The 144179-nt window shown below is 41.3% G+C and overlaps 1 protein-coding gene and 1 pseudogene across 1 annotated transcript; one reads left to right on the plus strand and one right to left on the minus strand.

Annotated features, from left to right (window-relative positions):
• Positions 1–8595: 8595 nt before the first annotated feature.
• Positions 8596–53045, plus strand: Ndfip2 (Nedd4 family interacting protein 2). Its single transcript, XM_075949120.1, has 8 exons — positions 8596–8970; positions 33739–33904; positions 36556–36689; positions 39501–39594; positions 44336–44460; positions 46220–46286; positions 49634–49739; positions 51640–53045. Exons 1-7 carry the CDS (start codon positions 8641–8643, stop codon positions 49735–49737), a joined length of 1020 nt encoding a protein of 339 aa, XP_075805235.1. The 5' UTR covers positions 8596–8640; the 3' UTR covers positions 49738–49739; positions 51640–53045.
• A 72213-nt stretch (positions 53046–125258) lies between these two features.
• LOC142835958 (ubiquitin-conjugating enzyme E2 variant 1 pseudogene) lies at positions 125259–126958 on the minus strand (annotated as a pseudogene).
• Positions 126959–144179: the final 17221 nt, after the last annotated feature.

The following is a 144179-nucleotide window of genomic DNA, read 5'->3' on the forward strand; positions in this document are numbered from 1 at the left end:
TTGCTACACCTCCACTTCCTGCCTGGTCACCATCGCCCTGCCTCTACTTCCTGATTGGCTACTGGCCAATCAGCATTTTATTAAAAATAATACAAGTCATAGGACAAAAGACCATTGTCCCACAGCACCAATGGCCCTGGCTAACTGGCCACTTAGCTTCTGAAATGTACCTCTGTCTCCCCACTGCTGCGGTTATAAACATACAGCACTCCTCCTGCCTTTTAAACCTGGGTTCTGGGGAGCAAACTTTACAGACTGAACCATCTCTCCAGTGCCTAGAACCTCCGTTTCCTTTTCTTTCAAATGAAGGTGCTTACTTGGGTGATCTTGCAGTTTTGGGTGGTAAGTACACAAATGCTAGAGTTTTAGGACTTGTTTTCCAGACACTTGGTTTCTTGTCAAATGCCATTGTCAATCATATCATCTGCTTCATTCGAACTAACAAAAAGTTGGATTTTTTATGCTGAATGAGTATGTGCACACATGTGTTTGTATCATTTAATGTGTTTGTTTTTAAAAGTACCTGGAGAAAGAAGGTTAAAACTTGATGTCTTTGATTCAGAGGAACTCCCAAAATTTGTTTGTTTGTTTATTTATCTAGAGATAGGGTCCCCCTGTGTAGCTCTGCCTAGCCTGGAATTTGCTGTGTTGAAGGGGCTGGCCTTGAACTTTCAGAGATTTGCTTCTTCTTCTCTGGGCTGGGATTCCAGGTTTGCACCACCACGCCTGGCTCGGCAGATCTTAAGCTTTACATATTAGTGACAATCAAAGTGAGATGTCAAAGGAACTTCTTTTGGTTTTACTATGTTTACTTTCTTGAGCTCTATGAGACCATCAGTATTTTCCCTACTTGAAAGATAAGGGCATAAAATAGGTTTGAGTTGCTTCTTGCTTTTGAAAAAGCAGCATTTGGGAAGCCATTTTGCCTGATTATCATCTTTGTTCATCCATTTAATGCTAGATGTCCTTTATGCTCTGTACTGAACATAAGGCAGCCTCATACAGGGACCTTATTGTTGACGTGTGACAAAGTGCCTCCCATCAGACTGCGCTGAACAAGAGGGACAGATTCACTGTGGAGGAAAGAGCCGTGCTCACTAACATGCCGACAAAGGCTGATATATGCAGTAGACATCCCTTTCCTCCTACTATTTTCCACGTAATTCTTTTCTTACACAGCGATCACATATTAATCAGTGAAAGAAACCTGTCACAACAGGCAATAATGCTTCTTTACAATGACAAGGATTGACTTGCAGAAGAAGTATGCTTTAGTATGGTCAAAGAACTAAAGGTATCCAGGGAACAGAAGACATTATTTAATAACCTCCAGTTTGAACTCCCTAATGTAATGGCTATTGATTTGTTCACATTTGTTTTCCATAACCACACAATGGAAACAACTGAAAATGCTAATTCTATTGTCAGTACTGAAACACAGTTAATCATACTCCTGATTTTTTTGAATTGTTGCCTAGTGAGGCCTCCATATATAACTACACCTAAATACTTTATATGAGATAAACCTGACAGGAAACAAATACAAGAAGATTATTTTAATCTATAAGCTACCTTTTGGGTAGTTTCCCCTTTCTATTCATGCTCTATCTTTATTCTACAGAGGCCATTTTAGCTTCTGTGGATAAAAACCTGTGAAACCAGTTCAACACATCAATATGGCCAGGGGTGGTTTGACTAATCAGTCAAAAGGAGCTTTGCTGCGGTGGCATTTTAAAGCACAGCTCAAGTTCATAATCAGCTGACTTAAGTGACGGTTATCCTCTATAATCTGCGTGGAGCTGATGTGATCACTTAAGTGTATTTAGAAAGCAGAGCTGGGTTTCCTTAAGAAGATATTTTTCTGTCTAAGATGGAACCTTTAGCTCCTGCCAGAGATGGAGATCTTTGGAGCCTGTTACCTGCTTAATCTAGAAAACAAAACCTGCACATAACTTCCCTCAAAACAAACAAAGCTAAGAAACAAACAAAGAAAAACAACAAATCCAAAATCCACCCTTTTTGGTGAGCTCTCCAGCCCTCTCCTCAATACATTCCTAGCATGTATTTCCTGCTCTTTCTGCAGGTGAATTCTGATGGATGGAAGACTAGCTTCACCTAGAGTTTCCTTTCTACTGGAATAGAATGAGGAGAGAGGAAAACAGCATGTGCCACATCGTCAAATAGCTAACTTTACATTTTCTCTCTAAAATTATGGAACTGAACAGATGACAGGAATCTCATAACCAGCTAAATAAAGAACACGATATGATGCTAAATTGAGTTTAAGCCTACAACTGCTTTAAGGGCAAGTATATACAGTAATGTTGAAAAGTTTGGACTGATAAATGTGCTGGTTCTCATTTACTAAAGTGAAATGCAGATTTCTGAATGCTCTGAAATATATTTTAGGATATTAAAGTTCAGAAGATGACAAAAGATTTTGGGTAGATATAGACTGAATTCTCCAGGAGAAGGTAATTTACTTCTTTCCAGTCATTCTATAGATAAATATGCAAAGTCACATATATTCCTTAAACAGTCAGGATTTGTCAGGATTCAGTTGTCTCACTAACTACCAAAACCTAGAAGCTACTTTGAGGATAACATATATTTACATGGTATACAGTGTGGAAGGAGTAACACAAAACTAGAAATCTCTAGAAGCTGGATCCCTTACCAAGTTGTGATTTAGTCCTGTGGCTCTCTGTGGGCAACAGCATCTCTACTGCTCTTGAACTTCTGGGAATCATAAATGCAGAATTCGCTATCTGTATAAGCAGCTTAGCAGACCTGCTGAGGAGAGATGATGGCAAAGGAAAGCAGTTCCTCCTAGAGGGAATGGCTCCGCCTCCGGGAAGGTGGGAGTAGTTCAGGGAAAAGCATGTCCCAAACAGTTGGCTATGACCTCATGTGATTGTTCTATAAAATAACAACAAAGTTGTTCTTAAGGAGAAGGTTGAAGACACGTATCTAAATGAGAAAATGCTAACGAAGAGTACTGAAAATCATAGTGGACATGAAAAACTAGCCACACAAAATGATAGTTATAGTTATTTTAACACAAATTTGATAGTATCAGTTACAGTCTATCATTTTACATCTTGGTACTTGCCTAGGTTGGGCTTTCCAGAAAGCAGATGCTGACACAAAATTAAGAGTGGGTGACATTAAATAATAAGTCTGAGAGAAAAGAGGTTAGGCAGGAGAGGAGCCATCACATGATGCATATTTGATGAAGTCCTGCTCAACAGTTTGGTGATATTAGCTTAAAGAGATCTGGTGTTACAAAAGAACAACGTAGGCATTGTCCAGCTGCCTCATCAGTGAATGGCTGGATGCTGTCCAGAAAAGAGCATCACTTCAGGATTAAAACTTCAAAGATGCTGGCAGCCCACATTCCTTACAGCTGAGCAGACTGAACTTTCTTGTAAGAGAATCTGGGGCAGATGTTCTACCCAGGATGGCATGCAGCACTTGTAAACGTATGGGTGGTTGTATTTGTATTTGGAGATGGAATTTGATTAGGTTAGCAGGAATTGTTAGCCAACTACAGCAAAGTCCTACAGCTCTGCTTGAGGTAGCTCAGAGTAGTGAATTGACATCAGTTGTTTCTTTTTTTAGGTAACTGGAGTCAATGTTAAAAGATCAAGTGTTTTGATTTGCATTTCCCTGATCCTAAGGAGGTTGAGCATGACCTTAAATGTCTTTTGGCCATTTGAACTTCTTCTGTTGAGAATTCTCTGTTCAGATCAGTGCCCCATTTTTTTAATTGGGTTAATTAGCATTTTAAAGTCTAGTTTCTTGAGTTCTTTATATATTTTGGAGATCAGACCTTTGTCTGTTGCGGGGTTGGTGAAGATCTTCTCCCAGTCAGTAGGTTGCCTTTTTGTCTTAGTGACAGTGTCCTTTGTTTTACAGAAGCTTCTCAGTTTCAGTAGGTCCCATTTATTCAATGTTGCCCTTAATGTCTGTGCTGCTGGGGTTATACCTAGGAAGCGATCGCCTGTGCCCATATGTTGTAGGGTACTTCCCACTTTCTCTTCTATCAGGTTCAGTGTGTTCAGATTGATATTGAGGTCTTTGATCCATTTGGACTTGAGTTTTGTGCATGGTGATAGATATGGGTCTATTTTCATTCTTCTACAGGTTGACATCCAGTTGTGCCAGCACCATTTGTTGAAGATGCTTTCTTTCTTCCATTGTATACTTTTAGCTCCTTTATCGAAAATGAGGTGTTCATAGGTTTGTGGGTTAAAATCCGGGTCTTCTATACGATTCCATTGGTTGACTTCTCTGTTTTTAGGCCAATACCACACTGTTTTCATTACTGTAGCTCTGTAATAGAGTTTGAAGTCAGGGATGGTAATGCCTCCAGAAGTTCCTTTATTGTATAAGATTTTTTGGCTATCCTGGGTTTTTTGTTTTTCCATATAAAGTTAATTATTGTCCTCTCAAGATCTGTGAAGAATTTTGATGGGATTTTGATGGGGATTGCATTGAATCTATAAATTACCTTGGGTAGAATTGCCATTTTTACTATGTTGATCCTCCCAATCCAAGAGCAAGGGAGATCCTCAAACAACTTTGAGATATCATCTTACACCTGTCAGAATGGCTAAAATAAAAAACACCAATGATAGCCTTTGCTGGAGAGGTTGTGGAAGAAGGGGTACCCTCATCCATTGCTGGTGGGAATGCAAACTTGTGCAACCACTTTGGAAAGCAGTGTGGCGGTTTCTCAGGAAATTCGGGATCAACCTACCCCTGGACCCAGCAGTGCCACTCTTGGGAATATACCCAAGAGATGCCCGATCATATGACAAGGGCATTGGTTCAACTATGTTCATAGCAGCATTATTTGTAATAGCCAGAACCTGGAAACAACCTAGATGTCCTTCAATGGAAGAATGGATGAAGAAAGTGTGGAATATATACACATTAGAGTACTACTCAGTGGTAAAAAACAACGACTTCTCGAATTTTGCATGCAAATGGATGGAAATAGAAAACACTATCCTGAGTGAGGTAACCCAGACCCAAAAAGATGAACATGGGATGTACTCACTCATAATTGGTTTCTAGCCATAAATAAAGAACCTTCATTTGGCAATGGATGGAGATAGAGACAGAGACCCACACTGGAGCACCGGACTGAGCTCCCAATGTCCCAATGAGGAGCAGAAGGAGGGAGAACATGAGCAAAGAAGTCAGGACCACAAGGGGTGCACCCACCCACGGAGACAGTGGGGCTGATCTATTGGAAGCTCACCAAGCCCAGCTGGACTGTGACTGAAAAAGCATGGGATAAAACCGGACTCTGATTATGGCGGACAATGAGGGCTGCTGAGAAGCCAAGGACAATGGCACTGGGTTTTGATCCTACTTCATGTTCTGGTTTTGTGGGAGCCTAGCCAGTTTGGATGTTCACTTCCTAGACCAGGATGGAGCGGGGAGGACTTTGGACTTTCCACAGGGCAGGGAACCCTGACTGCTCTTCAGACTGGAGAGGGAGGGGGAGAGGAGTGGGGGGAGGGGGAGAGGAGTGGGAAGAGGGGGAGGGAAATGGGAGGCTGGGAGGAGGCGGAAATTTTTTTTCAATAAAAAATAAATAAATAAAAAAGAAAAAAAAAGATCAAGTGTTGGAAATATTACCAGATATTGTTTAAGACCTCTGGAGAATATTGCCATTTGTTTCAGATCTCTTAAGAGGATTTCCATTTCATCCCCCAAGGAGTGGCTCCCAGAGGGACTTGTGGGCATCTTGTTGTGTTGTGGTCATAGGTTAGTGGACATGGGAAATGTGATCAGGATGCCTCTTCTGTAGATGACGAGAAAGCATCACAATTTCGTGTGGACAATAAAGGTACGACTGAGGGAATTCAGATCAGCTATTTGTGCTGTTCTATTATTTCCTCTTTTCTGCACAAGTGCCACGGTGGACATTGCCAGGAAGGGGAGGAGACGGGGACTAGTTCCTTTACCTATAGTGTAATATTTAGCATAGTTCCCAACATTGTGGAGGGTCTGGTGCCTGTCACCACTTGCTGGTGACTTTAGCATTAGTAAACTTGCTCAGTCTCTCTGTCCCTTAGTTTTTCTTTCTGTTAAGTGGCGACCACTGTCATGCCTACCTACACCAAAGAGTGGGGTGGAGCCAAAAAGAAAAATAACACATACATAGGGACTAGACTCAGGAGATTTCAGTGCTGTGTGCTGCTGATTTGTTTTCGCTGTTCTCCTATCCTTCCTCACTGAAAATGTATTGTGTTATTGAATTATGTCATCTGTGAAACTGGAAACACATTTCGCGAACCTGGGCAGGAGTAAAATGAAATACTTGATACATAAACAGGATTCAGGGTGTCTACTTTGAGTCAGGTCTCTCACTGTCAATGACTTTTTTTTTTAGAAGTAATAAATTTAAAAACAAGTGAACCTAAGTGGCTAATGGAAATTAAAAGACACAAAAATCATTTCTAAATTATCTTTAGAGATAAGAAGTTATACAGGAATCTAATTTTTCTTTGCTATCATTAGGTGTCATGAGAGGTAATTCTATTCAGGGTGATATTGTAAGGGGGAGTTAGCATTTACACTAATAATATCAATGAAATGGCATGCTTATTATCTTAGAATCTAAAACATATTACATTGGAGCATATAAAAGCAAGTTTAAAGCAAGTAGGGGCAATACCAGTGCTTTGTATTATTGCTAGACTGGCAATGTTGATATTAGAAATTTTAAGATTGCCCAAACAGAGATCTGATAAATGACTTGAAAAATAAAAGTATCAGGAAGGCTTAACTTTTTAAGTTAAGGACTATCCAAAGATTATTGAACTTCGTTGTGTCTTGCTCGCTGAACCAGTTATCCAGGCTCCTCTGCTGGCTTCCTTGATTTCAGAATTGTCCTCTGTACATACACGGAAGTAAAGTGAGAGATTTACAGGTTTCTCCCCTGTCCCCTTCAAGGGATCTTGAGGAAGATGATTTATGGACAAAGGGCTTGGTTGTCTTACAGAGGATACCTGGGCCAGATCAGGTGCTGCTATAGTTCTTAGGGTACAATAAGCAGATGTTTTGATTAAAAAGTACCTTTTGATGGTCCGCTGTACTCTTTTATGTTATCTTTTATCTTGTGAGAGAAACATGTTCTGTTGTGGTGGAATAATATTTTAACCAGGCAAAGATGTGTTACATTTGTTTATGTTGCATTTGTTTAATTATGTAAGGATGTGTATTTAATTTTGTAAAAATGTATTTCATTTGTTTCACCTTGCCTGCCTAAGGCACCTGATTGGTCTCATAAAAGCCAAGCAGCCAATAGCTAGGTAGAGGGAGGATAGGCAGGACTGGCAGACAGAGAGAATAAACAGGAGGAGAAATTGAGGCTGGAGAGACAAAAGAGAACTGAGAGAAAAGAAAAGAGACTGAGGGAGAAAGACAGGGACCAGGCAGTCACCATCTAGCCAGACACTGGAGGAAGCAGTGAAAGCAAGATCGACAGAAGGAAAGTAAGAAGCCCTAAGGCAAAAGGTAGATAAAGAGGCTAATACAAAGAGCCAGCCAGAAATGAGCCTAAGCTAGGCTGAGCATTCATAACTAATAAATCTTGGTGTCATGATTTGGGAGCCGGTTGGTGCTCTAAAAGAAAAAGGCTGGTACACTCTGTTCCGTCTTATTCACGAACATAGTAGGTCACGTGTGGCTAGCCGCTGGGTATTATGATGGTCCACAAAACGTGCTTCCTCGCCATTATCAAATGTTAGTAACACCTGAGAGTTACCGCAAAAACCCTACCTCACTTCATGATTTTCTTCTGTTCTTCTCATTTCCTATTTTTGAAGGCCTTTTTCTCTGTAAGGTATAGGATATGTCTAAAGAGGCTTCTGGAGGCAAAAGAAAGAGGCAGGTAAAGTCCGATACAGGATTTTCAGGGCAGTGAAACTACGTGGTGTGAACCATAACGGTGCATCGTTATGGCCTATTTGTCAGACCCCCAGAACGTACACTACTGAAAATGAACCCCGATGTGCTCTAGGTGATAAGGTATGTTATCGTGGGCTCAACATTTGGTACAAATGAGGTGAGGAAGGCTATGCGTAAGCAGAGTGAGAATAAGGGTCTTTTCCTTTCCTCGAAATTTTACTGTGGCTTTAAAGCTGATATATATATATATATATATATATATATATATATATATATATATATATATATATATAATCTCACATATATTATAAATACACACAATACGTATGTGCATATATATAAAACATACATATATTTGGTAACCCATTACCTCATTAGTGATTTGAACAAGCGTTTTAGGACTGCCCTGAAGATGGATCTCAGATGTTCTAGGCTTGGGACTATCAAAAGGGCGATCTGTCCTCATGTGCTCTAGGAATGCACCTCCTGAACGTTCGTTCCTCTCCGCAGTGACGGTGCATGGGCTCGTCCCGCAGTGAAACCTGCCCTCACCGAAAACGCCAACCAAGTAGGACGATTCTCTCTCTTTTTTTTTTCTTCCTTTTGCCACCGCCCACTCCCGATGGGTTGGCGTCCTAGAGGGCTCCCCGGGACTTGCCTGACTTTTTCCATCTCCTCCCACCTAGTGATACCTTCGCAGCCGGGACGCGGATGGAACAGCGGCGGCGGAGCCAGAGAGCATGCGCGTCCAACCCGAGCATGCTCAGTAGCTCGCGCGGCTCCCCGGAGCTGCGGCGCCGATCGGCGAGCGAAGCGGAGGTCTCGGCGGTAGCCGAGGGAGCGACAGGAAGTGAAGCGGCCCCGCCGGGCGACCGCGGCGGCAGAACCCGAGGCGGCGGAAGGGACTCTGCGGCGACGACGTCGTCGACCGGGGGAGAGGCCGAAGGAGCTGTGCGCCGAGGGGACACGCCCGCTCGGAAGCCGGACCCCGAGGCGGGCAGGATGGATCACCACCAGCTGGGGACTGGCCGCTACCAGGTGGTGAGTACGCGGGCCCCGGGCCACCCGGAGGGACCACGCAGCCACCCAGGGGAGCACAGTCCGGGCCACCCGGCGGGACCACGTAGCCACCTCCGGGCCACCCGGGGGATCACGGGCCGGGCCACTCTGCGGGACCACGCAGCCACCTCCGGGGAGCACGGGCTGCCCCCCAACTCCGGCGGGACCACGTAGCCACCTCCGGGCCACCCCGGGGATCACGGGCCGGGCCACTCTGCGGGGCCACGCAGCCACCTCCGGGTCACCTCGGGGAGCACGGGCTGCTCCCTACCCTCGCCCCCGCGAGACCCTTCCCGCCTGGCCCATCTCTTTTCCAGCCCCTGGCCGCACCCGACGGCCTGCTCCTCACCAAATCCCCTTCCCCGAACTCCCCAACTTGCCCGGGTCTCTGTTTCTCCTCCTGTCGTGTCGTTTCCTTCTTTCCTGACTGAGACACTCAGGAGACATTGTCGTGGGGTTTCCACCGGCGGCGGGGCTGCGTGCACCGACCTGTCAGGGAGGCGATAGGAGTCATCGAGTGGCGTGGGGGTCCACACTGTAGAGTGAGATGCAGCTGGGCTGAAAACCCCGCTTTTAGGGGCCGTGGACCCATAGAGAAGAGCCGTGGTGGGGAACGAGCGTGCCTCTGTTCTACTTAACCTTGTCATTTTACCCTTTTCCATTATGTTAGTATTAAAGTGATCGTTTGTTGGAAAAAAAACCTCCCCTACTTTGTGTGTGTGTGTGTGTGTGTGCGCGCGCGCGCGCGCGCACGTATTTTGGTGGAAGTTGAGCGTTTTGTTAGAAATAAGTTATTTGAAAATAAATTAGTTTTCATTTAATACGATCTTATCTCTCAAGTGTATAAACTTCTAACTATATTTAAATGAGTGAAACATGCCCTGTATTTTCTTTGTCAGGATTTCTGTACTTTTTCCCCCTTCGTGTATTCTAATGGTGTCGTTGGAGATGACTCTTGCAAATATCATTGTCGGCAATATTTGCTATGTTGTGTTTGAGTTTTCATTTATGAATTTCAGAAAATTTAGTGAAACCTATTTACGGAGGGACAAAAGAAAAGCATTTGTGCATATTGTTGATGGTGCGTGCCATAGTTTATGGAATTGTACAGCTAGTCCAGTATGTCACCTTTCCTGTCTGTTTGCTTGTGTGTTGTCACCCAAGCCTTTCTATCAAGTGCCTTTTGACAATTGCCAAGGATTGTGGGAGAGTGGATCGTACCATAACTGATTTTTCATTTTTCTTTGGTAAGAGTCTCACATCATTTGAGTTTATTGCTCTAACATGGCCAGGTGATACAGATTATGAATTTTCTAAAAATTTTCAAGAATGATTTAGTACAAAGATTGCCATTTAATAGAAGGTGATTGTCAAGTTGTCGCACTGTACTTACCTTTAAAGATGCCTTTCTAAGTGTTTTGCAGAAATGCGATGCTACTGATAACATCTTGGATAATTTTATCATCGATACTTGCTTTAGTTTTCAATTCTTTCCCATTTCTATGTGTGTCTTTTAGTAATATAAATTGATTTGAAATTATTCTTTGGTATAATTTTCCTTACTGTGCTCAACTATCACCACTACTTAAAATACTTAAATACTTTTAACAGTAAACAATTTATCATGTTGTCTCTTTTGCTTTCAATAGATGTAGCTAGTTGGAACTATTTTTTTTTTCTCAAAATCTCTCCAGATAAAATGTTGGTGTTTACTTTTGCCATTAATGTATCTCCTTTTTGTCTAAACTTTCAAAGTAGGTTGAAAATACCACATTTTTTTTTTATTTCCCCTTCAAAACTGAAGCTATGCTCTATACAGACTTTGAATGGGTGGAGGCTCTCCATAAGGGCAGAGGGCAAAAATCAGTCATTCTAAATTAATTATTGATTTTAGGTAAAATATTTTTTCTTTTATAAGCAGGTGCATTAGAGAATTTTATCGTGATCTACATTTGCATTTTAATTCTTTCACTTGTCCAGTTCCATAGCAAGTTTGTCTCTGGGACAACTCTTGGTTTGCTGAGAATGACTTCCTGTTATATAACCGTCTGGGAACATGGCATAGGTACAACTGAATTTCTTATTCTGAGTAGACTTTGTAGCTAGTTATCAATCTGGAAACCCAGTTTATATGACGAACACGACTATTTTATGGCTGCCTTTTTAGCTCAGGCCTTGTTTTGAAACTCTAGAATGTTTTAGCAACTTTGGTTGTTGTGTGTTAAGAGATGGTTAGGTCGGGATAGGGAACTATGTGGAGTGATGAGCAATGCTGGGCTGTGTTCCTTTTCAAGAGCCAAAACCCCCTCTCCATGGTGGTGATGCTTGGGACCATCAGAGTGACCTACTGTCTTTATCTGTGTATCAATTAGTAAATTTTATAAGTTCTTTTTGACGTCACATCCTACATAAATGTATGTATACATGTATGTATAAATTTAAATCTAGAGTCCCCTTATAAGAGAAACTATGTATTTTTCTCTCTGAATCTGGCTTATTTCACTTAACACATTAGCCCCCAGTTCCACCTGTTTCCCTGTTTCTTGTGAATGCTGTAGTTTGTTTCTTTACAGCTGAATACAACACTCTCAGGTCTGTCCTCTGCTTCCTACTATGATAACAAGCACACACCATCATTCCTAGCTATAGAAGTTGTTTTCCCCCCTCTTCTTTCCTCTTTATTGTTAAAAAGATCCATAACAGTAGATAAAATTACAGCTACAAAGTCTTGGTACTCCTTTAATTTCAGAGAAAAAAACTCAGGCATGACTTTCACTGTGTTATGGGAAATTGAGTTGTGCTTGATAGGAAAAGAGCCATGTGCAAATGGTTAAGTAGTTAACTTGTCTTGCAGCTTCCAAACTACATTCTGGCTTTGATGGTCTCTATTTTGAAGGCTCATGTACCTACAGCAAGCTGACTACTAAGATTTAAAAGATTTAAAAGACTACGTACAATTTAAATTGGCAGTGTTAATTGCAGCAGAAGTTTCTCAAACTATATACAAGTATGCCAACAATAGGTGTTCTTGGTTCTTGGATTATGTCTAAATACTAACACTGAGACACTCTTCAGTAAAGACAGTAGCTTAGATTTTTTTTTAATCCTAGTTATTTTTGTTCTTTAGCCACAAAATATTTTTTTAAATAATTTACTACAGTGTAAGTTTTTTCTGAAATATAATTTGAGGTATTTGTACTATAGAGGTCTGCGTACTTTTATATCTGGAAAATTAAAGTTGCTCCTGATGGAGGAAGGTCATTGGTTAAAAAAATAAAGAAACTGCCTTGGCCCATTTTATTGGTTAGAACATAGGTGGGTGGAGTAAACAGAACAGAATGCTGGGAGGAAGAGGAAGTGAGCTCAGAGACGCCATGCTCCCCTCTCCTGGGCAGACGTGATAGCTCTGCTCTCTGAGGCAGATGCGATCAAGCTCCGGCCCAGGATGGACGTAGGCTAGAATCTTCCCGGTAAGCGTACCTTGGTGCTACACACTTTATTAGAAATGGGCTAGTCCAGGTGTGAGAGTTAGCCGAGAAGAGGCTAGATATAATGGGCCAAGCAGTGTTTAGAAGAATACAATTTGTGTGTTGTTATTTCAGGTAAAGCTAGCCGGTGGCGGGAGCTGGGTGGCGGATGCAACCCGCAGCTCCTACTACATGCTCCTGATAAATCAACTAAGGAAAGAGGCTTGAAATCTAAAATGGAGTTAGAGACCTGGGATGTAGCTCAGTGGTAGAGCACTTGGCCTAGAATGTTTGTCCAGAAGGCTCTGGTTCCATCTCTAGCACTACAAAACAACAAAAAATGGGCTTAATGTCATCTGGGTTTATATTTAGGTTGTTCTGTTTGCAATGTAAAAAAAAAATGCCTCTTTTCTTTTTGTATATACGTATGCTGTATGTGTGCTGTTCCTCAAGGGTACCAGAAGCTTTGGTTTCAGATGGTTGTTAGCCACTTGGTGAGAGTGCTGGGAACTGAACTCTGGTCCTTGGAAGAGCATCAAAAACTCTTAACCACTGATCCATCTTTTTTTCTATTTTTAAAACTTTTAATTGTTTTATTAGTTAATCAATTAATCCTTTTTCCCTCCCAATCAGTGTCCCCTCCGTCCTTTGTTTCCATTTGTCCTGAACAGCTCAGGCCTCCCATATCAGATATTTATTTAGTTATTTATTTTTGCATGCCTCTGCTTTCTAAGTGCAGGAATTAAAGGTATGTGCCACCACTGCCTGTCTACAGTATGATTTATAACAGTAGCAAAATTACAGTTATGAAGTAGCAACGAAATAATTTTATAGTTGGGAGTCACCACAACATGAGAAATTGTATTAAAATGTTTCACATTAGGAAGATTGAGAACCACTGATATAGAGTCTGGCATATAGAAGTAACTACTGTTTTCATAAACTAGTGAATTAATTAGTCTGTTAATGTTTCATGGTTGTTGGCAGAAAACAGAAGACTCCTAAGTCAGAACAAATGACATTTACTCATAGTTGCGCCAAGCAACAGGAACACAGCATATTTGAGTACTTTTCCTTGTTCAGAGTCCTATGAGGTTAATGAATATCAGAGAGACACAGCACTGAGTCAACCAGAGTCCTGGCTTAGCACTTATTATATCTCTTTATTTTGTAGGAAGCTGATAACATTGTAGCAAACAGCAATGCTTGTTTATTTGCCTTCGCAAGGCAGCTTCTCTGTTGTCTGTAGACTTAACAAGGAAAGTTCCCTCATCAGGAGCTGAAAGCTGTGCTTAGGATGGCACACTAAGCAAGCAAGAATGCCCAAGGCCACTGCCTCACCCAGTAGACCATTCTAGGTGACGTAGTAGATGGTGAATTCTAGGTGTAGTGGTTTGCTTTCATTTTCCATTGTAAAGAAACACTGTAGAAATTCTTCTAGTATGACATATTTTAACGACCTTCCCGATTTTCATGACCCTTGTTTCTTTTAAATTTATCAGTATACATTATCTGTCTTATATTACTGCGTTTTTACATACTCAGACTTGCCCAGTTGCATAATGTGATACTTTCAAGCTCTTGTCTACTTTAGTCTCCATCATATTGACTCTGAACAGTGCCCTAAAAGTCCGTCCATATTTCTGATATTTAGAAGCTTTCTTTTGACATCTTTGTCTTTATTCTTGATGTGAATTCTTCTGGTTCCTTAAATGCTGGTGCCTTTCATATGAAATAATTGCTTAGCTGCCCTTTGGTTTGCTGTTTGCCTGGCATGAGTCATGTTCTTTTAATATAAATTTGTTTTTTATTTCTCAAAAACCTTCTGTGATTTCCTTCTAAACCCCCACCCCACCATTCAATAGCACTTACTATTACAGCTTTCAGATATGCAGAAATATATAGAAGACTGGGAGAAATAAGTCTGTTACATTTATGCTTTTGTATGTCTCCAGTCTTATTTAAAAGATAGAATATCTTTATCCTGAGAGAATTTCGTACATGCATACAATATATTTTGATCATATTCATCCATACTCCTCCTGTCCCTTTTCCAGATCCACCCCCACTGAATTCCCTTCATACTTAGCATCCTCTTTTTAATTTTTTGTTCAAGACAGGGCTTCGCTGTATTACAGCTGAACTCGCAGAGATATCCACCTGCCTCCACCTGGAATTCTGGGATTAAATGCATATACCACCATCACCTGGCCCTCTCTTTTTAAGTTTTAATTTTTAAAATTTGAGACAAGGTCTCATTCTGCAGCTCTGAGAAGCACAAATACCCACTCTACCATTGTTGTTACAAATAAAACTCACTGCCATGATCCAGAGAACATTCCAGAAAGTTTTTGTACAACCTTTGCCAGTCAGTTCCTATCCCCCAGGTGATTGTTTTTCCACATTAAATAGATGGACTTTCTTATTTTAGAATGGTTACCTTATAGAATATAAAGCTTCTTTCACTCAGTGTGAAGGTTTTGAGATGGATCCATGTTAAAATGCCGAAGGATCATTTCTTTTTGTTATTGACTAGATTTACTTGATATAAGTTGTATGAATATACAACCTCTCTCATCTGTTGCTCTGTTGGGAGACATTTGTATTGTTTTTAGCTTTTGGCTATTGTAAATGAAACTTAAGAATATTCTTGTATTAGTCTTTTTGTGGATGTTCTTATTTCTTCTGGATAGAATCATTAGGTAATAGTGTAGATGTATATTTAATTGTATAAGAAATTACCTGACCCAGACTTCTTTTCTTGAAATAGTTGTCTAGTTTTTTTTTTTAATTTCCCTCATAGGTAGATTTGACTTCATTTTTAATGTTTGGGCCCTTTCAGTCTTTAAACTTGTTTCTACTCTGATGACTTTTGAATGTGCAGTGTGTGATTCTTAACATACAGGTTCCTTGACTCGGCCTTGCATACCTGTACAGAGCCATCTCTCAGCAATCTTCTCTCCTTTGTTTTTAGGTACTGATTGTGATGTCTAGCAGGGCTTCTTTCTTGTTAATTCTTCAGCCACAGTATATTCTTTCCCATTTATAGTTCTTTTTACTTTATGTGAAGACCTAATTTGGTTTATTTGCCTCATGCAATCTTATTCTTTCATTTATTTGTTTATTTTTGTTCTTTTTTTTTTTGATACAAGGTTTCTCTGTAGCTTTGGTGCCTGTCCTGGAACTAGCTCCTGTAGCTCCTGGAACAGGCTGGCCTCGAACTTACAGAGATCCTCCTGCCTCTGCCTCCCGAGTGCTGGGATTAAAGGTGTGTGCCACCACCACCTGGTGCAATCTTATTCTTAAATGTAGGAATCCCTGTAAATCTATAATTAGAAGAGTTTTGGATCTGCCATTTGCACCAAGGCAAAGTAAAAGTTGAGAATCACAATATTAGAAAAAGTGTTGTCCGGATTTACATGCTTTTCTACTGTGGAGTCTAGTGCTTTCCTCAGAGGTTCTGTGAAAGACTGCTTTTTAGTTAATCTTTCAAATAGACTTGTAAAGTTTAGAAAATTTGTACATGAGAAAATTTACAATCAAATTTTTGCGTATCAAGTAGTTTACCAAGGTGCACATCAGCACTCTGACATGTTCCAGGATCAACATTATGTTCCTTTGACTGCAAATTGTTTTCCAGTGTATCTTAAAGTTCCCCTTGCTATTTCTGTGACTATTATAACAATTGAAACTGTGCATTGGTGCTGGAGAATTGTCTGTAATCTGTCAATCATGTTTTAAATAAACGCTGATTGGCCAGGCAGGAAGTATATATAGGTGAGAAAACCAGACAGGAAGTAGAAATGATGCAATGAGAACAGGAGGATTCTGGGAAGGAGGAAGTTGATTCTTCTCACTCCTGCCCAGACTCCAAAGAAGCAACATGTGATCTGTGCTGCTGTGAAAGGTACTGAGCCACATGGCTAACATAGATCAAAATAATGGGTTAATATAAGTGATAAGAGCTAATGAGAAACCTGAGCTAATGGGCCAATCAGTTTATAACTTATAGAGATCTCTGTGTGATTTTCTTTGGGGCTTGCCGGCTATGGGGTACAGGGTGGGACAGAAACCCCAACAAGCAGGCCCAGCTCATGTTACAGTGCATTGACTTGAATGTACCTCGTTAAAATATCTCTATATATCAATTAATTACTTTAGCATTCATGAGCAATGCTGAATCAAATTCAGACCCTTACTAGGTATATTTGAGCTAGCTGTACATATTCTAGTACTAGTTTAATATGTACCCAGTAGCATTTAAATAATTTAGATCATAAGAATACTATGATACAGATAATCTATAAGTTTATCCTGGAGGCTAAAAAGGTGGCTTGGGTTAAGGGTATGTATTATCGCAGAGCACCTGAGTTCAGTTTCCAGCACCCGTGTTGGGTGGTTTTTACCTTCAAGCACACCTGCACATGTGTACACATACACACAGATCCATAATTAAAAATAATAAAAATCTTTTAAGAGAAAATATAAAATATATTGGCAGGAACACCTCCAATTCTCTGTGTGTTTTCTTATGTCTTCATGTGCCTTCTCAATATGGCCTTGGCTTCTCACAGTATAGGAGAAGGAAGAAGCTGCCATTTTTCTTGAGGTCTAGACTTAAAAGTTTAGAATTTAATTTCTCCTTCATTTCTTTTAGTCAGAGCAATTGTAAGACCAGCCCAGATTTAGAAGGAGAGGGAGCACATCTCCATGTCTTGCTCTGACACTTGTTTTGAGACAGCTGCACAGTAGCTCAGGCTAGGCCCTGAACTTCTAACAATTCTCCTGTCTCAGCCTCTGAAGTGCTAGGATGTAGTAATAAGGGCGGCGGGGCTGCGTCCCCAGCACCCTGGCTGCCTGGCTAGCTTATGCCCGAAATAACAACACACAAACTGTATTCATTTAATCACTGCTTGGCCCATTTCTATCTAGCTTCTTCTAGGCTAATTCTCACATATTAATTTAGCCCATTTCTAATCATCTGTGTAGCGCCCCTAGGTGCGCTCACCAGGAAGATTCTAGCCTATGTCCATCCTGGGTTGGAGCTTCATCGCACGCGTCTGCCTGGGAGCTGGGAGCATGGTGTCTCTCTGAGGCGTCTGCTCCCGAGAGGAGAGCTGTGGAGTCTGAGCTCACTTCCTCTTCCTCCCAGCGTTCTGTTCTGTTTACTCCTCCCACCTATCTTCTAACCAGTGACGGCCAAGCAGTTTCTTTTTATTTAACCAATGACCTTCCTCCATCACTAGGATTATAGGCATGAGCCACCATACTGACTCAGCTTCCATCTTTTAATGGGGCAGAGGATGCACCTATTTTGAGGGAATATATTGAGGTTGATGTTGTTCATCTTTGAATTGGACATTTTAACCCCTCAGTAAATAAGCACACTATGAAGGTGCAGTAAGGTGCACTATGAAGGCTGAAGCCTGACTGAGAAAAGATCTAGTTCTTGTGGGTGAGCATTGCAGGTATGGTAATGGCCCACATGGGTTTGTTGGTTTAAGACAGAAAGAAAGCCAAAAGGCTTCTGTGAAGTGGGGATTGGGAGTGGGCCAAAACTCAGAATAATTTGTATCTGAATTTGATAGGAAAACAGAACTCCATTGATAACTCTAGTTTCCAATTTTTATTTCACGAAAGCAGTCATCAGGTTCAGCTAAGTAGCAAGACACAGAGTCAATGAAACTGAGACTCTGGCCTGAAGTGAGAAGGTTAGTTCACCAATTTGTAGTTTGTTGCTTGAGTTCATTGCAGACAGACTTCAAAGTCTTCAGGTGTTGCCACCACCACAGTAGGTCATACCCATATCTGAATCAGCAACAGGAAGAGACTCTTCCGATTTGCTGGCTTAAAGTTCAAGATGCCTTCCTACAGTTATGGCTATGACCTTGTAGCTCTAAATGAAGCTAGGAGACTATGGGAGAGCTGAGTCAGAGGGTGAAGCTGATTAAAGCCTTGCAGGGGAGTTAAACTATGAACTGAGATTGCAAGTCCCTAGCACACGCTCAGTGGCAGTCTTGACTGCACAACACATACACAATTCAGATTCAATTAGGCTAACTGTGGGAGCCCACACCTTTGATCCCAGAACTCAGGAGGCAGAGGCAGGAGGATCTCTGTAAATTCAAGGCCAGCTTGGTCTACAAAGCCACTTCCAGGACAACCAGAGTTACACAGAGAAACCCTGTCTTGAAAAACCAAAAAGAGAAAAGAAAAAAAAATAAAAAGAATTTTAAGACAGTGACTACAGATTATATTAAACACTGTTTTAATTATGTGTATGTGTGTGTCTGTGAGTTAATAATGTGATATTGGTGGAGGCTAGAGTTACAGGCAGTTGTGAGCTGTAGGATATGAGTGCTCATAACTGGACATGTATCTTCTGCAAGAGAAGTAAATGCTCTTACACACTAAGCTGTCTCTCTAGCTTGTTCTTACTGTTTTATATTGATTGTTTAGTAGTTACGTTCTTTTTATTCTTAATATCCAAACTCACATTCTAAAATATTGTCTGGTTGCATGTATATTTGATAACATTATTTTGGAATTCTGTTGGTATTCTATATAGATAGTCTTGACATGCATTTAAATAACTATGAAATACTTAGTGCTGTCATTTATTAATGTGAATTTACTTTCATGATTCTAATTAAGACTAGCCCTACCTACCATGTGATTTTAAGTCATCATTATGTCTATGTTTTCTGGCTATGTTGTTATGGTTTCTTTAAGAAGTTTGATCACTTAGCTGGAATTAAGGTGTGGGTAAAATTTCTTGTTAAAGACATGCCAAGTGCAAGTTGGGAAATGTTGCAGTAGTTTAAGATTTACTGTCAGATTATTTTATGTTTTGACTTACTTACTTTTAAGATTTGTTTGAACATGAACAGCATAATAATTTTAAGTTCAGGAATGTGCAGTGTTTTCATTCATCTGTGATGTCTCTGCAGAGTTATCCCTAACATTATGTAGAGAAATCATGCTACTTGGACAGCAGATTTGAGAATAGGAACTAACTCATTTATTATGTAAATATCTTTTAGTGTGATGATGTTAATCTTTTCAGTAATTTTGGGGGTATCAAGACATTTTTTAGTCTGTTGGATATTGGAGTACCAATGAATATTCCAATGGGAGGTTTTGAAGGTCATTTGTCGTTGTCTGAGTTTTCTGGCCTGTTTTATTTCTTCCCACCAGGTTCCACAGCCATTTAGCCCCAAAGAAAATCACACAGAGAGTCTATATTAGTTACAAACTGATTGGCCCATTAGCTCAGGCTTCTTATTAACTCTTAGAACTTAGATTAGCCCATTATTGTAGTACATGTTAGCCACATGGCTCGATACCTTTTTCAGCAGGACAGGTCACATCTTCCTTTTTTTGGTGTCTGGACAGGACTGGGGGGGAATGGACTTTTTCTTTCCTAGAATTCTCCTGTTTTCATTGATCTGCCTCTACTTCCTGTCTGGTTGTCCTGCCTATACTTCCTGCCTGGCTACTGGCCAATCAGCGTTTATTTAAAACATAATTGACAGAATATAGACAATTGTCGCGCACCAATTTGTTGTTTTTACCCCAGGAGGGCTTTTAATGAAATCAAATGACATTTTGTGTAATTTTTTCAAGAGACAGGGTCTTGAGATAAAACTTGAGACTTAAATGAATTTTTCTGTAATCTTAGCAAAATGATTAGTTTATTTCTGTGTAATTTGTTATTGCATCGGTATAGCCTTGTATTATACTCTTAATTCTTTTGTTCTCTCTCTTTTGTAATCATCATGTTAATCTCTGACTTCTTGTGTTTAAACACAATATTCTCCCCTTCTCTGTCTTCCTTCCCTCTCAGGACTAATTCCTAATCTTTATTTATGTCTGCATTTACATGGTATTTTCTCTGGAAGAGTGTCCTCTCTCTTTCTGCCACCTCGTTGCCCTTTACACTTTTTATTTCCAAGTTATATATGTCTTTTTAACACTGCACTTTTGCTTATTGTAGCTCTTAATTTGCAGTATATATTTGCTCACTAGACTATAGGAAGTAGGAACTAGATCTGTCTTGCTTATAAAAGTATATTAAATTGTTGCAGGTCTCTTTATTATAGGGATAAAATAAATGACTTCTGGAAGAGGTAAATGAGTTAGATGTGATGATGTGCACCTGTAATCTCATTACTTGGGAAACTAAGGCAGGAAAATTTGTGTTGAAGCTTGTCTGGGTTACATAGCTTGACACTATCTCAGGAAACCAGAGAAGGCAAGTATACAGGAGAGAAAATGAAAATAAATAGCTGGATGTCCTTTTTGAGTGTTAGAAGTGTCAGTGTGGATAAAAGAGTGTAGTACAAAGTGATACATTATGTTACAGAGTTCCGTACTGGAAAAGTATGCTGTCCAACTATAAAATACTAACATCTTTCCTGTGTGTCATTAGGATAGGTACTGTGGATAACACTGCTCTTTAATTCTTATAGTTTTACATAATGCCTCTTCTGTTTAGCAACTTTCATTTAGTAACCATGTGTGGTGGTTTGAAAGAAAATGGCCCCCAAAGGGAGTGGCACTATTAGAAGGTATGCCCCTGTTGGAGGAAGTGTGTCACTGTGGGGCAGGCTTTGAGGTCTTCTTTGCTCAAGCTTCACTTAGTCAGTCGACTTTCTGTTGCCTGCTCAGCAAGATATAGCACTCTCAGCTCCAGCCCATCTTCTTGCCCGGGGCCATGCACCCCGTCATGATGATAATGGACTGGACCTCTGAAATTGTAAACGAGCCACCCCAATTAAATGCGTTCTTTATAAGAGTTGCCATGGTCATGGTGTCTTCTCCCAGCAGTAAAAGCCCTAACTAAGACAGAAGCTGGTGCCAGGGACTGGGGTATTGTGACAGGCCTGACCATGTGTTTGTTTGGAGGAATTTGGACTTTGGTACTTTGGGTTTGGAAAGCAGTGGAATGCTTTATGGATGATACTAGTAGGAGCATGGAAGACAGTGGTACTAAGAGTTACTTGAAATATGGGGGCTCATTCAAGAGGTTTCAGAGTAGAAATATTTTAGTATGTTGCCTAGAGATCAGTCTTGTGATATTTTGGTGAAGGAAGTGATTGCCTTTTGCTCTTATCTGAAGACTTTACCTGAGGCTGAAATGAAGAGTTTTGGATGAATACCATTGGCAGAAGAAATCTCAAAACAACCTAGTATAGACTGTCATGTGAATATTAGTGATAACTCTAATGAAGCTGAGCAGGGTTAATTACAAAATGAATTTTTGAGGAGAAAAAGAGCACCAGGAAATGGAATGGAGCCAAATCCTATATTCAAGGAGATAAACGATTGAGAAATAGAATAAAGGGAGTAAGGGAGTGGGGACAAGATCCCATCCAGCTCAGTTTCCAACTTGTGGAAAGAAACTGAAGAAAAACCTAGATCTGGATGTGATGGGGCACACTTTTAATCCCGCACTGGGAAGACAGAGGCTGGTAGGTCTCTGAGTCTGAGACCAGCCTGGTCTGCAGAGCAAGTTTCAGAATAGCCAAGCTTAGTCAGTGAAAGACAAAGCTGGTATAGATGTATTTGAAAGAGGGGCGATGTTCTAGCCGCAGCAAGCCACAAAACATGGCAACTTCAGCCATGTGGTTCTGACTTTAGAATTAAAGATAGAAGAAAACGGTTAGGGAATTTGTCTCCACACCTAAAAGCTATTGAGGCCAGGCATGTGTCAGGGGTGTCCCTGAATGGAAGCCTAGTAGAAAGGCCATTGTGTGAAGTTGTGAAGTTGAGGCCTGAATTGCCCTGGAGAACCCAAGATGTTAGAGATGCCAGAGACATGAGATAACTTGCCAAGGAGAGTTAACAGGGAGTGGAACTAACCTAAGAGAGAGAAATGTGTTGTAGCCAACAAAGGGAGAGCCTGCTTGTTTGTCCTGGCCGCCTGGCTAGCTTATCCCCGAAATAATCACACAGAAACTGTATTCATTAAAACACTGCTTGGCCCCTTTAGCTTTAACTTTTTTATTAGCTAACTCTTACATCTTAATTTAACCCATTTCTATTAATCTGTGTATTGTCATGTGGCAGTGGCTTACTGGGTAAAATTCCCAGCGTCTGTCTCCAGCAGATCCATGGCGGCTCTCTGACTCTGCTTTCTTCCTCCCAGAATTTAGTTCTGTTTTCTCCGCCTACCTAAGTTCTGCCCTATTAGGCAAAAGCAATTTCTTTATTCATTAACCAATGCAAGCAACACACAGAGGGGACTCCCACATCACCTCCCTTTTCTTTTTGAACAAAAAGGGCACTTTTGAAGTTGAACTGAATTGCATTTTTTGAACTGTGATATGGATATATGCTTTTGGGGGCCAGGGAATGGGATGTGGTGGTTTGAAAGAAAATGGCTTCTAAAGGGAGTGGCACTATTAGGTGCTGTGGCCTTGTTGGAGGAAGTGTGTCACTGTGGGGCAGGCTTTAAGGTCTCTTTTGCTCAATTTTTCCTCAGTGTGACAGTTGATTTCCTGTTGCCTGCAAGATGTAGCACTTTGAGCTCCATCACCACATCTGCCTACACAATGCCATGCTCCCCATCATGGTAGTAATGGACTGAACCTCTGATACCGTAAGAGAGCCATCCCAATTAAATGTTTTCTTTACTAGAGTTGCCATGGTCATGGTGCCATTTCACAGCAATAAAAACACTAAGTAAGACACCATGAAAAGGAGACTAGTTCTTTGTAGGTCTTTTGTACGTAGGGAGTACTTAATTAATCATTTTCTTCAACCATCCCATAAAATAGAAGTCTATCTATGGGAACTTCTATTCGAGATTATACACCAAACTTGGAGGACAAATTTCACTACTTGTAAACATAATTGCAGTATTAAAATTACACCAAAACAATTTACAAAAGGACAGAGAGGGAAGGTCACAAATAATTCTAAGGATGTTTGGTTTTTTGTTTGTTTGGTTTTGGTTTCTCTGTAGCTTTGGAGTCTGTCTTGGAACTAGCTCTTATAGGCCAGGCTAACCTCTACCTCAGAGAGATCCACTGCCTCTGCCTCCCCAGTGCTGGGATTAAAGGTGTGCACCACCACCGCCTGGCTTCTAACGATGTTTGAAAAGGCCATAGGCAATCATTTTGTATTTACCTAAAATTGCATATAGTACATATTGGAGTTTATGTGTAATACCTTAAATGAATTTATGCCACTTAGCATAATAATGCATTCCCCAAGAGCCATGGACTATCTAACAAAAGTTCCAGTACCATGCATGAGAAACTTCCTTTTAAGTTTTTGTTCTGGGGAGTCCAAGAGACTCCCCAAGTTATATTTGCTATAACAGGCTATTGCTGTTGTTCTTCATTGCCTCCCAGAAATGGAAGATAGTCTCTATCGCTGAAGACACCATTTGCTTCTGATACAGGACTTAGGACTTGAGTGGCACTGATCTGAAAGCCTTCTCTCTGATAACTACTTTTTATTTATTTATTTGTTTATTTACCATACTAGAAAGGTGTTATGCAAGCTACCAAGAACTAGCTGTGACACCTATGAACTATTACAATGGTCATCATGGTAAAATAGTAACATTCATATCTTGGTGGTAGCCAACAGCTGTCTAATTGGATGTAAGGTCTGCATTGTCAGGAAGAAAACTCTGACTGATACTATAAACGTAGCCAGTAGTCCATGGCTAGTAAGGTCGTGGAGGAGATCTTAGGGGAGAACTTCTGCCACTTTACTAAGCCAGTGTAATTCCTGACTGGAGCTTCCTTTTGTAGCAGATGGAGACTGCATTACAGAGAGGCATGGCTAGTCAAAATGCAGAGAACATCTGACCTTGGGGTGTCTCAGTTGGTATGTTAGCAATATACCCTCCACACCTAAGGCTTAGGAAACATCGAGAAAGAGGGGATGGAAAGATTGTAGGAAGTCTGCTACAAGATTGTGTCTTCTAGACATGAGAAGAAAGCCACACCTAAGAAATCTGAACCTTATGGCTGCCTAAACAAGACTTGAACAATGACACAACAGAAACCGACACTCCAAGGTGGATAGGGGAAATCTCAAAATTAAGAGCAAGACTAAACTTGGAATGACAATGATGTGTATCGTGGCAGGTTCATCAGATTTAACAAGTGTGCTAGTTTGTGTGATAAAGATAATGGGGAAGGGGACATTGTAAAGGAGGGGCAGGAAAGTTGTGTGGAAAGTTGCTGCACTTTAAGCTGACATTTGCTGTGAGTCAAAATCTAAAAACTTTTGTACTTTTGTATTAAGACCTACTACAATATGGTAAATAAGTTTAGAGGTACATTATTCCTAACTTGGGGGGCGGAGAGAGAGAAGATTCATAGCATATGTTTACATGGGTGTTTGTCTTCTGGTAATCTAGATTTACTCAGTTTGTGTGTTCAAACCTGGCCAACTTTTGAGAATCTTTGGTTTTGTATGTAACACTTTGATAGATCAATCCCTTTAATAGTGTCTATAGTGGTATCTTGGCACTTGCTGCTTCCTGAATGAATCACCAGCAGCAGTATGCCTTAGTAACAGATGTCACCATACTTAGTTTTGCTTGAGGATTCTGTTCTTAGACTCCTGCTGTTTGTAAAGGGGAGAATAAAACTTTGTCTGAAGAAAATAGGCATCTCGGCCTGGTCCCTGGTAGTCTCATCCACTGTGATACCTGTGATCAAATGCAGGCATTCTTCTTTGTTCTCCTTGCTGCAGCTCCAGTAGCACCCTGTCACAGCCTTTTGCTAGAACTCCTCAGTCAGAACCTCCAGGTTCTGGGTGTTAATGGTATTGAATCTGTTCACTGTGCCCAGTATTGTAATATATACTACTAAGCCTAAGTCTTGGTAGGAAAACTAAACAACCAAATCTGTTACTCAGGGTTCAGCTTTAGCGAAGAGTCTTTGTTTTAGTTACTTTTCTATTGCTGTTATAAAACACCATGACCAAGGCTACTTATAGAAGCAAGGGCTATTTGGGGCTTATGTGTCCAGAAAGGTAGGAGTACATCACTGTAATGTCATGGTGAGGATGGTGGTGACAGCAGGCTTGACACCGAGGCAGCAGCGGAGAGCTGCCATCCACACACAGGAAGTATAGAAAGGTAGGAGTACATCACTGTAATGTCATGTGAGGATGGTGGTGACAGCAGGCCTGACACCGAGGCAGCAGCGGAGAGCTGCCATCCGCACACAGGAAGTAGAAAGGTAGGAGTACATCACTGTAATGTCATGTGAGGATGGTGGTGACAGCAGGCCTGACACCGAGGCAGCAGCGGAGAGCTGCCATCCGCACACAGGAAGTAGAAAGCACTCGGGAAATGGTTGAGCATCTTTTGAAACCTTAAACCTGCCCTCGGTGACCTACCTCCACCAACAAGGCCACACCTCCCAATCCTTCCCAAACAGTTCTTCCTACCGGGTATCAGATATTCAAATCTATGAGCCTAAGGGGCCATTTTCATTTTAAAGGAAAACATGGATCCCTCAAAAAGAACAGGATCGAATGGTGGGTGAGGAAAAGAAGAGGGGAATGATTGGAAGCTAAATCTAACCAGTTCAGTTTGGTATGTTGAAAGTATTAAAGATCTTTGTGAGGCTGAGGACAGGAAATAAAATTCAAATTTAACAATTAGAAGGTCATTATTTTTAGTAGGAGATGTTTGAGTAAAAGCTATATGGTAATGGATTAGGGAAGAAATAGTAATCAGAATGGCAGAAAATGAAGTAAGACATCTTTTACTTTATTTTTTTCTTTTCAGAATGAGTGTGAAGGAATGAAGTGTGAGTTCAAAAAGCAGAGAAAAAGTAATTTTGAATGGGCAGGTTTTTGTTTGCTGTCATTTGTTAGTGTGATGTAAATACAATCCATGTGGGTGAAGTAGGTAGACAGCACTGAGTCAGAGACAGAATCTGAAGAGAGGATCCACTAGGAGGCAGGATCTTCTCAGTACATTCGTCTGGTATTTGAGTGAAGAGAACAAAAGTGGAGTTTATTAATCAGGGAAGAGTGCACACAGTGTGGAGGACATAAAACAGGGCAGTAGGGACTGGGAAGATGGCTCCGTGGTTGAGAGCGCTAGTCTTTCTTCCGGAGACCCTGGGTTCAGTTCCCAGCAGCCACATGGCCAGCTCGTGGCTATCTGTGGCTCCAGCTCCAGGGGATCCGACTCCCTCATGCAGACATACATGTAGCAAAACGTCACTGCACATGAACTAAAATAAAGGAGGAGGAAAGGAGCTCAGCTTACAGAAAAGGCAGTAAAATGTCCTATTAGTAGCTGTGTGAGAGACTTTTGTGCCTTTTCAAGTTACTTTGTTCTAGAGATTAAATCTGTAGCTAAGTTTAAAGAGTAAAGTTTAAAACAATAAATTTTAAAATAAGGTACAAAGGTTTATTTTATCTAAAGCATTTCCTTTGTGTGATGGAGGCGTGGTTTATACAGGGTGTAGTCCACGCTTGTGGATTAGAAAGGATAAAGGTAAGAGTAAAAGTCAAAAGTCATAAGGTTTTGACCTTAGCATTATTCATTAGCTGTTTTAATGCTCATTTTAGAAAATGTTTCTCAAAACAACAACAACAGAAAATAAGAGTGTCTTGTAAGGGTTTGGCTTTGTATTGAAATTCTTGACTCAGTGAGACTTGAACCAAAAGCAAGAGAGTGAGGGACTCTACTTCTCATCTTCTCTTTGTCTTCCTTGTCTTTCTACCCTTTCTCCAAAGGGTCTGGCAGGCTGTGTTCACTGTATAAACTGGAAAGAGAGGCTTATGATCTGCAGTTGTAGTCTCTCAAATAACTTTGTTCTTATACAAAGTCCAGAAGGAGGAATAGCACTGTTATCTGAGAGATTCCTCATAGGTGGTTTTGGCAAGGCTGAGAGTGGAGTGGAGGAAGGGACATCGCCCAGGGGTTCTGGAGGTAGAGTAGAAAACATCAACATTCTGTCCTTGTAGTCTTTGCTGACAGTGTTTGGAAAAGGTCAGGCCAGGACTTCTGTAACACAGCCTACAAATGCCCTGGCTTTGGAAATGGCCTGCTGGTTTCACGGCTCTGACTATTCTAGATTGAAATAGTAACGATAGTGGTTGTCAAGTTAGCCTCCCAATTCATCTTTCAATAAGAACTTGCTAACTTTAATTCTAAAAGGGAGAGCTTTCCCATGGTTCAATTCACTTATATCAGATTGGATTTACAGATTCATATTTTATTCTCTGAGTTATAATTGTATACTATATATATATATATATAATTTTTTTACTCAGATCATGTTTTTGTGGACCCCATCATTTTGGCGCTTTCTTACCAAATAGCATTTAAATAAGGTAATAGTTTTAAGTTCTTGAATTTAGTATGGATTGAAGGGCTGTTTGTACTTGTAGGTAGGAGAGCGGTGGGAAAAAGCTGCTTAGTGAGCACCTCTCATAGGGCTGTGTACAGTGTGTGTTAATAGGTTTTTAAGGAATAGGTACTATGTATTCCAAACTAAAAGCAGATTTTTTTTTTGAGGCAGGGTCTAACTGAGGACCCTGACTTCAGAATGCCTCTTCAGATTATATCGCTGAATATATGTGGTTTATGTTGTGTGTGGGAAAAGGTCACCATGAGGGAAGAGTGTTGTTATCACAGGTGGCAAAGCAACAAAAAGCCCTTTTGAAGCCCTTTGACCTATAAACTGAATTTCATTAGCAAGTCACCACAAGGAAATGGATTCATGCTGACAGTATAGCATTTAAGTGCTGTAAGGTGGCTGACTGGGACAGTCGCCTCATAATATGGATCTGTGGCCTGACCTTTCTCCTGATGATGGTTATAAAAGGTTTCGAATATTATGTGGAGTCTGTGATGGTCTTGTTCAGTACCAAGGAGAAATTTTAGAAATATAAGTTTTCTTATAACCCCAGGCTTAACCAACTTACAGAAATTTCTTTAAACACAGAAATATCTTTATTATATCATTATGTCTCACATTAGAAACAATTTTTTTAATCTTTCTTATAAATATCTTGGGAAAGCACAGACTAGTAAAAAAGAAAATGAAAAAGAATCCAAAATTTTCCAGAATCCATTCTGCCTATTTTATTTATTAGCAGTCATTTTGAAACAACATTTTGTCTTTTTTAAAATTGAAATAATGGTGAGAATAGTCATTTTTAAATAACCCTGTGCATTCTTTAAAATCGTTATTTTTAAATAACCCTATGTCTTATTTAAAATTATTTAAGTGGGCCTGGTAAGGTAGGTCCACAGGTAGTGACACTCACTGTAAGAGCCTGGAGACTTGCACTCAATTCCTGGAGCCCACGTACAGGTAGAAGGAAAGCACCAGCTCCATCAAGTCCGCCTCTGCCCACCACGTATGTGCTGTGACTGGTGCATGCCCGTACCCACCCCCTCCCCCCACACAAAATAAGTAAATAAATAAACATAAAAAGAAAATTAGGATAACGTGATTCATTCACTTCTCAAGTCTATTTTAATTTCTTTGGGTTGTTAAATATTTCTTCAAAAAACTATTTAGAGATTTATTATTGTTTTTAATTATATGCATGTATGTGCGCCTGTGTGAATGTGTGTGAAAACAGACCCCTTTTCCCTTAAGCTGTTTTTACAGGGCATTTGATCACAGCGAAAGGAAAGGAAACTAGGAGAGAATGCTTCTGAGATTTACCACTGCAATTAATACATATTAATTTATTTTCAAGTTTAAGTGGTGAATTCTGTTATACAAATCAGGCTATATTTATATAACAATTTACATCTTGTGGTATATAACTATATGTATATGTAAGATATAGCAGTGGTATATTTATATAATGATTTACTCAGGGCATATTTGGCTATATAGCTTCTTGCTCTTTTGAAAAATGCTAACTTAAGCATGTCTCTGTGTGGCTTTAAGTACAAGAGTTTTTAGAAATTGACATCTAGAAAATAGAATCATGGGCTATGTATACATTCGGTTTTACTCTGAATTACCAAATTGTTCTTCAATATGGTTAAATTAATTTTACTCTTACTAGTAGAAGTTTAAGTCTGTTGTTTCCATTGTGCAGTTTGGTTTGTTTTATTTGAGACAGGAGTCTCTCTATGTAGCCCTGGCTTGGCTGCAACTCCCTGTGCAGAGCTGGCTGGCCTTGAGCTCAAGAGAGCTTCCTGCCTGGCTCCTGAGTGCTGGGATTAAAGGCATACACCACTCCTGGCCCCAATGTACAGTTTTTCTAGGAACAGTTTCATATTTTTGCTACTAATACTACTATTGTGTTGTTTGTTCAAGAAAATTTGCCTTTCCCCAGGTATAGTCTTGCTAATTTGAATGAAAATATTGCCTCTTTATGACCAACTTCGTCTTTTATCTCTATATTCTTTAATAGTAGATGTACCCTGAATGAGTAAAGTCGTATCTATGGGTAGATATTTGCTGGTGTTCAGTGCTATAAGTCATAAATGAATGAGTAAAGTCGTATCTATGGGTAGATATTTGCTGGTGTTCAGTGCTATAAGTCATAAATGAATGAGTAAAGTCATATCTATGGGTAGATATTTGCTGGTGTTCAGTGCTATAAGTCATAAATGAATGAGTAAAGTCGTATCTATGGGTAGATATTTGCTGGTGTTCAGTGCTGTAGTCATCAATGCTTTTTTCCCCTGAGTGTGTGAAGAGTACTAGGTAGCTTGTCCCTAATCCAGAGACTTGACTAATTTTTGATTTCCCACGGCAGAGGGAGAGGGAGAGGGAGAGGGAGAGGGAGAGGGAGAGGGAGAGGGAGAGGGAGAGGGAGAGGCAGAGGGGGAGGGAGGGAGGGAGGGAGAGAGAGAGAGAGAGAGAGAGAGAGAGAGAGAGAGAGAGAGAGAGAATGTGTATCTGTCTCTCTGTGTGTCTGTATATTTGTTGTTTGTTTTGTTTTTAATTCTCTTTCCTTTGACTCCTGTTTCACTGTGGTAAGAATGTCATCTCTAGTAGAGTTATTTTTATTTTTTCAAATCTTTTTATTTACTTTGTTTTTGATATAATTCTTTATTTTTTGGGAATTTCACACCATGCACCCCAATCCCACTCACTTCCCAATCTCTCCATATCTCCCCCTTACCCCTACAGCATTTCCCCAGAAGAATCCACCCCTCCGAAAATTAATTAAAAATAAAACAACAAACTCCACCTCGCTCCTCTGTCTTTCTAACACTCTTCATTCATAGTGGCATCGGGAGCTGCAGTGTGCTACACAGCATCCATCAGCTCCACCCGCAAAACGTTCTTTGTAGTGAGTCATTGTCTAGTTCAAAGCCTCTGGCACATCATCATCACTGGACCCTCACCAAAACTGCTCTTGGATAATCTGCTATTGCCCTGAGTCATGGAGATCCTATGGCTATGGTTCCTCAGTACCAGTCCCTTCACACACTCTGCAGGTCATAGATGGGGTAGGGTGGGCTAACATCTATTGGTACCATGGTGACACCAATAAGTGTTTATGCCACAGATCAGAGTGTCCAGCCACTAGAGATTTCTTAACTCTGCCAAAGCTTAGACCAAAGGGGCGGTCTGTCTCTATGAATCCTCAGACTGCATCTACAACTGACTGCTTCAGACTGCATTGAGCTCCTGCCTTATATTCCTCTCTCCACCCAGCCGTATTGCTCCTGTTTCCACCTCCTTAGTGCTGGGATTCCAAGTGCTGGGATCACCTTTGTGTGAGCTGTTTCTTGTTTAGACAGGATCAATTTTGTTTAGCCCAGGGTGACCTTGAATTTACAGAGACAGCCCTTCTCTGTCTCCCAAATCTGGGATTAAAGGTGTGTGCCACCACTGCCTGGCCTTTAGTGGCTTACTTAGCTCTGCTTTCTGATCTTCAGGCAAGCTTTATTTGTTAAAACACAAGCAAAATATCACCACATAAAGGAAAGGAAGCTTAAAAACTAGGATTTCCTGTGTTGTTTCTAATAATGTGATTTGATAGATGGCATACTTGTCTTGAAGATGAGTGAGCTCTGTTAAATTTATGCAGGTTTATACCTTGATGTTTCCTTAATTGTGTGAGCTTTCCTTCTTAACCTTGTCCCTAGTTATATACTTTTGCATGTCCCTTATTAGGTCACTTTGTTGTTTTAGCCCATCTTCTTGCCAGGTACGCTTCCCAGAAGGAGTGATTGGCTTGGCCAAAGGAGTATGATGAGTCATCATTAATCACCTACAATCAGTTAGTATCTATCTAAAGTCTGGATATAACTACTGCCCACCCACAGTGCCATGGATCTGTGACAGCACAGAAGGAAGTAAAGCCTTTTAGGGAAACAGCTGTATATTTTTGATAATTGCTTATGATGATAACGTACCCACTAATCCCCCAAATCTGCTTGAAGTGATGAAATAGAATAGTGTGCCATGGACAAATACTGCACCAAGCCTAGAGACTAGATTTCAAAAACTTCCATGTTTTAAAAGGAAACCCATGTCTGACATGGTAGTCAGGCCTGGCTGTCAGCCCTCAGAAGGCAGAAGCAGAGTTACTGCAGTAGTTCAATGGGAGCATGGGCCTTGGCAGCCCTAGCAAGCTGGGCACAGCCACCCATCCCCACTAAACTATTGGAAGAGACAAGTAATTTAAAACAGGCAAAGGAGATTTGTTCAGTTTGGCCATACTTCGAAGAGGAAACATTAAAGAGGTCCAGTGACCCCATCTCGCTCTTTGGGGTCTTGGCATGTGACTAGCATTTAAACAGAGGGCAGGATGTGTGCGCCACTAAGGAGTCCTGGTCAAGGTAACTTCCTTGATCTTGGTTTGCCATCTTTTATCTGCATGGTGGTCTGACAAGTTATCAGAACTGTCTGCAGTCTCTTTCTAGGAGACAGATTCCTCTTCTTGCTGGCACCCAGCTTCAGCCTTTTCCTTCTCATGGGATTCCTTCTTCCTGAGATTCCTGGGGAAAATTCAGTTCCTTTGGTGAAGCATGATTAATAAAAGCTCAGGATTAGAAATTGGGGTTTAACCTGAAGATCTAAGAAGCAAAGCAGCCAGCCACTGGCTTTTACTTCGACCTCAGTTCAAAATTGTGATCCTGCCTCCTGGAATCTCAGAATGAGACTGTTTTAAGAGCGGTTTTGTCCCGTCTTATATTCCTCTCTAGGGCTGGGCACCACCCGATTTCTGTAGAAACTAGTGTGGCCTACTGGGATTAAAGGTGTGTGTTACCATAACCTGGTTTATAAGGCTGACTATTGGGACTGCTTTACTCTTAGATCTTTAGGCAGTTACTGTTTATTAAAATACAGTTGAAATGCCACTACCCTTGGGTACCATTGTTTTAATAGTGTGGTAGCCAAAGGGAGTGAGTGCACAGGTATCTTTGGGGTTTTTTTTTTAAATTTTTTTTTTTTACATTTCACTTAATTAGGGATGTACACGCATATACCAGGCTGCATGTGTGGTGTGGAGTTCTCTCCTTCCATCATGTGGGTTCCAGGGATCAAACTCAGATTCTGGGTTTGACAACAAATACTTGTACCCCTGAGCTGCCATACCAGCCCATTCGGGGTTTGTGAGTTAGGGTCTCATGTACCCCAGGATGTCTTCAAACTCACTATGCATCCAAGGATGAGCTCTGATCTTCCAGCTTCCAATTCCTGGGATGACAGGTGTGTGCCACTTGGGCCTCCTCATGATAAACAGTCCTTAACAGCCGCTCTCCATGATCTCTGCCCGAGTCCCTGCTCTGACTTCCCTTGTAACCTGTGAGGTGAATGCTTCCTCACACAGCCGTTGTGGTTATGATGCTCATTACAGTAATAGAGTGCGAACTAAGAGAAGCAAGTTTAAGATGAAAACAAAATCTGCTTTTGTTAGCAGACAGCTCAGTTGTTTGACGAAAGCCCTGCTGACCCTTGATTTTAAGCAGGTATGCATTCTTGCTAGGTGATGACACACTTAGGACCCACTTCTGTAGAATCCAAGTGTGTTCTGCTTACCAACAAGAAATGCTTTACTCATAGAACATATTTTTACATTAGACACGTGAAACCAGATTTCAGTGCATGTTTAAAGCAAGATGCTGAGAACTAGGTACATTTGCTTGCTTGCAGGATGAAGCTTATAAACTTAGTTCCTGTTTGTGATTTTTTTTCCCTATACTGATTAAATTAAGTCTTTATTGCTCATCTTTTAAAATGTTAATTTTTCTTCCTTTTCCTGAATATCTTTAAATTTTAAATAATCTTTAAAAATTAGCTGAAGTAAAGAAAATAATAAATTATTACATTGATGTTCTTTCTCTTTTGTTCTTTAGCTTCACAATGAAGACGACAATTCAGAATCATCTGCTGTAGAGCAACCATCAACTTCTAACTCCACAGCACAGACCGCGGAAGCTGCTTCTTCAGCCCCAGCCCCGGAAACTGACTCTTCGCCTCCACCATACAGCAGCATTACCGTGGAAGTCCCGACCACTTCAGGTGGGTTTCCCTGAGTCTTCTTCCTGACAGCAAGGTGTGTATGTGATTGTCAAGTCTGCAGTGGGACGATTGCTGGTTTTGTTTGGCTTTAGAACCCAGGCTGGACTGGAGCTTACTGTGTAGCCCAGGGTGGCCTAGAACTCAGAATCTTTTTGCTTCAGCCTCCCAAGTGATGCGTGCTCGGAGGACAAGCATGTGCCATTGCACCCAGCTTGTTAAATGAACTTTGAAAGAAATACACGCACACACGTAATCCTACTTGTATATACACACAGTATATTTGTGCTCATATATTCATAAGGTTATAATGGAAAACTAATAATGACGCATGAGTAAGCATGTGCGAACAGACATGAGCAGTGTGCATGGTGTATGCCATACATATGGTAAGAATGCTTGCATACAAGTCAGATTCCTGCTTGTTGCTGCTTGTCCTCTGTGTCAGGCAATTCCACTCAATGTGTGATTTCTCAGCTGTGTTCAATTGGTCATATAATAATTTGTATATATCCATGTTTTATATACTTTTATTTGTATAATTGTATGATTCTGTTTACTGCTGTAATCTTTGAGTAGTGTAGTAATTTCAAAAAGTGTCTACAAGTTCTCTATTTCACATTCGTTATGAAGTAGTTATTTTAAAAATTAGTGCTGAAAAGCACTGTAACAGCAGTAAGCAGCCCTTTCTAAGGTGGGGCTCTAGCTCCTGGAGTGCTCGCGTGGTGTGCACGCAGCCCTTGATGGCTCGCCAGCACCACAGAGACAATCATTACATTTTCTTCCTTGTTTCTTTGTAGTGAACGTTGACTCCGTGTGGGAAGCTCAGGCTAACTTTGTCTAGTTACCGTTTTTTGTATTTGTGATCTGCAAAAGACCAAACACTGGAAGTTCATTTACTTTTCAAGGCAGTTTTTGGCTGTAATCTGAGACCCTCGATAGCGAAGTCAGTGTGTGCTGATGTTATGTGTTAGAATGCTTGCTTGGTGCTTCTGGATGAGAACTGTCAAAGAATCTGGGCTTCTGAAGCTCCGCCAGCAGCGTCATGCTCCGCTTCTCCCCCCAAGCCCTTTGCTGCAGTCTGGGCCATGTCAGGAAAAGGCTCTCGTTGGCGACAAGCACTGTAAAGCAGTGGTTCTCAACGTGTGAGTCACGACCCCTCTGAGGTCCACCGGCCCTTTCACAGGGGTCGCCTAAGATCTTTGGGAACACAGATATTTGTATTATCATTCATAACAGTAGCAAAATTACAGTTATGAAGTAGCAGCAAAAATAGCTTTTAGATTTTAAACAACTGACCCATCTTTGTTTTTGGCATGAACTGTCATGCCGTGGCTCCATCTCTTCTGGATTAGGTGTGTGACTACTTTAGTGAGGCTTAGATACCTTACCTTAATGGGACCCAAAGAGTTTTCAAGATTTTACATGTGGTTGGTGTAGAAGATTATATCTCCTTGGATGATGTATGCTATTTAAGTTTATAATTTCAATGTTATTTTCTTAGATTGATAATAGTGTTTTCATTTAGATTTTGCTTCTTAATTGTATTGTTACTTCCAGTTTCTGTCAGTAGATTCGAAATAACCGAACTTGAGATTCTTAGCCTATATAATAACTTATTTTTTTCTTAAAGTCTCTAGAGCTGAAAATGTAATACTAAAATAAAAACCTTTTGTATTGGAGATGCAAGAAGTTCTATTGTAGAGAAAATGATAAGCTAGTGTAGAAAATATCAAAGTATTACAGTTATAGTCAGAGGAAATTCTGTGTTCCTTAATGTTTGACCTCACATTTAGAGTATACGTTTTCCACGGTCATCATTCTGCTATAAACGATATCAGTTCATGCTGATCTAACTTATACTAATTATATTGGAAATCCATTTTGTAGTTTCATTTTTAAAAATGAGCAGTCTGTACTTACTGTTTTACTTACTATTTTTGAGACTATTTCTCAAAATGTTTTAAAAATAAGCCAGAAATTGTTCATAGAAACTAGAGACGTATGTGGATATTGGAAAAACTGAAGGAAAGAGTTAAAAGTCCGTTAGTCTTTAAGTGAGGAGAACATGGAGTTTTCTGAAGCGATGAGGGTAGCTGCGGAGACAAACATAGGAAAATGACCCCGTGTGATTGTTCATCGGAGCAGAGGGCTCTGGGGCTGCCACTTCCTGTGGGATTGGGACTGGATCTCAGAGTTGCTAACATTTGTGCATAGAGAGGACAGCCAGCATGGTCGGCATGGCAGAGGTGCTGTGATGCCTGAGTTTACAGGCTTTCCCTTTGCCTGATGTGCCTGTGAGACGGGAGTGAGCGCGTGAGCAGACTGGAGAGATTCCTGCTGCAAGTGAGCTGCCTCAGTAGATAAGGCCATGCCTTGATGACCTGGGTTTAATCCCAAGGTCCACACAGCTGAAGGAGAGAGTGAACTTGCACATTCAAAATAAATGGATGTTCAGAACTCAGTCTTGAGCAGTTTTGAGTTGGAAGGTTATAAAAGTCGGGCAGTGTTTTATGTTCTGTAGCTTACAATATAGAGCTACACCAGCGACAGCAATCTTTAGTGTCTATTGTAAGCTGTTCAAGTATGACTATGGCTGTAAAAATCATATTAAATTTTAATGTTTATCTTTTAAAAATCTTGTTTCTCTTCAGATACTGAAGTTTACAGTGAGTTTTACCCGGTGCCACCTCCGTACAGCGTTGCTACCTCTCTTCCCACATACGATGAAGCTGAAAAGGCTAAAGCTGCTGCCATGGCAGCTGCAGCAGCGGAAGCATCTCAAAGAGTAAACACATCCTTTCTTCAACAATGTTTTCGTGACTTCCTGTAGCTTGAATACAGAAATCGTTCTCTGTGTGCAGAAGTGTGTGTAGTCTTCCTGTTATTGTCTGTGTGTGTCAGTATTGGTCACATTACACTCGACAGATAAATTCGCCTTCTCTTGTCCTTGACCCCTCTGTTTCTGTTGATGTGTCTGTCCCCTGCCTCAGATATGGCTTCTTATTTTTTCAGAGCATTTTGACTTCAGGCGTGTCCGACACTTGACTTTCCACGCACATCTGCTCACTGTGATGGGCACCACCCTCGCAGCTCCTCTCTTTCCTGTGGCCCTCGTGTCCACTGATCTCTTCGCTGCCCATGTGTTTCTCCCCACAGAGTTCAGATTTCATGGTCTTGTCATCAGAGCTATGATGTCCTATTTATTTTCCATCAGGTTTGCTTTTCCCTTTCCCTTCCCCACTCCCAGTTACCATTTACCCCTCTTCCCTTTCATGTATGCATTTGCACCTTTTAATAATGGCATAAATAGCTTGGTGTCTTTATTATCGCGTTCCATAGGCTCTAGGACAGCATGCATGTTGTTTTGTGTGAACTGATAGAGGTCAAGGCTAAGGAAGCAAAATCTTGTGTAGTAATATTTCTTAACTATTAGAAGCAATCAGTGATGACAGATTTTTGCAAGTAATTTCAGAGTTCTTTACATTTTTGAGCAAAGACATTCATATGTTAGTGTATTATTTTGTAAGCAACAGGTATACTATACAAACAGTATTTAGTGTATTTTAGAACTTATTAGAATAATAAAAACACCAAGATATTAAACCCTTTTTAAATTTACTTAAAAATTTTAATGCTGCATTTTTTAGTTTCATAGGATATATGTCCTATAATTTATCTATCTACCAAGCACTGACTTGAATTTTAACCCAGTTTGTAGACAGATTATTAGTTTGTTGGTTTCCTGTATTTTGGAAAGAAGGCAAGAGGTTCCTTAGTCAGAAGTAAAGACTCTATTATTCAGAGAAGTAGCGGCTGTCTTGCTCTGCTGACCGTCAGGCCCCAGTTCCCACAAGGGATCAGGAGAGATGAAATGATAATCCCCGCATACTGTGGGCTATGTTACTAGGGATCCCACCTCTTCTAACTGTCGTTAATGCCTACATCTGACTGGGTGGTGGTGGCCCACATCTTTAATCCTGGCCAGTCTACTCTACAGAGTGTGTTCCAGGACAGTCCAGGGCTATTACACAGAGAAACCCTTTTCAACACCCGCCCCCATAGCAAAAAAAAAAAAAAAAAAAACAAGCCAGGTGGTGGCGCACGCCTTTAATCCCAGCACTCGGGAGGCAGAGGCAGGCGGATCTCTGTGAGTTCGAGACCAGCCTGGTCTACAAGAGTTAGTGCCAGGACAGGCTCCAAAGCCACAGAGAAACCCTGTCTCGAAAAACCAAAAAAAAAAAAAAAATCCAAAATAAAAAAAAACTCCAAAAACCGCAAGAATGCCCACACCATTGCTCTGCTGGGAGATTCTACTCTTCCAAAAGTACCCACTGTGTAAATATCCAAAAAATTGAGTCAGTCTTTCTTTATGAAAGAGACAGAAACATGCCTGTAGAGCTGTCTCCCAACTCAGCCCACAATTAAGGGGCATTAAATCGTGTCCAGTCTGTTCTTGCTAGCATCACTACAGTAACTTTTTTAATATATCTTCTTAGAAGCGTGACTATATATGTATATACAATATATTTTAAGAATTGAAATTGCTGGATCAGGGGGCATATACATCTTTATTTTTAATTATTACTGTCTACTTCCTAACCAAAGCTTGTACAAATTTTCATTCTGTCACCGTTCATAAGAATTTTATTTTCCCACTTGACGTTTATGCAGTGGGATCACATCTGTCTTCTTTGTATAATTTTCCTGAATTTGATGTTATTGCCCCTCCCCACTGTGTGTGTTTACAGTGTGTGTGGTATGTGTATATGGTGTGTGTATGGTATGTTTTTACAGGGTGTATATATGGTGTGTTTATGGTTGTGTGTATAGGCGTGTGTTTATGGTGTGTGTGTATGGTATGTGTGTATAGGTGTGTGTGTAGTGTGTTTGTGGTGTGTGTGTATGGTGTATGTATAAGGTGTATGTTTATGGTATGTGTGTATAGGTGTATGTATATGGTGTGTGTTTACGGTGTATATATATGGTATGTGTGTGGTGTGTGTTTACAGTGTGTGTATATGTGTTTACGGTGTGAGTATGGCGTGTGTATAGGTATATGTTTATGGTGTGTGTATATGGTATGTGTGTATAGGTGTATGTTACGGTGTGTGTATATGGTATGTGTGTGTGTTTGGTGTGTGTATAGGCTTGAAGTAAGTGTTGGGTGTATTATTGGGGTTGAGTTGTTCTTCTTTTGTCCTTCTCCACCTTTCACTTTTGAAACAGGGACTCTCACTGGGCCGAAAATTTACCGTTAAGCCAGATTGGCTGCCAGTGAGTTTTAGGGACCTGCGTGTCTCTGTTCCACCAACAATAGGCCATTGGCACATGCTGCAGTGCTGGGCTTTTATGTGGGTTTGAGGATCCCAGCTCAGGTATTTGTGCTTGTACTGACTAAGCCACCTCCTGAACCCTCAAGTCACCTTTTTCTGTGTTTGCCTTTAAAGATATTCTTCGCAGCACGTATGTTAAATACTTGCTAGTCTCTTATCTGTATGACTACCTGAGGTTAGGTGTTACTGATGTTTTTATTCTTCAATTGAAGGTAATAAAGCTGTGATTATTTTAGTGAAATGTTTTGGTATGTCTTTTACAGAACCAGGAGGAAGAGTGTACACCAAGAGATGACTTCAGTGATGTAGACCAGCTTAGAGTAGGCAATGATGGCATTTTCATGCTGGCGTTTTTCAGTAAGTGACCTTTCCATTATACATTTAAGAAATATTGGTGTGTGTATTTTTAAAAATAACAATGAAGAAAATGCTGCTAGCATGGGCCTACCTCATTTAAAAGGTAAATTGCTCAAGACAGTGGACATAATAAATCCTGGAACTTACTTAGAATTTGTTAGGTAATTCTGATTACAGCCTTTATGGTAGACGCTGGCCAGAAGTATATGCATATTTAAGCTGAATGAGATCTTACAGGGGAAAAAGCAGAATGAGAATTTTAAGAGAAATACTGTATCCTTTTGAGGCTGTAGTAATATATGCAGTGAACTGTACATTTCTGCTTTGGGTTGGAATCAGAAGGGCTGGAGAAAGGAAAATTCTAGAAATCCTGAACAGTGCCTCAAAGGTATGGATATGTAAGTCTTATTCAGGGGACTAGTTAGAAGGCTATAATCCTTAATACTTTTAACATCATACAAAATCATTAATTATTTGACTTACAAAGTAAATTCCTGTGAAGGAAGACTGTCATCGTGTTTATTTCCTAGCCCAAGGATTAGCATGTATTACATTTGTTGGTAAATATTATTAAAGCATGGACTAAATTGCTTACGTGGCTGAAACCAATAGTAGACATCTAATGTTCAATCAACATACTAATTACATGTTGTTTATTACAGAGATGAAAGTGAGAAACAGTTTACTTAATGTAAAATGATAAACTCACCTTCAAAAATAATCATTCTTCATGTGTTGAACTCCTTTAGTTTGGAGGTTGGCTTAACCCTTCTTCCCAGTTTGAGGTTCCTTGCTTCTCTTTATTTCATCTATCAAACAAAAGAAACTAGCAAGGAGTGGGGAACAGGCAACTTTCTCTTCAGATTCACGTAATTATATTTACATTGCTATCCAGTAGGTACAGTATTTAAATCCCAAGTTCTTTTGCTGTCAGTTTTATTGGGTATGGTAGATGCCAGGAAAAGGCAGTGGATTTGTTGGTTACACATAAGCGCTCGCTACTGTTTTATACTGCTAGTCTAATAAGCCATAGTTTTTAATCTTTGATTTTTGTTTCTAGTAAGCTCATATTGATGTCAAATTCCTCACATTTTATTCACATAAAGAACATCTTAAACATTAATTCCTTTCATTGTTCTGACTTTTAAGAAATTTTGGAGCAGTGGAGATGGCTCAGCGGGTAAAGCCCTTGCTGTACACACATGAAGACCAGAATTTGGATCCCTTAAACCATGTTTAGCAGGCATGACAGCTGCCTGTAATTCCAGCACTTGGGAGGAAGAGACTGCTCTTTGGAGCAAGCTGGGTAGCTAGACCAGCTGCTGAGGGTCTCTGGGCTCCGATGAGAGGCCCTGTCTCCATGGATAGAGTGGAGAGCAGCTGAGGAAGACCAACACCCACTGGCAACTTTTGGCCTCTACATGTGTTCATACATAAACATACAAAACAAAAAGGTATATATGCACACATCTACATTACACACATGCATGGCTTGAAAGGAAAACTACCAATTAGAAAAGACTATGAATATACCATCTATAAGTAGCAGCCTCCTTAGAAAGAAAAGCGTGGCCATTTATGTCATCCAAGTATCTGACTCTGAATGTACATTGCTTTTTTAACCACTATATCTTTTATTTAATATTCATGTTTTAGATTTTAAATACTTATAAATGTTGTAAATGTATGGTAACATTATTTTTGGTCAGTGACAATATATAGATATATATTCATTCTTAGATTTAATGCACAATTTCTGAATTTTAGTAAAATTCTGTAAAATTATATTTCTACAAATTAATTGCTTTTATGTTTTCTGCTTATACAAATACTTTAAATAAGAATAAAATTATATCTTATTCTGGAATTCTCAGCTTGCTTTGATAAGCATAGATTTATTTGTAATTACTACCACCTAGTGGCTATTTTTGAAATTGCAACTTGATTTCTATTCCATCCTTAAACTGGTAGTTTGGAAATGCATTCTTTTAATATACCTTATATCTTATGCATTTCAGGTTATATTTTTGCAAACAAAATCACAACAGATATAAGAGTTTTATTTAAAACCTTTCATAGGTGCAATTCTTGCCTTCTTTACTTACAACAGTTGTGTTCTTGCTTCTTAACTCATGTAAACTTAGAAAAGATTTACAGTTAGATTTAATGATATAATTACATTTTTATGTGTATAGAAAATAAAAGGGGAGAAATGTGTATATTTCTGTCTCTGGATAATGGCTAGTAGAATATGGGAAGTAATCTCATATTCAATTAGGTGTTATCATAAACTGCCTCTTAAAATTTTTTAAAAGAATGAAATAGAGTTGCTTGTCCCTTAACTCTATAGAAATTAATATTTGGTCCATTAGATGGTTGACCAGGTTGAAAGTGACTGAATGCAAGTGCTTTAAAATATGATGGACCATTTTGTGAAAACTTTAAAATATGATGGACCATTTTGTGAAAACTTTAAAATATGATGGACCGTTTTGTGAAAACTTTTCCTCCAAAGAAAACTTGTAGCTGTTTGTATCATGTGTGTCAGATTCTTCGTATCAGAATGTAAGAGACTTTATAGTTAATTACCCAGATCATTCTTATTTTAGACCAGGAAAACCTAAAGAAAAATTAGGGTTCTTGTAACTTAGCACTTAAAAAAAAAAAACAGAACCAGAAAACAGTTCTGAAATGTAAGTGTGACTTGCAGGGTTTGTTGGATAGTCGTATGTGGTAGCTACATGTTGGGGTAACATCTGTCGGGGTCCAGTCTCGGTGGGCTTGAGTGCTCCAGGGTAGGGCGTGCGGATTAGAAATGTTAGGCAAGAGGAGCAGAGACATGAAAGGAGGAGGATAGAGCCAGGAGGGCTCTCCAGTGAGCACTGAATATGTGTGCTTATATACCCCGATCCAAAAAGACTGCTTTAACAATCACTTGCTTCAATACTTGAGCTATCAAGCCACTATTTTCTGAGTTAAGCATTCTGATATTTTAGGCAAGACATGTAATGACAATACTTTAGACCAAGTATCCTGTAGGCAGCCACTCCTTGGGTCAAACCTCCTGTCTTTAAAATGAAGGAGCCGGAATATGCTTGAACTCTCTGACTTTTGGTCAAGGTGGAGCAGATCCACCTCTATGGGCCATCTTAATGTCCAAAACACCAAGTAACTACACCCTAGGTCAGGATGTCTTGTTGGTAACCACTCATTAAATCAGACTTCGTGTCAATAACTTGGAAAGAGCCAGAGTAGGCTTAGGCTCTCTGGCCTTTAGTCAAGGTGGAGTGGACCCACTTCTGTGGGCCCCCACAGTTGTATGCCAGCTTGACACCAGCTAAAGTCACTTGAGAGACTGGAACTTCAATTAAGGCATTTATCAAATTAGTGATCAATCGGGAAGGGTCCAGCACATGGTAAATGGTGTGACCCCTGTGCTGGTGGTCCTGGATTCTATAAGAAAACAGGCTGAGCAAGTCATGAGGAGCAAGGCAGTAAGCAGCACCTCTCCATGGCTTCTGCATCAGCTTCTGCCTCCAGGTTCCTACCCTGTGTGGGTTCCTGTCCTGACTTCCTTAGAAGATGAACAGTAGTATGGAAGTGGAAGCTAAGTAAACCCTTTCCTCCTCAGGTTGCTTTGGTCATGGATGGTGTTTTGTCACAGCAGTAAAATACTAGCTGACATGGAGGAATACCAGCCTCCCTTCTAACGTGGTTTATTACACCTTTCTCTTTCAGCTCATCAGCAGTAGATAGTTGAGGGTTCTTATTTTATCCTTATCAACAACCACTATTGGTGATAGATATTTCTAGTTTAGACTTTCTTGAAAGCATGTAGTGTGGTCTAATTATGATTTTAATTTGCATTTCTCAAATAATTATGACACTGAGCATATTCATCAAGAATCTATCATATAAAATCCAAAAGGTCCATTCCCTTAAAGGGTAATATAGATGCTAATGTATTGAAAACAGACTTGTTCTGTCTGTATAAGTTGTCTAAAATAGCTTTAGATTAGGTTAATATTGGTATTTAGTCCAGAAAGAGAATATATTAGAATTATAACTTCTTATTTGTGGAATATTATATTTGATTATTTTGTTTTTACCTTTGCAAAAAGCCCAGTTGTGACTGATCCCTTAGAGATCAGACTCTACAGGAAGAATATTGTGATCTGGTATTTTGCTTGTTTACACATGAAATTTTAAGTGAGAATATGGAAAGGAAGTAAGAGCAAGTATCTGCTTTCTCACATCCAGAACCTACATTTAAATCACATATGTTTAAATCTACACATATTATAAATATTCACATACATATGACAGACATAAAGAAGGAGTATCTAAAGGAAGAGACCAGTAGGAGGGAGGAGAGGCGGGAGGGTGGAGGGGTGAATATGAGCAAATACAATGATACACACATATGAAAAGTCAAAATACTTACTTTATATGCTCCCTAAAAGATTAATGAAGACTGAACTTCTTCAATAATAATGAAGTTTTACATGTAGTAATAAGCCTTGACGCACTGGTAACTCAAGGAAACTGTTGAGTAGACTGAAGGAGCCAAGCTTAGTAGTTTATTTGCTTGTTGTATCGGATAAAGATGCAGACAGCAGCTGTGGCAGTCTGTGGGTAGAGTTAAAGAAATTGCTAGTTCATTTAAGCAGTGATGCATTGCTACTAACTGTGTTTCTTATAGAAGTTATGACCCTAAAAAGCTTGTTTCTGTCATTTTTAGTGGCATTCATTTTCAACTGGCTTGGATTCTGCTTATCCTTCTGTATCACCAACACCATAGCTGGAAGGTATGGTGCTATCTGTGGATTTGGCCTTTCTCTGATCAAATGGATCCTTATTGTTAGGGTAAGCATCTTGATAATGTCTACCTAAAATGTGTTGTTCATTGCAGTGTTTGCTTCATGCACACACATTCCACCCAGTAAAGACTTACACTTTTTATTTTGGCATTCTTTAACCATGCAGATTTGGTATATGTTCCCTAACTGTATGTGAAAGATTGTTAGTTTGAAATAAGAAAATGCTTCCACCTTTACTATCTGTGTCCTCACTTTGAGTTATTTAAATATTCCCAACGTTTATTTGGTTTCCTCATACGTTGATAACTGCCTCATGGGATTATTTATGAGGATAGAAAGCAAAGTACCTTGCCTAGTTACCTACAGCATGCAGAAATAATGTATATATGTTTTGAATATATAGCATATAGATGTGTGTATATACATATATGTATACAGAAATACAGTATATATGTTTTGAATAACTCAAACTTTCTGCTCTTGTGATGTGTACAGGTGTGCCTTAACTAAAAAACATAAAGGTTTCTGTTTAATAAGTTAATAATTTAAATATCTTCTAAAGTGGTTTTTCCTATGCCCTTTTGTTCTTAGTTAAGGTTGGTCAGGTCACCAAGAATAATGTAGAGTTTGCCAAGGACTTTTTAAAGTATATTCAAATTGAACCTAATTCAAATTTAGGTGCTTCAGTAGTTTAAAAAAATGGTTCTATAATCTCCATTTATATACTTCCCAAGTTGTGATACCATGGAAATTTGTATTTTTATTATTACTAAAGCTGTAGATTTTTAAGCTTTTATAGAAATTACCAACAAATAGTTGGAAGTACTTTTAATTAACTTCAGATACAAGCATCAATCTGCATTTAAAAATTATTTTTAGGTAGGTAAGATTCAGTTTGAGACCAGTAGAAAGAAATAAAATTAAAACAAGTTTTTTTTAAAAATCATTTCGGTTATCTGAAATACTTAAAATAATTTTGAAGTAATTTAAGATACAAAATATGCATAATTTAAGGTACATAAGCTACTTGTATAGGGAAGAATTATCCATAATAGGTTAAGATAAATCTTTTAAATTACATTAAGTACAATGTCTGTTCAAAAGAAGATACCTGTGCCCTGTGCTACGAGGCCCTGTTAACTTCCCAACTCACACAGAATAGAAGACCAGCAAACATGGCCAGTAATAGCAACTGTTGAAATGCCACTTCAGGGTTCATTTAACTATTCTCAGCTCACTATTGGGAGCTGAATGCCAGGCATCTAGTTTGAAAATGAAAAGTCTCTAATGAGTTGGGGGTCTTTATGTGTCTAGTATTTGGGCAGTGATTAACACTAGGGGGTGTACAGAAGGTCAAAGCGCTTCTTTCTAGAGGTCAGCACAATATCCTTGTCTGCTAAGATTAAACTAATATGTCTTTTGTGCTAATATCCAGAGCAGCAGGTTGCTGTGGCATATGTGGAATGGTAGTTGTAGCTTTTGAGACTGTAAGAAATCGACATGAACTTTTCAGTGAAGAAAATGTTTAGTTCTGATATGTATCCTTTGGGCATTTATTCTCCTGCAGGCAGTGTAGAGGTTCTGTGCATAGAACATTTTGTATGTTTGCAATTGTATACAAGAGCGTTTTCCCAGATACATATGTATACCATTAAGTATTATTCCTGTGCTTTCCTTTCATGCTGCTTTTATATGCCCTTTTTAAGCATTAAAGATTATTTGAGATAAAGTATTCTGAAACTTAGAGTAATCTGAATGTTCAAATTTAATAATACAAATATGGTTAACGTATGTTCACTCCCTAGTTTTCCGACTATTTTACTGGCTATTTCAATGGACAGTATTGGCTTTGGTGGATATTTCTTGTACTTGGTAAGTTTATTCTTAATGTAGTTTAGTTTAAATAATCTTGGCTTATTACTCAGTTAACAGGTATTTCTAAGATCATAAAGGACAGATAAGCTATGTTACTAGTTGTGCAGAAATAAGGTCTCTGGTGTAGAATCCTTGCACTCTCTCTTCTCAGCTCCCAGCTCTCTGGAGCGCCACTCCTACAGGGCACCACTCCTGGAGGGCACCACTCCTGGAGGGCACCACTCCTGGAGGGCACCACTCCTACAGGGCACCACTCCTACAGGGCACCACTCCTGGAGGGCACCACTCCTGGAGGGCACCACTCCTGGAGGGCACCACTCCTGGAGGGCACCACTCCTGGAGGGCACCACTCCTACAGGGCACCACTCCTACAGGGCACCACTCCTACAGGGCACCACTCCTACAGGGCACCACTCCTACAGGGCACCACTCCTGGAGGGCACCACTCCTACAGGGCACCACTCCTGGAGGGCACCACTCCTGGAGGGCACCACTCCTGGAGGGCACCACTCCTGGAGGGCACCACTCCTGGAGGGCACCACTCCTGGAGGGCACCACTCCTACAGGGCACCACTCCTACAGGGCACCACTCCTGGAGGGAGCTCCTAGAGGGAGCTCCTAGGTGGTGTCTTCTAGGTGGAAAAAGCAGAAGCTGTCAGCACAGAGAACTAGAGGCTGAGTAGCAATTAAGCCCTGCAGAATTTGAAAGCTTCAACCTAATTCAAATATTGTTATCTTTAGTAATTATCTTAGGAAACACACGTGCATAATTTTAATGATATTATGCAAGTAGGAGGGTTTGAGCAATCAGTGCTTTCTCTTATTTTTGGATCATGGAAACATTCTTTGTGCTTTTGAAATGTGCCCTTTATTAATCATTAATCTGCCAGTGCAGGGAAAGGCGTCATGCCCAGTGATCACAGCACTTTGGTTTAGTTGTCTTTTTGTAAGGTATGTTTATTATGTTAGTGAAATTTATGACTTTACAATAACACATAGTAATTAAGTTAATTTAACATCATATTATACTTTTGACCCATATTTTAAGTCCTGATTGCCAGTTCATATTTTAATTCTTTTAGATTACAGTAGGTGGCAGTCTTCCTTTAGGTTTTTAGTCGTAGTATTGAAGCTTTAGGGGTTTTTGGGAAAACAAATTGTTGGTGGTCAGATAAGGTCATTAAAGTCTTTCTGTATTATTATAGTGAAATTATTTTAGTGTTGCAACTATGTTGGGGATTGTATTTATATAATGGTTAAGATAGGTTTATATATTGTTAATTCTGTCCTAGCCTCCTGAATTTTTTGCTCTTTGTTGAGTCTTTTATCTAAAAGAGGGGGGAGAAGCTATCAGTTCTATTAAGTATTTAAACATGAAAGTGAGTGAAGTTGGAGAAGATAACGATGGGGCAGAATGCGGGTGACAATCCCTGTTCCCATCAGAGCCAGGATCGCAGATTTAGTTACAGGAGTACGCAGACTTCATCAGGGCTAAAATGCTGCCGTCTCATACTTAAAACGAGCAAAATACAAGTAGGATGCTAAGGGTAGTAGTCACTGAGTGGGTTCTGGGCATGAATGCCTTGTTTTAGAAGACCCTGAGTAGAACAACTATGTTAAAGAGCTAGCAGCTTCATCGACAAAAAAGGGATCTCACAACTAAATTTTATCTGTTATTTTTCAATAGTGCTGTTGTATTTGAAAAAGACAAGACAAACAAACAAACAAACAAACAAACCAGCATTTTTGTTTTTGGCCTGCATCTGGAAGGGAATGAGGGGAGAGTTCCTAGAGAGGAAGTCACAAATGGAGAGTGCTGAGTATAAGAGCAGACGGGACTAGGCTTGATTGAAACTTCCTGCCTCCATTTCCTTACCACATATATGTTCCTTCTCTCCAGTCTGTTACACATGTGCCCCCTGCAGGGCCCTGATTACTGTCTGAGAATTGGGTAAAATTTGTTTTGGATTTGATTTCCAATGAGCAAGCACTTTTCTTCCTTCATCTATGCCTTCTGCTTTTGTTTCTCCCCACAGTTTCTGGTGACAAATTTACTGGAGTTAGGTGCTTTCCAGAAAACAGTATATGTGAATATTTAGAGGCTGGTATGAATAATGTTAATGCTTCTACACTATCTAATACATTCTGTATCTGAAACTCAGAAGCATTTCACAGACATTTTTAGTGAAGTAAGTGGGTAATATATAAAGTACCATTTTGATTAGCAAGCCACCTCAGCTATCCAATCACAGAAATCACTGGAGTGGCTTGTCTCAGTTTTTATTATTAGACTCATATTAGTTAAAAATAAAAACTTAAAAACATACCCATCTTTGTGTGCAGTTTCACAAGTTTAGGCACTTTATATTGTAGAAGACAGGCTTGTTTTTTATCTGCACTCATTTTGTCTGGGAACTTTAAAAATAGACATCTTCATTTGCTCAGTAGTTAGAGTCACCGGAAAGGTTCCTAAAAGGAAAGACTAAAGGGCAAACTGTCTCAGCACTACAACTTCCAACAAGATTCCTTTAAATTTTCTGTTTTTATTTTGTTTAAAGCTTTGTTTTGATTGGTCTTTGGTTTTTCTTTTAAATTTGGTTTTGATTGGGTGGTGGTTGCCAGGGCAGAGGGTAGATGCGAGGAATTGGGGAGATGAGTGGGACCAGAATGGAAGCTAAGTGAAGCATTAGTCAAATCAGTCTTGATCAATAAAAACCAGGGAGTTAGATATGGGCTAGACCTGAAAGATGAAAGACTGGGAGCAGCTGTCAGTTGCTTCCAAAAGGGGTGAGTTCCCGTCTATCCTGCCTCATCCCTTCCTGTCTCCACCTCCCGAGTGCTGGGATTAAAGATGGTTGCCACCACCGCTTGGCTTCTAAGGTTAACTAATGGCTAGCTTCCACCCTCTGATGTCCAGGCAAGCTTTATTTGTCAGAACACAAACAAAATATCACACAACATATGTGAAATCCACAAAGAATAAGTTTTTGTATTTTTTTTAAAAGTAAGATTTCTAGGACTGGGCTTATTTTAAAATACATTAACTTTGCTACTTAGCACGATCATTGCTTGTATATTTCTATGTGACTTTGGATTTTTATAGCTTACCCTGCTTTAATTTTGTTACAGTTATGATTAAGAAATTGAAAGAATTGGAAGAATGTCAATAAAATGTTACTATATTTTATCATGATGGAGCTATCATTATAGTTTAAGATACAATATAGAATGAATGGGATTCTGCAAATTTACTTCCTTGAGCAGAAGAAATCATGTTTATAATTGTCTATTGTCTGTGTGCTCCCCTTATGTTAAGAACATATCTGTTATTCCAATCTTCCTAGGCCTCCTCCTTTTCTTCAGAGGGTTTGTTAATTACCTAAAAGTCAGAAACATGTCTGAAAGTATGGCAGCTGCCCATAGAACAAGGTACTTCTTCTTACTATAGAGGTAAGAAATGTTAATATGATGTTGGTTTATTCACATTATAGGGTCATATTTTCCAGATACATGCTAAATATTTAATATGCACTCATAATTTTTACTTAATATATTTAGTATGCTTTATGTTGGTTGCTATGCACTTAATAGTTTATTGAAATTTAATAAGTTGCATGACCCTCTTAGATAACTTAGATAAAAATCTTTTGAGTTGAATTTTATTAATTTAAATTTTAAAATACAAAATCATAAATGAAAACTATTTCATATTTTCTATATTTTGTGGTGTCATGATCAAGCCTTGTCCTTCACACATGGATCAAGGGAGCATGTTAGCCCTTGCCCTTGGTCTTTTGAGAAGGCTCTTGCTATGTAGTCTTGGCTTGCTTTAAACTCGGGGTGTTCCTAAGTGCTACAGTTATAGGTGCGCACCTCTATGCCCAGAGAAACTTAAATCCTCCTTTCTCAACTTCCTTTAATGCTTTGTCATGGGTGCATTTGAAGTAACTAGCAGCGTAACATTGAAGGCTTTGAAAAGAATGATTTTTATAATAACATACTTACGAAGAAAGGATGGCTATTCTGCAAATGTAGTGCAAGGTTCATGCAGATGTCTGTAGAAAACAAACAAGCAAAAAACCCAGAATGACCCCAGATTTGTGATGAAAAGCACTTTGTCACAAAGTAAGAAAAAAAAATGAGCAGAGAGAACTTGATAGTTACTCAGAGTTTGCAGAAGTTGTGTGTGAAGTCAGCATTTATTAAACAGCCACGGGGTTTCTTCAGATAAAGAGAGCGTATATGTTTTTTACTCAGCTCTCTGTATGTATGGGCTCTGTATCCATGCGCTTAAGCAACCATGGGTTGAAGACAGTTGAAAAGAACTGCATCCATAGTGATCACGCTGTCCCGGCAGTCCAGTGTATTAAATACTGCACAAGTGGAGGTGGCACACACAGGAGAAGATGCCCACGGGTTTGCCTACATGCCATTCCATTTTATTTGTTGATCTTGAGCATCGGAGGAGGTTGAAGTTGGAGGGAGGTCCTGAAACCAACACATTGTAGCTACTGAGAGAGGATTTTACTCCTTGCAAGGAAACTGTGTAGTTTATGATTTGATTATTTACATTTATAGTTTTTGTTACTTATTGTAAGTGCCCCACCCTTCCATGAAGATAGGCAACTAAGGAATGCTGAGATTTAGAGAAGTAGTCTTCCTCGTGGGTGAACCCCTAGTTGGTTATCCAGAGCCAAGTGGTCAGCCTTGAAATTGTACATACAGGTAACACTAAATGGATTGAGCAGGTTATATTTATATCTAACAGTAACAGAGAAAAAGAGGCCTGATTTCAAGAGGGACTTAGGTGAGGGGAATTGGAGAAAGGAAAAGAAAGGAGGAAATGCTTCAATTATATTTTAATTAAAAAGATAAAAATTATACCGTTATTTTTGCTGAAGACTATACATGTAAATATAATGTGTATATAAAGGTTTTTTCTGGATTATATTAAAATATTAGTCTAAGTGTTCCTCAAGATCCCCTATTCCCATAAGATACTAAATTTTCTTTTTAATCGTTAAAATGTCTGTGTGAATAGTGGCACCAAGGATTTGGTAATATTAACAGTATTAAAAGGCAAAAAATATTGCTAACTTGAGCACTGTTCTCTGAGTAATGTGATTATTTTGTGGTTTTAAAGAGTCAGCTATAATGTAAATATTGTAGACTCCATGAAGGTCTTTTATAGAGGCTTTGTGTTTTAGAAAAATATTAAAACACATGGTTATCTTTATCCAAAGACTGTTATATACTTAAATGAAATGCAGCTATAAAATGTGTTTTTACTGTATTATGATTACAAGTATAGCGTAATACATTTTAAGAGTGCCTTTTTCTTTGTCTCCAGACTGCATCAAGCCAACATTCCTTCCTTGTACCAATGTGAACTGTCCACGTCATCTGTAGACCACAGCTTTGCTAGGATAGAAGACTACTGAGAGCAGGAGGAAACTATGAGAGGTGGAGCTTTGAAGTTAAATGACAGGGTGGTTTATGCTTAAAAGCCATTTCTGCTCATTCTTTACTTGTCTGTACTTCATTTATTTTGCACATTTGCATATGTGCCTATTTAAAGATACGCATATACTTGAAAGTCCACAAAGTTGTTGCAAAGTCCAGTCATACTTGGTTAATCAGTGTTTGATAAAATTGGAAGAGTTGAGTGGTAAACACTTCCAGCATGTAAATGCTTCTGACTTGACTGTTAGCATAATAAAAATTACATTATTAATCTTGTCAAATGCTTTAGTTTCTGGCTTAGATTCATCTGGTAATTCCAAACATGAAATATTCTTTGCTATAGATGATGTTTATTAAAACTTGCAGTGTGATTATTAGAAAAGATTTGTCAGATTTTTGAGTATGATATTATTTAGGAAAACTGTAAATAATCATACATAAGTTGCTTTTTACATTCTTTTCTTAGAATTATGTCTAGGTTTCTTTTCATTAATTTTAAATTAAGTAAACTAAATATATAGAAATAAACTTTCTTAAAGATAGAATGGTTTCTAAAGATAGATGAACGCTAAGAAGATGTGAGTATACCAAATGCCCTTTAAAGAAAAAGAAGCTAAGAGGCAATACTAGTTTTAGGGATTTTCAAACAAGAGGCTTAGATTTGAGGATTACTCACCTTAGCAATTCTTACAAGAAGAGATTGAATTAGATCTTATATTTATTTACATCTAAGACAATTTTAAAAATTGATTTATCAAATATATTCTCATTTGCATTTGTCTTTTAGAAAGCCAATAAAAGTATCTTTCAATATTATTGTAATCATTTTTCTTTAAATGCTTAATTTGTTAAACTTAGCAAATAAAATCTTGTTCTGTTAATAGCGCCTTGCTTAATGATTGTAATTTGTAAAAACATAAGCTGAACTGAATAACGGAAAATACATATTTTGATTTTATGAAAATGTATCTGTGCAATATAGGGATGCTGAGTGTCTGTGGTGAGTGCGTGTGGCCATTACTCTGACTGGAACCTGCTTTTACGTCCATAGCTACAATGCTTGGCGTCTTACATGTCGCTGTCTCCTGGGGTTTTCATTTTTATCTTAGCTTTAGAACAGCAGCAGCAAAGATGATAGAAATTACATTACTGCTTACATGTAAAGATTGTCACTTAATATAGCTACAAAGAACATACAAAATTGATTGCTAGACACGGACTAAAAGGTACATCTAACTATTTATGGCCCTTATTCCAGTTTTAAGGAAAAATAAAATTTATAATGTTTTATTACCTCTTTGTATTTCTTGTATTTTATGGTTTTTTTCATTGTTTTTGGTAAATAAAACATGCGTTTTGTTTGCTAATTGAGCCTCCTAAATTGTTTTCCCTAATTCACGTTATTTCTCTCCTTTGTAGAATTTTTCTTGTTGGTTGAAGTCCATGTGCTCCACCCCTTGAAATAAAGTCCTAGCCTGGGGAAGGAGAACAGGGCTGAGCTTTGTTGCCTGCATGGGAGCCTGCACTGGGTAGCACAGAGAACTCACTCTGGGGTTCTGTCGTCTCTGCGTGTTCCTGTAGCTTTAAGTTACAAGGAAACTCAGCTACCAAACAGCAATCCATTACAATTGCATTTTAGTTTTATAGTATCCATATTTTGGTTTTGCATATGTATGTGCCATTTTTGATTCAACATTAGAACATCACATTTTTATTTTGATTTCTCCCTTAAATCTGTAAGTTCAAATGTATATTACATAATCCTCTATAATTTTTCTAGTTCAATCATAGACATAAATCTCATCATCCAAGCAGGATTGCCGACCGAAGTGTGATTTAAAACCTTAGTATTCCTTTTCAGATAAGTGGACTCCCACGCATGTCCTGTCGTTTCCTGTGAGCTTGGACAGCTGTTCTGTTTTGAAAGACCCTTGGCCACATTTACATGATGCCTTAAAGACAGAAAGTCAGGACCCACAGCATCTAAACCATTTTGAGTGAATGTGGACCAGAGCTTGGATGTTAATATAAAAGTATCTTAAGTGATTTTTATTGTATTTGAATAAGCTTGTTATGAGCTGAATAATCCATTTAGATGTAGTTATGCGATCGACTATTTTATAGAAAAATGTGTTTTTCTATGTCGTGCATTAGGATGGCTTTTAAAAATTGAAAGTTAAAATGTGAATCCTGTTATACCAAATTAAACTGAAAGGCTGTACTTCACAGAAAAAAAAAAACTACTAATCTCCAACCAATTATTTTAAGCCCGTCAGATAAATCCCAATTTAGACATGTCTTTGAAGTAGTTCATAAATTTTAGTCATAATCACAGGTATTTTTTTTCTGCTTCTATCCCCCACCCATTTCTTTTTCATCCAGGACCTCATGAAAGCTACCCACTCACTCTACCACTGAACTGTACCTCAAGCTCTGTTTTTATTTTGACATAGGGTCCCGGGATTGTCCCTGAACTCATGCTGTAGTTCAGAACAGCCCTTGAATCTGCCATCCCCCTGCCTCACCTGCACCACGTTTTCAGTTAAAGCTTTTATAACTAGGAGAGTAGAGTTCAAAATGTCCAACTGGAGAAAAAGTCAGGGTTTCTCAACACTTTTTGTCAAAACGGCATTTACTATTTTAAAGGCACAAGGTTGGCGACAGTGAATCTGTTAGTCCTTACTGTGTCTGAGGCCTGCTCAGAACACCTCTGTGATCACAGATCTCAGGGTACACAGTGCTTCTTCTCATACCCCAGAGTCAGGGCGGTGAGATATATGGGCACCTTAAATAAGAATTGGCTACTGTAACTCGCTCCTTTTGAGAGAAAGGACTTGGGGAAGGACAGCAATCAAAATAGGACGTTTAAGTTCTTAAACAGTCATTTTTTTTTTTTGATTTGGAAAAGAGACATAGTAATTTATTTTTAAAAGAAGTTGAATTTGGTTACAGTTTATAATGTTGATAAACAGAGTTTAGAGTTTTTGATTGCTATTGTATCATTTGAATTTATGAGTTAGCCATGAAATATTAGCTTATTATTTTAAGCTATGCTTGATAAAGTTCAGCTATTAGATGATAAGTGCCCTTATGGAAGAAACTTGCTGGCATGTAATTTGTTAATATAGTTTTATAGATGGAATGTCATCTTTTCAGAAACCAGATTAAAGCTCTAAGTTTATTATCACCATCTTGACCTCTGATATGTTTGTCTATCAGACTTCAAGATTTGAGAGAAAAACAACTCTGGTGTGGAATTAGGTTTGCGTGTTGCAGCATTATTTAAACTTCTTGCAGTTTTTTGTCGTTGGTTTTTGTTTTAGGAGATGGGGTTACAGTTTAATACATGCAAGCAAATCAACTTTTTCAAGATAATGTTTTGTTTTTCTATTGTAACAGATAACAGTGCATTTTCATCTCAGTTTGTTTTCAGCTCAACACATGTACCTGCTTCCTCCCCTCCTTCTTCCCCTCCCCCTCCTCCTTTCTTCTTTTGTTGGTATTAGAACAAGACTTAGGGCCTCATGTCTAAGCAAGGTGAGCCCTTTCTCATTGAACTCTATTCCAAGCCCATGCTTTACTGTATGGACGCTTTCAGCCTAGACACATTTTTGTTTTGAAGGTTGTGCTGTTTCTCAAAAACAAATCTACATGATTTCAGTGAAAATCACTTTTTAAAACTCGAGTCCAGGAGCTGCCAAGAGGTTGCAGGATAATGGTGTCTTATGCCAAGCCGGATGGTTTGAATTTGATCCTTAGAACCCATATGGTAGAAAGAGAGAAGCAACTTATAAATTGTTCTGGGACTTTCACAGGCATCTGTGATATGTAGGGCATCATCTGTGTGTGCTCCCACCACCCAGCAAACAAAAACAACCATGCTGGTAACTATAAAGAGCATAGGAAGGGAATCGAGGCTGTTCTTATGTTTATGATGAGCTACCTTTTGTGGTGCTCTTGCTCTCTCTGTCTCTTTGTCTCTGTCTTTCTCTCTCTCACACACACCTTTATCTCTCACCCCCCTCTCTTGTGTGTGTTTTATTAAAGTCATCATGTCAGGACATTAAGAGGCTTCCTTTCTTCACCTGGCTTTATCAGAGAGGAGTCAGTTCAACAAATAAAGTAGCTAACCCAAAGTTCAGATGCAGTCACAAAGGAAGCCACTTCAGCCGGGCGGTGGTGGCGCACGCCTTTAATCCCAGCACTCGGGAGGCAGAGGCAGGCGGATCTCTGTGAGTTCGAGGCCAGCCTGGTCTACCAGAGCTAGTTCCGGGACAGGCACCAAAGCCACAGAGAAACCCTGTCTCGAAAAACAAAACAAAAAAAAAAAGGAAGCCACTTCATTTAGAATATGGCAAGTAGCAAATAACCTTATGAAAAAATATGAATTCTGCAGAGATACATGTGCGGAAATGCATATATTTCTTTCTCACAAAATTTAGGTTGTCAGCCATCTGAATTCTAGAATAGTGGTTAGGTTTGGCTATGAATTGGGCCGTAAAATTCTAATTCCCATCTTGTTCATATATTGAGACCTAAAGATTATTGCTAACAAGTATTGGTGTCACCCTAACAAAAGGAGTTATGATGGAACATGAAGTATTCCTAATAGTCCTAGGTGCAGATTTTTTAACTGAAGATATTTTTTCATGCAATTTATTTCTGATCCCTTGTCCTTATCTCCCAGCTCCTTCTCTCCTCCCCACCCACCCAACTCCTTGCCTCCTTTCCCTCTCTTTAAAGGAAAAATGGACAAAGCCAAAACAATAAAATAAAAGAAAAAGCGGGACACACACACATACACACACACACACACACACACACACACACACACACACACACACACACACTATAATACATAAGCAAAAAACAAGTGAGGTAAGGAGAATGCCCAGTCAAAGCAATCTGAGAGAAAAAGTCTACACAAATGCCCTCCAGTTTGTTCTGTGTTGGCCATCCACTGCTGGACATGGGGCCTGCCCCTAAGTGTGGTTTGTGTTCCTAGTAAGAGTCATTGGAGAAAACTAATTTTTTTTTTCTTTTCAAGTGGTTAACACTTAAAGATAGCTTCTGGGTTGTGGATGAGAGTGTTCACTTCCCCTTTCAGCTCTGGGACCCTGTGCCTGCTTCCATGGCCTCTCTCAAGTTCCTGTGTGCATGAATCCTGCAGTGTTGAGAAGGCTTGTGTCAGTGGGGTCTCCCACACCATGGGCTCTTACAATCTTTCTTGGCCCCTCTTCTGCAGAGTTCCCTGAGAGGAAGGGTTGATGAAGACTTGGGGGAAAAGTACATAGCATTGGTACATTGTATGAAGTTAAAACAGATTTAGTTATGTGTATGTGTGTGTGTTTGCATATATAAGGCTAGGTCCCTGCAGGTGATTGTGAGCTACCCTATGTGGGTGCTCGGATTTGAACTCCTGTCCTCTGGAAGAGCAGCAATGCTCTTAACAGCTATGCCATCTCTCATTGCCAAGAGCTACGAACTTTAATATAAAAACATTTAAAGTATTTAGTAGAGATAATTTAAATACATTTATATTTTATAACTATTTTGAAATTGATTTTTCACCCACTTTAATATGAGAGTTAGAGACTTTGAGAAGACATCTCCCTAATCTTTAGAAACTCCAGGGATGAAATCTTGTGTGAACGGTTCTTACAAGAACTCTCTCCGGGGCTGTGGTTGCAGGTCAAAGTGATATCTTATATGTAATCGATTGGAAGCTCAGCACAGTAAGTCTACCCCAGTGACAGCGCATTCCCCGAGCTGGACATTGTGGGCTGACCCAATGTGCTGTTGCTGGTAGTTCTAGCTCTTTGCATACATATAATAGAAAACTGAAAGCATTAACATATATATATATATATATATGTAAGATTTCAAAGCATATGTAATCAGGTTATAGAAGTTAGGTGTTTTTTGAGGCCCTTCCTTACATCTTCTGGGTCTAGCACTTTCTGGTTTGATATGACATGACTGCAGGGCCAGATGACCAGAGTGGGGCCGTTCTGGCACAGAATGGCAGGTACTTTCTCCAACATCATAAAAAGCACACACAGATCACTCCCTCAGATGTTTTTCTGATGCAGCAAATAGGATTCCTCTCTGCTGGCAGCTTCCTTTCCCCATCCTTGTAGATTACACAGAGAAGTAGCTCTGTGTTGCTGAAAGGCAGGATTTGGTACTGCCCTACAAGTTCAGACATGTTGCTTAACAGAAGCCTCGGGTTTTCTTCCTTATTGGGAAGCACAGTCATGTACCTGGGGTTTCGATGAGATTGAAGTCTTCCCAAGGCCAGTATAAGGACATCAGTACACCAGCCTTTCCTGGGCTGCCTGTTAGCATGACAAACATCTTCAGAAGTTGAAATGCGCTGTTGCAGGATGACATCACATCTACCTGCCCCTTTGGAAATCAAGGTGATTAGGATCGTATTAAACTGTTTATCCCTTTTCTCCAATAGAAGCGGAGTTAAAGCAAACGTTAGTATGACATTTTTCTCTGCTACAGCTGCACATGAAGGTAATGAGGCATTGCAGCCTCAACTGTGAGAGGAGAGGAAGCACACTGATCCTTTCCAGCAGAGGGCCCTATGGCCAGCTCTTCATTTTATGTGAATTATGACCTAACTTTATGGCTGGTGGTTCATGCAAAAATAAGATGGTGCCCTGAAGTCCTGGTTAGGGAGTGAATAGGACATCAAGTTGTTTCTTATTCCCAGGTAAATTCCCTCTGCAGGCTTCTCCTGTCACCAAGGGTAACTTTGGATTTATTCTCAAGAATGCCTGTGGTTTACAATGGAAACGTTTAAACGGCAAGGTAAGTCTGTTAGTCTCTACTGTGATGATGATTTGGGTCCTATAAATACTGTCAAGTGTGCCTCCCTATGGTGCTTGAAGGAATGATGCTTTTACTTGTGTACAGAAACTCATGCCTTTAAAAATAATTGAGCATGTTCAGACAGATGTACGCACCAACACCCACATGCTCACACATACACCCACCGTTGCTCTGAGGAAGTCATTCTCTTTCATGCTATTACAATTTTGATACTCTCAGCCCTAATATCGTTTCTGTCAAAGCCGTGTTGAAATTGTGCTTTGATTATTGACTTTTATGTTGTATTTCAAGTTAGTGTTTTTCTCAGGGCTTACTGCAGAGCTCAGGAAACTCAGTAGATAGATGGTTGGAATCAAGTCTGCTACCAGGGTCTGTGAATACATGGACACTTTCTGACCTTTAGCTCTTAAGTCTAATAGAGGAAGATTTATAAACCAGAAAATATGTTTGTGTTAAGGTAGAAGTAAAACAAAATATGGGTTGGAACAATTGAGCTCTTGGAATATTCTTCAGGTACCTTTTACTTGAAGCAGTGCTAGAACTAAGTGTTAAAAGGGTAGCTAGAACTATGCAGGGAGCTTAGGCATTTCATAATCATTAAATGTTATTACTGCAATTTTTTCTTATTTTTGAAAGATACCACTTTTAGATGTGTGTGTGTGCGCGTGTGTGCGCACCTACAGAGGCCAGAAGATGGGGTTGAGTTCCCTGGAGTTCCAGGCCAATGTAGGTGGTGGTTTTGAAGGACAGTCCCCTGCAAGAGCAGCAATCACTCTTGATAGCCTTGTCATCTCTCCAGCCACTTATTTATATTTTTAATTTGCTTACAAAGTAATGGGTTTCATTTTCATACATAATTTGTTCTTGTTGCTCTTGCTGTCTTCCCATTCGGCACCCCCTTGAGCCCTTTCACCCCAGTATTTTTCTGTTCCTTGCGTTGTGTTTTGCCTCTCTTGATCTTCCCCAGAAGGAAGTAGTTATCTCCAATTCTTATAACACTTCATTTGAGCCTCTTTTTTGTTTGTTTTGTTTTGTTTTCCTAGACAGAGTGGTATGCCTTTGTTGGAGGAAGTGTGTCACTGTGGGAGCGGGCTCTGAGGTTTCCTATGCTCAGGATAGCACAGTGTCTCCAGATGTAAGACTCAACTGCTATACCAGTACCCCATCCAGCGTTATGCTTCCATGCTCCCTGTCATGATAATAATGGACTGAATCTCTGAAATTGTAAGTGAGCCACCCCAATTAAATGTTTTTCTTATAAGATTTATCATGATCATGGTGTCGTTTCATAGCAATAGAAACCCTAAAACATCAAGTTTGATTCTTGTGAGTGAAGGCCCTGTTGTTGGCAGAGATGACCACTCCCTTCCTTTCCCCACTCCACCTCCACTTTCTTGCCCCAGACCCTGTCCTCTGCCCCACTGCAGGATTCATGACCTTGAGATTCACTGGAGTCTATACCATGAAGATCTTGCATTGGTGTTTCCCTAAAATATAACTAGAATGACCACCGTAACTTTGTGTGCTATTTCACCCCCCCCTCCCGAAACACTTGACATACATGCTTCCCCACAGAAGTGTCCTTTCTCGAAGGGTTTATGTTCAGAGAAAAGTGAAGGTAGAAGGCATAGTGCAGTCCTGTAGAGATGTGTTCCTCTGTCTGTTATGGCTCCCGACTTCGAAATTATTGTTCTCTCTAGCCTGAGTTGAACTCAAAGGGTATTTATAATGAAAAGTCTTAGGGTTATTTTTACTTATTTGTTAATAGCAATCCTTCCCCAACACACAGACACACACACCCCTACATACACACCTACACACACACCCCTACACACACACCCCTACATACCTACACACACACACCTACACACACACCCCTACACCCCTACACACACATGCCTACACACACACCCCTACACACACACCCCTACACACCTACACACACATACCTACACACACACACTCACACACACACACCCCTACACACCTACACACACCCCTACACACACCTACACACCTACACACACCCCTACACACACACACCTACACCCCTACATACACACCCCTACACACACACACACACACACACACACACACACACGCACACACTTTTGGCTTTTTGAGATAGGAACTCATTTTTGTTTTGTTTTTAATGACTTACTTGCTACTAGAAGGGTGTGGGAGCACCTTCCTTTTTTTCTTTTTTAATTTCTTGCATGGGCAGGGATTGTAATTAGTGAATCTCCTAATCCCCCTCCAACTTTGATTAGCTCCCTCGGGGGAGGGTCATTTATTTGATGGGTAAATCTTAAATGTGGGTGCTGGAATGAGCTCTCATCTGCTCTTCCTCAAGGAGCTCATAACTCTCAGGTGTTCCTGTTCTCAAGAACAGGCTCTGTCTCTGGAAGTTGGTCCCGTTCTAGGATCGCTTGGGTCAGGGGCCCAACGCTAATATGTATTTTGTTTGGCCGTTTCCTCTAGTCCAGTTTGAGCAGTAGTAGAGTTACTATCTGGCTTTCCACACAGCACTGCTTTGCTATTTCACTTATTAATGGATGCCTTAGGTGGGAACGAAAGGTATCTCAGTTCATGAGAGCTGCTGTTCACCATGTCCCATGACCCATCTTCCATATAGATGACATAAATGCAGTATTTATATGTGATGTCTCAGGGTGATTTTTTATCCTTTTACAAGGTCACCAGGTACTACCTGACTTGTTAATGGAGTACTTAGAAGAAAAGATCACCTGGTGTCTCTTCTAGTGCTTTAACCAATTGAACCAGCACAATAAATTTTTTCTTGGTTGTGTAATTTCCATAGTCATGTGGACTTAGGATGTCCAACATTCAGTCTGTCTCACAGAGCTATTTACACTCTGTTGCTTTTTATGGCAGATGTGCTATGTTGCCGGCAGTGACTTGACTTCCAGATTCACAAATAAGGAAGCGATTTGAATGGGTCTCTTTCTCTGTTCTTCCAGCCCTGTCAAATGGACAGTTTTTCATCCATCTTTTGCTTTGTAGTGTGTGATGACTGTTTTCACTTCTGGCTTGTAAGCGCTCTGGTCTAGTTATGTTTCCTGTTCGCCTTTAAGTTCCTACAAACTATAGCACCTTTATCAAAAAGCCAGTGATTGTGTTGAAGAATAGCAGGGAAAGTGAAGGAATGAAGGGAGAAGGAGGACTAGGAGGGAGGGTAAGAGGAAATCAAGCAATCAGCCTCAAAAATGATGCTAAAGAGATTTAGGAAAAGCCCTGCGGGGATTGTGCTCTAGTCTTGATGCCATGCTAACCATAAACGATGAGCGCTTGTGACAAGAACACAGAAGGAGGAAGTGGGGGGAGGGGACACGATGACACAGAATCCTTTACAGCATCAAGACGCCCTGAGCAACTAGCAGCCAGATGAAAATAAGACATGTATGTTTGGATTTCCTTTCTGGAAATATTGGCAAAGCAAAGTTGGTAAGATTCCTATCGGAAAGATGCCCATTCTAATAAAAGCCAAAACAGATTTTCTTATTTTCCAAATATACATGTCCGCAATTAGCTGTCTGTGTTGACGGAAACTCAGCATCTCCATCCTGAGTGGACGGGGCTGCTCATGGGCCACATGAGTTTGCATGGATATTGAAAATTAAAAACTAGAAGATGACATCATTACGTAAAGGAAAAATAATAGCCTGCTGACTCCATAATGCATTTTACATCCGTCTGTGCCTGACTCTGAAGCTCCTTCCCATTCACACATCTATAAAACTGCATGAGGAATTAAGTGTTTGATTTTACAGTCAAGTTTTCTTCTCTTATTCATGAGAAGAAAGAGGGAAGAAAAGACTTGCTTTATTTATTTAAGGGTAATGATGGAATACCCATTGAGTGATTAGATGGGTCTGTGAAGGAGAAATGCTTCTGCTGGGCGCTTGTGCCCACCCAGGATGGCCTATAAAACCCTCACCGCTGTTCTCAGGACCAGCCTGCGTGAATTCACCATATAAACTTTTAATGAGTGACCTATTTGCCTGACTCCCATCCAGATTAGCAAACACACATTGATAGAACTCCAAATGCCTTTTCCTTTGTAACTTCTTTTCCCCTGTGTGTTCAGAACCCAGATTACAGTGAAATCACACAGCACCATCAAGTGCTGGAAGAAATATTTTGATACATTACACATTTGCTTTTGGATTGACTGTTGGACATTGCATGTTTAAAAATATTTTACTGATGCCATTTTTTTCACATCCCCTGTATTCAAGTTCTCAAGTCCATATAGGATTGTGTTCCATGGTTTAAGAAAATACGCTGTAACCTCTGTCGGGTTTTTAAATGTTAACCAAAACCTTCCCACTGAATTTTAGAGGCTTCGCAGTATTGAGGTATTCATGAACATACAGGCATCTCTAAGTGGACTCAGTGGGTCTTGAAGTGCACAAAACGAGTGAGGGAAAGTTGAGGAACTAGGGGAGAAGTTGGAAGGAAGCGAATGGAGTGGTTTTGATCAAAACATATACACATTTTAAGATTTTCAAAAAGAAAGGATTATTAAAAAAGAAAGAGTGACACGACATAATGAACCTTGTAAACAACAAGAAGAGAGCTGTGGTCTATTATATTTGATTGAAATTAATAAGCAATTAGAATACACTCATGGCTCTGAGGCAATTTTTAAAGATAATTTTACAAATAAAGGCGATGTCTTACTTCATCTTGTCCACCCAGCGTGAAGCCACTTAAACTTTAATGGTATTTCCTTCCTATTGTTTGCCTTTCCTCTGGAATTTGCATATAAGATGTAAATTAGATTAAAATCTGAATGAGGATGGAAATATGAAAACATTGCTCTCTGTGTACTTAGTTACTAGCCGGTTGTGATTACAACAGTCCCCAAGTGTGCATATTTAGGAGAAAGGGGAGGACAGTGGAACGGGGATGTTTCTTTCTGTCATTGTCCCTTAGATACTTCTCAATTACTGAAGCCTCCACCAAACAATGGAAGTATAGTCTGTGTAATTAAAGCTGTAAGGCTCTGACGGAAAGCCGTTCTTTTTTTATAGGCTCTTTAAAGACTATGAACAATAATCTCCAATGAGAAACTGACATACTCCTAAGCTTAGAAAATGTCAGGGGTCTTTTTAAAAATTCCATCAAAATTCAGCGGTATTTTATAAACATTGAAAGAAAAAAGAAACCAGCATAACCCCATTATGTTGGTACAATTTTCATGTTGGTGTGTTTCTCCACATCTTGACCACATGCACAGTTATTGTTAGTTTTGTGGCAAACTTGTATTCTCTTTTAACAGAGTTTTATCCTAAATCTGATTTTTATACAATTGTCATAATTATCATTTGGAAGAGTTTTAATAATCTCATTTATGGGAATTTATCACATGGAAAGAATTCAGCAGAAGGAAAAAATACTCCATAAAGATGTTCATGGCAGCATTACGCATGGAAATAAAGAAGTGAATGCAGTCATTGTCCAGCAGCGGTAAATCAGGGCCTATAAACGGGATGGAGCATGGCATTAGCACTTTCAGCAGTAGCCAGAGAGTGGAGATTCTAATCGTGGCTCTTGGGCTGCTCAGGGGGCTCGAATGGTCCAGCTGAGGTTCGCAGGAGGGTGAGTCATGGTCCAGCTCTGCCTCTTATGCCCCTTCTAAAATGCCTCACTTGGCAGAACGAGAAGAACAAGTGAGTGCAGGAGGTCCAGGAGACAACTGCTCCTTGACATTTAGCACAAAATGAAAGGGAATTCCACCCCCTCCACATGGGCCTCAATGGAGACTTGCTGGCAAGCCATGATGGCACTCTCCACCCCTACTTCCAGGTTTTGTTGTTGTTGCTGTTGTTTTGTTTTTAAAGAACTAGTATGCAGCTCTGCCTGGGGTCACTTGATTTTGAAAACTAGATTAGGAAAAGGTAATTTGATTAGTAAAGGGGTTAGCACTGGTGTAGAAGAAACGAAGAGTTCCCTGATGTGGACCAGAGTTTTCAGCTCCCTGCAAGGCACTCAAACTGCAGCTGTTTTGATGGAAAGAGCCATGGCTGTGATGAACGTGTAGGGTATCTTTACGGGTCTGATATGTGTTCATACACGGGCGGGTGAGTTGTCCAGGCTGTGATGAACGTGCAGGGTTTCTTTACTGGTCTGATGTGTGTTTGTACACGGGTGGGTGAGTTGTCCAGGCAGAACTGCTACTTCGGCTTGTTACTCCACCGGGAATATGTTTAAGAAATATTTTCATTAATGCCATTAATGAGGACTCTCAGAATCAGTCACGCCTCCCCAGTGAAGATGAACCAGTGTGTTGTAAATACCTTGGCTAGTCACTGGCACAGAATTAGTAATTGTTCCTGTTCATGTATATATGGCAGTAAAAGGAGCAGACTTCCGTTTTTAATGTCATACTTATTTTGAAATAAAGTACCAAAATAATTTTAATTTTTTGGTGCAATGAGATAATGGCCCTAAGTATGAATGCTCATGTCCTTTCCTGGTCTTTCTCCTGATTCCTGACTACTCACCCCCTCGTTAGGCACAGCTGACTCCAGCAGATCTCAGCACAGAGCCATTATAATAGCTATCCAAAGCGTGACATGAAAGGATATAACTGACCAAAAAGCTCATGTTCAGCTTCAAATTCTCAAGCATATGTTTGAGATTCAGGATAAGGATAACCAATGAAGGGAAAAGGTATTTTGCTTTATAAAAAAAAAAAAAGGTTTCAAAATTTAGTACCTTGGTTAACTGAAATATCAAAATATGCTATGAACAAGAGGCATAGAAGACTGGATAGAAAGAGGGTTTCCACCCACAAGCTAGGGGAAAAGGCTAGTAAAGGAAAGCCATGGTTGATGAAAGACTTCTAGCACAGACCTGAAGATATGTGCTGTGGGACAATGACTGTGTACCCAGTCACTTACATTTAATAAAATGCTGATTGGCCAGTGGCCAGACAGGAAGTAGAGGAAACCAGGCAGGAAGTAGAGGAAACCAGGCAGGAAGTAGAGGCAGGGCAATGAAAACAGGAGAATTCTGGGAAGAGGAAAGACTCAATAGTCATCACCCAGACACAGAGAAAGCAAGATGAGAATGCCTTGCTGATAAAAGCTACCAAGCCACATGACTAACACAGACAAGAATTATGGGCCAATATAAGTTTTAAGTGTTACTAAGTCTGAGCTAATAGGCCAGCCAGTTTATGATTAATGTAGATCTCTGTGTGTTTCTTTGGGACTGAATGGCTGTAGGACTGGGTGGGACAGAAACCTCTGTCAACAGATATGGGACTCTATCACAGCCTCAGTGCTAAGTTCTTGGATGGGCTCTGGGAGGAGATGAGAGTCCACAGTTCCCTTTTGCCATGGTACAGGCATGGTTCTGGACAAGGCAGTAGGGAAAGCAGTTAAACCTTGCTCTGCCCTTAAGATGGTCACAGAAACACACACACACACACACACACACACACAGAGAGAGAGAGAGAGAGAGAGAGAGAGAGAGAGAGAGAGAGAGAGAGAGAGAGAGAGAAGAGAGAGAACATCATCATCCAGAACATCATCATCCAGGGGTTCAGGAAAGAGTTTTTAGACCGGCAGAGCTCTGAGGTTTATACAAAGTTGACCCAGAGGAACTGTCCAGTTTATCTGGTAGTGGTAGGTATTGGAATGGATCGTTGTCCTGCATTAGAGACCAGCAAGAGGAAGGACAAACAGAAAATGTCGGTATGCATGGATAACAATGGTCTCTGGTGCCCTTTGATACTAATCCCTGGGTGTTGTATAGATCTGTTTGTGTTGTAGATGCCACCTTGCAGAAATCAAAAAGAGGTTAAAGAAAAATTTCATAACTGTCTCGAGAAGTTATGCTTGACTAGCATTAATTTGTTATCATTCGTGGAAAAAATTCATGTGGAGATAGAAACTACTTTCATAGTCTGAGTTTGTAGACTATGAGATCAAGTCTGTTATGTAACTATCAGTCTAGGAACTGTGTCAAAAATCACATCATGCCTTACATATTCAAATCAAATGCCAGTGAATACCCATGTATGAAAGCTTAACCATCGGCAGCCTTTGCTGGGGAAAAGTTTCCAATGTATATATTAATCTCATCATGATTTACTAACCACATTAGGGGGTGTCTTATTTTTCTACTTCTATGGTAAGATGCTATGACCAAGACCATTTATAAAAGAAAACATTTCATTCGGGGATCACAGTTGCAGAGGGTTAGAGTCTGTGACCGTCATGGTGGGAAGCAAAGCAGCAGGCACGTACGGCACTGGAGCAGTAGGTGAGATCTTACGTTTTGATCCCCAAGCAGGAAACAAAGAAAGAGAGGCTGGAAATGACACTGGGTGTTTAAACCTCACAGCCCACCCCCTATGACACACCTCCTCCAACAAGGCCAGATGCCCTAATCTTTCCTAAACAGTTCTGCCACATATGGACCGAGCATTCAAACATATGAGTCTATTTCCATTCAAGCCACAACTGGGAGAAATCTCATTTTTACTGCAAGAATATTCTTACAGTGTTGACACATACCAACGGTGTTATTATAATATTTTTTTTTCTTCTTCTTTTCTTTTTTGGTTTTTCGAGACATGGTTTCTCTGTGGCTTTGGAGCCTGTCCTGGAACTAGCTCTGTAGACCAGGCTGGTCTCGAACTCACAGAGATCCGCCTACCTCTGCCTCCCGAGTGCTGGGATTAAAGGCGTGCGCCACCATCGCCCGGCTATAATTTTATCAGAGAAAAAAATATTGTAACATAAAATCAATTTTTGAATGAATAACTATTTTAAAAAATACAGGGCCTTGATCTGTAGCCTAGTATAGCTGTGGACTCAATGGTAATTTTTCTGTTTCAATTTCCCAAGACTTTAAATTTAAATGATAATATTGACTCAGAAAGCTATTAGATAGAACTTTTTTTTTTCTCCCACTTCCAGGAAAATGTATGTCCTAAACACTGAGTTTGGCTGTTGCTTTGACCCCTTATCTAAGAAGGAGTCACCAGGGAAGTCTAAAGACAACAGAGGAAACAAAACCAGAGAAACTAGAGGAAGGCTTAGCCCTGGACACTCACTACTGCTGTAGAGAAACAGCTGGAAAAACAAGCGTAAAACCTGTTCACCCTGTCAAAGTCAGCCTGTGACCGACATACTAGAGACTTTTCGTGTTCCAGAATCCGCTCACGCAATCTCACGTAGAAGTGGGACGCCTTATCCTCAGTCAGCGCAGCTCGGCTCACCAAAAGCATTCCAGCGTCTCAGAGTAGTCAACCGGCCTAATTAGTTACCTCAGACTGTTTCCTTTTTCCTCTGTCAGTTTTTATTAAGGCCCACACACTTGAAGTGTTATAACTTCCGTGTGTGAAGGGCATCACCGGGCACAGATGTGTCATTGTATCCTGTTGTTCAGTGTGAGAACAGCTGAAGGCGCAGTGGCTTCCCTTTCATCTACCTTCACCACAAGGGAACTTCTGAACTTTGTCACCTTGTTGCTTTTATTGAAAACATTGTATTTTAGTGTGTGCTCCATTGATGCTGCTGTGACAGACTACCCCACCCCCTTAATCAGTATATTAGCATTCTACCTGCTTGGTGCCCTCCTACAGTGCCCCCTTGTGGAAGACGGCAGAAGGACAAGGAACAACCAGCTCCTTTTGCTGTGCTCCTCCTGAGGACAGTGATGTCATTCACAAGGAAGGGACCTTCATGGCCTGGCCACCTTTCAAGGTCCCATCTTTTAATACTGACACAATGACAACACCAGAGACTGGAATGATGACACATTTAAACCTTACTATTCCATCCATGCTCCCCCAAATTAACGTCTCCCATATAAAATACATTCATTCCATCTTTAACAGCCCCCAAGGTCTTAACCCAACTCATTGTAGGAACTACTCAAAAGCTTCCAGATCAGAGCCTCATGTAAACATCATCTAATGCAGAAAAGGAGGAGACGCAAGGCATCAGCCATGCTCAGGTAAATTCCCCTCCAGCAGTGACCTGGGACATCAAACAAGTTGTGTGGTTTTGAGATACAAGGATTGTACAGGTAAGGGAAAGACAGGCTTACAAGCTGGGACTTGCTGGTCAGGCAGTCTGGCCAATGGGTAAATTCTGGGTTCAGTGAGAGACTCCATCTCAAAAAGAAGGTAGAGAGTTACTTAGGAAAACGCCTGTTGATCTCTGACTTGCACATACGTGTGCACATGTGTCCCTTAACAGGTACACAGATGAATACACGCACACACACACATAGAAAGAGGAAAGATACATGACTACCATTAGGGAGTTGCATGCCACCTTCTGAAGGCAATAGCTTTTTCTTTTCTTTTATTTCCTTTTTTTTTTAAACATAGAAGACTTGTCTTTTCCACCCTGGAAAATGGGTTTAAATACCCAACTCTACCACTACACTCTGACCTTTGCTAAGCCCTTAACCTTGACTGGATTGTTTCCTTAAATTCTGTCTTCATAGAATGTTTTTCCTTTTGAGATAGGGTCTTGTTTTGTAGTCCATCATGGTTTAAAATGTGCAGTCCTTCTGCCTCTGCCTCCCCAGTGCCCGGATTAAAATCATGTGCTGCCCCGCTCAGCTCCGAAAACACTTTAAGATCTAATAAACGAAACATTTTGTTCTTTATTAACTATGGCTCTATGGGAGTCTTGGTGATTAGCGTTCTTAGTTCTGATTTCTTGACCCCTTGAGAGCAGCTCAGTGAGGCCGCCTTGGGTGCCTGTTTTCTTCTATGACACAGTGTAGCTGATGCTCAGAAGGGGGCTATGGCCTACGTGGATGGGTGCTTTCGGCTGTGGGGATGTACCTTCCTGCTAAAGTAGGGAGTACCGTATTGCTTTAAATGTCTTTCCTACCTGCTGGCAGAGCAGCTCATCAAGACTGATTGCTGCGTTTAGGATTGCCCAGTACACGCTGTTTGAAGGCAGCTAAGCCGGGGAAAGGCGTGAGGGAAAGAGGGCTCTCCTTAGCCAGGTGACAGGATCAGAGCGGGCATTCGGAAGCATCTCTGTCCTATGATCTCAGGAGCTGCCTCCTTCCCCAGGGTTTGCTTCAACTGTGCTTTCGAGTCTTCTTGGTTTCAGTTCTGTGCACGCGCGTGAACTGACACGGCAGGCTGGAATGACGCTGCCTGTGGAAGGGACGTGAGAGTCAGGTTGGAACAAAGCACATGCGTGTTTCTTGCAGAGGACGTGGAGCTTGTTGACTGGAAGCTTGCCTGCCAGAACAAGATCCTTCTGCGCACAGCAGAAACAGTCTGCCATTGTCTCCAGGGATAAAACAGTGCCAAGAAAACATGAAAACTCCAGCCAAGAGGAGGAACGCTGCATTAACCGCTTCGTCGCCGAAAGGGATTGTGGGAAAGGAGAGACAGAACAAAAATCCTCTCCTTGTTTTTTTGTCTTCAAATGTGCATGTCATACAAATGCGGTGCCCAAAGGTCTACTTAAAGGGAGCGAATGAGTACCTCCCCGTGGAGGTGCTTGTGAGGTTAGAACTCTCTCATTCTGGGGGTTTCAATGCCGCCAGGGGAGAGGGCCTCTTGCGGCCTCATTTATGCTGGCCTTGGCTCCAGATATTATTACCCCAGGGAAAGTGGCAGGCCAGGCCTAGGGGAAAGACAGGAGAGAGTGCGTGACTCTCAGGACACCTTAAGGGTAGGGCACGAACTGCAATGTCTACAGAGGAAATTGGGGAAAGTGAAGTGGGAGAAAAATCCTAAGAAAGTGGGCTGATTAAGGTCTTGGGAAGATTTACCTTAATTTTAAGTTTTGGCCTCTTTTCCCCCAGTCTCTGATGAAAAACAAGAGAGGAATATCAGTGGAATTGATGTGACTACACTCATTTCCTTCAGTCTGGTCGGCACCATGACTCCTAGATTGGACTCGGATTCTCCTATCTTCCACCTTTATTAGCTCCTCTCTAAACCTCTTAGATGTACAGCTTCAAGCACTGAGCAGTAAGTAGTTCAGAGTTCCAGAAGTCTGGGGAAAGCCTGGATTTGTGAAACAGTCAAGAAGGAGTGAAGAAATGTTTCTGTGGGTTGGGTGTGGCGCCGAGTGCCTGTACTCTCAACCGTAGGGAGGTAGGGACTGGAGGATCAGGGGTTCAAGTCTATCCTCAGCTACATAGTGAGTTTGAGTCCAACCTGGGCTATAAAGATCCTGTCTCAATAAACCAAACCAAACCAAACCAACAAACGAGGTACAGGTGTGACCGGTTCCACAAAGGGACTGACTGGGGAGATGAATCCGCAGATAAAGTGCTTGCTTCCCAAGTGTGAGGGCCTGAGTTCAGATCCCCAACACCCACGTTAAAAGCTGGGAGTGGCCCGGCGGTGGTGGCGCACGCCTTTAATCCCAGCACTCGGGAGGCAGAGGCAGGTGGATCTCTGTGAGTTCGAGACCAGCCTGGTCTACAAGAACTAGTTCCAGGACAGGCTCCAAAACCACAGAGAAACCCTGTCTCAAAAAAAACCAAAAAAAAAAAAAAAAAAAAAAAAGCTGGGAGTGGTGGTGTCATGGTCAGATCCTCTTGTATGACAGATCACCTGGGAGATGGAGAAAAGGAGGCCCTGTTTGAAAACTAGGTCCTATTTATTTTACTAGGTCAGCTCCTAGTGTGTTTCTTTATTCCCCATCTTTAGTTCTCACTCTAGATGTGTCTGGTGTACCCCCAAAGATAGGATAGCATGGCGGTCCAAGGTCTGAGTGGATGGCTTTGTCGCAGAGAGAATGTTAGTTAGCTTCTGGATACAAGAGAAGGTTAGCTTCATTCAGAGAGCAAACCACTGGAACTGTGTCTAGGTCTTAGAGGTGTCCATGCTTTGAGGTTTACCTTCATGCCTATGTAGAGTGCAGAAAATCTCAACCCCTGGAACTGTGTTTCTTAAACATTGACCCAGGCTAGTGGTGGTGGCAGGTGCCTTTGATCCCAGCACTCAGGAAGCAGAGGCAGGTGGATCTCTGTGAGTTCAAGTCCAGCCTGGTCTACAGAGCGAGGGTCAGGACAGCCAGGGCTACACAGAGAAACCCTGTCTCAAAAAACAAACACAATCTTTCCAGTTCAGTGTGGTAGCCAGCAGCTCTCTTTAGTGCACCAGTCTCTCGGCAGATGCTCTGGGATCTGCCTCTCCACTTTTAGGCTGACCCAGAAACAATGACTATCTCAATAAGAAAAGCAGCTTGCAGTGTCAGGCTTATTTTCTTATGTTTCTCCTCCCCACAAGATTTTTGACATTTTTGGCTTTTATGATTATGATTATTATTATTGGTCCCTTGATAAGTTTGAACTCCTGAGAGTTTTCTTCTGCCCCAGGAGCATATCAGAAGCTTTGCTTGGCTTCTTTGCATCATTTCCTGCCCATCTTTTCGACCTCTGCACCTGGGCTTGGTAACAAACCTTCTCTCACAGACCTTGACACTCTCAAGTTTGTGACTGTTTTCAGCATTCTTTGGGGATGTTGGTAGTTCCTGTGTGCCGCCAGCTCTGGCTTCCTACAGCTAGGAGTCTTACACCTGGCCGTAGACTTGGTGTGCTATGAACGCCAAAGTGAAATTCTGCTTCTGGTAGTACCACAGATGGAAATGCTTTCCAGTTTTGCAACGGACTGAACATCCTGAATTCCTGTGTTGAATTTGAACCTGCAAAGTGATAGCATTAAGAGGTAAGACCTTCAGACGGCCGTTTGGCCACGAGAGCACAGTGCTCATAACCAATGACTAAACATTAATTAATTAATTAATGACTAACCCTTAATGGGGTTAGTGACCACGTAATAGGGAGTCATGGAGATTTTTTGGCCTTCCTGTTATGCACAGGCGCAGAGAGAAGACGGACATCTGTAAACCAGGAAGGAGCCCTCCTTACACCAATCTGACAGTGCCTGTAGGATTATGAGAGAAAGGCCTGTGTTTATGTCACCTGGTCTTAGGGATTCTGTTACAGGAACTAGGAAAGATCACCTTGTTTTGAACCTTTAGTTTCAACCTTAAGAACTAAAATTGCACTTGATTTACTTCTCCTCTAGTTTAATGGAATGGGACTCTCCTAGGATTATGTATGCGATTCTAATGGACAGCCTGTCCTGCTGGCTTTTCGTGTGGTGACGGACGACATCAGTGCTCTAGAATAACTGGGGACTTGATGAATGTTTTCCCATGTCAGGGTAAGGTATCCCCTCACTGGGACTCCAGCTGCATCATTCAGGGTGTCTGCCAGATGGACACTTCCTGCCTGAGACAGGATAGACCATCTGGGCCTCTCCTGAGGCAAATGGGAGAGAAAGCCAAAAGACAGATCACTTCCGTTTCTTCATCTGCGAAATGAACAAGATGACTCCAGAGACTGCCCAAGTCCCTCCTGGACTTGATTGTATGAGAATTTGTTGAGGAACCCAACCTTTATTGTCCTTTTCAAAGATAGTGTCGTATCTGCCCTGTGTTTTCAGCCTCCTCAGGAACTCTCTGTGGTAGGGAGTCTTTAGTCTGTTGTTCATTCTTGTACAGATTTGCTAACCCAGCTCAGGGAGAGTGAAGACCATCACCCAGATTCTTTTAGTTGAAGATTTATTTTCTGTCAAACAGGGGAATCTATCTCCCTAAGCAGGGTGTGAGAAAATAGTATCAAACACAGGAGAAGGTGGGATTTCTATTAGTGTGGGTTTTCAAGGGTTTTTGATTACAAAGAAACTTGGCACAACACTCTAAAATTATTTGGTAGAACATTTTATCAGGGTGGAGGTTAGGATACAGGGTGTGACATGTCAAGTTCTAGAAAATGGGTCAAGACCGGATCAAATCCAATTTTTACAGAAAACAAGAACGAATTTACTACGCCCTTGTAACAAGACGACTTTTCATGTTAAGGAGGAATCAGGCTGGTCCATGAATTCTCTTCACCACTGTGTTAGTATCTCCTAAGGCTGATGTAACAAATTACCACATAGTGGGTGGGCTAAGGCAAAGGAAATTAAGATGGAAGAGACAGCTCAGCAGTTAAGAATATATGTTCTTTAGAGGACCTGGTTTCAATCCCAACACCCACATGGTGGTTCACAACTTCTGTTTCAGGATGTCCGATACCTACTCTGACCTCCGAAGGCACCAAGCACTCACTCATACGGTACATGTAAACATGTGCAGGCGAAACACACATAAAATGAATAAGTCTTAAAAAGAAGAAAAAGGAAATTCATCATTGACCAGTACTTAAGGCCAGAAAGTCCGAAATGAAAACTGGTAAGTTGGGAGGTTCTGAGGAAGCCACCCTTCCTCTCTCCCATCACTTCCAGCAGTGCGTTCCATCTTGGCCACACATTATCCCATGCTCTCTTCCCATCCCTGCTCTCTGTGTTTTCCCAAAAGGATACCAGTCATGGAGCTAGGGCTCAATCTAAATGTCTCAGTGTCATCTTTGGATAGTGACATCTACTAAGAACATTTTTTTCCAGTTAAGATAATCAATGGACATAATTGTTTTTGAAGAACTCTAGTTAATAGGCATCCACATTATCATCATCCCCTCCCTTCTCCTCTTCCTCCTCCCCTTTCTCCCACCCCTGTCGAGCCCTAGTGATTCAACCTAGAACAAGCAAGCACCTCTGACACTGAACAGCACTCCCAGCACCCAGTCTTAGAACGTTGTGTGGGCAGGAATGATGTCTGCTTTGCCCACCACAGACTCTTCACTGCTTCACACACAAGGCGCTTGCCACTCGTTGAATGAATGAGGTTGAAATAGGGCCCAAAGCCATAGGAATTCAGAAGACAAAGCCACCGCATTCAAATTAAGTTGCTATTCATTTGACAATTCTTCTGTAACTCACTTTTTATGATTTTTCAATGTATTTGTATAAAGTTCTGTGCCTTCATGGGCTGACGGAAAAGCAATCCATTAGCACAGAAAGTATTAATACTATTAAATAAGTAATCTTTGTATTTTCTCCCTACTTTCATTTCTCTCCGTAGTTTTCTTCCTTTTGGGCCACCATCAATGGTCTTTTCTTTGTTTTATGAATCTGTTTTTCTTTTTCTTTTCTCATGTCCTTTCCTTTGCCTTTTTTTTTTTGCCACTGTGTTTTTAAAAGATATGAGTCTAGCATGTCTTAGAGACGTACACACATATGTGTCTGACTAATTAGTAGCATACATTTTTTTATGCCAGCTGTAGACCCAAAGCATCGCACAAGTTCAGGCGATTTTGAATCTGAGAACATCGAATGAGCCTTCTTTAGTGACTTGGGAGTTCCCCTGGAGAAAGGAGAAGCGGTTCATTTTGTATTTTAAATGAATCACAGAAGAAAAGAACTCCACGTTTTCCAGTATCCGGGCTTTTAAGGTAGTACTGCCTGCATCTTTTCTGACTATCAAACGAGGACATAATGAGGGAGGCGACATAAGACTTAATAAGCTGCTCCCAATCCTACTAAGAAATCCTTTCTCACGCCATTTCCTGCAGAGTGAGATTGTATGGATGCCTGCGAGTACCGAAACTCCCTGCACCGGCTGAACATCCCGACTACCTTTCTCAGCCTCAGATCCAGTCCTTTGATTTGTTCTCTCGAGCTCCTTTAAGCTTCTTCTATGCCAGTCTGGATGGTATTTAGGAATGCTGATGAACATGCTCATTATCTAACACTAAGTGACATAAAACACTCCTGCTTCGAACCCGGCCACATAACCCTACCCCGCTGAACTCCTGTGAGTCATTCAATACTAGATTAATAGCATTTATGTTATTCATATATCTCAGTTGACCTTGATCTGCTAGCAACTCCCTTCTTTTTCATCTCTGTCCCACACTGGGGAGGTTTTGTCCCACATCAACAATGCCCCTTTCATACTTCAAAGCGTAACCCCTCCAACATCGCAAGTTTTAATTTTCCTTGCATGCATAATATGTATCTCCCTTCTGATCACTGTCTGTTACTTTTTACCTATGTTTAATTGATAGATAATGGAATTTTCTACTTATTTGACAAAAGAGACACATTTAAAAATTAACTTTTTAACACCTGAATAAAATACATTTGTAAATAAAAATATTCACTGAAATATTTTTTTCTCTTTCAAATTTAAGATAATGTGCTTCAAGAAGATCTAGTCTATAATACTTCTATTTATCCCGAGTCTTTTAAATACAGGATTTATTTGTCTTGGAAAACTAGAGATTTAGCTATTTTATAATATCTCAATTTGTATTATGAAAAATTGGTTATATTATAAACAATGACTTTACATATAATACCACATATATTTATACATTCTATATTTTTTCTACGTACAGTATTCTAGTACAGATATTGGGATACTGAACAAAGGTCTGTGGATAACTGAGCGTTTAATTCAGTGAATCAGTCCTATCATACCTTCCAAGAAGCATTATTGAAAAGCTCTCACACAAAGAGAAACAATTAAAGAAGATCAGCAGAGAATTTTAAAACAAAGCCACAGAGACTAGAAATTATTTCCCTATTCTTCAGAACTGTAAAGTACCGTCTTAGTCATGTTTACCTTCAATTATCTTTTTGTAATCAATAAATAATGTCTGTTAGCTATATAGAAGACAGTGATAACTTGGTCCTTTAACAATTACTCTAGTAGTAGATGGGTAAACTCTCATTTCCTCCCATGGTATTTTTTTTTCTTATTTAAAGATTCAAATATTTTTTTTGTGTGCTACTTGATTTGACCTATTATCTCTCCTTCAGAAGGTACTGCATGCTTCTTCTGATGGCAGGATATAAGACATAAATTTCCTATATTATAAAAAATTATCCAAAGTATCAAACATTGGCATGCGTAAGTATCACCAGAAGGCTGTTCAAAGTGCAGATTCATTAGCCTCTTAGCGAGAAATATTACACTTGGGTATGGACATGAGTGTGCTTTAAGAAAATAGCCCTCTTAATCCTTATGTGCTTGGCTACTAGTGTTATGTTAAGTTCTTAGACAAAAGCCACACCTATAATGAAGACCCCACAAGGCTTAGTAAATAATATGAACCAGTGATGTGAACAGTGGAATGTTACATATTCACAACCAAAATTATTTAAGGCTATATTTTAGTCCCCTTAACAGCCATTTAGTGCCCAGTTTTTGTATCTAACCTAATGCATTTTCCCACTATCAAATAAAACATTTGGAATGTATTAACTCAGAAGACTGCCAGCGTGTTAATATTCTTCCCTAAAGCAGAGAATTTCATTAGCTATGCATCCGAAACTTCCAGCAGAGCTCTCCCACTTTGCTCTAACTCATCTACCTACCCATGGTCGCCTCCGATATATGTGGTAAATGCATTGACTCATAACTATTTTTTGTTCTGTGATTATAAAAGTTTGTGTATGTGTTTTCATGGTGGAACATGTCTCTTGGGGTAACCAGAATCCATGTTACTGGGTCATCCATCATCACACATATTTGGCTTAGTTATTTCCTTGGAGAGAGGACCTGTGTTTTGCATTGACAAGATGATCCATGAATAATAAATACTGTTCCAAATAAATAAATAAATAAAATAAATCAAGGTGCTTAGTCCTATTGATGCGCAGCTCGAAGTCTGAAGTCTAGGAAGACACAGTAAAAATGTATCTTTACTGCACAATGTTACTCCTGGGCTCAGAGCAAAAATATACAGACTATATAACTGTGAAGAATAAATATTTAACAGATTTGATTTTTCACATCTATCTGTCCAGAGTAGGAAGAGATTTAGAAAGCAGTGGGTGTGACAAGTGCTGCTGGGGGCAGCAGTGGGAGGCTGTTTCCCTCTTTGGCCTGTTAGGATTGTGTAAAATGAACTGGACCTCATAGTTACTCATGTGAAACTTGGGGAAACAAAAACTGATCTGTGGGAATAAAGCCATTCACCAAGCCATTAAAATATGCTTTACTTTGTGCTTACAGGGAAACTCAGGAACTGAAGTGATTCTAGGCATCACACAGTTTTTAACTCCTCCAGGATAAATTGCTCATTTGTCCAGATGAACTAGTCTGTATTGCCATAATTTATGTAGAGTCAATTTTAAGGTTAGTTCAGATAGTTAATTATTTCTAACTACAGTTGATTTTTAGTTAATTATGTGAGATAATATATATGAAAATGCCTTATAAATAATCTGACAGGTGTGAAGTAGTTGTATCCTATTGGCTATTTAGCATCCCTGCCTGATATTGCAGCCTACTCAAGGTCCACATATGCTGTGGGATAATGAATCTTCTTGTACACTGTAAAGACTTGTCACTTGTATTAGTTTAATAAAACACTAATTGGCCTGTAGCCAGACAGGAAGTATAGGCATGGCAACGAGACTAGGAAAATTCTGGGAAGAGTAAAGAGAGAGATGCACTCAATGACAAGATGCAGAGGAAGCAAGATGAGAATGCCTTACTGAGAAAAGGTACATGACTAAATAAAGACAATAATTATGGGTTAATTTAAGTTGTAAGAGCTAGTTAGTAATAAGCCTGAGCTAATAGGCCAAACAGTTTATAATTGATATATGCCTCTGTGTGTTTCTTTGGGACTAAATGGCTGCAGGATTGGGTGGGACAGAAACTTCTGTCTACAAATGGTGACCAAATGTTTGGCAAGAATTTCCACATATAGCCTGAGAAAGCTTTGAAAAAAAAAAAGGATTCTATATAGACTAAAACAGAGTCAAGCATAGTTTCTTGATAACCGTCTTTACTCAAGTAGGCTCTGTTTGCTGGCAGCTCCTTTAAGAAGACTTCCTAACTCAGTGTTAGCAGCAAAAACCTCACCATGGCTCTTTTAAGAGGCTCTGTCACCAAATGCTTAAATAGTGTTTATAAGCAGCTGGCATCAGGTTTAATGGTGGTGGCATGGACCTAGAAACTCCACAGAGTTGTGGCAATAAATGTGGCTCCTGCCAATAATTCTGCCATGAAATTAGACACCCAGGAAGCCAAGGAATGGGAGGAACCAGCCACCAAAGCTGCAACTTTAATCCTAGCCATCCTGTTTAGCAGATTAAAGACTTAGGTGGTCAAAAAAAGAGACACACAGTAAAAACAGATTTAGACAAAAAATTCTAAATGGTTTACAGTGTGTTTAAAAATATACATAGGCTTGGGAGAGAAAAGAAAAAGTAAGAAAAAAGCCACATAAAGATGGACAACACATAAAGAATCTGGATGCTGCTGGGCGATGGTAGCGCACGGCTTTAATCCCAGCACTCGGGAGGCAGAGGCAGGCAGATCTCTGTGAGTTCGAGACCAGCCTGGTCTACAGAGCTAGTACCAGAACAGGCTCCAAAGCCACAGAGAAACCCTGTCTCGAAAAAACAAAAAAACAAAAAAAACAAAACCAAAAAAAAAAAAAAGAATCTGGATGCTGTGTGTTATTGTGTTGTCTTTGAATTGTTTGATGGCTGAGGAAGGAGCAACAGTTGCTAAAGGACATTTGATCATAAATGCTGCTGAATTAATCCAACCTATATATTTTGAAAATGCCTTGACTTCAAAATTTAAGTCAAAAGATATATTACTTTGGAGAAGAGGTTTTGTTTTTGTTTCCACAAGTAGTGAGAGGCTGTGGATTCATTATGGCTTAAGAAAAATAAGTTTTGATCAAGAAAGGTCCCCTGAAAAATCTTTAGCAGGAATAGATGGCCCAGATGATCCAACATTTCAGAGCACCTCTGTTGAAGTTTTCCTCTGAGTTCTACATTCAGAACAGCCTCAAGACTGCTGGCTGAGATGATCCAGCCTCACAGAATAGTCTAGTCAGGATGTGACCATAATTCTAAATTTTCTTTAAGTCCCCATAAGATTACTCATGCTCCCAATTAGCAGAAAGTGGCTTAGAAAACTATGCCCAGATTACCCCAAAATGGATTATGGATGTTTGTCTTTGTTTAGTGTGTTGGTTACAAGTTGTTATGGATAATGGTCAGGAAAAAAGCTAAACAAAGGATATTAGATTTATGGTTTTTGTTTTGAAAAGAAAAAAACAGGCTTGTGCAAAGGTTTATAGACACATCATGCATGGTCATCCTGTATTCCGAAGATATTGGTACATACAAGTAGCAGAGAGAGAAAGTGCATAAAATGGAGAGGAAATGTGGAGACAGAACACAGGGCATTTTTTTTGTTGTAAAAAAGCTTTTATTTGTGTACAAATTACTTATCTTGACATTTTTGCCCCATCAAACATTTTATTAGTGAAATCATTTTTTCTATTTTCATGTATATCTTTGTATTTATTTATTTAGTTTTTTATTGCTTTTGTTGAACTATATGTTTTTCTCTGTTCCCTTCCCTTCCTTTCCCCTACCCTTCTTTCCTCTCCCTTTGTCCTACTTCAGTAGGACCACACCTCCCAATAGTTCCACTTCCTATGATCTTATGGAGCTAATTACATTCAAACTACCACACACCACTATCGCACTCATATCCCAGTCCTTCCATGTCTGTCCTCTACCCTTCTAGCCTACCACCCCAAAGAAAAGAAAAATAATACTAACAATTAAAAAAACCTACTTTGCTCCTCCATCCCACCTACTTCTCCGTCACATATTCATTCATTCTTAGTGGTGTTAGGGACTGTGGTGTGCTGTGCAGTAGACCCATTTGTCCAAATGGCTTCTCTTTCAAATGACCATTGTAATGAGTTGTTGGTCTGATTCAAGGTCTCTAGCTTCTCCTACACTATCACTACTGGACCCTCACCGAGACTCCTCTCAGATATCCTGATGATGCCCAGTCATGGAGACCCTGCGGCTATAGTTCTGTTGCATCCTGTTCTTCTCTGAGGTATTTGAAAACAAAATAAAAAAAATCTGTGATTGCTTACTTTTGGGTTCAATTCTGTGAACATCCTTATTTAACCTGTTCAAAGCTGAAAATAAACAAGAGAAAGGAAAACAATGGGGAAGGGACTACTGTGTCTATGAATCAAATGAGCACTTGAAATATTTGTTATACAGAACAAGGCAATGTGGTTAATAGGCCCCTCTTGGTTGGGATGCTCTGTCAGTTGGTTGACTGTCTTATGAAGAAGATCCTGGTACAGGCGAGTTTCCAGCTGCTATCAGGGTTTGCAAACTAATAACCAGTCAAAGAGCAGTGATGATGAGAATCTACAAGACACCCAGGAAGACTATCTGATGGTTTGATGAACTGATGCTGGCGGTTCCTAAACTTAGCTACTCATTAAAACAACCGAAAAAGCTTAAAACATTCCAACGACTAAACTTTAGACTAACAAATCAGAGTCTGTCGTTGACTCCCAAACGCCAGCTGTAAGTTTTTCCAGGTGATTTCAATGTTCAGGCAAAGTTAAAAGTACTGCCTGGAGTACTCTTGACAAAACGAGGAATTATCCCCATCTTAGCCTTAGAGCTCCCGAAACTGTGTTTCTGACTAGTTCAAGAAGTGTTGATCAGCTTCCCAAATGTTGACTCCCCAGTTCATTTAAATCTGTGCTAATTAAATGAGCACAGAAGAAGGAACAATATCCAATGGAGTGGCCGGTAAAACCTGGCACAGCTCCTGCTCTAAATTATTATTTAAAAGATTGGAAGTGTCAGAACCTCGGATTTCATCATTCTCCTGTCTAACTATGAAAGAGCTGAGTTCTAGCTCAGGAAGTTACAATGACTGCCGACAGTCATGTAATTGACACATAGTGGCAAACATTATTGTGGTTCAATGGTATCCCCTCCCACATTCGTGTTGAAACCTACTCACCAGATGAGGCCTCTGGGAGGTGATAGGGCAGAAGGTATCTTGCTCTGTGACTGTGTTATTGATTATGAAGAAGAGCTTGTGGAAGGGGTTCATTTTCTTTCTCCTCTTTTGCTGAGTGAGGACACTGTTTTTCCATGGACACCTGGACCTGTGGCTACCATGAGCTTCCAGGTTCCAGAAGAACAAGGGATAAATTTCCTTATAAATTATTCAGCCTTAGATATCGTGCTATATCCATATGAAGAGGCAAGAGACCGGAGACTGAATGGGAACTTCTCTGATTTTATACTTCTCAGCCACTTACTGGTCCTGTACATTCACGGGGCCAAACAAACAAACAAACAAACAACAAACAAAGCAAAAGCAGCAAACTACACGTCCTGAAGGCTTGGGACTCACTGAGACTCACAGAAGTCTTAGAGTATTGTCAACTACTGCTGAGCTATATCCCCAGCTCTAATACTGCTTTAGAGCTTGTGAAAACTAAAACTGTTTGCTTCAACCTCTAAACTCCAGCTAGACAATGATGTTATTTAAAAATAATGGGTGTAGCTCACATATACACATCCATACGGATAAATGGAAGAGTTCAAAAGGCTGTTCAGTGTAAGGTGAATTTTCCTCCTACTCCAATTTCCAAGCCACTTGGTACCTCCAATCCCCAAGACAGTAACTGGATATTTTATTGAGTTCAAAAAGGGAAATGGAATGACCATCCTTGACACAGACCCTTCACGATAATCTCCAGGGCTGGGGAGGAGGATTAGCAAAACAGAAGACAAGCAAGAGTGTCTGCCAGAGTTTACATGTCCCATGACTTATTTAGTAAAATGCACTATTCCTGGAAGTTCTCAAACTCTTGCTAATACAAACAGAGCTGCAGGGAGGATTATTGCATATATATTGTTTTGTACATTCATAAATATCTCCACAGGATTAATTCCTAGAGGCGGAAGATAGGGGTCAAAAGTATACACATTTAAGTTTTGATAAATGTTACCCTTTGTTTTCCACAGTGGTGGGCCCCCTCACACTCCCTTCAGTACCAGCGTGTGCCTGTGTCTCTACACTGGCCGTTGCTGTTTATTTTCAGCCTCTCTGAGTTTCCTAGTCACAGGAAAGAGAGATATGCTCAGTTTTATTAAGATTTTAAAATTATTCTTTAATTGATCTGTGTGTGTGTGTGTATGTGCGTGCGCGTGTGCATGCAAACACACATGTGTATGTAGATGTACTGGACAGTTTCATGTCAACTTGACACAAGCTAATGCCATCTGCAAGAGAACCTCAACTGAGAAAATGTCTCTATCAGTTCAGGCTGTATGCAAGCCTGTAGAGCATTTTCTTAATTACTGGTGATGGGGAAGGAACCAGCCCATTGTGGGTGGTGCCATTCCCGGCTGCTGGTCCTAGGTTCTACAGGAGATCAGGCTAAGCAAGCCACAGGGAGCAAGCCAGGAAGCAGCACCCCTCCATGGCCTCAGCATCAGCTTTCATCTCCAGATTCCTACCCTGTTTGAGCTCTTGCCATGACTTTCTTCACTGATGAACAGTGATATGGAAGAGTATGTCAATGAACCCTTTATTCTCCAAGTTGCTTTGGTCATGGTGTTTCATTGAAGCAATAGAAACCTTAAGTACAACATCAGGTATGTGTGTGTGTGTGTGTGTGTGTGTTAAACAGGCCAGGCTGGCTGGTCAGAGGACCGCCAGAGGTCCTCCCCCACCTCTCTGTCCCCAACACTAGGGGACACAGAGTTGTAAGTATACAACACAATGCCTGGATTTTTATGTTAGGTGTTCATGGGCGCATAGCAAACGTGTTATTGACTAAGCCATCCTCCCACTTCCTCATTAGTCTTTTTTTAATCACTACTTAGAATCTCCTTGATGTAACAAAATTAGACTTTTATTTTTTAAAGAAACGGATTCTCTATATTCCCAGAATGGCCTGGAATTTACTAGTAGCACAGGCTGGCCTTGAACTCATAGCAATCCTCTTGCTTTAGCCTTCAGCATTTTGGGTTTATAGATGTGAGTCACCACTCTTGACTGACTTTCATTTTTTTAAAATATTGAATGCAGATGTTTCTGGTTCTTAGTTGGCATTTTGACTGTGGGATTTGGTAGACTGTATAGAAACGTTTCATTGTTGTGGCATCAAATTTAAAATCTTACTTTGTGACTTCATATTACCACTAGAAAGATCTTCTCTAAGGTTATTTTAAGATTGTTTTCATTGTAATGATCTAGATGTGCAAAGCTCATGCTCACATATCTGATCCTTCCAGGATTGCTTTCTTATAAATAATAAGAGATCCCTGTTATTTGGCTCCTGCCTGACTTCTCAGCTGTACACATAACAATTGCTCGATGACTTGGTGTCACTTTTAGCAAATCTTAAATACCTTTTTCATTTATTTTTTTGATTCAAATTCTTTTCTGATGGCCTATGTGGATTTTCATAAGGCAGCAGTTTGCTGGTTGGATCAGCTGTGGCTTTAGAACTGAGTTCCCAGCAGGGCTAGATCCTCTGACACTATAACTGTATCTGAAATTTTGCAGTTATTTTTATTTTCAAATTTTTATTTGTTTCTTTTATTTAGTTGATTAAATTAAATCATCGCTTGGGTATTATTAATGGTATTTATTTTTCTGGTGGTACTGGTTAGGAGGGTCTAGCTAACTTTGTGAGCTAATGTAGGGAAATCTTAATTGGTTAAAATTTTATTTATTAAAGGCATGACATAATCTCCAATCCTTTGCCCCCTGCCCTCTATTGTTTTTAAGCTAAAGGATACTTCTCTGTCCCACAAGAAATGTATCCTTTGAAATGCAGAAAGTCTTCCTTCCTTCTTCCCTCCCTCCTTTCCTCTCTCCTCTCTCCTTCTCTTTTTCTCCTTCCCTCTTCTTCCACATTTCTCTCTCCTTTCCTACCTTTTATTTTTCTTTAGATTTTGTCAAATATTCCCCTGAGTACACCAGTCCTGTGAGTGAAGTTATAAATGAAAAGACTCGCGTGTCCTGGAGGACCCCTAACCCCAGCAGCGGATCCTGAAGGCTTGGGTGGGTAGGGACAACAGCGGGGCCAGGAAGCTTTTCATCCTCAGATTCCCTGTAAGTGCTAACTGAAGCAGGCCTCACTATTTGTTCCAGTGTTGTGTGGCTTGGTGAGAGTGTCCTGTGACTGTTTTGTAAGGACCAATACTTGCCATGGCGTGGTTCTCCAGTAGCAATGGTGAGGTCACCTTCTTGAGCTCTCAGCAAAGCAGATGTCCTTGTCATCCGACCTGAGTTACTGGAGGGCAACCCAAATGCCGGTCTGTTTGCCTAACTAAATCTTGTCTTAAATTCAAAAACTGAAGCATGAACCTTTTAGAAATCAACTGCGTGGGTGAAAAAAAAAACCCTTATCAAAGTCAGGTTGCAATCACGGAGTCTTTGTTTGAGAAGCACGTAGATCACGGCCAAACATCCTTGGCGTTTGGAAGAAGCCACCTTGCAAGTTTTATGAACCGGTTCTGAATGCACTGCATGCTTGAACTTGCCGTGAAATGAAGAACTTCCTCTCACCGGCACCCAAACTTCTTGATCCCTCGCAGCTTTAAGTTTTAGGAATGTCTGCTTTTCAGGGGTATAATTTGAAATTATTATACATCCATCGTACACTAGAGATTTAACTGAAACTATTCGTACTTGAAGCATGTAGGCCAACACCTCTATTCTAGGGATAAACATTTTCCTGTTTTTTTTTATATAAACTTATATGAACAGCAGTTGCTCTTTGAAGATGAGAGGAAATTAAAAGTTCATGTTAAATCAGTCTTAGTTTGTGCAAATGTTTGATTCAGGCAAACACTGAAACCTGTTTGCTTGCCTCGTTCTTTCTTTTTCTAAAGATAGAATGGTATTAATTCTTTGAAAATCTCAGACATGCATGCAGTGCACTCTGATTATACTCACCCCACTCTTCCTATAAATCCTGTCAAATCATCTCCACCCCTCTCAACTTCATAACCCCTCCCTGCTTTTGGTTTTTCAGGACAGGGTTTCTCTGTGTATCCCTGGCTAGTCTGGAATTCACTCTGTAGATCAGGCTGGCTTCGAACTCACAGAGATCCACCTGTCTCTGCCTCCTGAGTGCTGGCATTAAAGTCATACACCACCACCTTCCAGCATGTCCACTTTTTAAAGAATAGACAATTTTTGGTATACATTTTAAAGTAAAGCATAATTGTATCACCTTTCTCCTTCCCTTTTTTCCCTCCAGCCTGTCCCATGTCCCCTTCCTCTAACTCCTAAGTCTCTTCCCTCACACTCAAGTTGATAGCCTCTTCCTTCATTATTAATGTTACATATTTGTATATATGTGTGTGTGTATATATGTATATACACATACACATATCCAAGCTACTGAGGCTGTTTTGTTATTTGCCTGTATTTATTTCAGGTCTGACCACATTATATTATGTTAAGTTTTTTTTTTTATAGCTCACCAAGTTTAATTCATATTGCCCACACACTCAAGGTGGCATAGAGTGGCCTTGAACTCACGATCAGCTGAGAGTGACCTTGGATTCCTGATCCTCTTACCTCCACATCCATAGTGCTGAGATTATAGGCATGGACCCCTATGGCCATCAAGCCCTGCACTGACCGAACTACATTAACAGCACTAGATGACATCAGGAAGCATGTCCTACCCAGTAGAAGTGGGAACAATGAGTGGCCTATTGGCTCCTCTTAACTTACTTGATGCTTACAACTATTTGTTGGGGGGAGGGGGCTCTATCTATTATCTGCATATTAGTGTGGCCAGCTCTACGTGACTTTTTCTTGTCGTTTGTTTTGATTCTGGAAAAGGGCAATCTTTCTAGTGATTTGGTTTTAAGTTCTAAATCAAGCAAGGCTAAGGAGAGAGACAGCAGGACCCTAGGCAGGTGGGGGTGGAAATAGCTGGTGTGCTCAACGGAAGGCAGAAACACCTGAGTGCAGACGGACTAGCGAGAGGAAGCCAGTCACATGACCAAGGTGGACAAGCCTTCCTGGCAGGAGTGAGTAAACAAAGTCCCTAAGGGATAAAGTCCGGCTTACTGTGCTAAAGGGCAGTAAGGGGTTAGAGTAACGGTGTTGATCCCACTGGGCAGGAATAAAATCAATATCACAATTTTAGAGCCAAATTTGAAACAAGTTTTATAAAATACTGGCCAGGACTATACGCAGGGTTCCCAGAGTAAGGTCCTAAATGACATTTGGGAGGGGCTTATAAAGGCAAACCCCACAAAGCTACGTACTTTCCAACTTTGAACTCCTCAGCACTAAGGTGGTGGGTAGCAGCCAGTGCCAGCTGATCTTATTTTTGAGCCATGAGCGTCAAGGCCCTCAGGCTTCATGGCTAAGCAGCTACTGTGAACTCTTCCAGTCCCTGGAGGTAGCCTGGAGCCGCTCACCCACTGGCCTCTGGAGCCGCTCAGACCCACTGGCCTCTGGAGCCGCTCAGACCCACTGGCCTCTGGAGCCGTTCAGACCCACTGGCCTCTGGAGCCGCTCAGACCCACTGGCCTCTGGAGCCGCTCACCCACTGGCCTCTGGAGCCGCTCAGACCCACTGGCCTCTGGAGCCGCTCAGACCCACTGCCTCTGGAGCCGCTCAGACCCACTGCCTCTGGAGCCGCTCAGACCCACTGGCCTCTGGAGCCGCTCAGACCCACTGCCTCTGGAGCCGCTCAGACCCACTGCCTCTGGAGCCGCTCAGACCCACTGGCCTCTGGAGCCGCTCAGACCCACTGGCCTCTGTAGTCTTTGCTCTTTGCCTTTGCTGTCTCCCTTATTTGAAGTCATTCCTGCTTCCATTGCGTCCTGTTTGCTTCTGCTTCTGTCCTCTCTCAGGACCTCTTCAGTTATGATCTTTCCTCCAGTGTTGCCACATTGCTGCCACCAAGGGAGGGTGTGCTGCTATGCCTCTCTTGCTGATCCATTTCCGTTACCAACTGAGCCCATGCTACATATGATGAAAATCACAAGTAGGCAAGAAACACATTTGGAAGAAGACATTTTATGTGTGTATATGTAGTATATATGTCTGCATACATGTGGGTGAACCAGCAGATGTCCCCAGGAGACATCTGTCTACATAGCCAGGAGAAGGTGTGCCATTGTAGTAATCTATTAGTTTCACAAGTCTCTAGTTCTCCTGTGTAAACTGATTGGCATTGAACAATCATATTAGAGTATAAATTCACTAGAGACTTGTGAAACTAATAGATTACTACATTATCAGTGTATTTTTAAATTAAGAATTAGGTCAGTCTTATGGAGGGGGTGTGGTGGTTTAAATAATAATTAAATAAGAGTGGCCCCCATAGGGTTAAATGTCTAGAGAGTGGCATTATTTGAAAGGATTAGGAGGCATGGCCTTGCTGAAGGAAGTAGGTGACTGGGGTAGACTTCACCATGCTCCCAGCCATGATGATAATGGATCAAGACCCCCATTCACCCACTGTCAGGATTTACTCATTCCACTGTAGCATGCCCACTCCGAGCCTCTTGATGCTTTCCTTGCTATCTGCCATAGCAGATCTAGCATTTCTGTTTAGTGAGAGTTATTGCTACTCCCAGCATGCCAGAACCATCATGGCCACACATTAGGTTATGTCCCTGGTGCTCATTGGCATGGTAGGTTCTGTCTCTTAGGACAGTACTGTTCCAGAGACATCTTTTCTTACTCACTCGTATGCTGTGCTCTGTAGCACGATTTCTATATTGGTCTTAATACTGAAAGCCTAGAGTCAGATGTTAGGGGGTGGAAGATGAAAGATCAGAGAAGCAGAGCAGCCAGCCATTAGTTATTACCTCTAGAAAATCCTCAGAAGCAATGGGGCAAGATCCTGTCTCTACGAATCCTCAGACTGAATGCCTTGGATGCCATGCTCTCTTGTCTCCTTCTGCCTTACATTCCTCTCTCTGCCGAGCCATATCCCTTCCTGTCTTTACCTTCCTAGTACTGGGATTAAAATGTGTGACTCCCAAATGCTGGGATTAAAGGTGTGAGCCATCACTGCCTCTCTCTGTTTCTCTTTCAGACTGCTTCAGTCTTGTGTAGTTTAGGGTGGCCTTGAACTCACAGAGATCCATCTGCCTCTGCCTCCCCAGTGCTGGGATTAAAGGTATTTGCCACCACCTTTATGGCTGACTAGTGTGGCTAGTTCCTCTGTAGATGGCGACTGTGCTTTGTTTACTGGCTGCCCAGATCCAAATAATAACACAAAACCAATATTAATCACAGCACTGTTTGACCAAACAATTAGGTGTATTCTTAGCTAGCTCCGACATCTTAAATTAACCCATTTTATTAATCTGTAGATTGGCATGAGGCTGTGGCCTACCAGCAAGGTTCTAACATCTGTCTCATTCGGCAGCTACATTGTATCTTTCTGACTCTGCCTACTCTCTCTCTATATCTCTTTTTGAATTTCCCACATGGCTTTATCTGCTAAGCTATTGGCCAAAATAGCTTCTTTATTAACCAATGGTAATAAAACATATTCACATCATACAGAGGGAAATCCCACATCACTCTTCACTCTGATCTTCAGGCAAGCTTTATTTGTTATAGAACAAACAAAATATTGATGTGGGATTCCTCTCTGTATGCTGTGAATTGGTTAATAAAGAAGCTGTCTTGGGCCTGCACAAGGAATAGAGATAAATGGAGAAAAGTAAACTGAATGCTGGGCGGAAGAAAAGTGGAGTTAGGGAGAAGCCATGTAGCCCTGCCAGAGACAGACACTAAAACTTTGCTGGTAGGTCATGACCTCATGGTGATACATAGATTAATGGAAATGGGTTCATTTAAGATACGAGTTAGCCAGAAATATACTTAAGCTATTGGCCAAACAGTACTGAAAGTAATATGATTTCTGTGTGATTATTTCGGGGCTGAGCATCTGGGAACGAACAAGTGGCCTTCTTACAACAAAATATCACTACAATGCTCCCATCAACCTGCTGTTGCTGGGGTCCAGTGTCCCTCTAGTTTCTCCTGGCTCTTTGGGGTCCTTCTGTAATATTAAGATATAACCCCTTTGCTTTCTTAGTGCCTCTTTAATAGGACTGTATTTTTTTCCCCGCTTAACTCTAGTTATTGGTCTGGTGGGCAAGAAGTGGAAGTAGTTGAGTTTCAGCTTTGCTGACACTTAACTGCGAGGAAGGGGCCACTTTTGCAGGCCCAGGGAACTCAGGAAAAATATATGGGTATTTAAGAGTTTTGAATGTACCTACCATGGTATTCCACACAGTTATGGTTTGGTTTCCACTACTCTCCAAATAGGGCCTTGAACTTTGAGAAACAAATGAACCCTGCGTTGAAAATACAACTTCCTGTGGTGCTTTGCTCCTCTGAAGACTTCAGTCTAATCCCTCCTAAATTGTTCTTACCCTCTGTTTTAGAGACGAGAGTCTCTTTATATGTTGTTGAAGGAGGCCCTAGGCATAAATGTCTCTATTTTAACTGGTGATTAACTGCTTGCAGCTGTGTGTTATCTTTCCCCAAAGCATCGACTGATCCCAGTCACATACATCCAAATGTGAGCTGCATTGCATCAACCCAGGCATTCACTTTCACAGCCACACTGGCTCACATTTCCATGGGTGAAAGTTTCAATAGCATGCCAGCGGCTGTCTCTACTCTGCCTAACATCAGTGCAAGAGTCTTTATTGCCAGCAGCCCAGCTATTTATCCAGTTGATTCAAGATCCCACTTCACACCGCGCTTCTGTGAACCTGATGGGGTTCTGTGGAAGGCAGAATCTAATTTAGATGGAAGAGATTAAGGGAGAGTGTGCATGTTCCACAAGTAGGAGAGAGAAGGAAACAAGATTCGTGTAAAAGCTGAACCACAGTACATGTGCAATGAAATCTTTATTCATTTCGAAGAACTTCAATCAAATATCCAGTGAGTTGAGCTTAGGTTTTGCCATGCTGCCCAGACTGATCTTGAACCTGTGGCCCTAGTGATCTTCCTGCTTCAGCCTTCCAAGTAGCTAGGCCTACAGGTGCACACCAGAGTACATGGTGCCTAAAGTCTTACACTTCCATTAGCCAGGTATTGGCTCTCCGCCTTGGGGTTGGGCAGTTTTGAACACAGGTCATTTTGCAGAGGCAGGCTTAGCCAAGAACCGTGGGCTACCTGATGGGAACAACAAGGAAGTAGGTAAGAAACTGTAGAGTGGAACCTGGGCCAGAATCCGGGACATTGAAGTATTCTGTGGAGGTAGGAAGTGGGCCAGTTCACTTTTCACCTGTGGAAGGCAGTCCAGAAATTTTAAGGAGGTTGATCCTGCCAACAATAAAAACACTAAAGAACATAGAAAAGATGTGCAAGCTTAGTTGTTTTTGCTTCTGGACAAGCTGGGGGTGCTCTGCACTGCGCTTGTTAAAGGGACTTGAAGGTTTATTAAGCAATGCAGCAAATATCTTGAGTTTCCTATAGGGAAAAAATGACTTTAAAAACTGAATTTGATAATCTGTGAAATGAATTTGATAATCTGTGTTTTCTGACTTTATCACTGGACTCTGATAGGATGAGAGTGGCAGAGACGCCACACAGTCTTCTCTGATAGGATTAGGATTAGAAAAATCTTGGTACATGTTTCAACAGATTAGTCAGGGTTTGGAAGCTCTTTGGAGGAGAGAGGCAGAAGTCTTACTTATTTAGTCTCCGTGGAACATTAACTTTTGCTGTATCATTTTGTGGCTTTTATGATTTCATTTTCCTAGCAAACCAAATCATGATAACTGAACAATACCAACAAAACTAATCTATATAATACTTCAGGAATTAGGCTTAACTGTGTGCATTTTCTATTGTTCACTGTGTATGATGTGCATGTGTAGAGGCTACTCTTCCACCATAGTTTTCAAAGCAGTGCCGCTCAGTTCAGCCCAGAGCTCACCAACGTGACTAGTCTTGGTAGCTAGCTTTCCCCCAGGATTCCTTGTCCTTTCAGAAGCTAGAATTTAAAGGCCTACTTTCATGTCTACCACGTGTTCACGAGGGTTTCTGAGTACCCTAATTTCGGTGTTCATGATTGCTTAGCAAGTGCTGAGCCACTGTCCCAACTCCAGTTTGGTGTACTTTTCTTATTTTCATTATATTATAAAAGATAAACTAAGGTGCACAAGGCATTTAAGGAACTTTGTTTGAGCAGACAAGGATTCATGAATCAGGCAGCCCCCACAGAGGCTCTTAGAAGGAGCAGGCTGAGAAGGCTTCCAAAGGGAGTTGTGCATTCAAACCAAGCAAATATTTGACTAGGTGGGGGAGAGCAAGAGCTGAATTTGGACCATCACAATGAAAATTCTCTCGTTAGAGGCTAATGACAGTTGCTGATTGGATGAACTTGAGTTTCACTTTACTGTTTACTTTGAGTTGGGTTTCCATTTGCTTACACACGGACTCGGGCACTGGAGCTTCCTCCAACTGATGAACTTCTAATTAACGGAGGACCCCGGGAAGCTCAGGAATTAAATGACTTGCCAACCTCCACAATGCTGCCTCTCACAATGCATGCCATTTTCAAACACTACAAGACCTACTGTTTATTTATGATCTCTTGCAGCCAGGGAAGTTAGCAATTCATCTATAATTCAGAAAGCAAGGTGGGGTGGGGAGCGTGGGCCCTTCTGAAATGAGTCCAATCACAAAGCACAAAGGAGAAATAAGTTTCATTTTGCCCTGGGCTGTGAAATACCTTGGACCCACCCTGAATATAGGAAAAGAGAAAAAAAAAGACCAAAGAGACTGAGAAGAATTCCAGAGATTAACCCCGGGGTAGGGAAGTGACTCTGACGAAATGGCACCTGAAAACCGCGTTTGTTCTGGGAGCCTGAGACCAGGAAAGATGTCGACGTTTTCTTGGAAAGGGTTCAGACGAGGAGTCAGAGACATGATTGAGGGGGGTTGGAAGGGGCTGACTAGGACAGGGTGAAGGAATTAGGCAGGTTGGCCTTGGCCTAGAGACAGCAAAGATAGGCCTTGATAGCCATCTGCAATTACTTGGTTGTCTAAATAGCAAGGAGGTAAGTGCTACCTGGGGTGGAACAAAGGATTATAATTACATGAAAACTGAGGCAATGAAAAGAAGACAGGATATGAAACAGCGCAATTCACATCTACAAGACTGGTCAAGACAATTCTAAGACAAATACTCCAGCTAAAGGATCACCATAAACAAAAGCTACAGAACGTCATTCATGACCAACCCCCTCCCCCAATCCCTTTCCTCTGGATAATCTTGTCTTATTATTATAAATTTTATTGCACTTGAATTCAGATTACGTACAAAGTGCTTCAAAGTCACAATAAGCCATTTATTCCTGAGCGGAGAGTGGCCCAGGGTGGTGGGAATGACATGAGGTTTTTCTCTCCAGGATCCGAGAACAGTGAGTGACCCAGGGGCTGGTTGAAAGGACTGGTGTTGAGATGGTGGCTGTTCAGGCAAGAGCATCCTTGATTTGATTAACCTTGAGTTTTGAAGACTGTTACTGGTTCCCCTGCAATTCTAAAGTGCAGCTATTACCTCTCTGGGCATTACATTTAGCTTTAGTAAGCTGGTCAGAAAAGTCTTATGTTGTGTAAGTACTTGTCTTCCTTACATCAAATTCCTAACATATGCTTATTTACTTAATTCAAACCAGTGTCCATAGCCTGGATGTTCCTTTATTTCAGAGTTTAAAAGTGCCTTTATGTTTACGTGTGTGTGTGTGTGTGTGTGTGTGTGTTTGAGAGAGAGAAAGAGAGAGAGAGAGAGAGAGAGAGAGAGCAGCTGCAAATATCCATTCATGCCCCTATGGTGACCAGATGCTCTTGGCCTTACTTTTTGAGAACAGGGCCTCTTGCTGACTGTGGAGTTTCCTGGTTTGGCTGGTTATCCAGCAAGCCCCAGGGATCCTCCTGCCTCTGTCTCCCATGCTGAAGTATAGGTGCATACCATCATGCTAGACCTTGAACATGAATACTGCCAATCCAAAGTGAGGTCCTCATACTTGCCAGCAAGTACTATAATGGTCTGTCCTGTCCCTTTAAGAGACAAGCCCTTCCCACTCCCTCCACATCCACAGGCAAGCAAATCTTTCTTCTGCTTCCAGTCTGAGCTCCTTCATTCTTTTCAGTCTCTTTCCTGAAGAGGTAGCTTCTTTCCTCTCCCCACTTCTCTCTCTCTGTGTTTCTCTTTTTCTCGCTCTGCCTCTCTCTCCTCATCCCCCCTTCTCTCTCTCTCTCCCCTTGCCCCTTCCCTTCCATAACCCACTAAATAAACACCCAACCTCGCTCTGCTGGGTGTGCCTGTCCATCTCTGTCTCTCACCTGCTGCAGCTCCTCATGGGACCAGCTGAACCATCAAGGTCTCTCTCACCTGCCATGTGACTCCCTGCCTGGGACCTGCTGCCCTTTGTGGCCTTCTGCCTGTGGTCACCCCTTGGGGACTGGTGTCATTTTGTTTTTACCATTATAAGTACTTTACCTATTGAGTCATCTCCCCACTCCAAATGATTTCTAGAAAAAAAAATAACCACCAAATTCTGTGCACAGATACTTGTATAATAAAGTTCATTAGAAGAAAAAGGAAATAAAACTTCCTACAGGTACAAAGCATAAACTCCATTTAATTTTAGATTTAACAAGGAAAGTTCACACTATAAATTATTTCAAATATTCAAAAATTTCAATGAAGGACTTTACTATTTTTTTTGATTTTTTGAGACAGGGTTTCTCTGTAGCTTTTTTGGTTCCTGTCCTGGAACTAGCTCTTCTAGACCAGGCTGGCCTCGAACTCTCAGAGATCCGCCTGCCTCTGCCTCCCAAGTGCTGGGATTAGGACTTTACTATTGATTCTGCTGTTCTGATCTTTCTATCATGGGAAACACATTGCACATCTAGCACCCAAATTTGTTCATCATGAAATGTGCCTAGTGATGCCTGTCTCTTCCATCTGCACGTAGTGAAAATCACGTGGTCTGTTTGAGGTTCTGGAGAAGTTCCCAGTCATTTCTAGCAAGCAAGTGAGAGTTGTTTTTTGTCGTCATTGTTTTGTTTTGTATTTTTTTTTTTGTATTCACATGAACTTCTTAGAAAGTACATAAGTGTGCCTTAAGTTCAGAACTATTTTTTTTTCTTTCCTTCTTCCTGTTTCCTAGGCTGGTCTGGAACTCACTCTGCAGCCTAATCCTCCTACCTTAGTCTTCCAGATGCTGGTGTGACAAGCATGCTCCACCATTCCTAGTTTGAATGTTCATGTTTTTCAAGCTTAAAAACATAATCTGGTCAACAGAAACTAAAATGCAGGAAGCCACTGACATAAACATCAAGAAGTGTCTATGCGAAAGCTTGTTTACCCAAGATCTTCATGTTGCTCTCGTGCCCTGACTTCTAATACTTCCTCCTTCCAGGCTGGGCCATAACTTCCTATAGTTCACATCTGCCCCCTTTCTCCCTGACTTTTATCAACTCTCTTACTGGTACAAATATTGGTGAAAGGACGGGGGCTTTGTAAAATTGTACAGCTTGAAAGAAACAAATCTCATAAAGCATTCAAGTATCCCAGATCTCTCCAAAGGGTTAGATAGTAGGGATGGAGAACACCTTGAGGTCAAGATCATGGGAGAACAGGTGCAAGGAGCACATATACCTGCACGTTAGTTGGGGAGATAATTAGCCAGGAAAAACCCAAACCATGTGTAGGTCATCTCCTGAGTTTGGGATTTCACTGGGTGTTTAGAAACAGAGATTCACCATGGTTAAGATTAAAGCAGGAGGAAACAGTTTGCTTAACTGTCAAAGAGAAAGAATCCAATGAATTACTGAACCTTCAAGAGAAGATATGTTGACTTAAGTTTTGCTTGGGTTAATTATCAGATATTTTTTAAATTTATTTATTTATTAAAGATTTCTGTCTCTTCCCCGCCACCGCCTCCCATTTCCCTTCCCCTCCCCCAATCAAGTCTCCCTCCCTCGTCAGCCCAAAGAGCAATTAGGGTTCCCTGCTCTGTGGGAAGTCCAAGGAACCCCCACCTTTATCCAGGTCTAGTAAGGTGAGCATCCAAACTGCCTAGGCTCCCACAAAGCCAGTACGTGCAGTAGGATCAAAAACCCATTGCCATTGTTCTTGAGTTCTCAGTAGTCCTCATTGTCCACTATGTTCAGCGAGTCCGGTTTTATCCCAGGTTTTTTCAGATCCAGGCCAGCTGGCCTTGGTGAGTTCCCGATAGATCATCCCCATTGTCTCAGTGTGTGGGTGCACCCCTCGCGGTCCTGAGTTCCTTGCTCGTGCTCTCTCTCCTTCTGCTCCTGATTTGGACCTTGAGATTTCTGTCCGGTGCTCCAATGTGGGTGGATGAAAGAAGACAGAGAAAGAGACCCACATTGGAGCACCAGACAGAAATTATCAGATTTTTTGTATTTCAAAGATGCCATGAATGTCAGTATAGCACTATTTCCTGGATCCTGGACACGAGGCTGGGCGTGGGAATATGAACAGTCCTGAGCCCTCACAGTTGATGGCGTGGCATTTCTCCTCTACCCATGTATTCCACATGTTCATTAATCATTTGTTTACTTTCATTTTTATGTGCATGTGTGAGTTCCTACACACATGCATGTGCACCACATCCGTCTCTCATGTTCTCAGAGATAAGATGAGGGCATGAGATGGGACTGGAATTACAGATAGTTGTAGCTACTACCATGTGGGCAACTGAGCCATCTCTGCAGCTCTCCATTAATCTTTCAGTGAAGAAGATAATTTTAAGAAGAGCTAGCTGACACATTTCTTTATCCGCCATTTTGTGAATTTGCCTTATAAAATAATATATCCGATTCTGGACAAATGCACAAAAGTAAGCTTCAGACAGCATCCCAGAATAGCTAATAATGTGGAGCCACAAAGATGCCCAGAGAACAGTGCATGTAAAACTTAATTTCATATCCCTTCTTTAGCATACAGTTATTATTGTTTCATCATGATTCTCTTGGTTCAAAACTTAATGAAGTATTTACACAATGTTTTTATTTTTTTTATTTTATTTATTTATTTTTTTCTTTTTCTTTTTCTTTCTTTTTCTTTTTCTTTTTTTTGGTTTTTCGAGACAGGGTTTCTTTGTGGCTTTGGAGCCTGTCCTGGAACTAGCTCTGTAGACCAGGCTGGTCTTGAACTCACAGAGATCCACCTGCGTCTGCCTCCCGAGTGCTGGGATTAAAGGCGTGCGCCACCATCGCCCGGCTTTACACAATGTTTTTAATAGGATAAAAATAACATGTGTATTTGCAGTGGGACCATGTAGGAAAGTGATCCTGGAGGAGGGTTTCCGAAGTGCAGGTCCATGTTGGTGTAACATTTAGAGGGGACTGCTTTATCAGTTCCCTGATGGGGGACCTTAGGCGAGTTATGTACTTGCTCTGAGGCCAGTTTCTTTATCTGTGAACCAATCTTGCGTTCCTCACAGACTTGTTATCGGAGTTCACTAAGAAGGGCTTTAAAGGCAACAGGTGGGGTAGGGAGGACAGAGGGGCCATGTTTTCCTTCTTCGTCAGCAGGCTTTTAAGACTCTTGGCATGTCTGTTCCATGTTTGTCAGTGCCGTTGAATCATTTAAGCGGAAATGAAAACTGCGAATTCCCCTATTCCCTTGAAGAAATGAAGATAACAGGTCTGATTTCTGCTTTTGGAATGTAACCGAGACCATGTTTCCGTTCCAGCTAGAAAGTGAGTTCTTGACTCCAAATGTAGCCATTTGACTTATGCTTTAAGAGAAGTTATTTTTAACTATCCTTTTCTTTGTCTGTTAATCCTCGCCTCTACTGGAACACAGTGAGATCCATTAAAATGAGTTTGGAAGCCAGCTGGAACGCTGTAGTGAGGAGGAGCTGCTACCCTGCATCCTAAAGGCATTGTTTTTGATTAACCATCTTTTCATGATTCTCACATAACAGATAGTTAACAGCCACCTTTCCAACAACTGTCTTTGGGATGTAATGCAGTGCAGGTAGTTGTTTTCAGAGTTTGACATTTGAGCATGCTTTTCCGTTTCATTTTAATGCCTAGAATGTTACAGTCATATTTTTCCTGCCTCCTTTGCTTATTTATTCTCAATAAGCCTCGTGGTATAATGGCACATGTGATGGTGTACTATTTCTCTTTCTGAGGACAGGCTAACTCTCTTCTTTTGAACGTCACAGGCTCATCTACTGACAAGACCAATGCGGAGGTATTGAATACATACTAGTGAGCTTAATAAAATGATTTGGAGTGAGCTCTCATTAAAATAAATTATATCAGCAACAAAAAGCATAAAAGGAAAAGATTCCAAGCATAGAATAATCTTTGGGTACTTTCTTTCCTTGATACATTTATATTTTAGCAGGAAGGCATACCATATTTCTGTGCTTATTATTTTTTTGTTACTTCCAGTCACCAGCAGGGATGTAAACATCTCGATGCTGTGTTTTTTGGGGCTTTTTTTGCCCCCCCCCCATGAATGTGGGTTTAAGATGCACTTAAACAAAGGACTGAAAAAGAAAGACTGATCTATAACTATGTTATTTGAAATAGCCAAAAGGTGGATGAATGAAATAAAAGTTAATGGATAAATGGGCAGATGGATGAAAGATAATATGATAAATTACAACAGAATCCTACTCCTCATTGGATGAACAGGTAAGTGTAAAATGCATACACATACAACAAGATATTATTCAGTCTTAGAGGAAAACAATTTAACTTATGCTGCACCATGGGTAATCCTTGAGAATTATCAACATGCTGAGGGAGAACTTCAGTCATAAGATCAAAGATAGTTAGGAGATACCACAGTGGTAAGAATGCTTTCTCTGCAGCATGAGGACCTGTGTTCAAAATCCAGCATTTATATGAAAATTGATTATAATTACAGGCCAATAATACTAGCATTAGGCGTAAGGAGTTATGAAGATAGGTATATCCCAAGAGCTTGCTGGCTAGCTAGCAAGCTTCTGATTGAGAGCAATGACCTGTTTCAACAAAATGAGGTGGAGTGATAGAGACTGACATTTGACGTCATTTTCTGACCTCCGCATATGTGCACACAGACACTTGCTGTACAAATCTTAGGGGTTTTATTGTTGCGAAGAGACATCATGACCGCAGCAACTCTTATACAGTAAAACATTTAACTGGGGGTGGTTCGCTTACAGTTTCAGAGGTTCAGTCCATTATTATCATTACAGGGAGCTTGGTGGCCTGCAGGCAGATGTGGTACAGGAAAAATAGCTGAGAGTCCTACATTCTGCAGGCAACAGGAAGTCAACTGCGATGTTGAGCAGTATCTTGAGCATAGGAAACCTCAGTGCCTGCCCTCACAGACACACTTTCTCCAGCAAAGCCATATCCAGCCCAGCATTGACACACCTCTTAATAGTGCCACTTCCTATGAGATTTTGGGGGTCAATTACATTCAAACTACCACAACATACATGTATCCACCATACATATATACAATACACACCTCCACACTCTGATTTTGTATGTGAGGTACCTAGAGTGGTCAGCTCCACCTAGAAAGCAGAATGTTGATTGCCAGGGATTGTGAGGAGAATAGAGTTTTAGTTTCACAAGGAGAAAGAATTCTGGATCTTGTTTGCACAAAAATTAGCATACTTTCTACTCCTGAGCCATATATTTAAAAATGGTTAAGTCGATGACTTTTATGTTACATTTATTTTATCACAACTTAGAAATTGACTATAGTAATTAAAAGGAAAAAGAAGAAAAAAAAACCAGAAATACTAAATGAAAGAATGTTGCTGGTCTGAAGAACCTTTCTCCCTTTATGCCCTGACATAACTCAGTGTCCAACTTTTAAACCACAATAACCTCAGCATTAGGACATTGAGGATGTAATTTGTACAATTAGAAATGTTGTCTTTCCACATGACGCCCGTTGCCCTCCATCAGGATCGTATAAACAGTGTCGTGGAAAGGGTAAAAAGGCCGAGGAACTTACCAGTTTGTTGAAACATATAATGTGCCTATCAGTTTTCTCTGATCTTGGCCATGGCAGACTACAGACCTCATTAACTTTACCATTTCTTGCAAGTGTGCTTCCTTCCTCGGCTTTCATTCCTGTCAGTCAGTCTCACACAGCACTTCCGGCTTCATCCCTGCTTGACAAGGTTAAGCCGGTTGATGATCTGCAGTCCTGTTCGGCTTTATTTTCCATAGATTTCTCCCGATAACCATGGCATGAACTCTAAACTATGTGTTAGGACTGAAAAGAAGCCAGAAGGTTTTTATTAGGGTTTGTATTCCCATCTCACTAATTTTCTGAGTGGCAACAATGGATCTGTGTCCTCTGTTTAAAAAAAAAAATACACGATTAGGAAAAAGTGATTTTGTTTTTTCTATATTAAACAAGTTCAAGCATAATCTCTCTTGATGATCACTACCTCTATTCTGTCTCCCAAGACAATTCAGCAGTTTTCTTTATTCACTTTTTAGGATCCAATTAAGCAATTCATTCTGTCGCCCTGTGCTTTGTTATATTGAACTAAGATGAAAATTGGTATAATTAATCTACTCTTTAAACCTCGGTAAATATTTTAGGAGTATTCATATTCAGTAATATGTGTTCAAATGAGGCTATATAATGCTTTCTTGTTCTGAACTATTCAGTGATAAATATACTAGTATGGAGGATTTTGGTTAGGCTCAGATTATAACACAGTAGTGTGTATACTTCCATGATACATGGACTCTCTGCCCGTCTGCACAGATGCTGAGTGTCATAACTGCTGGGCCAGAGCCCTCTCCTTTCAGGGCGCGGTCAGCTGCTTCATTTGTTCACCTAAGGCAAAGCTTTAATTTCAGTATTTAGGGATAGATTTTCAACTAAAAGAGAATAATGGCCTTTCTTTTGTTCATTTTGACAGCTACAGCATATTACAATTTTTTTTTATAAAACAAAGCCTCAAGTGTCTTAGTGGATAACAGATCTGAACCTTATCTGGAGCTGGGAGATTGTGAATTTTTAGGACAGTTTTTCAGACCAGGACATATCCTGTGCATTGAGATGACTCAGTGGATGAAGGCACTGTTGCCAAGCCTAGTGACCTAAGTTCAATTCCCGGGACTCACATGGTGAAAGGAGAAATCGGACTTTCACAAGTTGTTCTCTGACGTCTGCATATATGCTGTGGCAAATGCGTATGCCTTCGTGCATAGGTACACATGCAGAATAAATGACAAAAGACATCTCACCCATTTCTCGTAGTCGGTTCTGGCTATGAAATAGGATGGAGATTGGTACACAAAGAGATGTGTACCAATGACGTGGACTGAGGAGGCATTATAGACATGTTCCATCTCTTATGTGGATGATATGGATGCTGGGGATCTCAGATAAGGGTCTCATGTTTGCACAAGCAGTTTACGCACTGAGCAATCCCAACCCCAGGTCCTAAGTTACGTAAGTTGGTGTAGTTTCAGTACCCAATGCCCCTCTCACCTTAAATCAAGTGGGGGCTCAGTGATGGTGACTTTCTTTAGATGGCCACTTGTATCGTCTCAGAGTGACAGGAAGGAGAGGGGAGGGCAGGGATGTAGAACAGTTCTTCTGTTGCAGACAGAACTCAGTCTCAGGTATGTGCACGCTACATCAAACAGTGCTCAGCCATAGGAGAAATCAGTAGGAAAATCCAAGTCTTCTGATTTCTGTTCAATAGGGTTTCGTTTTGTTGTCTTCGTTAAATGGTGCTGCTTTTGCCTAAAAAGTAAAACAAAAGAAGACAAATTTGCAAGAAAGAGTTTTTTACTCCTTTTAGTTTCAAAATTATGGTCAAAATGGCCAAACAACTTGTGGTTTCTTTGCTCTTTTGTTTGCTCAGTTCTTATTGCTGGTCAAGTTTTTAAATTTGTCTATGTTAAACATAAATGCTACATAGAAAGTAATCACTGCAAATGCAGTGAGAACATTCCTGAAAGATGTGGACACCATTTAAATGACGCACATGTAGTTTGCACTATGTGTCAGACCTCAAGGGTGTTTAAATGTTTAGCTATTTATGTCCCTCATCTGTGTTGAGGTTGATAAAGCCAAAGTGAAGAGTATGCACATGACCTCATGTTTGTGGAGTGAGAAGTGGTGGTCGTGACTTTTATTCAGTGTGTCTGGCATTGGATCCTTAAACCACTTATCTTCTTAATCACTTCTTTATGTGAGTGTTAATGCACTTCTAATTTATTGTCATCTGTCTTAGTATTTTGTACTAGTCTATCTAAGCCAGCTTGAACAAAAGTGGACAGAGTCAGCATAAAATGGAAAGAGGACTTTGGATTTCTAGCTTAGCGCCCAAAGGGCCAAACTTGGAAACCTACTCTGTGCAGCTTCCGGCTATTGATTGCTGACAACAAGGGGTGGTGACAGCGAGAAGATCCAAGCACAGGGGCAGAGAGTACTGCCCACAGAAGACTGGATTAGGCTTTAAGCAAAGCTCGTCTTGATTTGGGCAGTGACTGGTGTGAAAGGAGGGGATGTGGGAGGGGTGGGATACACGCCTGAATCACTTCTGTCAGATGGTATGTGTGTATGATCCAAAATAGTTGACCAGTAGATCATCAACTTTCAAAGATAAAGTTTAATTCTTTAAGATCTTCAGGTAGAGCCGGGCGGTGGTGGCGCACGCCTTTAATCCCAGCACTCGGGAGGCAGAGGCAGGCGGATCTCTGTGAGTTCGAGACCAGCCTGGTCTACAAGAGCTAGTTCCAGGACAGGCAGGACAGGCTCCAAAACCGCAGAGAAACCCTGTCTTGAAAAACCAAAAAAAAAAAAAAAAAGATCTTCAGGTAGATGTTCAACCAGCTTTCAAATCAAGGTCGTTAAACTTGTATTGGATAGCCAGCTTGAATGTAACACGTATACAAGCAGGAGTGTGGAAGGATGCTTAAAAGAAACCCCATACCAGCTCAGAATTGAGAAATGGATGGTTGTTTATTTAGGAGTAAACCCATAAATCAGAATCCTCTGCTTGAATGGAGAACAAAAACTAAATCCAGCAACCAGAAAAGAGAGCAGACACTTGTATTGGCTTTTAAAGTATAAAAGGCCACGCCCCAGTGGGCTGGCAACCACTGGCTGTAAGACTTCCTACAGCACATATCCATGACATCCAAAAAAATGAAAGCCATAGATTTGTCACCCTAAACAAGTTGTCTTTCAAATATTAAGGCTCCAAAAACCATTCTTAAAGTGCAGGAAAGCGTACAATGCAGTGCATGAAGAATCTTCTATGCTAGTGTGTGGTAGCTGGAGAAACATCAGTGAGAGGACCAGTGCATATAAGAGCATATAAGACCTCTAAGGTGCACAACGAATGTACAAATGCCACACATTATGACAAGTTAAGAACAATGCAATGAAAGTCTGAGCAAGGAAGTTTGGATAAAAGAAGAAAATAGTAACAAGTTCATCATTTCAGAAGTGATAGCGAGACATAAAAGGAAACTAGGTGACAAAAATCCAAACAATAAAAGAGAACACCGAGCATGCAGAGACACATACGAAGGGGATGGCCGCAGTCATGACAGCACCGCTCCTAAATGCTAAAGAAAGACTATAAATGGAAAAGTAAAGGCCATGTTGTCTCAGAGGAAAAGAATATTTAGCAAAATCTATATAATTTAAACACATTATGATAGTTTTGGCAGAGTACATCACTGACATCCTGGGAGTGGTACATGAGTTGGTTTAATTCACCTTACTGGAAGAGGAAAATTTAGAATCTAGAAATAGCAGTTGCCTCAGACCATGTTGTATATAGAGCACATATACATCAAGTAAAACTATGAAAAGAAGGAAAGATTGTTGGCAGAGACTGCTTGTTCGTTTCCCGGCTGCCCAGATCCGAATTAATCACAAAGAAACTGTTAATTACAAAACTGTTTGGCCAATAGTTTAAGCATATTTCTAGCTAGCTCTTACATCTAAAATTAACCTGTTCCGAGGCTGGAGAGATGTCCCAGTAGTTAAGAGCACTTACTGCTCTTCCAGAGGTCCTCAGTTCAATTCCCAGCAACCACATGGTGGCTCACAACCATCTGTACTGACATCTGGCGCCCTCTTCTGGCGTGCGGGCATACATTGAGGCAGAATGTTGTATACATAATAAATAAATAAATAAATCTTTAAAAAAAATTAACCCGTTCCTATTATTTTGTATTTTACCATGAGGCTTGTGGTTTACCAGCAAGGTTAGGGCTGGTGGCTCCCATTTTTTCTATTCAGGCAGTTATATGGCATCTCTTTGACTCCTCCTCCTCTCTCTGCCTGGAATTCCTGCCTTAACCTATTCTGTGCTGCAATAGACCTAATGCAGATTCTTTATTAACCAATGGTATTCACAGCATACAGAGGGAAATCCCACATCAAAAGATGAATAAATATTTGTCCATAGAAGGAAGGAAGAGCTTACTATAGAGGGGAATCCATAAGATCTCAAATACTCTAAATAAATGAGAAGATGAATGTTTCATATATTTGGTATAAATGATACATAAAATAGCTAAATAAGACCATTGCCCGAAAGCTATCTTATAAGTTATCAAGAGCCTTTGCCCATATACAGTATTCCTTATATCTCAGAGGTCAATACTTAGAATATTGAGTCTCTCTTTTTCTAGTTTGATAGCTAAAATGAATCAGGACTTCTTTCTTCTTTTAAAACATTTCACTGTTTTAAAATGGGGTCATGAGTTTCAAGGCTGCCTCACTGATCAAGGAAAGAACAGTGAAGATAATAACTTGGCTTTGGTTCCAACCCACACTTAAGTTACTCAAGAAAATCAGTCTCCACTCGGCCATCTGCCATGCAATGTGCAGCCAGGCCAGGGAGAGCAGCTCATGTGAATTCAGCATCTTATCTCTCTGACATTCTGGACATAGCGCTATCCATTGAGCCAGCATTTTTCCCACAGTCTGTTTCAAATTTCACAGCCCTTGTTAAGTATGCAGATATTATCAGCCCCATTCCCAGTGAGCAAATGTTACTGTCATTTAAACAGATTCCAAAGAGGTCATTTGATGAACTAAATGAATCGCTGAAGGTACTGTGGGCTCAGAGAGAGGAAAGGTCTTGTCTCACCATTTTGTAAACCATTCAAAGGTGTCCTTGAGGGAGAGGGAGGAAAGAGATAGGAGGCAAGGAAGGTTAAGGGAGGGAAGGTTGAGAAAGAGAAGGCTAAGAATGTCTTAGTTTAACACCTCAGTTTTATTGTGAGCAGATAAGAATCTCTCTGTATCTCTACCATTTTTTTCAACATCTGCTAATGTTTCCAATTGTCAATCCATAGTATGGGGACAAGTTAAGTTAAATATTAAGAAGGACTATTTTTCCCTCTTCTGCTTCAAATAAGTTGAGTGTGAGAATAGATGACCTCACTATGTACACTCTTGTATCAACCAGGAGGTAGAGGCAGGAGGATCAGGAGTTCAGGGTCATTCCTGTTACATAGTAAAGTTGAAGCCTGTGTTATATAACATCCTACCTCAAAAAACAGACAGACAGACTTAGTGAAGGAGTAAAGAGATGGGAAGAAAGCCCATGGATGGAAAGACTGTCTATCAAGTAGTTTTTGTGAGCACCAAGTCAAAGCTGAATGAATGTGTAACATGGCCAATTTTTTGAGGTATGAAGTCCTAGTCTCACAGAGCTCTCACTGTATCTCTGCCTGGTTCATATTTATATGCATTGTGTGCTTGTGAAAGTAAAAGGTATAACTGAAAAGTATTTCAGAGTGTTTAGATACAAATGAGTAATTGGGCTATCAACTCTGGTCATATCCACAGTCCACATTGTAAAACACACTATTCTATAACTTTTTAAACAATAGAATAATTTCATGGTTTTCTTCCTGTAGGAAGCAATTGGCATAAATGAAGTTTCCAATAGTTGAAATAGTTGACCAGCTTTCATGGGGAATTTGTGCTTTCTCCAAAATGTCTATGGTTTTGTTTGTGGCAAAGCTTTTCCTGGGGGGAATGCAACACACATGTCTATGCTGTGCAACAATGGTCTTCTACCCTGTAAATATTTGTCACTTGTATTGCTTTAATAAAATGCTGATTGGCCAGTAGCCAGGCAGGAAGTATAGGTGGGACAACCAGAACAGGAGAATTCTGGGAGGAGGAAAAGTCAGTCTGCAGTCATTATCCAGACACAGAGGAAGCAAGATGAGAATACCTTGCTGATAAAAGGTACCAAGGCATGTAGCTGACATAGACAAGAATAATGTGCTAATATATGATGTAAGAGTTAGTTAATAATAAAGTGTGAGCTAATAGGCCAACCAGTTTGTGATTAATGTAGACCTCTGTGTGTTTCTTTGGGACTGAATGGCTGCAGGACCAGGTGGGACAGAAATCTCAGGCAACATGTCTACTCATCCCAGATAGGGAGCCTAAGATAGATCCAAGTCCAGTTTGGTGAACCATGAGTTTTATTGGGGTCACGTGAAGGAATATGGGTGTGGGGTTACTTACAGGAAAAGAAATAGCTCAAAGACAGCTATATGACCAAAGCCCACAAATCTGGGAACCTAGAGCACACTGTGCAGCCTGCAGAAAGCTCAACAGGTTGGAGAGCATCCTTTCAAAGTGCCCCAGTTGGTCTAAATCTCTTTAAGGCAGTTCTGCTGGTTTCTGTATCTTTCATGCAGATCGTCTGGTCTCAGAATCTTCTTTGCAGCTTTATTGTTTACTCTGGCAGAGAGTGACCTAATAAATCTGGTTAGTTTCAGGGACTTCCTAAAGCTATTCTGAATTGTTTGCTGCTCTCCTTAAAGAGCTTCCCTGCAAAATAGAATGCTTCAGTCTCTTAGGAAAGTGTCACACAGCAGGTTTGAATGTAGTTTTTACCTTTCCAGACATTTGTGGGTAGGGGACTGGCCTGGCCATAGTCACAGGTGATGTGGAAGTATAAGAGGGTTTGGGCACATGATATATGTATGCATGTGGGCTGTAGTTAAGAAACTTCAGACATGATTGCTCCATGGTATGGTTAAGGGAGGGATCTTTATTGTAGGTAGGAGAGAGCACAGACAGTGCCTTCTGGAAGAGTCGAGAGCAGAGAGAGAAAGATGTAGACTGAATGTGGTCAGCAGACCAGTCAGGGTTCCTGCGAGAGAAGGAAGAATAGTTGAGATAGAGAACGGAGAGAACACAGTGAGAACAGCAGCGGTCAGAATACTGAGAATAGCTGGGCTGTAAGGATGAGCAGCTGGGGGAAGGGAAGGGCAGGGAGACTTGGAAATGATAACAAGGACTTGTGAGTAGGAACTGAGGACACCTGGGGGCTAGCATGGATCTTTTCAGAATGTTAGGTGCACAGGAACATGTTTATCGGAGAGCTATAAATCTCTTTTGCCAGAGATAAAGGAAATAACTCCTTTTGGCAGAGGGAACCAAATATCATGCTTTTCAAATTCCTGAGGAATGCTGGCTTTTGTCTACCCACTGGAAATCCTCCTGTAGTCCAGCTTGAACTCATTTCTAGATATTTGAATTGCCTATCTGGAGTTTGGGGAATTGGGGTCTCCTTTAGACCAGACCGTGGGGACCAGTCTGTACGGCACCGATGACGTGAAGTCATTCTTGTGAGTCCCCTGCATTTTCAAGAAAGTGTTGCTCAGGGGTATCAAGGCTGGGCCCTCCTGTCCGCCCTTCTTCCTCTGATGGCCTCCTCTGGAACACACTCCCGCCTGGTGGACTGGCATTAGAACCGAATCCAGCTGTGTATCATGCCCTTAAACTTCCAAAATTGTGAGCTCAATAAGCCATGTCTTTTCAAAGTAGCTTGCTTCAGTTATTCTGTGAAGGCAATGCAAAGTTGAATAAGAGAAGAAAATGCAAGCTAATCTGAAGAGATTAAAAAAGAGCAATCAGAATATGAAGGTGTGTCTAAAAACGTTTTCCCCTGCTGGCTGGAGCACTTTGTGAACAGAACCAAAGGCCCAAATTCACTTGGGCACAAAGACATTAAGTGCCATCATATATATTATCACTCCAGTGTGGATTTGTTTTTCAAGTTAAAATCAGAAGGCTAAATCAGAAAGCTGTGAATAAGAGCACTTTACAAATAGGATAAAAGAGAATTAGCGCAAATTGCAGCGATGGTGCCTTGCTTTCAGATCTGTGGGTACTCCTCCTGCGGGGTTTTTCATTTTAACACAGGATCCAAACTTTAAATTAAAGGGATTAGGCTTTTACTGAGGGGATTTCAGGCTTCGCCCAGCATGTGAGGGTGTTATCTAGGGGGACACTGAGACTTTTTTTTTATCTTCCTAAACCCACACGGGAGATGCAGCTGCCTACTCTATTCTGATGGGTGATTAGCACTTGTGAGCCAGTTACTTTAAGCTGGTGTTTCAAAAAAAAAAAAAAAGTTCAAAGTTGGAATAGGTAGTTAGCTCCCTGTGATAAATACTTTGAAGTGTAACACCTATTTTTGTGTATCCTCTGGTATATATGATCAAGAGCTCCATTTAAATATTCTCTGCCTTTAGGAAGTTTGCCACAAGGAAGGAGTAATTAGGAAGCGCTGGGCTTTGTAGAGGAAGGTAAAGCAGTTTGAAGCCGGGCTCCACGCTAGCTCGCAGGAGAACTTTGATTCAGCCTCAAAGCCCACCCAAGTCTCCGCTCCCGCCCTGGAAAACCTGGATATTGTGTGAGGTTGCTGTAAAATTTGTTTTTATATTCTTCCTGAAGCATTGTGGTAGTTTAACAGAGGGACCCTCTGTTAGCTAAGGAACAGTGACATTCAGAGTATCTTGCTCAAGATTAGCGAGGATTGAGTGCCGTGTTGACACACGTGGTCCATGCAGACCACGCACGGAGGGCCTGATAACCACTCGCAGGGGAGCCATGGCGAATACATTTCTTTTCACTGACACTGCTTTCACCTTAAACAAAAGCATAAAAAGGAAAAGGTTTTTCTTTTGGCCAAAGTTTGATCTTATTTGTGTTATCCATACCCTTGACAGTTTTTGATAGTTTTCATTAACACTGTGGCACCGGTGACATTTTTGTTTCCCAAAGTGGAGGGGGGGGTTATGGTGTAAGAGGGGGGGTTATGGTGTAAAGGGGGGTTATGGTGTAAAGGGGGGGTTATGGTGTAAAGGGGGGGTTATGGTGTAAAGGGGGGTTATGGTGTAAGGGGGGGTTATGGTGTAAAGGGGGGTTATGGTGTAAAGGGGGGGTTATGGTGTAAAGGGGGGTTATGGTGTAAAGGGGGGGTTATGGTGTAAAGGGGGTTATGGTGTAAAGGGGGGGTTATGGTGTAAGGGAGGGTTATGGTGTAAAGGGGGGGTTATGGTGTAAAGGGGGTTATGGTGTAAAGGGGGGTTATGGTGTAAGGGAGGGTTATGGTGTAAGGGGGGGTTATGGTGTAAAGGGGGGTTATGGTGTAAGGGGGGGTTATGGTGTAAAGGGGGGTTATGGTGTAAAGGGGGGGTTATGGTGTAAAGGGGGGGTTATGGTGTAAAGGGGGGTTATGGTGTAAGGGGGGGTTATGGTGTAAAGGGGGGTTATGGTGTAAAGGGGGGGTTATGGTGTAAAGGGGGGTTATGGTGTAAAGGGGGGGTTATGGTGTAAAGGGGGTTATGGTGTAAAGGGGGGGTTATGGTGTAAGGGAGGGTTATGGTGTAAAGGGGGGGTTATGGTGTAAAGGGGGTTATGGTGTAAAGGGGGGGTTATGGTGTAAGGGAGGGTTATGGTGTAAGGGGGGGGTTATGGTGTAAAGGGGGGTTATGGTGTAAGGGGGGGTTATGGTGTAAAGGGGGGGGTTATGGTGTAAAGGGGGGGGTTATGGTGTAAAGGTACCTGAGCAGTAGAAGGCAAGATGGCAGAGGTCAAAATGAAGAGAGAGGCTGTGATGGAAAGAGCTAGCCTCTGGACCACCAGGGAGTGTCTGAATGGAGGGTTTTGGAATTAGGCTCCTCAAACCAAACCATTTCCACAGTTCCACGTGAATGACGAGTAGGTCCTAGAGTGCTGCAGAGTTGGCCATCTTTTGTATTTCCACGTTAGACTTTGCCATATGAATTGTTATTAATGAAAAGAAAGGGTTTTTGCTTATAGATTCTCCCAGGTATAGAGTTAAGTGAACTCACATGTGTCAATATTTTTTCTTCAACTGCCGCACAGTCCCGGGAGACTGTGGAACCTTAGAGACAGGGGATCTAGCTGATGAACACGGGCTTCTCTGAATGGACCTTTGGAGGTTATGCTTGGTTCTGAACCACAAACACATGAAGAGACCTCCAGAATACCCCCTCTGCCATGGCGGATGGAAACTGGGGTACAAAAAGAAATTCTCCCTCCCTCAGTTTGCGTCTCTCAGGCATTTTTTAAATAGCAATGAGAAAAGTAACTGTGCCAAATGCTGTCCTGTAGGCACAAGGGCCATTGCCACCTTAGTCAGAGGAACTGTGATGACCCAAGGATTCTCTCAACAAAGTCAGCTTTGTTGTTTCTTCCTCCTTGGAAGAGGAATGGTGGGGGTGAGGGGCATTAGATCCTCACCTGACGCTGCAGCCTCTTCTTCCTCCTGCATCTCTCTCTCAGCAGAATGAAACTCTGCCCCACGACCCATGGCCTCAGAGTACCTGTGTTTATAGAAGGTCGAAAATTGTCAAAGAGCTGGAGTAGGGACCCTATTTGGCATCTATGGAGAATTAGTCATTCTTGCTGGGGTGAGTTCTGAGTGACAGAACTGATCTAGAGTTATCTACAATCCTGTCAATAACTCCTTGCCCATGCTCATATGAGTAAGTCCATTGAAATCACCGAGTCACCAGCCTAGATTTGGGTGGCATGATTATTTTGACCTGTGGTTGGTGCCCTGTGTGGAGCAAAGAGATGTTTGGTCCTGTCTCTCCAGGAAAAGCTCATGCAGCATTGACTGCTACACACATCACAGGTGGCATGTTGGAGTAAGGCTGATTGAAAAGATGGTGTACTCATCAACCACATGGATGTTGATGTGTTCTGAGGAATACATCCATTAAGGGGGCTCATTGTTTCATGATCACCACAGAGTACACCTCCACATACCCCAGGAGTACAGCAACCCCCAGGAGTACAGCAACCGGCAACATACCTACACTCCATTCTATGGTGTGTTCTGCCGTACCTGCTTCCATCATGGATTCACCATACATGGGATAGGACTGTAGTTCATAAGCCTTACACTCTGGTAAAAGTTTTAGCCGCTTTGCTGATTTATATAAATCTCTCTGCTTGTTTCCAATCAATCCAGGTCAGACCCATGATTAATTGAATTCCTTTCTTAGATTTCCTCAGACATTTTGAACACATAGCACTTATCAAGAGAAGTTCCATAATAAATATCTTCAGCTATGATGAAGTCGTATTGGGCATTGGCGGTCCTATATTTCTAAAACCACTTCATGCCAGATGGTGCTGGTCTACGGTTAACTCTTGCTCTCCTTGTCCATATTGACAAACATCTCTGGAACCTAAATATAGACTAAAATATACAAATGGAGAATGACCACGTTACATATAAAGTAGATCTCGGGCCTATTTTGGTATCCACCACTGCAGAAATGAACCAGTAATTTGAGTACCTGTCCAGGAAAGCCCATCAACTGTCTGGAAGTCAACCCCGTGGGAGTTAGACTACTATGTGTAGAAATAAAGTGAGAAACCCAAACAGTTGCCCCGGTAACAAGCAACTTCCCCACTGCCAACAAACTCCAGTCACCTCTCACCCTAAGGCTGTCCTCTCCCCATTTTCTAAGGTCTTCGAGTCTTTTTAAGTGCAGGCAAAGGCATATATTTATTGAGATTCCATTGACTTCTGAAACATTAAGGGATGAAAGGCAACTTAGAATTGAGAAACCCAGGTGAAAGTTGGTGGCTTGCTCTGAATATGTAGCCATCACTTGTTTTTTTTCTAGGTTCCAGTATGGGTTGGCATGACTTGTCAGACTGGCTTTTATACCAGTTCCAGGCCTGACAAGATATGCCATTTCTCAGTTCCAGCTGCTGCCCCTTAGCCCAGAATGGTTGCTTCTTTACAGCAGCCCTGCAGCTGCATGTGGTTGGATACAAGTCTCCAGAACACAAGGAACTGGTTCTCAGTGCCTTGTTGCTTGTTGACCTAGATGTCAAATACCCCATGTCCTTTCTCAGAGGTAGAAGTGCCCTCCAGCCCCCTCCTACAAGGGAGCCAAATGCCTTTTTCTTTTCCTTGATAGAACAGAAAAAAAATGTACAAAAGAAGCGTTTGACACATTAATCAAATATCATCTCACTAAAACCCAAATAAATCCCTTGAAAGTTACCTGAATGTTAGAAGGCAGGTGGGTATTTGACATAGGAATGGATCTAGTTAAGAGCTTCTACGATGACAAAATCTACAGTGAGCCCTTCAGTGGTGATCTACCTGTTCTGCCATTAATACTCCACGCCAAGCAACACATTTATTCACATCTCAGTGAAAGCTTTATTTTTTTTTGCCATGCTGTGCTCTGTGACCTCAGCTGTAGTTTATCTTGAAGTTATCTTTTATTTTCACAATCAAGAAAACAGTTCTTTATTAATTAGAAACCATCAGTTTTCCCAGGTCAAAAATGTGTTTGTGTTTTATTTATGGTGAATGTGTATCTGCTAGCTTTTCTTATATATTTCTTTATTGTTCTGCATAACAATGCCTTACTGTTTCAAGACAGCACTGTGGTGCAATCTCTTTACAGACTGTAAAATAAGACGTGTTAAGATGCATTGTGCATTGTGCAATCAGTGCAAATAACCTAGCTGACTTAAACCTGATGAACCTGCTAGGTTCATGCCTTTATCCATAATGGCAGTGTTATCACAGCTCAGGTCTCTGGAGTTCTCTTTCAATACTGTGCATAAGACAAACACTGATTTCAGAAACAATGAAATATAAAAAAGACATCTTAGAATTGTGAAATACAGTCCCTATAAAATGGACAAATCTTATTCCTTCCTAATTCATGTTTAGCCAGGTTTAGAATGAAGGTTGATAGGCACTCAAGAGAGACACCACCTTTACAGGTCTACTGCAAAAAGCCTGGAAAGACAATAATCTGTATCTCTTGTGTGTCACAGATAGTCCTTTGTCAAAGGACTGTAAATCTTCTTCCAAATTGTATCTGAGCTCTGTCCTTGCTCCATCTTTGATGTGCATCTCTCCAGTGCCTCTCTGCCATCAGCCACCATTGCTTCCACAATTGCCTTTTTCTCTCTCTTTTCTCCATAGCACGGGAAGAAATATCTTTTAATAAACGTGGCCACCTTAATCTTCTGCTCAAAGGTTTTCACTGAATTCCAGCCGTAAATCAGATAAAGCCCTAACTTGCCTGCTCATCTCTGCCACCTCCGCCACAATGCACTCAGACTGGCCTCTCCTCTCTTTGTACCGGTTTGATTTCTTGCCCCAGGGACTCACACCTAGGGAATACCAACACTTCCTTTTCACAGCACACTCCAAATTCTCAGGTCTTGGCTGGAGTGCTGACACGGAAGAGGGACTTTCCTGAAAGCTCCGCAGGAGTCAGTTTCCTCCCCCTGCTTCGCCTCCTCTGTCAGCCACAGGTCTTAGGCTTTATGCTTTGTTGTAGTTACGCTGTCAGCGAGTCGACTAACACTCGGAAAGGTTGCGTCTTCTTCAGTCACAGACTTGGGCTTAATGACGATCCATAATTATATGTGGAAAAAAGCACAGAAGGAAACAGTCTCTGGACACAAGACTAGAGGTCCGTGTTGACAGTCGGTCCCAGTAGAGATCCTGGCAGATGAAGCCCGTCTAGGAGGCCTGTGGGGCCTTTTCCAGTGGGAATAATACTGGCTGGGGCTGAGAGTCTGACTTCAGGTCTTGGGTGATTACAGCACTAACTTTAGTGTGTCCTTAACCTTTATACGAATCTATGACTTTATTTTTGTAAAGGAATGATAATCCCTTCACTATTTATTACGTACCCCCAAAATGGTACGAGGCAGCTGCAAGGTCAAGTAACCACGTGGACCCTGAAGTAAGGGGCTTAGTATAGAAGCTGTTTCAAGCTAGGCCTTGGTTACAGCTTCTGAGAAAAGGTGAAGGACACGTTGTAGCTACAGGACCTGGGCTGAGGTAGTAAGGGTGTGCCTGGCCGTCACTTTCTAGGACTTTAGCTTTCTACTGTCGTGATAAATGTTTGCTCGGTAGGGACACAGGAAGAGAAAGCATCTGTAGGGTCCAGACCTAGGCTTCTACCACAGAAATAAAAGGTCCTACAGCATGCTTCTTGATCTTCTCTGTAGTTTTCAAAACCTCCTCTTCCAGTATCCTTTTCACTCTGAACGCTTATTCTTAGAGGAGAGAGAAAAACACGACTTTCCAGTGTAAATAAGTAGAAGACTATTTGCCCTACAACAGACAGTCACACTCTGAAGTTAATAAAGTTTTATAAAATTTCAAGCATCAACCCAAAACCTGGGAAGCATGCGAGAATAGTTTTCTTTGTGGGCCTCGTCCTTATAGGTGAACTGTGGAGCAGAGATGACTAGCTGCCTCCCAGAATGCATGCTTCCTTTCCAAGGTGTGTGCCTACAGATCGTGGCTGTCCAGCCAGACGTGTGTGCTTGCTACCTTCAGGTAGAGCCGCGTATGTGACATACACCACACCAAGGCCAGTGTATCCGATCAGTGCTGCCCACGGTCATTCACGGGGTAGGAAACTCTCTCCTCCTGAGTGCCCATTCTGTCTGTCAGATGAATGAGAAATGAAGTTCTATTGTGTTGGATCACAGAATTTTAAGCCTTTTTCCCCCTTGCTATAACCGTTAGGGTTTAACTGCTATAGAAAAAAAATTTGTTAGGATTAAAAATAAATATAGGAAGTAACTTTAATCTCCTTACAATTTAGGCATATTGTATTACTTATTTTCTACATAAAACAGTTATATATGTACAACTATATACTAATGAAAATATCAAATATGAGGATTAATATGGATCAAAGAAAGAAAATTTGCTGAATAAAAATGTTCTAATATGCAAATAAAATCAGAAACAAGTTTTCTCTATCTTCTGGGATGCCCAAACTGCCAAAGTTGAATTATGAAAACCTGTAAAACAAGTTAAAGGCTGTTATCTTTGTATCTATCAGACAATGATGATTTATTTTTATTTTTGACATTGTGTCTTCCTGCCCTTTTTATCTTTGTCTGTCTCATTGTTTCTAATGTTACTTTGAGAATAAGCCAGGAGGTGGTAAAAGCCCTTGTTTTTCCAAGTCACGGAAACAGCTGACATCCTGTCTCTCCCTATTAATGAGTAATAGACAGGTGGATATTTACCAGTGGCTCCAGCTGAATTATGACAAGACTCATCATGAGCCCGGCAGGGAGGCTGTCTGCTGGGTGGTGTGAGTAAGGAGAGCTCACGGTACAGCTCCTGGTTCTCCCAGCAAGTAGGGACAAGTTTGCACATTGCTGGCTCTCTCTAAAGAGTCCTAACAGTTGTTTTTGTAAAGGGCATTACAATTATTCTCTTGGCTGATGTTTATTCTGTAGGAAGTCTCTCTCAGGTCTTTTGTGGGAGACTCTAAAGCACACAGAATTTCAAACAAGCCCTGAGGATTAACAACAACATAAGGATTCTGTGTTTCCGAGAACTTGACATATAACTGGGACTTGTGGCAAGATATTGGCCCTTCCATGTTGAAGTTATACTAATGACTTCAGGGCAAATGGAAGGATCCTCTTGGTGGCCATTGAAGTCCTGCAGCTTGTTAAAGTGTTATCTGGGGGAAAGCCTGCATAGAGTAATGCTGGTTCAGAAAGCGCCTAGGATTTATATCCATTATCTCATTCATTCTTTCATCATGGCTCTTCACTAAGCAGGTGTGAAGTCTTACTGTCCTTTCAGAAGGAGGAGGAGGTAGAGCAATTTGCAGAAGGTGTTATTCACAGCAAATGTTTTCTTTAGCTTTTCTGGAGCTGTGTCTAATCTACCTGACGGGATGAGGAGTGTAAGAGGCAAGCTTGGAATGACTGAGTACATTTTGAGAGCATGATGTTCTATTAGTAAGAGGCTTCCTAGAATTAAGAAAGACAGCTTTGTGCTGCTCTTATATAATTCTTATCTCAGGGTACTTCTTAAATGGGTTTAGCCTTGCTCTCAAACATCCATTAGCCTAGCACAATTAGTAGAAAATACACAGGTTTCTCATCTTGTCAAAATGAACTTAAAAGCTAGGTATGGGGGCACTCGTCTGCAATCACAGAACCCAAGAAGTTGAGACAGGAGGATTGTGTATTAGAGGCTAGCCCAGGCTATGGAGCAAGTATATGCCAGTTTGAGCTGCATAATGAGATCCTTTACAAACAAACAACAAAACAAAGCAAAGAAAAAAACAATAGAACTAAGAGCCTGTATGATCCTCAATTACTGTGTATATGGTAACAGCTGAACAGATGAATAGATAAACATAGTTGTTTAGGAATTAAATAACAGAGCAATAATGCTAATTGTCATGTCTTTACAAATATAAAGAAAATTAAATTGCACGATGAAATTAGGGAGTGAAAATCACTGTGGAAGATTATAAGAGCCAGAGGGAGTAGGTGACTACTAGAAACACTGTCTTCTGGGCAGTTGGGTTGCCCTGCACAGGAGCTCATACCAGTGTGGTCAATGTCCAAGACCAGAGTTAGCCCAAGCCAGACCAAACTGGAGCATGGAGGTGGCAATTGGGCCCCTTTTCTTACCCCAACTGTGGACTCATGGAGAACTGGAAGCTACAGGGAGAGGGCAAGGCCATTTTCTCTCAGAGGATAGCCCCTAGTAGGCTGACCACACTCCAGTGGAAGACCACATTTGGGCAGCAGAGTTGATTTTACTGGATTTCAAAAAGCCACAAAGTTGGCTTAGGTAGGGAAGGGGGTAGCTGGGAAGGGTTTGGGTAACAAGAGAGTATGATCTAAAGGGGGGGGGGCAAAGAGCTTAAACAGCTAATAAAATAATGTCAGAAGAAGTCAATTGATTCATGGTTCCTCCTGGTCCATCCATTTGAAAAAAAACATGAACTAAATGTTTTTTTGGCTAGATGTCAAGGTGAAAACAGAAGCCAATGTAAGGCCACTGGAAAGATCAGTGTTGTCAGCTGCAATGGTTGGGCCTTTGGTGCCCACACGAAACTATTTACACGCCTCATTTCACTTGATCATCATAACTCAAAGAGGTTAGCATCCCTACGCTCACTCTGTAGGTGACAAAAATGAGTCTTTGAGAAGTTAAACAGCTTACAGAACTAAGGAGAGTGACACATATGTATGAATGTAGAAATTCTCACCAGATGGTTTTTCTTAAGTAGCTACAACTAAGAATGAAATATTAGCAAATGCCTTCCAAGTTTCAGGCACAATGCTACATAGTGGGAATGTCATGAAGAACCAAGTGCTAGCCCTTAAGAAGGAATATATTCTCTCTTGAAGACCACAGTGCTTACCTTTCATGTGTCTTTTTACATGCTCAGTCACCTTCCTTGTGATAACACTGATTCCATAGGGTCCTCATGCATGGTTGTAAGAGCAGACTTTTTCTACATTGTTAATCAACAGGAGAGAGAAAACCATAGAGAACCCCCAGCAAGCATCAATATCAAGGATAAATGCCCCCATCACCTGAAAAGACTGAGTCCCACTGGCCTATGGGAGCCTCCGCTTCAGTAACTGCAGAGAAAAAGAATCACACTGGAAAGATACCCAGTTGAACAAAAAAAGTCAGAAAATCCATGGGCATAAATAATGGTAAATGTTTTGTATTTAGGATCATAGGAATACATATTCATTTCATTTCTTAACCTCCAGTTCATCTCTCTGTTCTTACCTTATTTGACACTAAAGCATATTTTTAGAGTTTGTAAAACCATGCCTATTTTAGAATTTATAGAACTGCAGGAGCACAAAAATAAAGGTGTACTACAATTCTTCAACACAAGTTGTTCGGTTATTGACTTTGATCATATTCTATTACTCAATCCATTGCAAGCTGGCCAAACTCCTGGTCTCACTATGAGGCCCTGGAATTTTGTATTGCTCAGAAACACAGGGATCAGAAGCTCTCACTTGCTATAACAGCCAAGAATGTGCAGATTTAGTAATCACACAGCCTGTGGCTTACAGTTCTGCTGCTTCCAAATAGTTGACCTGGACAATTTCAAGCACCAATGTCTGTTTTCATATACACGAAATAAGTGCAACACTGGTTTGGAGGGCTTATAAGATGATAATAAAAGTTCTTGTTGGTATCTGCCCAAAATAAGTGATAAATATTAATCATTATGATTATTATTTTAAGTAATCATTATTAAAATGCCCAAATTGTATTTCATGTATCCAAACTATATTTTTAATTATATGATTTCATTTGGTTTCTCTTGCTCTAATTTTCTTCTTTTTATGACCATCTGTTTTTTTAAAAAAACCTAATTTTATTCATGCTTCTATTAATCTTTTCAGCATTTTGCCTACTGTGCATGGAGTGTTGGAAAAGAGAGGAAGGGAGGCAGGCAGGCAGGGAGAGAGGAAGAAAAAGAGGAAGAAGTTTTGCTAGAAGATGTTACAGCCCTGCAGTTCCCATAGGGATCCCCATGGCATCTTGGTAAAACACTGCATCTGATGTAGCAGGTCTGCTTTAGGGTCTGAGAGTCTGCACCTCTGGTGAGCCCTCTGTGATTACAATGCTGCTGGACCATGGAGGTTGCTTGGTATACTTGGTAGAGACTAGCCCAAGCAATAGGACTTCAAGGGGGAACAGAGATTAATGTTGGCTCTACCTTTCCAATAATATTAAGCTTTTAAAAATGTGTCTTTTTCTACATCTTTACATGGAAAGAAGTTTAACAGTTTTTCACAATAGTGACAACCATTCTTCTCTACCAAGAGAAGTTTGGGTACTTAGAATTTATTCATAACAACTTTGAAAACAGTGAGACAAAGAATGGCCATTTTTGTTCCAAGGTCTAATTTTTTTCTCTAAGTTTCTACTCTATTCATTTTATTTGCATGTTTCCCTTGCTTAAACCACTCAACACATTCTTTACTTGGAAAAAAGTAGAATATAAAGCAATTTATTTAATTCCACAATTTTATTTAAGTACCACTGTTTTTTTTTTAAATCAAAACTTTAAGTCAAAAGATAAAGCCAAGTGAAACAGATATTATTTTTGATCATCTTACTCATGTGCCATCTTTGAATGTGAGTCAGAAACTCTCTTGTGTAAAAACAACAGAAGTCCTGTGTTAGAAATACATTGAAAACATGATCGCCAATTTCTTTTCATTTAGCTACCATGAAAATCAACTAACAAGTTGTCAATGCTCTTTAGAAGTGGTAGGTGATAATAAGGGCAAGAATCCTAGGTGCAGGGTTTTGCTAAGATATTTCTGCAGACTCAAGTGTTGGAGTGTCAGTGAGGGATGTCAAGACATGGCTGGGTCCAAGCGAGAATGACTGGCGGACCGCTCTTATTTATTTCACAAATATCTCTGCTCCATTCACTTTTGTCTGCTATTATTCCCGCTTTTGTCTTGCTCTGCTTTCATCTTCCATATCAGGGGTTGAAACCCTCCTTCTTCTAATTGTGTCTGACATGAAACTGTCAATCTTATCTTTGAGGCCTTTATTGAAATGTTCCAGATGTGTGGGCAGAGTCTAGGCTTGTGGGCGCAACTGGCCCCTGACGCTTAAATGTCACTGTATCCTCTCTTCATCCAGCCTCCAGGGCTGTCCACCAAAGTCATGCATGTCATGGTATTTCAAAGCTCCTTTTTGATCCAGCCCTTTATTTTCCTTCTTCAGAAAATGACCAGTAAGGTATGTCATTTTCTCTTACTGCCAGTCAGCAAGTCTCCTGTTCCCTAAGAAGCACTCAGAAACTTCTCTCCCAAAGACTGTGTGCCTTCAATATACCCATCTAAGATTTTGGGAAGTATACTTAGAATAAAATTGCTGATGTCATTTCCATCTTCATGAATTCCAAACATCAATTGCAAGCATGTTTTTTAAGGGGACTATCATAAGCCATTGATTGTGTGACTATCATTTCATTATTTGTAAGTGGCCTTTAGGACTTTACGTGTCTAGGAGCTTTCTGAGGACTCATGTGTTGTTTTTTCTCTCTCTCTCTCTTATGAATGTTTTACACTTCATGCTTCATGCTCTCTTCCAGGCTTCATTCTGGCAGAGGTGTAGCCCCAATGACACTCTAGTCCTATGCAGACTCTTGGATTCAGTGGGATTGTCTAGAATCTGACCAGGCCACTGTTCTTTGTTGTTGCTTTTGGTATCATAATCTGAAGATGGCTTTTCTATTTTCTCACTTTTTCTTTTTTACTTTAGTATCGCCAATTCATTCATCCTTAATAAACATACTTAAGCCTAAAAGTTGTTGCTTTCAAAATCTTTCCCCTACTTTTGAGAGACACTCAGTCAGTAAGGTCCATATTAGACATCACTGGGTATTTATGTAGCCAAACTGTACAATTCACAAAATTTGATTACTTGTGGCTCCTGATCACTTTAAAGTGTCTGTTTTTGTAAGCTTTATACATTGTGCCCATTTGATTTCTTGTTTGTCTCTTTCATGTTTCATGTGTATATCTGAGGGCATGGTCTTGAGTTGAGCTTTCTGTCTTCTGTAAAGACCCCGAGGTCTGCATTCAGATCCAGCAGACTTCACTGCCATCTAATAGGTGACAATCTGTCCTTAGAAAAACCTGTTCATGCTTTTATTCAAGTTATGAAATAAGATAAACACATGTTTACCTATTTTAAACAGCATTTTTCATTATTATGAAAGTGAATTACATGTCCCAGGTGAAGAAGGAAGTATTAAATATGGGTGATCATTTCTCTCATTTTAATGGGAACTTTAATATAAAAAATAGAATAGGTCAGAGAAATACGTGGACAGAGCTGTTGCTGGTGTCCCAGGGACCTTATTCTGAATAGAGAGACCCTTCAGGTCTTAGGTTTTCTCTCTTGTACTATATGTTGCTTGTACATATTGAAGCTGAGTGTGGTCTTTGAACACATGCCTGCAATGTGCTCTGACGCAATCTAGTTCCACTCTTCCTACTTCCTCTTCCCTTCTAATCTCTGCTAGTCACCTTTTTTTGGGGGGGGGCGGGGGTCGTATTCACTATTGTACATTCACATGGAGTTTCTTCATTCGGTTTCCAAACACGAGAGAGAATATACAGACCTAGTCTTCCTATGTCTGTCTTATTTCATTTGACACAATGTCCTCAGATTCCACCCATTTTGCTTCAAATGACAGGAACTCATTCTCCATTGTGGTGAAATAAAATTCCATTATATATAGACATCCTTTTCCCACCATGATCAATTTCAGTGATTAAACCATCAATGTTACAAAAATGCAAAATTTAGGAAACAAAAGTTCCCAATATGCTTTCATCCTAGGTAGATCTGTCAACAAATTTATGTATATTTTTCGAATTAATTTTTTCTCCTTTTATCTATCCATGACCACCTTTTATAAAATCAATCCATATAAAATATGCTGCAATTTCTATTTCATTTTTTCCTTTTTTTATTTCATTTTTTAATGTATATATATACATATAAAACTATAGGTTTTTTTATCCTATTTAAAAGATAGTTAACATAAGCATTATGTGTTATTTAGAATTATGTTAAAGAATGAATTTATGCAAAGGAAGCATTAAAAAGTTAAAAAATATGTTTCCTGTGTGCATTTGTGTGTGTGTGTGTGTGTGTGTGTGTGTGTGATATGTATATGAAGGCAGGGGACATCAAAGGACATTGTGGAAATCATCTCTCAGGTTGCACCTTTGCATAGGTTCAGAGAATTCACTGCAGGTCGCTAAGTTTGCTGGACAAATGCTTTACCAATGGAGCAATCTCCTTGATCTTAAAAAGCCTCTTTAAAGAAAAAAACACAACAGAAGAACTTTTCAACTAATGTTATGTAAGGAAACAGTTTAAAATAGAAACAAGTAAATGTCTCCAGATCCTGCGGTGGAGACACTTTCAAAGGAATAGATTAACAAGGGGAGAGTTGAGTGAGACACTAGCTATAGACAGTCAGTGCCTCCAATGGCATGACAGTCTCACGGGGATTCCCTGGAGAGCTAGGTATGGAGAATTTAAAGACAGTGGCTGGATAAAGGACACCACAGGTTATCCGGAGATGTGATGCCCATCACCACTCACGCAGATGCCAGGGCTAGGGTCACCAGAACCTTTTACTCCAAGCATATGGGAGTAAGCTGCAGCACACAGCTGGTTGCCAGCTGTGGGTTTTCTCTGAAATCCAGAGGTAGCATGGCTTTCTGGGACAGTGACTTTTCCACTATGGAGAGCTACATAACAGGCCCAGCAGAGAGGCCCACGCTCCCCTGAGTGTGAAGTTGGGGGTATATGTTCCAGGGGCTCTCATAACCCCTGACAGGGACTGAAATTCTCCGCTCAGATTTGGATGGATGTTTTCTACAAACAACAAGCAGAATAAATGCTCAAGTGCCCTTCAATGGCTGTTTAGGCTTACAAGGACACCTGTGTTGGCTTGAGCTGGGAGTCTTTGATTCTACCCCAGAGATTCATAAAGGCAAATACCTATGTCTTTTTCTCTGTCTCTCACTTACAAATAAGGGTTTCTGGTGCAAGGATTCTCTAAATTCCAGCTGGAATTCGAATGACCGGCCTGGGATCTTCGCAATTAATTTGACGGAGCAGCTTTCTACAATAAAAAGACACCCTTACCTCCCTCCTCATCAGGCTGGAAATATGATAGATTCAGTTAATCTTCACCAGGCAATTTCAGACATTTTAGATCCACTTCTACCGTGTGATTAATTGCTTCAGCACTTGGCAAGTCTGGAATGAGAGAGTCGTGCCGGAGGAGGGAGGCGTGCAGGCTGCAGCTGGCCCGATGTTTGTTACTGCTCAGGCCTGGCCTCTGTTCTCCTCAACAAAGTGCAGCTGCTTTATGTCTGTCACAATCAATGGGATGACATTTCCGAACTGGTAATTACCAAAAGGATTCCTGTTGATGCCTTTTGGAGCTGCCAATCTTCAGGGTAGCTCTTGGCTTCTTCCGAGAACAGTGTGTCTGCTGTTGGCTTTTAATCTCCCTCCTCATACTTGAACTGAAAGGGAGGTTTGTGTGGAGACTTGTATTTCGCTCCCTGGTGCTCTTTTCCTTCCCTTCATCCCCAGAGGGAATATTTAAGAACATCACAGAGACCTTAAAACCCTCTGCACGCAGCACTGGTTGAGGAGTCAACTGGGGAAAAGGTACCTCTCAAACATCCATGAAAACTGGAGTTATAAATGTTTTTACTTTCTGTGGAGCAAAGGCCTTCATTTTCTAAGGCTTAAATGAGACTCCTTCTTAGAATTTGATGCACATCAAAAAGACAAATTTAGACAATACACTGCCTTCAGTAATCCAGAAGCGCTCCAGGTTGGCCTATATCTCTTTATGCTATCATAGTCTTTCAAATATCCAGACGCCACTTAGGCAATTTTGGAGGGAAAACACATTATGCTTTGGCTTAAGGGCTCCTTGGGAGGGAAAACTTAGGCTTTGCACAGAAGTATGTCTGTTCCTTCCTTCCCTCAGTGGTGACTTGCTGCCTGCACAAGGTGTCAGGCATTGTTTAAACACAGAGAACTGGGAATGGTACCAGGAGGTGCCTGGTGTGGGAGACGGAAGAACATTATTTAGATAGCTTCCAAAATTGTACTTGAGACACTTTCTCCTTCTAACTGTCTTCTCCTTCCCAATTTCAGGCTTCAAAATCCTAATGCTTAATATGTCTCCCTCATTTGCACGGTCATCATTTGATGATAAAACTTTTGCTCTGAGCCTTGGAGTCACAAGAACTAAGAGTCATTGCATAGGGATGAGTTTGAAAATGTGCACATAAACATTAGCAAATAAGAAATTTAGGACAAGGCAGCTATTTAGAATGATAACGGAAAATTAAAAGCCGTGAGAAAGAATGGAAAGGAAGAAAGAAGATTACAGATGCCCTTCCCTTCCAATAGGTTTGTACCTTTATAAACCCATCATAAGTCAGAAATACAGTAAATGAAAAATGCTTTCAATACACATCATAAACACCAAGTTGTGTCTACATGTCCTTTGCACATCGTGGGTGGTTTCTCCTTGGGATGTCTTGCCTGAGTAGGTACTGTGGTTCATGACCACAGCATCTTACATGAGAAGATCATCCCATGAATCACCGACCCAGGAAATAAAGTTCCAGACTTGAGTATGATTCTGTATCACTTTCACACATAGTAAAGAAAACATAAAACCACTCAAGTCTAGTCATAAGCTGGGGACCATCTGTAATTTACAAAGAGGTTGTTATTTCAAAAGTGAGAACAAGAGGCTAGAGACTAAAAGTCTCTTTGTGAGTCCTAGGGTCCAGGGGTAGAGGAGAATGGAGAGTCACTAGTTTTTATTTGTATATATTTATTTATTTGTGTGTGTGTGTGATAAAAATGTAGATACTTATTCCAATATATTAAACACACCAAGCAGCAAGTGACCAGAGTTGTGTAAATCTGAACCCACTGAAAGTCTCTGAATTACACAGCATAAAGGAAGGGTGTTTACTGTATGGGAACAATGTCTCCATATGGTTGCTGATTTTCTTTTTGTTGTTGTTGTTTATGGGATCCCAGGGCCAGTGACATGGCTCCATGAGCAAGGGTGCTTGCCAAGAAAGCCTGATAACTTAAGCTCAATCCCTTCAGCTGACAAAGTGGAAGGTGAGAACCAACTCCTTCAAATTGTTCTCTGACCACCGCGTGTTCACCCTTTCTAAACAAACAAACAAACAAACAAGCAAATATCTTTTTAAAGAATAAAACTGGGATGTGGTGGTGCATGCCTTTAATCCCAGCTCTTGGGAGGCAGAGGCAGACTGATCTCTAAGTTCAAGACCAGGCTGGTCTACAGAGAGAGTTCTAGGACAGCTAAGATTGCACAGAGAAACCCCATCTCTAAATAAATAAAATACATACATACATACATACATAAATGGAAATGTGACACTATTTTGAGTTATTAAGCTCCTGCACTATTTTCCTATGATGGAGGAACCTAAAACATTTGGCAAAAATTCCTTCTGAAGCGGTGCATCTATACAGTTTCTGCATGGGACAATTTTGAAGAATCCTACCAAAGTATGTTATTGTGTGGGTTACAGTCTATCGGCTAAGGAAGCAGGAGACAGTAGTGTGAGAAGCCATGACGACATTCCAGGAAGTATTGCACATATTGGTAGGTGCACCTAAAAACATAGGAGAAACAGGCTCCAAGTGGAGAATGCGGGAAAGCTTGGCTCAGTGCTGCCAGGATGGTGACCGCAAGTCACCATGTGTTTAAATTAGTTACAGACGAACAAATCTAAAAGGTTTACATTGTCCTTCATACTGGCTGTAATTCAAATGTGCAATACTCACAGGTCTTTAGTTTGATTGCTCAGCTCCATTCCTTGTGCTGAGTGACGTGGTAAGATGACTTACAGCACTTTACAGTTTGTCTCGATGGGAGAATCTAGAATGGAGACCCTTTACAGGAATCTGTGTGTAAAAGCCTCAGATGTTCAGGATAAGCCTAGTGAATGGTGAGCCCTCATCGGCTCACCCAGGTAAACTGAGAATGTCTGCCAAACACTGTCTTTGCCCTCAGGAAATCTGGATACTGTTTTGATTTCTGTATTTGATGACCATCAGTGGCTATCTGCCAAATATTTACTCACGGGGCATTGTTTGTTGTAAAGGAAACACTCTTTTTTTTTTTTACACAACAAATTGCCTTTATTTCGGTATGCATCCATATTTCAACATTTAGTGGTCCTGAACAGAGTGAGGAACATGGCAACGAGCCAGGAGGCTAGGCCCACTGAAAACTCGTGACACGGAGCTCCTCCAGGTCCCTGCCGAGGGTCTGAGGAGCAGCAACACTGAAACCTGAGTCCACAGGGTCAGGGCCTCTGTTCCAGCTGTCAGGCTCCCCATCAGACCGGATGGGTGGCCAGGGAGCCCTGTCCAAACCTCTTCAGTTTGTAAAAGCAAAGCGATTATGAGAAAAGGAACCGACACAGAACCCCGTGCGCTTAGGACTCTCTGCATGGCCTTTCTCTAGGCGGAATCACCAAGAACCCTGAACACTGGCAGGTTTGTTGCCTCGTGACTGCTCTGTTCACCTCGAGACCTGAGCTCAAAGTGCATGGGCTGATGGTGGCAGCAGGGCTGAGGACCCAGCACCCCTTCCCAGGCTGGCGGCAAGTGAATGTGTGGTCCAGAGCTAAGTGAGGGAGGCCAGGCTCTTCCAACCTCATCTGATGGCTTCTGGCCACAGCAAGTGTTGGGTGGTGATGGGCAACAAGGGAATTGAGGAGGGGAAAAGCAGCACCCCTTGATAAAGGTGGGGATACGGGAAGCCCTGAATTCCTCACCCACGGCCAATTTCAGAGGGAGGGGAGGGTTACAATCCAAGACTTGGCCAAGGGCGGGAGTGGAGGAATGGGGGAGACGATGGCTTGGACGGGGCATCACTTAAGACTTAAGGAAGCAGGGGTACAGCCAAAGCACCCCAAGCCCAGCAGTAGTCACACGGCGGCTACCTGAAGCCTTCCCATCTAGTCTAAGGGCCACCACACAGCTGTGGCAGGAGGGCGGGGCGGGCAAAGGCAGACCCAGGCCATGTGTCAGCAGCTGGTGATTGTGTGACGTGTCTGTTCACAGTTGCGTTAGCTGTGCCCGCCGCTCCCAAAGGAAATTGATTTCAACACAGCTTCTTGATCCCAGAAGTTCAACTAGGCAGCCAGCGGTTACACTCGACAGAAGATGTTACACAGCACAGCTCAGGTATTTCAAATGGACAGAAATTAGTATCAGAACAGTGTCTCAGGATGAAGTCTCAGTGGAGCTTCCTCTCCAGGACTTTGAGGTCTACAAGATGAATCTAGAAAATTCACTACTGTGGAAAATGAAGACTTAGGTTGGATTGGGGAGGGGAGGCCTGGGCCCTGGTGACTAATTGCTGTAACACTGTCCTTCTGGCGGCTGTGGCAGCTTCATGTTCTCTTTTGACGTCATCAAGCATCGAAGCCCCTGCAGGATGACTTTGATGCTGTGGGAATTCTGCCACTTTGCCAGCACCGCTGTGGCCCTTGGGTCCACCACGCCATTTGAACTACTCACGCCGCTCATACTGACTTCTGTTACAAATCTCACAGATGGGGGTGCTTCTGGGTATTTAGGCCCACATTCTGTTTTAAGGCTGTATATTCGGTTTTCAAAAATTGTTCTTGGAGGCCCAATTATCATCCCTGTCCCTCTTGTAAGGGTCCTGTCTCCGTCGTCCTCTAGACCCCAGCTAACTGTGCCGTCGCCTACTCCTTTCTGGCCTTCTTCCAGCTCTTCCTACAGTCGGAAATTTCGAGGGACTTTTACTCCCGAGCCTGTGGTGGCTACCATCTTGCGTCGCTGTCGCTCCGAGGAAACACTCTCTGTCTTTCCTTTCTTCTTCCCTTTCCTGATATAGACAATGTGGGTTGAAATTTGCAATTTTTTTCACAATGTCAAATTAAAAATTTGGGATGACTGTAGGGTGTCACAAATAAAAAAAATGCAACCCTCAGATGTTACAATCCATTGTTCTTAAGAATATTGGATAGTGTGCAAAATATTTCCATAAAATGTTTAAAGTTGCATGTAAGACATTTCTCCAAGGTAGATATTGCAAACATTTGATTTTATTCTTTTTCCTTTGCTGCATTTACTAAATATGTAATTTCTAAACCAAAGTTAGTAGGAGCCATTAATTCCCAAAAGATGTTATTTTCTCTCCTGCTGCCACTGTGAGTCACTTAAGAAAAGCGTGTTTGCTGAAGGAGTCGTGTTATCTTCTGAACTAAGCATTTGAACTCCCCCACTGCTTAAGGACCAGTCAACCTCTTCCTAGGCTTCAGACTCAATGGAGTCTTCATGAAAAAAAAATAAACCCCTGATATCCAGGGATAAATCATAAGTAGGCCTGTTTACTTTAGGTCAAATATTGAGGGACTTCTGATAGGCGGTCGTTAGGGTAAGTGGAAGCCAACATCCTCCTCACTCTCCAGGGCAAAGAGAACTCACAATCATTCTTCTTGTTTCTTATCTCTGCTTTCAATGAGGTGTCACCACACGCAGACCCTGGAATGTGCCACTTCCTCTGCTGGGCATTCAAGGCAGACCTGTCACCGCCTGGAAGCCTAGCTTTCCTCTTTCTTTGACAGTGATGGAAGGACTTACAAGCGGTAACTTATTAAATCAATATGTTGTCTTTTCTGAATGTATTTCAAATGCAATAAAAATGAACTCATAAGAGTATCTCTTACTAGTGACTCTTGGGGCATCAGAGCTCAGGATTCCCGTGAAAACCATGATTTTGAGGTAAAAGAGTTATGTAGAGTGAGAGATGTTGTCCCAGCTTTGTTTTGCCACATTATTTATGAAATACATTTTGATTAAAATTTTTCCAAAACTATATTCCTTCTCGTCATAATGTGTTCTGTAAAGACATAAATATTTTATAATATTGGCAGAGTGTTTTTGTTTTTTTTATTTTGTTGCTTACTTATTTGTTTATTATTATTATTTTTAAAATTGTTTTTATTGTGCTATACATTTTTTTTCTGCTCACCTCCTTTTCTCCCCTCTACTCTTCTACATCCTTGCTCCCATTTTACTCAGGAGATTTTGTCCTTTTATCCTTCCTATTGAGATCCATGTATGTCTCTCTTAGAGTTCTCTTTGTTGTCCAGGTTCTCTGGGGTTGTGGCCTGTAGGCTTGTATTTCTCTGCTTTTATGTCTAAAAGCCACTTATGAGTGAGTACATATGATATTCGTCTTTCTGGGTCTGGTTACCTCACTCAATACGATGTTTTCTAGATCCATCCATTTGCCTGCAAATTTTAAGATGTCATCATTTTTATTTTCTGCTGAGTAGTACTCCATTGTGTAAATGTACCACATTTTCTTTATCCATTCTTTGGTTGAAGGGCATCTAAGTTGTTTCCAGGTCCTGGCTAATGCTGCTATGAACATAGTGGAGAACATGTCTTTGTGGTATGAGTGTGCATCCTTTGGGTATTTTTAGAAACTTACAACTTGATGCTGTACTAAATTTTACTACTAGATTTATGGTTCTAGAGATTAACTGCAGAACAAATCATACGAAAAGTAGTTTCTTAGGAATAGTGAGACATAGCTGTAATTGGGAGGATCTTAGGTCTGGCGAAAGAGGAAGACAATACTTCATGATAAACCTAAAATAGAGCCCTATTCAGAATGCCATGGGAGTGTTCCAAGGTGGCACCTGACTCCAAAAGCAAGCTTACCTGGGTAGATTTTTGAAGGACAGGTGCTTCCCCTTATTCTGAGCCCTAACTCTCACATATGCCACCTCTCCTGTGAGGGTCATACCAAAATCCTCCAATGCTAGACTCTGCAGTGCCAAAGTCCCTCCTGGGTCACTTACCAGAATCTTAGTAGAGTAGCTTCTCACGGTTCAATTCAGCAGACTCTCCAGGTCATTCCCCTTCATGGACAGCTGAGTTTAATCTTGTTTTTCTTCTAACAGATAATACAGTCTTGACAATTTGCATATGTGTTTTCTCACATATGTTGTGGCTTTGAAGAGAGGATATGGGAGGAGGAGGGGGAAGTCCAGGAGGATTCCTGTGGCCACAGTGCTGGAGAGTTTTCCTTTTAAAATAATTTTTGGTAAAGTTCTTTGCTAATTTTATCCTGGGAACAAAATCTGGGAAATTTTGCTCAGGTTTTCTGTGTAGCTCTCTTAGCCTTTGTGCTCTTCTCCTTAGTGGCCTGTGGCTAATTCCAAAGAAAGCCAGGCATAAATACACGAAAGTCAGCAAATGGCATAAATGATGTTGCTTCTGCTTAAGCAAATAATAAAGAAAAAACAAACTATTTTGAACTAAACAACCCCAACTGTCCAAATGATGGTAGCACAATAAGTGACCCCCATAAAGTATCTGCCTAGCGCATCAAGTTCTCCGTCATACCTTTCTTTGGGACCAACAAATTTCTATTGCATAATGATTTCCAGAAGATGGCTGATCCAGGGGCTGGTAAGAATGCTTGCTATGCAAGCATCAGGATCCTGATTTTGGATCCTGGCACTCACATCAATAAATGGGCACAGGCACACACACCTATGCCACCAGTGATGTGGGGAGCAGAGGCAGGAGGTTTGCTGGGGCTAGCTGCCTAAGTCCAGCTTCAATGAGAGGCCCTATTTTAAAGAACCAAGGAGAAAGGTAATAGAAAAGACCACCTGGCATCCTCTTCCGGCCTGCTTGAATGCGTTCCTAGAGACATGCTGTGCACCTGCTTACGTATATGCTTATGGACTACGCACAATTGAGAAAACACCCTCAACCCTCTTGTGAACAGGGTGGGGTAGACAATATCTTCATTTGATAGACAAAAAGATTAAATTTAAAAAGTGTGTCGACTGTTTCTTCATCCTGTGTGCTTTTCTTATTTGCCCCCCCCCCCCCCACAGTGGGAGGCTCCAGAAATGTTTTTCTGTTGATGAGGTGGTCAGTTGTGATAGTCATACTTTTAACACAAATTATGAGACAAAAAAGCTGCCTTGTCTTGCAATCTGCACGTCTATCTGGAATTTGACTCTCAGGAAAAGAAATATCACCGAAAGAAATGTTCTTGTCTCACACCACGCCCCAAGATTATTCTCTGGGGATATTCAGGACAATTATCCAGTGAGTGTGTGACCTGAAAATGAGAATCTGCCATTTATGCTAACATTAAACTGCACTTAAAACTGTGCCACTTGACTACTGCCTGCTGGGAGAAGGAGAATTGGCCTCTCCCATGGATGAACCCTCTTACTGGTTGTCTAGTGAAGAGTGGTCACCTCTGAAACAACAACAACAACAACAACACACACACACATGCACACACAAACCCACACACAACAACAAAACACTAAATTCAACAGCTACCTTTGGGCATATACATAGATATATACACATATGTGTACGTATCAGTAATAACTCAAGAAAAAGAGGCTATCAACTTGGTGGGGCAGAGGAAATGTTTGAGCAATGGTAGCTGAAGGTGCTGGGGGAGAAGAAAGGAAAAGTGATATAATTGTAAAATTCAGTAAAATATTCTTTTTCTTTTTCTTTTCTTTTTTTTTTTTTTTTTTTTTTTTTTGGTTTTTCGAGACAGGGTTTCTCTGTGGCTTTGGAGCCTGTCCTGGAACTAGCTCTGTAGACCAGGCTGGTCTCGAACTCACAGAGATCCGCCTGCCTCTGCCTCCCGAGTGCTGGGATTAAAGGCGTGCGCCACCACCGCCCGGCTCAGTAAAATATTTTAAAACATAAAATAATACAACAAAAGTATATGCTCTACGATGTTCATAGCAGCATTGTTTGTATTAGCCAGAACCTGGAAACAACCTAGATGCCCTTCAACGGAAGAATGGATGAAGAAAGTATGGAATATATACATATTAGAGTATTACTCAGTAGTAAAAAACAAGGACTTCTTGAATTTTGCATACAAATGGATGGAAATAGAAAACACTATCCTGAGTGAGGTAAGCCAGACCCAAAAAGAGGAACATGGGATGTACTCACTCATATTTGGTTTCTAGCCATAAATAAATGACATTGAGCTTATAATGCATGTTCCTAGAGAAGCTAAATAAGAAGGTGAACCCAAAGAAAAACATATAGACATCCTCCTGGGTATTAACCTTCATCAGGCGATGAAAGGAGACAGAGACAGAGTCCCACATTGGAGCACCAGACTACAACCCCAAGGTCCAAATCAGGAGCAAAAGGAGAGAGAGCACGAGCAAGGAACACAGGGCCATGAGGAGTGCACCCACACACTGAGACAATGGGGATGTTCTATCGGGAACTCACCAAGGCCAGCTGGCCTGGGTCTGAAAAAGCATGGGATAAATCCGGACTAGCTGAACATAGAGGACAATGAGGAATACTGAGAACTCAAGAACAATCGCAGTGGGTTTTGATCCTACTGCACGTACTGGCTTTGGAAGAGCCTAGGCAGTTTGGATGCTCACCTTAGGAGACCTGGATAGAGGTGGGCGGTCCGTGGGCTTCCCACAGGTCAGGGAACCCTGATTGCTCTTCGAGCAGATGAGGGAGGGTGACTTGATCGGGGGAGGGGGAGGGAAATGGGAGGCGGTTGCGGGGAGGAGGCAGAAATCCTTAATAAATAAATAAATTAAAAAAAACATAAAATAATAAAATAGATGCCACTTGCTTTATGGGTGCAGGCAAGTGATGGGGAGGGTGCAGGGTTTCCAGCTTCCACAAGCCATATGTTGATAATGAAACGTGGGAAGCAAAATCAGTATCAAGGCACAGTTCCAATCTGCCTGTCCCTTCTGGTAGGACAGCGTAGGGGTAAGGGAGGGTGATAAGAAGGGAAATGAACACCCACATTGTCATTTATGCTTCAGAAATGACGGCTTGTAATTCAAAGTTCATTTATAAGTTGCATAGGGCTAGCCATTTAGATAAGAAAAATCAATTTCTGTCTGGGCTCTTCCCGGTAGTGTGTCTGTGTCTGAGTCCTGCTGGAGGGGGAGTGACTGGTCTTTCCTCTGCAACTGCTGTTCTTCAGAGAAATCTGGACTGTAGGACCCCACTAGGGGGATAATGAATGGGAAACATGAGAACATGCTGCAGTCCACAGGCGGGGTCTGTGTATATCTGATGTCTTTCATGAACAGAGACTCATGGTAACGTCATAAATGGGAAAAATTTGAACTGAAAGTGAAGAGGTAGGAGAAAGACTAGAAAATACAAGGAAGATGCTGCTTTGACATCCAGGCATGATGGGTCAGGGCTTGGGTCCCAGATGGGGAGGACAGCCTGTCAAGACTGTTATGGCTATTTCTAATTCCCTTCTTTTTGTTTTTGATATTACGTGAAGTAGGAGACTGATATAGTGCTTTAGATAGACAGTCCAGATGAGTCAAAACTTACAGGATTATAAAACTAATAGTTTCTTCTTGTATAGAAACACTGACTTATTCCTTGATTGTAGGAAAAGCAAACAAAAATTTAAAAAAAAAAGAAGTTCTTAGAATCTCATTTCTTGTTAGTATTCTTGGGAAGATTAAGGTTTATGATAGTAGAATGGATGCATAAAAATGATTGTGGGTTTTTTTGGCCTCTTCTTGGCATCCTTAAACCATGGAGACAGTGAATTCCTTAAACTTCATACTATGCATATGAATGCTTTAGGTAGGATAGGTACATGGGTCAAGCTGTAATCAGGTTCTCAAATGGTCTGTCTCCTAACCAATTTAAGATCTAGTCTTAGTGTTCTGTTTATCTTCATGATTTACCAACACCCATTCCCACGCTATACATTTGCTTTAGAAAACTGGTTCTTCTGTAGTTTTCTTCTCTATATACTTTGACTAATGTCTCTTTAAACCTCCAAGATTTTACCTACTTAGCAAACTCCAAACCCAGTTGCGCAGCTAACTACCCCTTGGATGCTTTCATTTGCATGTTCTAGGTACATATAACACTGCATGCCCTCGTCTAAACATTTTATCTTGCCTCTCATAACTACTCCTTCAGTCACCTGTGACGTCAGAGAAACCAAGATCACCATCTACCTGGCTTTCCAACTTGGCCTTGTGCTGCAAGCTTTTGTGAACTTGACACAAACCTAGACATATCCAGGAAGAGATAATCTGAGTTGATGAAATAGGACTGGCCTGTAGGTACATCTGTGTGGCACTATCTTGATTGATTGAAGAGGGAAGGCCTAGCCCTATATTGTCAGTACCACCCTTGGGGAGGTAGTCCTGAATGGTGTAAGAAAGCGAGTTGAGCAAGCTAGTAAGAAGCATTCTTCTCTATCTTTTGCTTTAGTTCCTGCCTCCAAGTTCCTGCCTTGGCTTCCCTTAATGGCTATGACCCAGAATTTATAAGTGGAAACAAACCCTTTCTCCTCAAGTTGCTTTTGCCCATGGTGTCTTATTATAGCGATAGAAACCCAAGTAAGACAGTCTCCTCAGTCCCCACGCAATTCAATCTGTAGTGTACCCTCAAAGCATCTTTCATAGTTGGTCCCTCTGCCAGTCCATCATTTTGAGTCTTTTTTCTCTCTTGCTTAGATTCTTGCAAGAGCATCCTAAATGATCTTGCCAAGGTCAGACTCATTCTCACCTGTGCAGTCGCTTAGCAGCCCAAGCTAGTCTATTGGCAAACCTTTGCTGTTTTTCATTATCCGAGATGAAGTCTGTTCAGACTCAAATGTACACCCAGCACCTTTTTCTGTTTCATCTGTTGCCATGTTCTGAGTTCTAGCTAATAGGAACACCATCTTGTTTCATAACTCTATATTACCTTATTACATAGTCTCTCAGGCACCCCATCCCAGGAATGCTAAGTTTTTCTTTTTTGCACATTTCATGTTCTCCTTTAGATACTTCTTTCTGTCAGTTTTGTGCACTATGTGGGCACTTGGAGACACTGAAGTTTCTATGCCCAGTGCTTACCATATAGTAGGTTCTCATTAAGTGCTTAATGTATTGAGTGTAGAAACTTGTAAAGAATTTAATAGTCATATAGCTTGACTTACTAATTTGGCTAATTATGACATTGTTCTGCAGTGGAACTTAGTGAAATGCATAGAGACTGATTCTGGGATAGGGGACATGTGTTTTGACTCAGCTGAATGCATCTTTCTCTGCATAGCATAATAGGATTCAAGAGTTTTTTTATGGGAAAAAATGTTTAGTTTTAGGAACAAGATAACCTGAAGAAGACAGTGGAATTTATTGTTTAACAATGAAAGAAAGGCGATAAACACTCCCTAGGATATATAACAATTATTTCTGCATTCAAGGCAATGTACCTGAAAGTGCATTGGAGAGAAAGAAGTCAGTCATAGAGAAGGACTCTAGGTGGTGACACTGAAATAGCCCTAGCAGTTAACACTAGATGCTTTAAAAACGCTTCATCTCTGAAGCTTGAGAGCAATAGAGATGAGGAGATGTCACTGGGGATCCATGTTCTCCTTGAGAGACTGGGCAACAAAAGGAATGGAGAAGCAACATTTCTTTTGAAGGGAAGCACATGGCTCATTGATCTGGGTTCCCTGTGTAAGGTGAGCTACCTTATTGGAAACACTGGCTTCTGGAGGAAGTTTCCATGGAAGGGTTATATGCAGAAAATTAATGAGGTCTGGAAAGAGAATCCAAGATAAACACATTGTTTTTGAAAGAAAAGGGCACACATCTGAGATGGAGAAGACAAATTTGGGGTCTTTCCTTTATGTCATGTGACGACAGCTATAAATGAGAGTTGAAGACGTAAGTCATAAACAATGCCACACCAGTTTGGAATTATGATTAATAGGGTGGTATTTATTTAAAGGGGAAAAAACTTACAGATCACCGTCAGCCCTCTGCGCAACCAGGAAGGAAGTCTAGTCGCCGGCGGAGCAGGAAGTGAAGAGAGAGAGGAGAGGGAAGTGGCCGCTTTTTTAAAGGGAGAGAGACCACGCCCCAATGGGCTGGTATCTCAGTGATGATAGGCTGGAGGAGTGGGAGGACCTCCCGTAACAGAGAGTCACTGAGCAGAGAAATAATCAAATCTTACGTTGGGTGTATCCATCTCATCTTCCTAAACTTGGAGACATGCAGGGTCCATGCACAGCTCTTAGGAAGGGAAAACATGGTTTATGCAGTATTGAAGAATACATGGCAGACCCATCTGCTCGGTAGTTGAGAACAGGAGTTGGTGAGCTCACAACAGAAACCAACTGTCCGGAAGACAGAGGTGGGAGGCCAGATCCATAGAGCTTAGGGGAACTTCCCGAGCTGCGGAGGAGAGGTGAATTTGAGGCATTGAGTACTGAACAGGTCAACTGCCTCTCACTGAGCCTTCCTTCTCACTACCCACATTCTAAATGTGTTTGCTTTCTTTCCATTTCTTTAGTACTTTTTTTAATCTACTCTTAGGGATTTGAAAAAGTACTCTATTAGTATATGATGTGCTATCCATCCAGAAAATGCACTGATACTCTTGTCAGTTGGTTGGGAATAGCATCATCTCTCAGAATGGTTTCTGGAATCTCCAAAGACACCAAAATCTAATGATGCTTAAGTCTCTAAGATATAATGTAACAGTATTTACATGTAACCTACACACGTATCTTTCTGTATACTTTAAGTCACTTCTAGATTGCTTATAATGCATAACTCAGTGCAAAGAGTTGTACTGTTCAAGGGTAACGACTCGAAAATAATGTCTGTGTATATTCAGTACACAAATACTTTTTCTCAGTTTTTAACTTCTGTGCTTTGTCGGCTCTGCAGATATGGTCCCACAGACAGAGACACCAGGTATTACGGGAGTCACACTGGCAGATACTTTGGGAGTAGAACCTGGTGATTTGTTAAGAAAAGAGGACTTTCCGAAACATTTTGAAAATGCAGGATTCCAATGTCTTACAATAAGATAATGCTTGAATTATTTGGAGGATCGTTTACATGGAAAATCCCAGTCAAAAGCAAAATATTAGTATTCCTGTCATTGTAAAGTCCCAGAGTAGGGAGTGCTGGGGAATTTGCAACTAAATATCCTTCTCTGGGCCCTTTAGCACCTTCTAACGATTTCAGAAATCAGGGAACTGGCCACAGTTTGCTGAAGGGATAAGTGTTTGAGAGGCAATGAAGTTTACTTGAAGAATTTAGAGTCCAGTTTTATTTGAAGTACAGTGTGAATGGACCCACAGTGCTGAGGATCCTTCTGGGCCTGTTTAAGTAGCACTTCCAATTTCCTTTCTGAACAGTCTGCGTGTCAGGCCGTGAGGGTTACAAACGCTGATCTGTGCCGTGTGAAACTCTGCCCTGGGACGGGACACGGTGTGAACTCCTTGCAATCTAATCCTTTAAGCACCCGCTCAATTTGCACACCTGCAATGAAGTTTTTCTTGACAACTTCAGTCTCCAGGCCTTCCTTCCACCAAGAGTATATGCACTCGTTGAGGCTGTACTATTGATCCGACCTCTCAAGCATGGGTAGCGAGCTGGAGAGTTTTGCCCACAGAGATTCTGGGGCCTGAAGTTGCTTGAGAGAAAATATCCCATATTTATTGACTTCCCATTATGAGCCAGGCACCATTCGATGTCTGGACACTTAGCAGTAAATAAGGCAGACAAGCATTCTGGCTGCGGAGACAGACACTGGATACCAGACAAGTAAAGTGGAAGCAGATGAGATCATGGCAAACACTATCAGAGCTCCGGAGAAAGTGGGACAGGAGCATGGCCTGCGTTGTGACTTTGTCCAGGAGAGTCTCACACATGGGATTGAATATCTCAAAGTTATGTGGCCTGCTGGAAGCCATGCCTTGGGAGTGTGTGTTCGCCAAAAGATGTGTAATATGAATGGGACATCAAAACTCAGCACTATTTTTCTCACCGTGTTGCTTTGTTTAGGGATGTGGAACAAAGCTCGGGCCCAAAGCTTGCCTGAAGATCAGCAAAGTAAAACAGCCACACTGGCCAGCCTTACAGACCAGGCAGTAATGACACATACCTTTAATCCCAGTAGCCACACTAGCTTGCTGTAGACACCAGGTGGTAGTGGTGCCTGTCCTTAATCCCAGAACTAGAGAGGATTATAAAATGGGAGAAGACAGCTCTCAGTCTCAGTCTCATTCTGAGATTCCTGGAGGCAGGATCACCATCTCAAACTGAGGTAAAAGTAAGAGCCAGTAGCCGGCTGTTTTGTTTTTCTGATCTTCAGGTTGAACCCCAATATCTGTCTCTGAGATTTTATTAATCGTGCTTCAAGAACCATTGAAAAACTATACATGTTTTTGTTTTTGTTGCTCCTCCAATCACCATCAGAAATATTACAAAGTAGAACCTCAGCTTATGTAACCAGAGGTTTTATTCTATAGATCAAACAGAATGAGCACTGGGAACCCAAGCAAACCGTATCAGACACTGGGGAAAGAGGTGACAATAAGTCTTCTGGGTTTACCTGTAGATGAAGTTGGGCACATGTTTAATGCAGCTTGTCAAACGGAGGCCCAGGGAGTACCTGGTCACCCACTGGTTTGGTAATCTTTGGTGAGTTCTGAGGCTCTAGGTCAGAGCTACTTGGGGATAATCAACTTAATTGTCTGATAACCATGACATAGTGAAGAAAGTTGGTTTAGAGGCTCAAACAGGCTGGATCTTCCTGGAGTGAATGAGCCTGGAACCTGGCTAGTCAGGCTGAAGATGACAATAGACATGAGGTTGACAGGCAGGCATAGACCAACCAGCACCATGACAGAGGAGCAAGGATCCATGGGTAGGGCTACACACTGTGGTAAAACATGTAAGGTAGAAGTCTCTAGGCTAACTGGAAAGCCCAGGTCCTAATTCCCTGCCAAAAGACAGAAATTAGTCCAGTCCTTCCAAAAGAGTTGTGCTGTTAAAAAGAGCTCTAACTTTAGTTTCATAGGTAATTGAGCAATGAATGAAAGAGCAAAAGAACCACCTGCTTTGTAATTTCTGATTCTCAGAAAGCTATAAGAAAGCCATGGTAGAATGGTTGTACCAGGGAACTCAGTCTCTTCTTCCTGGTCTGGTCCCTTATGGCCCATCTCCCGGATGTGCACCACAATGGCCTCACTCTGCACAGCAAGGTTGATCTTATCATGTACCTTTCTTTTTTTTAATTAATTTATTTATTTAAGGATTTCTGCCTCCTCCCTGCCACCGCCTCCCATTTCCCTCCCCTACCCCGATCAAGTCCCCCTCCCTCATCAGCTCGAAGAGCAATCAGGGTTCCCTGACCTGTGGGAAGCCCAAGGACCGCCCGCCTCTATCCAGGTCTAGTAAGGTGAGCATCCAAACTGCCTAGGCTCTTCCAAAGCCAGTACGTGCAGTAGGATCAAAACCCACTGCCATTGTTCTTGAGTTCTCAGTAGTCCTCATTGTCCGCTATGTTCAGCTAGTCTGGTTTAGAAAGGTACATGATAAGATCAACCTTGCTGTGCAGAGTGAGGCCATTGTGGTGCACATCTGGGAGATGGGCCATAAGGGACCAGACCAGGAAGAAGAGACTGAGTTCCCTGGTACAACCATTCTACCATGGCTTTTCCAAACCCAGGCCAGCTGGTCTTGGTGAGTTCCCGATAGAACATCCCCATTGTCTCAGTGTGTGGGTACGCCCCTCGCGGTCCTGAGTTCCTTGCTCGTGCTCCCTCTCCTTCTGCTCCTGATTTGGACTTTGAGATTTCAGTCCGGTGCTCCAATGTGGGTCTCTATCTCTGAGACATTCTACAAATGGATGGAAATAGAAAACACTATCCTGAGTGAGGTAAGCCAGACCCAAAAAGAGGAACATGAGATGTACTCACTCATATTTGGTTTCTAGCCATAAATAAAGTACATTGAGCTTATAATTCACATTCCTACAGAAGCTAAATAAGAAGGTGAATCCAAAGACAAACATATAGTCATCCACCTTTCTTTTTTTGGTTTGTGATAACTTTCTTTTTCAAGTCGCATTAAAAATAAACAAAACAAACAAAAAAACCCCACTCATACAATGGAGTTTTTCTAAGCTTTTTTTTTCATGTCTTTTCTCACATAGAACATCCATGGTTCATACATTTAAAGCAGACATATGTTTGCTTGTTTGAGAACCACAGCTTTTCTGCAGGACACCGTTACCTCCATTTTAGACATCTACCTAAACTGTGTGACAAGGCTTAAACCATTTTTAAGTTTTTAAAATCTTTTTTGTTCTTTTTCCATTAAAATTCTCAGTTCTCATCCCAGAAACACAAAGCATCTTTGGTAATGTTTAGGACTTTTTGCATTAATTAATCCACTTTTAATGTTATCTAATCCACTTATGTTAATTAATCCACTTTTAATGTTAATTAACCCACTTTTTCCTGGTTATATTTTTTTCTAGCTTCCTTACATGCTTGCTTATTTTTTGTTAGAGAACAAATACGGTAAACTTCATAATGTTAGGTGCTGGATGTTCTTCCTGTTAACTCTTTGGAGGCTTTGTTCTGTGGTGTCAGTCAGACCTTCTGAGGCAGGCTCTTCAGCATTCCTTGGCAGGCCTGGTGCCTGCTGGAGTCTGCCTGCCTTAGCGCAGCTGCTAAGCAGTATGAAGGTGTCTAATACTCTTTCTTTGCTGTGAAGTCTCCTCACTCTGGCTTGTGGAACCCAGCTGTTCTTAGCTCTGGCAGATGCTGCTTCTCTGGTGTAGTGACAAACCTGACTCCTTCATACTCAGAGCCAGGCAGTCTCCAGGTTTCTAGGCTCATCTTGGCTCATCCATGGCTTCAGGTGCTGCTAATTCCGGCAGCCATTGCCTTCAGAGCCTCACTTTTCTCAAACACAGAACAGACTGTCTCATGTTTCTTTCTCTGTGCCACACGGGAAAATTCTCCTTAGATTTGAGACTGCAGGCATTGATTGTGGAGCTCAGTGGGTTTTTTTCCCACCTCTCAAGGTTCAGTACCTCCTGTCCAGAGTCTGAATATTAAGCTTTCTCCTTAATACATACTAGTAAATTACATTTAAAAAAACGCCCTTGTTACTGTGTCGGAATTACATGGCCAGAGCAGAAGGACCTTCATGACTAGTCTGTGTTTTTCGTGGCTGTTCTTATCTCTTATTATTTCCTGGTTTGAACTGTGTTTTAGTTTGTTTGTTTATTCATTCCTATATTGGAGCCTAGAGCTATCATTCGTTCTCATGCGCTTGGGTAGTTAGGAAGAATCCCTTTCTCTTTTGCATTTAACGGCTTAGTAAACAGATCCAATACAAACTCTAGATCAGGTAGTATTCATATTTGAAGCAGCATATTTATCTTTTTAAAAGGCTGTTAAGGCAAAACCCATTTTATAGTTAATTGAGGTTTAAAGCACCAATGATCCAGTCTTCAAGATTTCTATTTCCAGACTCAAGAAAAACTTTCTTAGGATACAGAATAATACAGCAAATTTTATTCTTTCATGTTTAGATACATGCAAGGAAAAACTCTACTATCCAAAACAGTGAAAAATAACTTCATAAACTTCTGGGTTTTTTATTTAAATTAAGTGTAGACTCTTGGATTTTTTTTTTAACAATACAAGTATATTTAGTCAGTATTCATCACTAACCATCTGATTCGGGAATGTGTCTAGTTAGTCTCTGGAGTTAAAGTATTATTTTCTCTGTTTCTATACCTCACAGCCGCTGCTGCGCTCCTCTGGTCAGTAGGCCAGTTTCTCTTAAGGAAAATGAAACCAGGAAGTTGAATGAGAAGGGAAGAAGGGGTCATTCTTGGATGTCTCTTAGCATCTCAGCTGTGTCTGAGTTCTCTGACATCCCTGTCTCCTGTCCTTGTCTTGGATCATAGACCTGTGGCTTTCTTGGGAGTGAAGACATCCCCTTCCACGATCACCTGGAACTCAGTCAGCATTCTGAGAATTCCCACGGCTCACGTAGCATCCTTTGGTTGGTATTTCTTTGTCTCTGTCTTGTGCAGCCTCTAAGAAGACCTTTCTTCACTGTTTGCCCGTGATTCAGGTGGAAGATGTGAAAAGTTTACACCCAAGGCTTTCTATTTGCAGGAATGATAATGCTTCCGGGCCCCCCAACTAGTGTATTGTGCTTCCCCAACTTGGATGCTGTCTTTGGATTACTCAGACCTGAGTTAGACACAGCCCTCTCTTCTCTTCAGTATTCAGAGGACACATGGGAGCTCGGAGAGTGGTCTCCTTATTCTTAAAAATGAGCTGTGTGGCCGAGGCACAGATCTGAATTTCTATTCTGTCTTCAAAATGAGGGTGGGTGGAGACTCACAACACAGTCTGCCTCCCCCCCAAAAGCCTTCCCAAACTCCAACTCCTTTGTTTCTCTAATTTTAACTTTTCTAATGGTAAATAGTAGGCATGGTGGGTGAGTGTTGTAGACCGTCCACCATTTCCTTTGCTGATTTTGCTTTATGTGGACATGGTATATATATATTTTTAACCAGGACAGTAATTATCATTTCCGAGTATTAAAAGCCAAGACCAAAATAGGTCCATGTTAGAAACCTTTCACGCTCCCATTTTAAGACATGTTAATGTGTCCAGACCACAGAAAGAAAAATATCCCCAGAGGAACATTTGAGAATTGACATTAAATATTTGCTTTACATTCTTAATGTTTGTAGGAAGCAAATTTCATGTGCTTTTAAGAGTTTATTTTCTGATCAGTTTTGCTATTTTAATGTCACATTCCACTCCAAGAATGCAATCTTAATTTACAACATGTGTTGTTAGGAAGTAAGTTCAGGGGACCAATTATACTATAAATCATGGATTACACTTATTCATGTTTAATACCCCAAATTCCATCTTTGTGCTCAATGTGGAAACAATAGAGATGAGTATTGTTTAACACGTGGAACTCCTAAGAGTCCTCAGGGAGACTCAGACTTTCCTGGAGGCACAGGGTGTTCCCTCTGGTATTCTTCACCCCAGCTGTGAAGGCAAACACTTCTTTGTACTTTCTTCTACTTCCCCACCCTTGGCTTCCTCTAGAAATAAGAAAAGGCCTTTCATATTAAATGAAATCTTAATTTGGGAGCCAAGTTAATAAGTCAGTAGACAGCCAGCAGGGGGCAATTATGTAAAGTTTGGGGCCTTAATTCTATAGACATTGGAGAGTTATGGAAGATCTTAGAGAAGGGTAATGAGCCATTAAAGGTGAGTTTGGCAGGCAAGGTTAAAGAAAAGAATAGTTACAGAATCAGATCTGGGAACTGTATAGCAGTGTCGAGGGGCTGTGCAGTGTCCTTAGAGCGCTGTGGAGGGGGGTGCAGTGTCTGTAGAGCACTGTGGAGGGGGGTGCAGTGTCTGTAGAGCGCTGTGGAGGGGGGTGCAGTGTCTGTAGAGCACTGTGGAGGGGGTGCAGTGTCTGTAGAGCACTGTGGAGGGGGTGCAGTGTCTGTAGAGCACTGTGGAGGGGGTGCAGTGTCTGTAGAGCACTGTGGAGAGGGTGCAGTATCTGTAGAGCGCTGTGGAGGGGGGTGCAGTGTCTGTAGAGCACTGTGGAGGAGGAGTGCAGTGTCTGTAGAGCACTGTGGAGGAGTGCAGTGTCTGTAGAGCACTGTGGAGGAGGAGTGCAGTGTCTGTAGAGCACTGTGGAGAGGGTGCAGTGTCTGTAGAGCACTGTGGAGGGGGGTGCAGTGTCTGTAGAGCACTGTGGAGGGGTGCAGTGTCTGTAGAGCACTGTGGAGGGGGTGCAGTGTCTGTAGAGCGCTGTGGAGGAGGAGTGCAGTGTCTGTAGAGCACTGTGGAGGGGGTGCAGTGTCTGTAGAGCACTGTGGAGGGGGTGCAGTGTCTGTAGAGCACTGTGGAGGGTGCAGTGTCTGTAGAGCACTGTGGAGGAGGAGTGCAATGTCTGTAGAGCACTGTGGAGGGGGTGCAGTGTCTGTAGAGCACTGTGGAGGGGGTGCACTGTCTGTAGAGCAGTGTGGAGGGGGTGCAGTGTCTGTAGAGCGCTGTGGAGGGGGTGCAGTGTCTGTAGAGCACTGTGGAGGGGGTGCAGTGTCTGTAGAGCACTGTGGAGGGGGTGCAGTATCTGTAGAGCACTGTGGAGGGGGTGCAGTGTCTGTAGAGCACTGTGGAGGGGGGTGCAGTGTCTGTAGAGCGCTGTGGAGGGGGTGCAGTATCTGTAGAGCACTGTGGAGGGGGTGCAGTATCTGTAGAGCACTGTGGAGGGGGTGCAGTGTCTGTAGAGCACTGTGGAGGGGGGTGCAGTGTCTGTAGAGCACTGTGGAGGGGGGTGCAGTGTCTGTAGAGCACTGTGGAGGGGGGTGCAGTGTCTGTAGAGCACTGTGGAGGGGGTGCAGTGTCTGTAGAGCACTGTGGAGGGGTGCAGTGTCTGTAGAGCACTGTGGAGGGGGGTGCAGTGTCTGTAGAGCACTGTGGAGGGGGGTGCAGTGTCTGAGGAGCACTGTGGAGGGGGTGCAGTGTCTGTAGAGCACTGTGGAGGGGAGTGCAGTGTCTGTAGAGCACTGTGGAGGGGGTGCAGTGTCTGTAGAGCACTGTGGAGGGGGTGCAGTGTCTGTAGAGCACTGTGGAGGGGGGTGCAGTGTCTGTAGAGCACTGTGGAGGGGGTGCAGTGTCTGTAGAGCACTGTGGAGGGGGTGCAGTGTCTGTAGAGCACTGTGGAGGGGGTGCAGTGTCTGTAGAGCACTGTGGAGGGGTGCAGTGTCTGTAGAGCACTGTGGAGGGGAGTGCAGTGTCTGTAGAGCACTGTGGAGGAGTGCAGTGTCTGTAGAGCGCTGTGGAGGAGGGGATTGCAGTGTCTGTAGAGCACTGTGCAGGGGGTGCAGTGTCTGTAGAGCACTGTGGAGGGGGTGCAGTGTCTGTAGAGCACTGTGGAGGGGGTGCAGTGTGTGTAGAGCACTGTGGAGGGGGGTGCAGTGTCTGTAGAGCACTGTGGATGGGGTGCAGTGTCTGTAGAGCACTGTGGAGGGGGTGCAGTGTCTGTAGAGCACTGTGGAGGGGTGCAGTGTCTGAGGAGCACTGTGGAGGGGGGTGCAGTGTCTGTAGAGCACTGTGGAGGAGGGGATTGCAGTGTCTGTAGAGCACTGTGGAGGGGGGTGCAGTG

The sequence above is a fragment of the Microtus pennsylvanicus genome, chromosome 15 (genome assembly GCF_037038515.1).
Source record: "Microtus pennsylvanicus isolate mMicPen1 chromosome 15, mMicPen1.hap1, whole genome shotgun sequence".
NCBI lineage: Eukaryota > Metazoa > Chordata > Mammalia > Rodentia > Cricetidae > Microtus > Microtus pennsylvanicus.

Bases quoted from the DNA above. Each gene is read 5' to 3' on its own strand.
- Ndfip2 (XM_075949120.1), top strand. From the start codon at position 8,641: ATGGAACAGCGGCGGCGGAGCCAGAGAGCATGCGCGTCCAACCCGAGC. The intron at 8,971-33,738 runs GTGAGTACGCGG...TTTGTTCTTTAG, and splicing joins GGACTGGCCGCTACCAGGTG to CTTCACAATGAAGACGACAA. The intron at 44,461-46,219 runs GTAAGCATCTTG...TTCACTCCCTAG, and splicing joins AATGGATCCTTATTGTTAGG to TTTTCCGACTATTTTACTGG.